This window comes from Magnolia sinica, chromosome 19 (genome assembly GCF_029962835.1).
Source record: "Magnolia sinica isolate HGM2019 chromosome 19, MsV1, whole genome shotgun sequence".
Classification (NCBI taxonomy): Eukaryota; Viridiplantae; Streptophyta; class Magnoliopsida; order Magnoliales; family Magnoliaceae; genus Magnolia; species Magnolia sinica.
In genome coordinates, this window is record NC_080591.1 from 45,687,849 (window position 1) to 45,832,027 (window position 144,179).

Below are 144,179 nucleotides of genomic sequence, written 5' to 3' on the forward strand. Positions count from 1 at the left end.
AAAGTGTCCTGCAGAAGCATATTCTAAAACTCTGGGTCATTCTGTGAAATTGCGCAAAGTGAAGTCTGTGTAAATTTAAGGCAATTTCTAGATTTTTCCACGTCAATGCGAAAGGAGGTGCTACAAAACTATAAATAGGAGTCCTTAGGACGTCCCTAGGCATCATCTGGGGTTTGTGGAGTGGAGCAAAAGCATGGAGAAGCCATTGCCAGGAGTTTTTCTCTCCTTTCCTTAGTTGTTTTCATATTTTTCTTAAGAGTTTTTAGTTCAAACATGTGTATGGTTAGCTAAACCTCTTAGATAGGGCTAAGAGGTAAAGCTTGTAACATGATTAGGATGTTTTCTTTGTTTTGATTCATGTTTTATTGAACTCTCTTGGATTCTAGTTTGATTATGGAGGAATATTTTTAGTTTTTAATGGTTTGTTGTGACAAATTACAATAGATCTGCGATAACTTGAGATATCTTCTTTTCTTAAATTGAGATTATGAAATTAGGAGATCCTATTATTCACCATCGTCCCTTAGGCAAGGTAGGATGATGGAATCCTTCCTAACCTTCACAATTCTCTGATGATTGGTTGTGTGATTGGTAGATCCTGTTGTTTACCTTGTCTCCTGAGCATGGTTAGGTGATGGAATCACTTCCAAATCATCACAACTCTCATCCATTGATGATTAGATCCATGAGAAATTCAGAGATTCGATAAATCTCTTCATCCTTGAATCAAGCAAGGTAGCATCCTTAGAACCTACAAGTGGATCCTTGGAAACCCTAGTTTCCCACCTTTGATTTTCTTAAGTTTTTCATTAAATCTCTCACAATTACTCTCAATCACTTCAGAATTAGTTTTACATCTTTTTCTAGTTCTACTTCTAGTTGCTTTCAGAATACTCATGAGAATAGTCCCTGTAGATTTGACCTCGGTCTTATCGAGATTATTACTATATCGCGACCCTACACTTGGGGTTGTGAACAGACTAATACTGGGCATGTCTTGGTGGGACCAAGCAAAAGCGTCAGCTACTCACAACCCCAAGTGTAAGGTCGCGATGTAGTAATAATCTTGGTAAGACCGAGGTCGAATCCACAAGGACTAATCTCGTGTGTATTCTAAAAGTATATTCTAAAAGTAACTTGAACTAGAACTAGAAGAAGATGAAAACCTAAATCTTGAATATTTGATAGAGTAATTTTGAATAAGGTAATTAAAACTAGTGAATTTAAAAGTAGTAACTAGGGTGCCAAGGATCCACTTGTAACAATTGGGAAGCTACCTTCCATGATTCAAGGACACATCTAGAATCAGAGTCCTATCCTATCCAATTGGTAAGAAGAGATTTGTCAGATCTCTAAACTTCTCATGAATCTAATCATCAATGGATGAGAGTTGTAAGGATTTGAAGTGATTCCATCACCTAACCATGCCCAGGAGACAAAGCAAACAACATGATTTACCAATCCCACATCCAATCAAAAGAGAATTGTGAAGGTTAGGAAGGATTCTATCATCCTACCATGCCCAAGGGACGATGGTGAACAACAGGACTTATTAATTTCACAATCTCAATTCAAGGAAAAGAAGATATTTCAAGCTATCGCAGATCCATTGTAATTTGTTACAACAAACCATTAAAAACTAAAAATATTCCTTTATAATCAAACTAGAATCCAAGAGAGTTCACAAAACATGAATCAAAATAAAGCAAACATCTCAATCACGCAACAAGCTTCACCTTTTAGCCCTACCTAAGAGGTTTAGCCAACCATAGACATGATTGAACTAAGAACTCTTAAACAAAACAAAAAGATCAACTTAGGAAGAAGATGAAGAAAAAATTATGGACGGTGGCTTCACCCTTTTGCTCCACTCCTTAAACCCTAGAAGATGCTTAGGAACATCCTAGGGACTCCTATTTATAGTCTTGCAACTCAAAGTTTCGCATCGAGTTGGAAAAATCTGGAAACGGCCTCAAGTTTTCACAATTTGTGCGTTGTCTACGTAACCTTAGACTAGTCGAGGACAGCCTTCGACTGGTCGAGGATGACCTAATTTTAGAGGATTTTATCGCTAGAGTTCAAGTCAAGGATTCTTCGACTAGTCGAGGGACGAGTCGAGGAAGGCAGATTTTTAGGGTCCCTTTTCTTCACTTCAAGTCTTCAATGATCTTGGTTCCTCACTTGATTTTCTTGGATCTTTGGCATGTGAATTCTTCATTCTTGGTCTCATAATATCCATCATTTGCTTTGGTGAGTCTTAAGCATTAAATCCATGCTTTTAGCATCCTTTTCAATCCAAGCTCTTAAATTTACCTTGCAACACAAACATGTTTAAAAATAGAACATTAAGCATTATCATGTTCATAAAACCAAGTAATAAATGGGGTCCAATATACAATATTTGACCCTCATTTTTCTCATTGCATCACAGGAGGTCCATGATCTCGTCTCGTAGATCTGGAGCCAGCGATTACCCGACCTGCACAATACGGGTTGGGTCAGAATTACTGAGGGGGAAGGATGCGAGGTTTTCCACTAGAGACCCTCTCTCGACTGATTCTTCCCGGGGATTGAGGGAAGTAATGGCCATCATTTAATGATGTGTTCTTAACACCGTGGAGTAGCATTGGTGAGCTTCCTGCTGATCTCCTTTGACCTATCTAACACCATACTTGGTTGGAAACTTCATTATGAGATGGTATATTAATACTACCACTCACATGCCATTGAGAGAAGGTTGTCCGAGGATAACGTTGTAGACAGAAGGACAGTCAACATGAGGAAGTCGATCATTGCCATTGTCTAATTTTATCCTTCTCTCATAGTGACTGGGAGCAGTATAGATCCCTCGGAGGTGACTCTATCCCATGTGAATCCGAGCAGAGGAGTTTTGACAGGTCGGAGTCGGGACCTTCTGACTCCCATTTATTGAAGGCATCGGTGAAGAGGATGTCGGCCGAGCTATCGGTGTTCACCAAAATTCGAAACACTTTGCAGTTGGCTATAGTCATGGCCACCACTAATGCATTGTCATGTGGGTGGTAGACACCTCGGGCGTCCTCCTCGATGAAGGTCAGTTCCCCGGAGATCATCTTTTGCTCTTTCAGAGGTCGGGATATGAGGTGGATCTGATGTTCCAAGCTGTTGTGGGTGATGCTCCGAGCATGAGCTTTACGTGCTCAGTTTGAGTCTTTGCCTCCCGCAGACTCACAAAAGATGGTGCGGATTTCCCCAGTAGCCTCATTGTTGTTGTCATTGTTAGGCTGCTCGTTATTCCAATTTGATCGTTCCTCCTTCATACTGACATACTCCCACAGATGTCCATTGTAGATGAGGGCTTCGATCTCTTCTTTAAGGTTTAAGTAGTCATTGGTGGAATGGACATGGTCGCGATGGAAGTGGCGATACTTTTATTTACCCCCCCTGTTGGGGTAGGTCTTCATCCAGTTCGGTAACTTGAGGAGTCACTTGTCCTGAACTTCCATGAGGACTTGCTCGAGCGTTGAGGGGAGTGTAAGAGCGGGATCTACTCTCTGGTCATCTGCTCGGATGTTGACCCCTGGTCGAATCATTGTCCCTTCTGTGCTTGTTCCTAGGAGCTGATGCTTACTCTTCCTTAGGTCATTTTTCCTTAGTTGAGCTTCCTCCATTCCTGGTGGCTTTTCACGAGCTGAAAAGCTCTCTAGCATTGGAGTACTTCTGAGCTCGGTTGAGGAGATCGGTCAACGTCATTGAAGGTTTCTTGCTAAGTGAGAAGAGGAATCTCCCATCCTTCAAACCGGCCATCATAGCAACTAGGGCAATCTGATCTGAATAGCCCTCTACTTGCATTGCTTCTAAATTGAAGTGTTTAATGTAGCCCTTCAACAGCTCGTTCTCCTTCTAAGTGATGGTGAGTAGGTGAGTTGTTGGCTTTAGCCTTTCTTTTCCTCTGACGAAGTTAGTAATGAAGGTCATGCTAAGTTGTGTGAATGAGCTGATGGAGTACAGTTTCAATTGTCGAAACCATTTCCGAGATGCTCCTAACAAAGTTAAGGAGAATGCTCGACACATCACAACGGTCGAGGCACCGTGAAGCTCCATCCACGCCTTGAAAGATTTTAGATGCTCAGTTGGATTGGTGGACCCAGAATAAGGAGTGATCTGTGTCATTCAGAATCCAGGCGGGAGCTAGGCTTGCATAATGTCGTCAGTGAACGGTGGATCAGTTTCCTCTAATATGGCTTCTATTGAGGTTGGAGCGTATGCATGATAAGCCTGCCATATGTCGCCGATCTGACCTTATAGTTCGTTGAGTTCGACCTCCCAGGGGTCCTCATTCTCGACCACTGTCTCGGGAGCAGTCATTGTTTCAGGAGCCTTACCACACCCCTTCTTCTCAAACTCATAACATAGGTTGGAGGTAGCCAGTGCGACAGTGCCCGAAGCATGGGAGGGCACATGTCTTAGTGCTTCACATACCTGTTTGCTTCTTCGGAAGCCGACGGGTGCTTAAGGTGGTGCTAATGTTTCAGTGGCTGCCCGAGCAACAACCTCCTCAACCTCCTGGTCAGGAGGAGAGTTTTATCGCTCTAGCATTCACCTTTATCTGATCGATGTTGCTAGTTAGGGCTTCAACTTGGTGCTCTAAAGAGACAAGCTAACCTCCCCAGTTCTGGGACCGCTGCACCAGGCCTGCAGGTGCAGAATCAGCCTGAGGTGGGGAAGATGAGTCCCGATGGTCTACAGATTGTTCTAGTAGAATAGGATTAGGCACAACAACAGTGGTCTAGGCTTTCTTTCTCCCCTTTGCCATCGTTGAATAATTGTAGGTGATGAGAATGACTTTCAATGTCGTTCCCATAGATGGTGTCAAACTATTGATACAGAAATTTGAACATCCTCCTTTGACCACTTGATCCTTACAAGAGAAGATAAAGATGGAGACCCTGGCTGCAGCGAGGGACCCTCCGACGCCAAAGTCAGATAGGAAAACTAGGTCTAGTAGAACGTAAGGTTTTAGGGTGTATTTTCTGCGCTGGGTGGTGTGTCTTTCACAATTAGATATGCTACTATTTATAGCTGAAAGGAGGTCATGGCTTAAAGGGTAATCTCCCTATTTAATAGGGGCATGTTGTAGAGGGAATCATATCCTGAGCATATCGAGAATATCTTCCAAGATCTTTGGTTGAGATCTCAGTAAAATGTGTGTTGTAGTCATCTCCCGAATCCTCGGCTGAGATCTCGGGTAGGTATCTTCGACAAGATCTAGACAATCAGAACAAGTAGAAACACATAGTAAGAGGCTGATGTGGAGAGTCTGAGGTGACTTACACAACCGTTCCAAAGGGTAGTTTGCTGACCTGGATTCTCTAGTAAGTCATGGCTGAGTTTTCCCTTGGTGTTAAGCAGATTGTCGACTTGCCAACCTGTCTTTGGGAGTTGTGTCCGAGCACTGAGACCTAGCTCCTTTCCTTAGTGGAATATATATGGAATTGAGGATGACCTTCCTCTTCATCTTACCACATGGGGGCAGGGTTTCCCTGAATGTAGCGGCTCAGACTCTTACTTCGTGCAGGGTCATCCCTTAAGGGCCCTCACTAAGAGACGTTCCGAGCAGCACTCGGAAATAAATGGGATCGTAGAAGGGTTCAACATATGACAAAACTGTAGATACTTCATCTTCTAACGGCCGAGCTTGAGTAAGTTGTTTCCCCAGCAGTGGATTACTGCTTTCTGGCCATTGAGGGGCTCCTTGGTCGTGACTGGCGCTGGCTTATCACACGATGAGTACAGAGGTCCGAATTGACCTCTCTTCCTTAGCCAGTCCATTTTTACCCATCACACCCTTTATTGGCCAACTCTCCACATTGTATGGTAAATCAATCCATATTCTATAGTCAATTGACCTATATTACCTGTAAATATTGTAAAGCCAAGGTTGATAATTCTTTAGTAGTGGTTATTATTAGTCAATCTAGTCAGGATATGGTTTATATAAACTGGAACTTGGTCTGCTACTTCCTAAACCAATTAAATAATTTGATTACGCTCCTAATATTATTATACAGCAAGTAGAGTTATTTCTGCACCAACTAATATTATTCTTCATTATAGGGTTGATTTCTAGGCAAGGCAAAGGTCCTCCCCCACAACCCCCAAGTATCCATTGATTATTGGCTTCAAGGATTAAGTTTTTATTCTCACATTTAAGACGCCTAAAATCCACCGGTGTTGGTGATTTTCATACATCCTGGACCAAAATACGTTTAGGACATCTTCAATTTATTAGCATCGGTAAATTTCACACACACTAGATTGGACCAAGGATGGGAATAGGTGGTGTATTTCACCATTATGGAGGCGTTTGTGGCCCTGGTTGAGCTAGTGGTACATGTACCAGATTCCCAACATAACTAGTATTAACCAGTTGTTGAGGTGCAACATGTGCCCTTTTAGCAAATAAAGACACCAACCAATTTATGCTTTCGGTATGACCAACCATCAACCTATTAAAAGGTTTCAGTATGAGCTTGCGAGTGTTCAACCTGAACTCGCAACAATTCTGCAATGTGTTAAATTCCCCTTTACACATCAAATATCTCGGCTAACATATTCTTAAGGTTCAACCCAGGATGTTGACGGTCCGTTTGAATTTAACGAAACAGGCATCAAACTAGTGGTTGATTTAGTTGTTGTATCGCCCCGAGTCTTTAGAACCTGAGTATATGACTCGTTCTCTAAAAACCTGAATGTTAACCTTTAAATATAGTCAAATTCAGGTATTTTTTTTTTCAAAGTTAGCAGTTTAGTGAAAGGTGGACAAATTAACATAAAGAAAAATTTGTAAATACATTCCAATTATCAGAGCGGCTGCCCATAATGACTTATAGAAACTAATGTCTCTGTATTAACAAATACAAGAATTACATAATTTACACATGAGGAATAATAAAATGCATATAAACTTGACCCGTAAGATCACGCCGCTTCTCTTGGCAGATACAACCATGCATCCCTGATAATTGTACCCTGCTCTATATTAATCTAGACATAAACGTCTTTTAAATCACCTGTATTTCCTGTACGGTTGAATATTTGATGAATGAGTGGCCAACTCAGTGTGAATTCCCCTCAAGATTACACACTGCCGCCTTAGCTAAGCATAGTTAAAAATAACAAGACATTCAAAACAATACATAAAGCAGTCTTATTTAAATATATGGATGCATGAATGCACATCGACCTGGGAATGCTCATCCAGTCAGACTTGGGCTCGTCACCCATGCATATGACTAGTCACCAGTGTAGCACATCACGTGCGTACAACACATATAGCATAATGACCAAGCCATCGTACATCATATACGAAGGTCGACAGTCGATGGTCTGAGAGCTAGCGAAACAATACACCATAAAACCTAAGGGCATGTGCTACAGCATCTAGAATTATCCACCCATCATCGCCAGTATGTTATGAATGCATGATTAGCCAAACCATTATTATTCCAATTACAACCAGTCAATTTAAGTAACTCAATAGTCACTACAGGGGGCTCGTCACCCAGCGTAGGCCGACATCTCGGGCATAGTGTCCTATGACCACCATCTCCGGCCCATGAGATTTTCCCATCTTATGATGTTTAATGGATGCCCGTCGACCAGTGGCCAATCAAATTCAATAAGTAAGAATTATCATCATATGGTTATATGTCATTGAAGCCATGCAGGGCAAACATCAAAACATGGGACATATATTAAATCACAACGGTAAAAGGATACTCGGAACATTAAATCGAGACGGTAATGGCGTCAGGAAAGGTTAAATCAAAGCAGTTAAAGAGGTCATTTTTAAGCCACCTAAGGCATATGACCTATGGATGGTAAATCTCGCATTAAAGTTCCATGTCCCATGTGACCTCTAAGTCGAGGGTCCATTTCTCACCACACTCTATCTTGTTACATCCTAAGTATGGGTTCACATACACAAGAGGGATCACCCGCTAGTAAGTGTAGTAAATAGAGATCCATAGCAACTCACAACAATCCATGAGAAAATATATAGTTATGGCATGCCAGACATAAGCTGATTTATAATAATCGCAATAAGTCATGATAAGAACAATCAATTGAAATTGAAATGAAAATCATTATGTAAGTAGTTATTGTATGAAATCATGGTTCACAACTGTCAACTATAATTCAAGTATAAGTCATGCCTTAAGAATTGATAAAAGATCGCATGCTATAAGATAACATATGTAATTCTAATCAAGACTATAACTTAAACTAATTTGGAAATGGAAAGCTTAAAGGGAAGAAATCATCACCTTGATCATGTAAACTAGTTGTGTATCCTGCTAGATGGCACGAATGCGGCCCGATAGAGTCAAATCTACTCGACAATATGTGACCACGACCCAAACAAAACATCCAGAAAATATTTAGTACTTAGCTATCTACGGTCAATATATTCAGCAAAAACTCATTGAGTCAACTCAGTAACAATTGGATGTAAATGAGTTTCGGTTTACCTCTATCTCGGTGACTTGAAATGAACTCACTTTGGGTTTACATCACCTAATAGCTACAAGGCTAGAGTAAGCCAACCCAGACTCAGCCCAACTCCATCGAGTTGACTCGGCGGTTGCAAAAACAACCCAAATCTCTCTTCTTCCTTTTCCTTCCTTCCTTCCTCTTACTTGCTCTCTCACTCTTTCTCCTCGCCTCACCTTCCTTGTTGGAAACGCAACTGGACCAGGCCCAACTTGACCCAATCAAACTCAGCTAGACTCGATTTCAACCGAGTCAACTCAGCAGCCACCAAAAACCCATACTCTCTTATTTTTCTTCTCTCTTCCTCTCCTTCTCTCATCTTCCTTACTCCATCTCTCTTTCTTGCTGGAACCCCAGCTGGACTGGACCTAACTCAACCCGAACTTGGCAGCCACAACCTGGAAGTGAGTTGACTCGACCCCCGACTCGCTCTCTCTCTCTCTCTCTTTCTTCCTTCTTTCCTACACACACACACACACTCTCTCTCTCTCTCTCTCTCTCTCTCTCTCTCCCTCTTTTCTACTCCTTTGCACCGACCAGTAAACCTGGACTAAGCCAGTGCCTGAGTCACACTAGACTCGACTGAGACGGGTTAGTGCAACTGCCACCAACTCAACTCTCTTTCTCTCCTCTATTTTCTTCTTCCTTACTATTTTCCACCTTCTCCCTTTTCTTTCTCTCTTCTCTCATCTTCCCTTCTCATTCTTCCTTCTCATTTGAAGGTTTAAGAGGGCCTAACTGTGGACAGAGGCCTGGTGCAACATCCCCCTACTCGTGTTCAAGCAGGAGTGCGGCACTACTCCTCTCTCGCGATTCCCTTCCTTTCTCCTGCTCTCCTTCTCTCCACTCTCCTTTTCTTTTCTCACTAGACAGGGGAGGAACCTCGATTCGAACCACAACTCGACTGAGCCTGCAACTTGGTGCGGCAGGGACAGCAGCGACGTCTCTCGCTCTCTTTCTATTTCTCGTTTTCTTTTTCTTTTCTTTTCCAAAAACCTGAGTGTTAACCTTTAAAGATAGTCAATTTCAGGTATTTTTTTTCTTTCAAAGTTAGTAGTTTAGCGAAAGATGGACAAATCAACATAAAGGAAAATTTGTAAATACATTCCAATTATCAGAGTGGCTACCCATAATAACTTATAGAAACTAATGTCTTTGTATTAACAAATACAAAAATTACATAATTTACACATGAAGGATAATAAAATGCATATAAACTTGACCAGCAAGATCATGCCGCTTCTCTTGGCAGATACAGTCATGCATCCCTGATAATTATACCTTGCTCTATATCAATTTGGACATAAATATCTTTTAAATCACCTCTATTTCCTGTACGGTTGAATATTCAATGAATGAGTGGCCAACTCAGTGTGAATTCCTCTCAAGATTACACACCGCCGCCTTAGCTAAGCATAGTTAAAAACAACAAGACATTTAAAACAATACATGATAGTCTTATTTAAATACATGGATGTGTGAATGCACATCGACCTGGGGATGCTCATCTAGTCGGACTTGGGCTCGTCACCCATGCATATGACTGGTCACCAGTGTAGCACATCACGTGCGTAAATCACGTACAACATAATGACCAAGCCGTTGTACATCACGTACGTAGGTTGATAGTCGATGGTCTTGGAGCTAGCGAAATGATACCCCACTAAACTTAAGAGCACGTGATACAGCATCCAGAATTAGCCACCTGTCGTTGCCAGTATGCTATGAATGCATGATTAGCCAAACCATTATTATTCCAATTACAACCAGTCAATTTAAGTAACTCAATGGTCACTATGGGGGGCTTGTCACCCAACTTAGGCCGACAGCTCGGGCATAGTGTCCCATGACCAACATCCCTAGCGCATGAGATTTCCCTATCTTAGGATGTTTAATGAATGCCCATCAACCAATGGCTAATCAAATTCAATAAGTAAGGATTACCATCGCATGGTTATAGGCCATCGAAGCCACGTAGGGTAAATATCAAAACATAAGACATGTTAAATCACAGCGATAAAAGGATACTCGGAACATTAAATCAAGACGGCAAAGGGGTCAAGCAAGGTTAAATCAGAGTGGTTAAAGGGGTCATTTTTAAGCCACTCAAGCCATATACTATGGATGATAAATCTCGTATTAAAGTTCCATGTCCCATGTAACCTCCAAGTAGAGGGTTCATTTCTTACCACACTCTATCTTGTTACATCCTAAGTATGGGTTCACATACACAAGAGGGATCACCCGCTAGTAAGTGTAGTGAATAGAGATCCATAGCGACTCACAACAATCCATGAGAAAATATATAGTTATGGCATGCCAGACATAAGTTTATTCATAATAATCGCAATAAGTCATGATAAGAACTATCAATTGAAATTGAAATGAAACCATTATGTAAGTAGTTATTGTATGAAATCATGGTTCACAACTATCAATTATAATTCAAGTATAAGTCAAGCCTTAAGAATTGATAAAAGATCGCATGCTATGAGATAACATCTATGATTTTAATAAAGATTATTACTTAAACTAATTTGGAAATGGAAAGCTTAAGGGGAAGAAATCATCACCTTGGTCGCGTAAACTAGTTGTGTGTCCTGCTAGATAGCACAAATGCGGCCCAATAGAGTCAAATCTACTCGACAATATGTGACCACGACCCAAACAAAACATCCAAAAAATAGTTAGTACTTGGCTCTCCATGGTCAATACATTTAGCAAAAACTCACTAAGTTAACTCAGTAACAAATGGATGTAAATGAGTTTCGGTTTACCTCTATCTCGATGACTTGAAATGAACTCACTTTGGGTTTACATCACCTAACAGCTACAAGGCTAGAGTAAGTCAACCCAAACTCAGCCCAACTCCACCGAGTTGACTCGGTAGTTGCAAGTACAACCCAAATCTCTCTTCTTCCTTTTCCGTCCTTCCTTTCTCTTTCTCTCTCTCTTACTCTCTCTCTCTCTCTCTCTTTCTGTTTCTCCTCACCTCACCTCACCTTCCTTGTTGGAAACCCAATTGGACCAGGCCCAACTTGACCCAGTCAGACTTAGCTAGACTCAGTTTCAACCGAGTTAATTCGGCCACCACCAAAAACCCAAAACTCTCTCTTATTTTTCTTCTCTCTTCATCTCCTTCTCTCATCTTCCTTACTCCATCTCTCTTTTTTGCTGGAACCCCAGCTGGACTGGACCTAACTCGACCCAAACTCGTCAGCCACAACCTGGCAGCGAGTTGACTCGACCCCCAACTCTCTCTCTCTCTCTCTCTCTCTCTCTCTCTCTCTCTCTCTCTCTTTACTCTATCTCTCTCTCTCTCCCTCTCTCCCTCTTTTCTACTCCTTTGCACCAACCAGCAAACCTAGACCGTGCCAGCGCCTGAGTCACGCTAGACTCGACTGAAACGGGTTGGTGTAACTGCCACCAACTCAACTCTCTTTCTCTCCTCTATTTTCTTCTTCCTTACTATTTTCTCCCATTCTCTTTTCTTTCTCTCTTCTCTCATCTTCCCTTCTCATTCTTCCTTCTCATTTAAAGGTTCAAGAGGGCCCAACCTCGGACAGAGGCCTGGTGCAACATCCCCCTACTCCTGTTTAAGCAGGAGTGCGACACTACTCCTCTCTCGCGAATCCCTTCCTTTCTCTTGCTCTCCTTCTCTCCACTCTCCTTTTCTTTTCTCTCTGGATAGGGGAGGAACCCCAATTCGAACCACAACTCGACTGAGCCGGCGACTTGGTGCGGCAGCGATAGCGGTAACGTCTCTCACTCTCTTTTGATTTCTCATTTTCTTTTGTTTTTTTTTTTTTTGGACAATGGCAGCCCTCAAAGGAAGTGGCCTTTTATAGCCTTCTCTCGGCCCTAAGATGGTTTGTAACTAATCCCTGGATTAGTTCTCTTGGTTAGTAGTTATTCAGTGCTAACTCAGAGAGTTTGTCGCCAAACTCTATTGGTTTTGGCCACCATCATTTGTATGGTTACATGGCATTAACGTGGGTGAGATCTTATGACTATGGGTCCTCAAATGAATGTCCCAGATCAGCAAATGGGGCCCATCCCACGCTGATGGGTTTCCTGCTTAAACGGAGAAGATGACTGCCCTGTCAATGGCAAGTCATCATCAGATGGCTGATCTGATGATCAACAATATGTGGACGGTGTGGATGAGTCCTGTGATCACTGTGAGACACTCTAGATGGATAGTTATCAACGTCTTCACTTAACAAACTCGGGTGCAACGTGCGACAGCGACAGTGGAAGAAAAACTCGAGTCGTGGCTGAGGAAGCCCTAAAAGGGAGGGCTGAGATTCTCTCAACCGAATGGCTAGGATCTCAGGAGCAGGTTTCATGCAGATTACCAGTGTGTAAAGGCAAGAAAAATGGAAATTTTTTATTTTCTGAAAAATGGTTGCACTCAGTTAGCTTGTGCCCGTGATTGTGCAGCTGCATGTGTGATTAATTGAATGTAACTTCGGAGGTTTGGACGAATTCAAAGCCTCCACCAGATAGACGGTTTGGATTTGACACTCATGGCCCATGATCAACGCAACAAACAGCATTTTTCAAATGATGTTATTGGCGGGAAGATAAAAGAAGAAATGAAGCTTTCTTCTTTGGGTCAAATACGTTTTATTGGGGTTCTCAGCTCATTGCATAGCAAGTGTGCACCAACTGTGCACACGCACCCCATTAAGTGAGGTCCATGGGGAAGATCTTGACAGATATGTGTTGTTCATCAAATTCTATGGGTCCCATTAGGACATCTGGCCAAGGATGAGGCAAATCCTTGGCTTAGGTGGGCCATACTCAATCAATTCGAGTTATTTTGTCGATTCAAGTTAATTCGACAGTCAGATTGACCCCGAATTTGATTATGAATGGTTCTTAGCCTAGTCTAGACGATCCTCAATGGCACTCCTATTAATCAGGTGATTTAAGTGTAGTAGTCAAGTGTTAGATCACTTGATATAATCGTAGATTAGATGGATGGTGGATCCCTCAATCCAGTGTCTGGTATTGATGATTTTAACTAATCTATTCCTTCCATATGTTTTATCAACTCTAATTGGGACCAACCGAAAGGATGAGGTAGATCCATGACCTAGGTGGGCCATCCTTTTTGTAATTTGAATCCTTATGCTAGATTATCATCGAACTGGTGGTCCAACCCTTTCCAAATCAATTATTAACAGTCCTAAGAGTCCTAGGGATTGTTTAACTGTAATCCATCAGTTGGATCTTACAAGTAAATGTTCTAACAGTGCAATCTGATGGCTGACTTTCCTTATGGAATTTTATAGACCTAATGATTAGTGGATCTATTGATTTGGGTCTCGAAGCTAGAGATCATCCTTCAAACGGTCAGATTTAAGCTTAATTATGTGCTTTAGGTGTGGTCTGATCGTTTGGTTGTTAAGAACATGTTGAACGGTTGATTTATTCTAGGATAGTTCATCGATGGTCCCGAAGTTCCTTAGATGAATCCAATAATAATTTTTTGATAATCAGGTCCATCAACATATGGTATGGAGTCTAAGCCCAATGATTGATCTTGAATCTTTAAGTTAATTTACAATTCTAACGGTTGGATCTTACGATCCAGTAACGCAAGTGTTTCAGACTCACTCCTCACCACTTCTAAGTGTCTTAAAGAATATATAAGTAGATATTTAACCACTGATCTTATGCCTAGAGAGATAGATGGCTCAATCTATGGATGCAAGTTAACCCTAATAGTTGAGTTTAGGTAAGAGTCTGTGAATGTTCACATAAATCGGGCTTGCGTTTATAGTAAATCAGATTCTCATGGTAACACTCGAGTACTGAAAAGTACGGGGTGTTACAGTTGCTCAGGCACTTGTTGAACTTACAACTTCTTGTGAGCAGGAGGCTTGTTGGCTACAACAATATTAGTAGCAGCTGTTGAAGTATTACAACCACCTCTTCAACATTAGTAGTGGCTGCACCGATAAGTATACTTGCGTGCCAATTTTGGTTTTTTTTTTCACGGTCAGTGCAGAATGAATATTGATGACAGTCAAGTAGTTTTTCAAGTCCCATCAGGCATATAAAAAATTTTGGCACTAACCAAAATTATTGCATAGCTGGTGCACAATGAATATTTATGGCAACCAAGTAGTTTGTAGTCCCACTGGGGTGTGCAAAAAATGTTGGCGCTTAGTTTATTTCCTGTCACATATAATGTGCACGGGTATGCTAGAATTGATAAAGCGGCTCAATCCACACCGATCAACTTTGACTCCAACGACCGAAATAAGTAAATACATCCAATATGAGTGTATATGACCAAATTCTGAGAAGATCGGTTGCTTACTCACCCACTTGCAGAATTTTATAGCGATCAGGCAATAATCGAAGGGTGGGGTTCTTCCTCCGAAGATGAGTTACTTTGTGCCTTATATAAGAAAGGACTTTTCAATATACTAGCGCAAATTAAACAAAAGGAAAAACTCACAATCGGTCATTAAGAGTGACTACGAGAAAGTGTCTCTTGAAAGAACTGCGTGATATTAGATAAAAGACAAATCCACTATATGAGTGTAGATTTGGATTACAACTAAAAAAGTATAATTAAGAATTACCGCTACTTGATTATCGCTATTACTAAGATAGGTTGAGATAAAGTAAATTGATAGATTTAGTTTGATTTAATTGATGTGAGATGATGTTGCTCTGTTGAATTCCCTTGTTATTTATAGAGTTCTGTTGTAGTTTATTCGTCTCAATCATTCTTCTATTACTACAATGGTTACAGTAGTTAAAAATCTTTTCTATAGATCTTTCTTTTTATTATGTTTTTTTCTTTTTTACCATTCCTCGATCACCTTTTGTATCTTGAGCTGCTCGACTGCATTTCTCTCTTCACTTATTAAACTTTTGAATAACTTGGCCGTATTACTTTATCGACCATCCAATAACGTCTAAAATTATTACTTCACCAACCATCTAATGATATGTAAAATTGAATTTATGTAAATTATGATTATGCATAAAGCACTCCAAGTTTTGGGGATATCTTTTTATCTTCTTATTTTCACGTCATGACACATGTAACACTATCATTGGCTTTTTCTAGAATGGCTAGAAATAGAAATAGAGTACAACACGTTGATCCAGATTGTTGATCGGCTCCAACGTTGATAGGTCCCAATCAGAAGAAGGCCACCTTATAAACAAGAGGCTGAGGAAATATATATACATCAAAGGATCGTTATCAAAGTTAAATATATAGGTCCTCTTTGAACTTCCTTTATGTTGTCACCTTAAAAATAAAATTAAAAAACCCTTTTGCGTAACCCTTCCATGTCAAGGTCTAGTAGATGAAAGTGTTGGGGGCCTTGCACAAAACCTTAGAATCTAGCCTCCCAGAACAAACCAGAATTATGGAATAATAATGCGATGAACAAAATCAAAATGTAAACCACACCACACCAAGGATTTTTACGTGAAAAACCCTCAAAGAGGTAAAAACCACGGGACCTCGTCCAGACCAACAATCCACTATAAAGCAGAATGTTACAATCGATCACAAGCACACACCGCTTGGATCAAACCTTCTTCACTCACGCAGGAGTGGATAAACAATAAGAGAAACAAAGAAGACGGGGAGATCTCACCTATTACGATGACGTGAAAGTGCTGAGATATGGTAGATCACCTCTACGAGCATAGCCTCTCTTCCACAAGCTTCCTCTCTCTCTTTCTCTCTCTCTCTCACCTTTTAGTAGCCCTAAGCCCTCTTAAAGTACCTTTAGAAAACCTTAGAAAACTGTGGAATACACCTCAATCCCGCATACACCCCTTTATATAAGAATATAAAGAGGAAGAATCCAAATAGGAAACAAAATCCGCAAAATCTGCGTTTCTACAATTGCATCTGCGAAACTCTTCGATGATATTGATGGTCTTTCAATGACAGCCTTCGATATCATCAACGGTCCTTCGATGATATCGAAATAGGACCAAAAACTGTCCAGCGACCAGGGGTGAAAAATCCAACAATTATCGATGTCATCGAAGGTCTCTCGATGACAACCTTCGATATCATCTAAAGTCCATCAATGATATCGACAGGACCAAAAAACTGTCCAGCAACCAGCGGTAAAAAATTCAACAATTATCGATGATATCGAAACTAGTTTGATTTCATCAAACCCAGCAATAAGGAGAAAATTCTCATCAAATCTTCCCCTTTTCGACTTAGGAGGAATCCAACTTCTTCAAGCCAGCCCGATTTCTACAAACCTCAAACTTGCCATTGAGTAAAGCCTTGGTCATCATGTCTGACCCATTATCGTCCATGTGGACCTTCTCAAGCTGTAACACCTTCTGTTCGAAAGTATCCCTGATCCAGTGATACCGAATCTTTATGTGCTTCGACTTAGAGTGCTGACTTGGATTCTTGCTCAAATGTATAGCACTTTGATTATCGCAATAGACCACGTGCTGCTCCCTGCTTCAGGCTAAGTTCCTATAGGAATCTCTTCATCCAAAGCATCTCTTTATATGCCTCTGTGACTGCAATGTACTCAGCTTCTGTCGCCGACAATGCTACGACCTTCTGTAGTTTGCTCTGCTAAGAAACTGCTCCCCCTGCAAACGTGAACATGAACCCCGATATAGACTTCCTGGAGTCTATGTCACCTGTCATATCTACATCTGTGTAGCCCTCTAACACAGGTTTTCCGTTACCATAGCATAGGCTCAACCTGGATGAGCCTCTTAATACCGTATTATCCATTTCACCGCTGCCCAATGATCTTTGCCAGGATTGGCAAGATACCGGTTGACAACACCAACCGCATATGCTATGTCTGGGTGTGTACACACCATAGCATACATCAAACTTCCTACTGCTGATGCGTAAGGTATCTTCTACATCTCTTCCACCTCTGCCTTCGTCTTGGGACACTGCCTATCGCTCAATCTGAAGTGACCATCCAGTAGAGTACTGACCGGCTTCGCTGCATTCATATAGAACTGCTCTAGGACTTTCTCAATATACTGCTCTTGTGACAGCCAAAGCTTCCTGCTGCTTTTGTCACGGGTTATCTCCATTCCTAGGATCTGTTTAGCTGGGCCCAAGTCTTTCATCGCAAACGACTTGCCCAACTCTTGTTTCAACCTGTCGATCTTCTTGATGTCTTTTCCTATGATGAGTGTTCACTCCCCAAGTATAAGGTTGTGATGTAGTAATAAACTCGGTAAGACCGAGGTCGAATCCACAGGGACTGATACCTATACGTTATCTGAAACCAAGTAGAACTAGAACTAGACTAAGATGTGTTCTAAACCAAATAGAGTTTAAGGAATAATTGTGGAATAATTATCTAAAACTTTAAGGAATTTAAAGGAAAGAAACTAGGGATTCAGAGGATCCACTTGTAGGGATCAGGGAGATCTTTTGCCTGCATCAAGAATCATGGAAATCAAACTGAACCTACTTGATCTAGTCTTCACAAGATGAAAGGTATATGAATTAGAATGGATTCCATCATCTAACCATGCCCAGGAGATAAAGCAAACAACAGGATTAAACTAATTACCAACCAATCAATAATGTATGAAGATTAGGAAGGGTATCGCCATCCGACCATGCCCATGAGACAATGGTGAACAACGGGGCTTCCTGACGTCATAAACATTAAAAGGGAAAAAGAAATATTCAAAACCATTGCAGACCCATTGTAATTTCAGTCACAACAGACCATTAAAGACTAAGAAAAATATTCCTTTAATAATCAACTAAAATCAACATCGATTCGATCTAAACAAAAGGCACAAGCAAAAAGGTCCCCTATCACGCCGCAAGCTTCACCTCTTAGCCCTAGCTAAGAGGTTCATAACATGAATGGGCTGGATCCGAAGATATGAATAGAATAGAAATCAAAATAGTATACAAATGAAAAAAACAAAAATTACTTTCCTAGCTCCCTGTCGAACATCCCACGTTAAAGCCTTCCAAAACGAGCCCTCATGTTGCCTCTCTCTCTCTATCTGACGTCCCCTATTCAAGCATACCCTCTTCTCCATGTTTGGAACTCTTTTTATAACTTTTGGAGTGGTGGAAATCGGATTTGGGAAGCTATCGCACGCGCAGCGAAAGCCTTTTCGCAGCCAAGTTCGGGGCTTCATAACTCTCGCGTTCCTTGCATTATTTCTGTAAAATCAGCGTCTCTTGGAAGTGTTTTGGCTGGCCTACACGATGGACGGTTCAGATCTGCCATATGATCAAAGATGGTGGGCCACAACTGCCTGGAAAATCCGATCTCGCGGACGTGCGTAGCCTTTCGCACGTCCGGCGCTGACGTGATCGGTGGGCCCCACAGAGGTATTTTCAGGAAAATCCACCCCGACCATTAGATTCAGGATGAAATTTCAGTCAAGAATGGGTGGTTTTGAACGTCCATTGACGCGGCCCAGAGAAGAAATCACCTCAAAAATCGTTTTGAACGTCGCAGGACCGCCTGTTTGTGGCCTCTTTAACGTAAATAATTTGATTTCCTCGGATCCCTGGTGTGTAATTCCATCGATCTTGGTCCCCTGGAGTCCGTCCCTTACCTTGGGTGTCATCAGAGCGTCAAATCCATGGTTTAAGCACCCTTTTTCAGTTCATGCTTGTAAATACACTCTGCATCACAAATACGATTAAATCAGGCTATTAAACGGTATCAATGATTGTAAATCCATGCAATAACTGGGTCTGATATGCAATATTTGACCCTCAACACAACCCCCAACCAGCATTTTGCTAGTCCCGAGCAAAATATGCGAAAAGTAAGTTGAGAATTACAGAACAATTTCTATAAACTCGAATGATTTTTGTAGAATAATCCAGATATGAGAATTCCCAGATTCAAGAATGTTGGATATTACTTTCTCCTAGACTCAAGCGCACGGTAAACTTTCTAATCAAGTTCAAAGTATTATTCCATTAATTAGAAAAAATTCTAATCATTGAGATCTATGAGCATACAGTATAATCTTAGCTTATCATCATTAAAATTCACTTCTCTATTTCAGGATATCACTGGTAACCAATAAAAATATTCATGATAACCCAAAACTTGCCTCACAGATCATCTTTGCATTCCTTCAGCTTTTGATTTTTCCATTAAAAGTGACACCAAGAAGGGGAATCAAATCCTCACCTACAGGGAGCAAACCTATGATGAAGACTGTACACCCAAAATTTTCACATATCATTTATAGGGAATTAAATCTACACTTATAGGGAGCAAACCTATGGTATAGACCATTCACCCAATCCTTTCAATTTCTCAGGTTGGTTCCTTTCAAGCTTAGTGAGTACCGAGTAAATCCTTCAATATCAAACTGAAACCTTAACGTGAAAGCGAGATGTGACATGTGAGATCATAACTCAATCAATGTTTACAACTTCTAATTTTGGATTAACAATTCAAACTTAACTATGAAATCCAACAGATACTGAATCCAAGCGTCTTAAATTACCAACATCACGTATCTTGAAATTTCAAGTGCCCTAGATGGCCATCAAAATCCCTTCGAATTCACAAGAAAGTCCAGAAAAATTAAAAAAATTTCACAATTTTTGCTCAAGACCAAGAAAATGCTGATTAGGAAACCTAATCTCCCACCCCCAACCTAAAATCTACATTGTCATCAATGTAAAAAAAAAATAAGCATGCAATGCACATGGGACAACAAAAATATAAGAGGAGTGATGGAAAGATAGTACCTGGATGGAGAATCAAGAGGCTTTCTCAAAAATATCAACGTAAAATCGGGTCAGCACAAGAGAGAAACCAACAGAAGTAAAATAAAAATAACAAAAATGAAATCCTACCTACACCACTTTCGCAGGTACTCTCGATTGCATTTAGCGTATGCAACAAGCCTTTAAACCCCTAGGTTGCCCCTAGTGGACGAGTTGTAGTCTCGTGAGGGTTTGCAGCAATGTTACCCACAAACATTGAACTAACTAACTAGGAAAATGAAACAGAAAGAAAAGCTGGGTTGGCTCCCAGGAGCGCGAAGTTCACCGTCTATCCTAAAACAACATAAAGGAAACTACCCTAGTCCTAAGAAAGCAAGGAAAAACTACTGAGTCAAGCCGCAAGGTTCCTCTTTCGGCCAATATCTTGATAAGTTTCTCAGTAAGTTTCTCAACAGGATCATCCAAAAGCCCTTTTTGCAATAAGCTTGGACGCCTTGGAGCATGACCTTCCAGAGAAACTTATGTACCTCATAAGAAATTTTCCGTTGAAGTGCTTGAGGTATCCATAGCATATACGATTCACCTGTGACAGAAGAAGTTTCATCGTTAGTATCCCATAGTGAATCAGAAACTACAAGTAGATAAAGTTTAGAAAACTTCGCAAGAAGTAATGTAGTCTCAACACATTTCGAAGTGTCAGTCTTCGGTTCAATTTTCAGTTCCTCCTCCCTTAATGGTAAACATTCAGGATCTGTGGAAGAAGGGGCTTCAGAGTAAGGGTTCGCTTGGTCCGTGACAACCACCGAGATAGTGTCATGCAAGGAGTCCACCTTTTCTTGTATCATGAGGTCGTTGGAATCCACAAGGTGTGCCAAGCATGAGTTTAAAGATGTGGGAAAGTCAGCTGGGAGTGACTCGTCTCCTACATCGAAATCTGTGATGATGAGCCCAAGGATTCCATCGTCTTTTGAAGTGGATGGACGCGTGCTCTCTTGCTCCAGCCCTACACAAACAGATAGAGGGTTAGTAGACGAAGTATTGATGTGCAGACTCTGTTGAAAAGAAACTGAATCATCAAAATCCAATAGTTCAGATGGTGGCCTTAACTGGGTGGTTTTAAATTCCAGAGTCGTATCGAGTGACTCGTCCATCTCCCGAATCATATCATCATGTAATTCAGGGGAGTGGTCCAAACATGTCTCACAAGAGATAGAAGGGTTGGTTGTAATGAGCTCATCCCCTTTTAAATCAGATATCTCAGGTGAGTGGAGTAGCTCATTATGACCGCTCCCTTCGTGTACTTCTTAATCATTGACCTAGACCAAACTTGAGATTAATTCCAGGGGAACTGGGGTTGCACATTCATGATCGTCATCCCAATACTCATCATATTCTAGTTCAGTGCAGTGCACATTTAGGATGAGATCACTTTTCTCGCATTCTATTCCCAGATTGGGTTGAGGTTCACATAAACCAACCTCTCCCTCATCATTGAAATCTAGTGTATCCTGTGAGTGAAGTATATCATCATCATTATATTCGAAAGACACCCATGTATCTCCACCATTCTTTTGAACAGTTATTGAGATCGACTCATCGGGGAATTGAACCGTATGCTCATTAATGGAATCCAACTCCTCATTCCAAATTTCAGAGTTCTTCAAAAGCGAGTGAGGATCATTTTCCTTGCATTGTATTTCTGGATTGGATTGTAGTTGGGATGAGCGAGCTTCCTCTATCCTATCGAGGCGTGAATTGAGTGCTTCCATTGCTTTTCTAATTTCAGCAAGACACTCCATGTTATGCTGAAATGAATTTTCTTGAATTATTTCTAGTTGGATCTCAAAGGTAGGGGATTCAAGAGAATAATCATTACAACATGTTGGTTCATCTTCTCAGTTTTGATGTTTCCACTGGTTATAGTCATACTGATCATACATGGGAGAATATGATGGTTGATAATAATCCTCATTCCTATAATTATGATCATATACGGACCTATTAACTGATGGAATATAACGTTCTAGTCGGTTCTCAATGTCGATTCTCGATGGAGAAAAATCTTTAGGTATACGTTGAATTCCAAAACCCTCAGGCATTCCCAATATCTCTTATCCATCTCGACATATGCACGTACCCACGCTTCCATGGTAGAACCCTAACTCTGAGTCTAATCCTAGAAAAAAGAAGAATCCTACAGCAATACATAAAGTAAGAGGAGAAGTTAGAAAGAAGGTACCAAATGAGAAGTTCCTATGTTAAGATCCTGTAAAAGAAAACAATAGAAAAGTTAGTTTCTAAAAAGGAGACCTAGAATTAGAAAGTTTCTAAAATAGAAAATCGAAGCCTAAAAATAAAATAAATGAAAGATGAGTTAGTTTCTAAAATTAGAAAGAATTTCTAAAAAGGGCAATAATTAACCTAGTTTCTAAAAACAAAAGATGAAAGTTTAAAAATAAACTAGTTCCTAAAAATAAAAAATACTAGAAAATAGAAAATTTTCAAAACTCAAATCCTAATTCTAAAAATAGAAAAGTACAGGAATTAGAAAGGGATTACCAGTTTAGAAGTTATTTCAGGATCCTACAAAACAGAAAACGATGTTTGTTTAAAAATAAAATAATAGTTTAAAAATAAAATAAAATAAAAACTTTTATCCTAAAGTTAGTAAAATCTTAATCTAACCTAATTCTAAAACTAATTAATCTCGGAAAAATGCAGCCGTAATCCCGACAACGGCGCCGAAAACTTGTTCACTCCCCAGTATAGGGTTGTGATGTAGTAATAAACTCGGTAAGGCCGAGGTCGAATCCACAGGGGATACCTGTACGTTATCCGAAACCAAGTAGAACTAGAACTAGACTAAGATGTGTTCTAAACCAAATAGAGTTTAAGGAATAATTGTGGAATAATTATCTAAAACTTTAAGGAATTTAAAGGAAAGAAACTAGGGATTCAGAGGATCCACTTGTAGGGATCAGGGAGATCTTTTGCCTGCATCAAGAATCATGGAAATCAAACTGAACCTACTTGATCTAGTCTTCACAAGATGAAAGGTATATGAATTAGAATGGATTCCATCATCTAACCATGCCCAGGAGATAAAGCAAACAACAGGATTAAACTAATTACCAACCAATCAATAATGTATGAAGATTAGGAAGGGTATCGCCATCCGACCATGCCCATGAGACAATGGTGAACAACAGGGCTTCCTGACGTCATAAACATTAAAAGGGGAAAAGAAATATTCAAAGCCATTGCAGACCCATTGTAATTTCAGTCACAACAGACCATTAAAGACTAAGAAAAATATTCCTTTAATAATCAACTAAAATCAACATCAGTTCAGTCTAAACAAAAGGCACAAGCAAAAAGGTCCCCTATCACGCTGCAAGCTTCACCTCTTAGCCCTAGCTAAGAGGTTCAGCCCAACATGAATGGGCTGGATCCAAAATAAATACAATAGAAAGAAAAGAATAGAAAAAAGAAAATAAAAAAAAATTACTTTCCTAGCTCCCTGTCGAACATCCCACGTTAAAGCCTTCCAAAACGAGCCCTCATGTTGCCTCTCTCTCTCTATCTGACGTCCCCTATTCAAGCATACCCTCTTCTCCACGTTTGGAACTCTTTTTATAACTTTTGGAGTGGTGGAAATCGGATTTGGGAAGCTATCGCACGCGCAGCGAAAGCCTTTTCGCAGCCAAGTTCGGGGCTTCATAACTCTCGCGTTCCTTGCATTATTTCTGTAAAATCAGCGTCTCTTGGAAGTGTTTTGGCTGGCCTACACGATGGACGAGCTTGAATCTGCCATATGATCAAAGATGGTGGGCCACAACTGCCTGGAAAATCCGATCTCGCGGACGTGCATAGCCTTTCGCACGTCCGGCGCTGACGTGATCGGTGGGCCCCACAGAGGTATTTTCAGGAAAATCCACCCCGACCATTAGATTCAGGACGAAATTTCAGTCAAGAATGGGTGGTTTTGAACGTCCATTGACGCGGCCCAGAGAAGAAATCACCTCAAAAATCGTTTTGAACGTCGCAGGACCGCCTGTTTGTGGCCTCTGTATCGCGCACATGTGCATGCATGGGTGTAAAATCTCAGCAAGGTTTTGTAGTAGTCGAGGCCCTCTACACGATGGACGGTTTGGATTTCCTACTGGGACAATGTGTGGGGCCCACTAGCGTCCGCAAAAACGGACACCGTCCGTCCGTCTCGCCACATGAAACGGCAGTTGCCGTATTTGAGAAGGAGACGCGGGTCAGCAGCGCTGACCCGCTTTACGTGGATTCGGTGCGGCTCGCGGCAGTTGTGTACCTTATGTACACGCTGTATATACGGGGCCCACTGTAATGTATATGAAAGATCTGATCCATCCATTTGTTTCCTCGTCTTATTTAAACCGCCGAAACCAAAGTTGAGACAGTTCCAGATATCAGGTGGGCCCAGAATCAACGGTTTATGGGCTGATCTGTCAGTTGGGGCACTTCTATAGTGATCCGAGGGCTGAAATTTGATATGTATGGTTAATTTATGGCCCTCAGGCCATGTATGAAGTTTTGATCCAATCAGATGGCGAGAACTATGTGATCTTGCATTTTTCACCAATTTTGGGCCTCTTTAACGTAAATAATTTGATTTCCTCGGATCCCTGGTGTGTAATTCCATCGATCTTGGTCCCCTGGAGTCCGTCCCTTACCTTGGGTGTCATCAGAGCGTCAAATCCATGGTTTAAGCACCCTTTTTCAGTTCATGCTTGTAAATACACTCTGCATCACAAATACGATTAAATCAGGCTATTAAACGGTATCAATGATTGTAAATCCATGCAATAACTGGGTCTGATATGCAATATTTGACCCTCAACACAAGCATATCATCAACGCATAATAGCAGAACTAAGAAATTACCATCTGAGAACTTGTGCTGAACATACAGTAGTCCGACTCCGTTCTGTCATACCCATGCTTCAACATAAACGAGTCAAACTTCTTGTACCATTGTCGTAGAGCTTGTTTCAGCCCATACAAGCTCTTCCTCAGCCTACACACCATATGCTCATTACCTTTGACTTCGAACCTCTTTGGTTGGTACATGTAGATCTCGTCTTCTAGGTCACCATGGAGAAAGATAGTTTTAACATCTAACTACTCTATCTCCAGATCCATGCTAGCTGCCAACCTAAGCAACACCCATATGGATGTCATCTTCACCACTGGTGAGAAATCTCCTCAAAGTCTATGCCTTTCCTCTGACCGAACCCTTTCACTACAAGTTTGGCCTTGAACCTCGTCTGTGAATTCTTCTGCTCAAACTTCTTTCTAAACACTCACTTGTTGCTTAAAGCTTTCTTGCCCTTAAGGAGTTTCACCATGTCATAGGTGTGGTTTTTATGCAAGGATTTCATCTCCTCTTACATAGCTTTCAACCACTCCCCCTTATGCTCGTCGGCTAAGGCCTCAGAATAGTCTTCTGGCTCTCCCCCATCAGTCAGCATAATGTACTCATGCGGCGAGTACCTCTTGGATGACTGTCTATCCCTAGATGACCTCCTCACCTGTGGCTCAACAGGTGGATCAAGTGGGGGCTGCTCCCCCGGTCCATCTTCTCTAGGAACTCCCTCGTCCTCTAGACCTTGTTGTACTCCCTCGTCATCAGGCACCACGGGAGGAATAACCAGATCCATGTCCTCCAGCTCACCTGAACTAGGTTGGTTCTTTTCTAGCTTACCAATGTCTTCGATACACTGATCTTTAAAGAATACCACATCTCTGCTCCTGACGAGCTTCTTCTCGGTCGGATCCCACAATCTGTAACTGAATTTTTCATTACCGTACCCCAAGAATACACATTGCCTAATCTTCATATCGAGCTTGGACTTCTCGTCCTTTGGTACATGAATGGATGCCCTGCATCCAAACACCCTAAGATGACTGTACGATGAATCCTGTCAAGTCCACACCTTCTCAGGTACTTCTCCATTCAATGGGGCTGATGGAGACCTGTTTATTAAATACACCGTCATGTGCATTGCTTCTCCCTAGAATGTCTTGGGCAACTCGCATGTGTAACATGCATTTGATTCTCTCTAGAATGGTGTGATTCATTCGCTCAGCCACACCATTATGCTGGGGGGTCTTGGGAACCGTTTGTTCATGCCGTATACTCAGGGACTTGCAGTATTCATGAAAGTCGCCAATATATTCACCACCATTGTTAATGCGGATGTACTTCAATGATCTACCTGTCTCTCTCTCGACCATCGCATGAAATAATTTAAACACACCAAAAATCTCATCCTTAGATTTCAAAGCATAAACTTAAACCCTCCTAGATGCATCATCTATAAAAATAACAAAATACAATGCCCCACCTAAGGTTTTTGTCCTCATAGGACCACAAACATCAGAATAAACCAAATCTAATGCATGCACTTTATTAACATGAGAAGTAGTTTTAACGAGTGAAACTCTATACTATTTCCCTGATAAATAATCAAGACAGGTTTTGAGAGGTGTACCTGTCACGTCTGGAAGGAGCCGCTTTCTCGCTAGTAGCTGAAGCCCTTTTTCACTCATGTGGCATAAACGCCTGTGCCACATGTCAATAGCTGAATCTTCCGCTGCATTCAAACCACCCTTGCACACACTGACACTTGCCTTGTAAAGGGTGCAACACTTCTTTCGTCTAGTTATGATCAACGAACCCTTGATGAGCTTCCAGCGCCCACCAACAAACTGACTTTTATAGCCATCATCATCCGACCTTCCCATCGACATCAAGATGAGGCGAAGGTCTAGGATATGCCTCATATCCCTGAGAACCAATGTGCAGCCCACATCGGTCTTCACATAAATATCATCGACTCCTACGATCTTCGATATGCCAGAGTTTTCTATCTTCACGGTCCCATAGTCACCTGACTTGTAGTTTTTGAAAAAGTCCCTACGTGGAGTCGCATGAAACGAGGCTCCCGAGTCTATCACCCAGTCGGCGTCTTGACTGTAGCCGTGAGACATATATCATGATCTGCTGAAAGAATAACTACAACGTCGCCATTTGAAGCGACCGCTTGAATTTGATTCATCTTCCTTCTCCTTATTTTTTCCTTTCTTACCGTTCTTCTTACCACGACATTCATGCTTGTAGTGGCCCTTCTTGCTACAATTCCAGCAATCAATATCTTTTCTGTTACTCCACTTGCCTCTTGATTTATCTCAGGCCTTCACGCCCTTCCGATTTTTTCCTCTCCTCCGTTCCTGTGTCAAAAGGACCTCTTGCTGAGTAGACCCTTGAGACTTCTTCTTTGTCTCCTCATTGAAAAGACAGTTAGTAACCTGTTCCATGTATATCTTTCTGTCTAGTATGAAGTTGCTTAGAGACACTACCAATGTTTCCCAACTGTCAGGCAATGAACTAAGCAATAACAAAGCCTGCAATTCATTATCTAGGACCATCTTCATAGCGGAGAGCTGGTTCACTATATTGTTGACCCCATTTATATGTTTGACCAGAGAACCACCATCCTTGAACTTGAGATTCACAAGTCGTCTTATCAGGAAGATTTTATTACCGGCTGTCTTCCTCTCATACAACCCTTCCAATCTTAGCCATAGGCTAACGGCTGAGGTTTTCGTAGACATGTGGTGGAATACGGATCGTCCAACCATTGTCTAATAAACCCCACCGCCTTTCGGTTCATCTTCTTCCAATCATCATCAGACATATCCTTGCATTTTGCTGATGTGCCTAAAATTAGAGAATATAAGTCATTGAAATAAAGCAAGTCCTCCATCTTAGCCTTCCATATGGTCCAGTTAGAACTATTGAGGCTGATCATCCTTAATGAGTCACCTTCCATAATTCAAAACTGATCATACCCGTTCAATAAGCTTATCTCTGATATCACTTTGTTGAGGGCCTTGCACAAAACCTTAGGATCTAGCTTCCCAAAACAAATCAGAATTATGGAATAATAATGCAATGAACTAAATCAAAACATAATCCATACCACACTAGGGATTTTTACGTGAAAAACCCTCAAAGAGGTAAAAACCACGGGACCTCGTCCAGATCAACAATCCACTATAAAGCAGAACGTTACAACTGATTACAAGCACACACCACTTGGATCAAACCTTCTTCACTTACGAAGAGTGGATAAACAATAAGAGAAACAAAGAAGACGGAGAGATCTCACTGATTACGAGGACGTGGAAGCGCTGAGATATGGTAGATCACTTCTACGAGTATAGCCTCCCTTCCACAAGCTTCCTCTCTCTCTTCCTCTCTCTCTCTCTCACCTTTTGATAGCCCCAAGCCCTCTTAGAGTACCTTTAGGAAACCCTAGAAAACCTTGGAATACACTCCAATCTCGCATACATCCCTTTATATAAGAATAGAAAGAGGTAGAATCTAAATAAGAAACAAAATCTACAAAATCTGGGTTTCCGCAATCGCATCTGCGGAGCTCTTCGATGATATCGACGATCTTTTGATGATAGCCTTCAATATCATCGATGGCCCTTCAATGATATCGAAACAGGACAAAAAATTGTCCAGCGACCAGGGGTGAAAAATCCAACAATTATCAACGTTATCGAAGGTCTCTCGATGACGGCCTTTGATATCATCTAAAGTCTATCAATGATATTGAAAGGACTAAAAAATTGTCTAGCGACTAGCGATAAAAAATCTAGCAATTATCGATGATATCGAAACTGATTTGGTTTCATCGAACCCAACAATGAGGAGAAAATCCCCATCAGAAAGGTCTAGCAGATGAAAGTTCCAGATCGCCGGATGCATGGAAGGAGAGGCCTCCGCAAGCAAATTGTACATTTATGGGGCTATGGACTGAAAAGGCATCGTGATCATGTATGGTACAGCGTGGACGGTTGTAATCAGAGTCATCGTCAATGCTTACCAGCGACATCACCCCAGAACACAAACATGAGAGACCTTCGTTCAACGAGGCGGACTCTATCCCATTGTCCAATGAACCCTTTTACCTTCATCTAGAGTCTTGCGTACAGTTGTTTGCCCGTTAAATGTATCTGGACCGTCCGTACAATGGGAACTTTTGTAGATGGCACCCAAGAGAAGAGTCAATCCAAAACAGCGTTCTTGAGTAAGCCTTTTTGTGGCGATCAAAACACGGCGGACATAAAGAACAGATCCAACTGTCTAGATTCAGAAGGAAAAGCTATATAAATTGTACGTCTTGGAATTTTCAATTAGTATGTTTTCTCATGAAGGCTATCTACGTTACTGTCAATCAACTGAATGGTCCAGATTAACCAACCGTACTTCCAAATCGACAGTAGAATAACGACGAACCAAGAACAATTCTCCACACAACGAACCCAGGAAGGTACTCAATTCCGACATGTAACCAGGAATAAAAACACAAACCAGACCAGCACTCTCGTAAGCGGATTGGCTGGTGTACCACACATCAGCTATAGAGCTGGTGTAGATACGTGTCCTGCGAAGACGAGCGCCGACGCTCCTCCAGCTCCGAGTTGTACCAACGGTTCAAAGGAGATCAAAGTTACATGGGACCCACAATGATGTATTTATTATATCCACACCGTTCATCAATTTTTTGAGATCATTTTAGAGCATTAGACAAAAAATGAATCATATCCAAAGCTCAAATGGATCACACCAAAAATAGCAGTGAAGATAATGATTTTCACTGTTAAGAAAATCCGTAAGGCCCACCATAGCGATTATTTTCCATCCAATCTGTTAATAAAGTCACAAATACATAGATGAAGGGGAAAAATAAATTTCATATTGATCCGAAACTTCTATAACCCCCAAAAGGTTTTCAATGGTAGAGGTTCAATCCCCCACTGCTTTTTGCAGTGTGGTCCACTTGATAGTTATATCTATCGTATTTTTCGTCTCAACCCTTAAGACGAGCTTGCCAAATGGATGGAAGGTTTGGATATAACAATCAGACCCACAGAACTTGCTGACGTCAATACAGCAGCTATATAGCTGGTGTGAGGTACACCAGCCAATCCGCTTCCCACTCTCTCTTTCATTTCTTCCCTGGACGCCAAAACACGCTTTCGATCCTTTCTCATGGAGGAGCCTCCTCCCGACTCAGTTCGTCGCGACTGAAAGTAATCCGTCCATCGCCATCGCCATCGCCATCGCCATCGCCATAGCTGCACCTCTTTCGACTCTGTAGACAAAAAAGAACAGAAGATTTATCTCTTCTTCGTCTTCTATACCAATTAATACTCAAGAGGGACGAACAAGGAGGGATGCGAATTTCTCGGCGGAGGATCTGGACCGTCGATCACGTATGTTTCGACGTCTCAGATTCTTCATCGGCCTGAATGCGAGGAGCGGATCCGCCAAGAGGCTGCTTCATGCGAGGACCCCACGGCGGTTACAACACCGGCAGGTGGAGCCGACAGCTACGATGTTGGAGACCGTACAAGAGATCGCAGTCTACATCCATCGGTTCCACAATCTCGATCTCTTCCAGCAAGGGTACGGATCATTCATTTTCCTCTGCGAAATGTTTCATTACTTTGATACTTTTAGGTCTCGTTTGGATGCACGAGTCAGATTCAATTGGGGGCAATCAATCGTGATGAAATTTTATTGGCTGTTTCCTAATATTCATAATAATTAAGTTGCGCTCATGCTGCACTGAAGTAGCCCTCATTTTCCAAATCGAAACCAATGTAATTGCAATTTCCAACAATTGGAATTTGCTGAATGTCCACTTTATTCACTAATAGTTGCAATTCAGTTTGGTGGTGTATTCAAACGTGCTCTTATGCTTCATAGCTGAAGTGACCATCTTAATTCACCATGATAATTGAGCCCTTCATTGTGATTCTATGGGTGCGTTTTAATGTCCAACTTGAAACGGGAGCAATTGCAGTTTGGGCGTAAGTCCTGGACTGGAGTGGGGTAGCGACATTTATAAAAAATAAATTACTTTACTGAATTTGTATTAACGTTCAACCTAATTGAGCATCCAAACATGGCCATAGATAGATTTGATGATGTATTTGTTTCTTCTCTGTTGAGATTACTTGTTTTTTCTATGTTTCATTAATTCTTTATGTTGCTAAATAAATACATTTTTGTTTTCCTTTTTTTTTTTTTTTTTCATGTTCTGTTTCAAAGATGGTACCAAATAAAAATCAGTATGCGATGGGAAGACAGTAGCAATGGCTTATCACATGGGACTCCTGCAAGAGTTGTTCAATACGAAGGTATGTTTTGCAATGATTTTCTCCGGCCATGCTTGTAGCTTACTAGCTCGTACTTGTATCCTTCTACCATTTAAAAGTGCATAGAGGTTTTTTTTTTTTTTTTCTAGAACTTTTGTGTCCCAAAATACCCTTGCAAACCATTGGATATCCCAAATTTATTTTCGTGAGGTTGCAGAAGTAGGTATTTTTGCCTTGACCAATTTACCATGATATCATAGTCATAGGTGTCACGACTCAAATTTCAGGTACTTGGCGTATACTTCGGACCTGAGATCCACGTCATGACTTGTACACTAAGTGTACTTAAAATTATTAGATATGCTTACACAAATTTGCCTAGGTAGTAGTACTACTATAGATCTAAGTTTCATTCATACTCAATCACATTTCATGAATAAGAAATCGATCATTAATTCCAATAATCAGTTATTAATATAGTTAAGGACATTTCCATTCGCGGTCTTATGCAATAAAATAAATCTTGTCTGACAGACTTGAAAGAAATAATTAATAATCCACAAAATAATAATAATTAAAATGATAATCATGACTGGTTCAGGGCGGCAACTTCTTCCTCTGTTAAGTAGGGCCATGTGTCCCTTAGGTCCTATTCTGGCTTGACCACGTACCCCTTATTCTTGAGCCACTGACTCATCCTCAATTACATCTGTACGATTTTACATTAATACATGGTAATCTGGCCAGGCCCAGTGAAAAGTCCTGACATCATTCTTCACATCAAATTGGAATAGAATAACAACAATCATACACAATATAAATTCAAAAAGAAAATGCAAATGTTTACATGAATGCATCAAGTGGGAATCCGTCCACTTGCTTAAGTTGGAAACCCGTCAACCCGCATCTGCCCCTTGGCAGGCTTCCACCATTTGGTAGGCATCCGCAAGGCTCGCATCTACTACATGAGTAGGCTTCCACTAATATAGTGGGTTTCTGGTAACGATTCTACCGGGTATACCATACAGGGAGGTTGTATAAGAATTCAATGTGTTGTGAATGCAAATGATGGATGCACAGGCATAATCATGTATTGTATAGATCATTCTGATTTTCGGATTTAAATCAACAGTCCCATACTATCTAGTAATATCAGTATATCAGTTAATTCATGTCTAATTACTAATTCAGCATATAGGTTGCATCAACACAGTAAATTAGATCATTGATTATACTAACACATTAATCAAACCATATCATTATTACTATATTAATACAGAAATCGCATATTCATCCAAATCAAGTAAGAGTACATGGCAATTACATCATGGTAAGTATACAACATATCAAACAATCCATCTATTTTACTTAATGGAGGGGAAACACATTGGGATCACTCATCTTGATGCGGTAGAGATGGTTCCGTAAACCAATGGTTTGGTTTAAATTAGAATTCCCTAAAATCACATAAATAAAAATTATTTTCTAATCTAACTAGTTCACATGGTGGGGCTTATCTTTGATCAATTTAAATCCATTTAAATAACAAGATATCTTATTTAAATGAATTCATAAATTAGGAATAATATCACAAAATTAAGGTGCTGTTAGAATTAGTCCCCTTGGAATTTTTGTAGATTTGGGCTGTTTTTAGTAACGGTCCTAGAAATTGCTCTTTTCTGAAAGTTTGGACGACATTTTGTAATATTCAGAAAATTTATGCCAGAACCTATCCAATTTTGCGAAAAATTCTATTTTAGTCCTGAAATTTTGAATTTTTACGTAGTTTGTGATAATTTATACAAAAATTTGGGAATTTATCTACTTTGATAATTTAAGGTTCAATTCCGCTGAGATTGACTGAAACGCAGGCCCATTTGATGACGAGCTGATGCACTCTCTTAATCACCCAGTCCACCTGATGAGAAGCATCTCGAAAACAGCGGCTATTTCTTTCTTCCTAGATGGCCCACCAGGCCGCCAAAAGGCCCATTCTCCAAACCAAAGATTTGATTTTGCTGAGGGGGACACCATGCCAGGCTAGAAGAACATTTGTGGATCTAGGGGAGGTCCAGGACACGGTAAAAGAGGATAGGATAGTGGACCAGACCTGCTGGAAGAAGGGACAGCAGATGAAGAGGTGATCCGTGGACTCTTCATTTGACATGCAGCAGATAGATATTTGTGAGAGTCATGCCTCTTTTCCGCAGATTATCAACTATTAGAACTTTCCTTTTGGCGACCAACCATCCAAAAACCACGATCTTGGGAGGGACCTTATACTTCCAAATTTTCGCTGTGGACACTTCCTCAGAAATTCCAGACTTCCTCTTGAAACAACGGTATAGAGATTTGACGGAGAATAGCCCCTTGCTGTCTAAGGTCCAGATGAGAGAGTCTTGCTGCTGAGGATTAGGATGACACGTATCAATCTGCTGAAGGAGGGCCACATACTTTGCAACTTCCCAATCGTACAAATTTCTTTTGCATGGTGGGAGCCAGACCACACCATTACCTTGAAGAGAGTAACAATCCGCCACAGTAGCGAGGGGATTAGGAGCCAGGCTAAAAATGGCAGGAAAAGCATCTTTAAGAGCCTGTGATCCCACCCAGATGTCCTCCCAAAACCGCACTCTGTCTCCTTTTCCTATAGAGAATCCTATATGTCTTGACACCTGAGACTGAGAGAGAAGCACACCACGCCAGATAACAGAAGTGTTATAGGAAGAAACCCTTTTAGTCCACCATCCTTCAGGAGAATGCCCGTACTTGCTTTTAATTAACCTGTTCCATAGAGCCCCATTATCGGATCCGAGTCTCCACCACCACTTACCAAGGAGAGCCTGATTCATGGCTTTGAGATCTCTTACACCTGCCCCTCCTGCTTGAAATTGTTGACAGACTTCTTACCAGCCTACCAGATGAAATTTCTTCCTGTCCTCACTTCCTTGCCATAGGAAATCGCATTTGAGCCTTTCGAGCGTAGAGATGATCTTCGCCTGACATTTAAATAGGGACATATAATATAGGGGAAGATTTGAAAGTGCTGCTTTGATCAAAGTGAGCTGCCCCCGTAAAGAAAGATACCTGCACTTCCACCTCGCAAGATACGATTCAAACCGGTCAATAACTTTGTCCCAAAGTGCCACAGGAGGCTTGCCAATACAGAGGGGAAGGCCGACGAAGAAAGTGGGGAGGGAGCCTGACGCACAGCTGAAGAAATCAACAAATTTTTTGGTGGACTAATCTTTCGGGGTGTAGGGCGCTGTGCTTACTGCGGGTTCCCTTTTTTTTTTTCTTGCTTTCTTGTCTATTTTTCCTTCTGGTTGTATCTGGGGGTTTTAGTTCGCTATCTCGGCGGACTGGTTCTTCCCCTCTTGGCTTCTTAATGAATTCTCGTTTTATTGCCTCTCAAAAAAAAGATAATTTAAGGTTCAAATCATCTTTAATGGATGGATCAAGGCCAAACATTAATCGGCACTTGATCAATTTCAAGGGACAACCAATGATTTTCTTGATCAAATCATCCATACATTAATTTATTACAATTTCTAATGATCACAGTGATTGGTTAATATTGCCCACTAGATGGTCAGATCGATCATCAAATCTGGATGTCATCATCATCTGATATTCAGATTTTAATAGTCGGTCCAAATCAAGTTAGATCTCAACCATCCAATGGTTCCACATAATAAATCAACATATGATTCATTATCTACCGTTTCTTGAGATTGATGCGGCCCATCCAATGGTCCGATCGGTTTGGAATATAGGATTTTAATTAATTTTATTCTTAAGAATATGATGAACGGTGATGATTTAATCATACGTTTCAGATTATGTCATATAATTCTGGGCCAAGTTATAGCTTGCTCAGAGAATTACTCTTCTGGTATTAATTCAATTTCCTTAAATTAAGGGAATAATCTTAGTAAATATATGATCGGTATGGTCTATTGAGGTGTCAACTGGGTTTGATTCTTAAAATTATTACATGATCGAGTCTTAGAAAACCCGTGAACTGTATAGATCATATCGATTGCTGTCCATCATGGAAAAATCCCACCTTTTGCACATCAGCCATAAAGCCATGTACATCAGTGTACCTTTCCACATGGATTAGTTAGACGTACACAATGGATGCTTGATTGATCAAATTCGTCCAATGTGTAGATCAATGCCGAATGAAACTACTACAGAAAGAAAACAAAGAAAAATCATTATACTAACCTGAATAGATGAATTCCAAAAACCTCTCCCACTTTCTCTCTCATTTTTTTTTTCTACAAATTTTTTTCTTTGGTTCTTTGAGTATTAGTAGGACTCTTGCTCTCACATGCTCCCTCTTTAAGAGAGATGGGTCGTTGAGAGACTACGAGATACGAGGGAGAGTTTGGATAATGAGAGATAAGATGAGATTGATGGATTTCTCTCTCACTCAAAATTCAAATTAAAAATTAAAATTTTTATTTTATTATTATTTTTTAAAATACGGGCATTACAATAGGGGTGGGCCTACAACTAGCCAAGCATCACGTCAGGGAGAATGTGCATCAGATCAATATCGTCCATCAGGTGCACTGCCTCATGTCCACCTTGGAAACCAAAAATTGGGTGGGTTCAAAACTCAAATAGCCCATTCTTTAGTTGTGTATAGGGCCCACCATGGTTTATATATGCCATCCAATCCATACATGTGACTCCTCTCCTAGATGAAGGTACTCTACAAAAAACCATGCTATTCTGAAACTCATGTCAACCACACATTGTGATGTTAGAGGTTTTAAGCAGATTTTTTACTATTTCCTATGGTGGCCACCTAAGTTTTGGACTAATGTGATGTTCGGGATCAAGGCCTAACATGAGGTGGCGCGCCTGATGGACAAGGTGGATCTCAGCCACATCAATGAATATTCATGACCCCCTATGACTATGCTTAGCCACACAAGTGTTTTTGTTGGTCAATAGGAAGTTTGCTAAGCACAATGTACACGGCAATTGATGTACACGCTCCCACATGTGATAATGTCGAACATGAGTGAGATCCTATCCGTATGTATAAAAGGTCCCACCATGTAAATCCCCTAGTCAAGAAAATAGGCTGTTCCTCTCATTGGGTAGACTACATTTTATTTAAAACCTGCCCAAAGATTTTCAACAATCTATTCCTCATATAAAATTTTGCCAATATTATAGCATGAAAAGCCTAAAATTTGTGCTGGAATGTCAATATAGTGGTTTCATCCTATGGATGGCTTTGATCTCACACTTATTTGCCACTTGACACATGTGGAGTGTAGATGGCAAGCCTCGTTCACGCATGTGGGCTACAAAATTAGAAAGAGAAAAACTTTGGTACTCTATAGAGTGTGATGGATGATATGCATGCATGTAGAAATTACTTAGAAATTGCATATGCGGCATACAGTTAATTCGAATTAAACTATCCACATTATCAATAACAGTTTAGATGTGTCATGAACTAAAATTATTATGGGATTATCTAACTGTCAGATTGGTGGACATTTATTGGACGGTGAAAAAAATAAAATCCAATGGTCTTATTTCAACAAACAAGTTCCATGAATAAAAGGCTAGGGTGTTGATCAACCAATCTGATTTTTGGACTGTAACTTGGCGACAATAGTTTCCACAATTCAGTTGGTTTAATTTGAGTAAATGCATGTGAGGTGTGCCATTTCTAAGCTCCTACGTATTAAATTTCATAGACAGCTAGAGTACTAAATAATAACTCCTTTGCTAGTAATAGGCCATTGCCTTCCTAAGGGTGGTTTCTCAACAAGTCCTTGTGGAAGGGTTAAGGATTTACTTGGTGTGAGATATCACATTGTTGGAGGAACCTTGATGCTGCTTCAACAAAAAATCATTGACAAGGCCAATGCATGGGTGAAGGATTTAGTTTACCGATCCCCCTGCATCCTACCAGCAGGAGTACGAGTGCTTTTAGATGCACTGATGAGGGCATCCGAGCACCTACACGAGTTTACTGAAGGAGGAGGAGAGCTGAGGCCCCAACCCCAGCTTCATTATGGTCGGATGATCATTACATGGGGTCTAGTGGACCCAATTCGAGTTCTTAGCCTCGTTAAAGACCGCACATGCATGTTTGAGCATCTTTGAAGACCCCACACTGGGAAGATGCATGTGGGCTGCTTATTTGGAGTTGATTGATACATCTTTGGACTATTGGGACATCACCTAGCTTGACCTAGACCACATACGGACATTACAAACGTTAGACCATGTAGTTGGATATCTTGGACACATCAGTTTGGTGATCCAAACCATTAGATATGTTTAGAGACTCGAGTTTAGGTGTACGGACACTCTAGTATGCACATTCGAGCCATGGACATGTTGGACCATATTCACCTAGGCTGTTAATCACGTGTGGACGTACCTGTTGCATGTTGGAGATCATTGTCGTGCCGTCTGGCACATTTTTATTTTTGCTTTATTTTCAATTCTATTTTAGGTTATTAGAGATTTATGTTTTGATCTTGACCGTTGATAGATTCGGATGGTTAGGATTAGTTTTAGACTAGGGGTTTGCTTAGGTTTTCTCATATATACTTGTTTGAGACTTGAGAATTATTGATGTCGAGTGAAATTTCTCTACATTGCTTCTTTTGAGAAAAAAAAAAAAAAAACTTCATGTGAATGGAATTTGGTATGAAGCCATTGGAGTGATTTCAAGTTATCTTTCTTATTCCTATTAAGGTTTTTCTTTCTTCTCTCTCAAGCCCTTCTTTCTTCCATTGAATATTTTCTCTTTTCTCAAAATCTAACTCTACCATCATCAACCCAACGCATCACTGACTAAACCAACATAGCCCCACCACACTGTCCGCATGATTGTACGGACGTGCCCGTACACTACACGGACCTGTCCGTATAGCCGAACGGTCTCCCCTCATTGATCATTTCTCTTCTTCTCTATTTTATAAAACCCTAACCCTAACCCTAGCCTTTTATAAAATCCTAAATTCCCAATTTCTTAATTTTCAAACCCAAACCCTAATCCATTCAAACCCTAGCATAGCGCAAGTGAATCCTCGAATCTATAACGAATCCTATGCTAGATGGAAGTTCTACCTTCCATTGTGCTATGTTTGATCAATAGACTTGAGGATCTATTTTGCGGGATTGTGATGCGGTCTTGAACTTGATCTTAATTGAATATTTGATTTATTTATTTTTTAAATTTTGGTAGATTTGCTTTATTTTATGTGTTGATTTACTTTGGTAATCCATTAATTAATTTATTTGTATAATCCTAGTTTAGGCCATTTGTCCTGCATCAAGTCTTGGTATGAGAGCCTAGGTTAGCATAGGGTTTAGTGAGTCCATTGCATTAGAGTCTAGAGTTTTCATGTTGTCGTGTTTAGAGTTAACAACTTTTTCCATCTTCATTACATTGCGTTTTGGGAATTTAGTTGTCAACCCTTTCCAATTAGCATGCCCAATTTATGCGCACCCATAGCAGTTGTGGTTTTGGTCTATGCCTCACAATGAATTTGGAACAGCCTGCCGAGACTATCAATACCATCAATAACCGTCTTGCAGCCATCGAGGCCCAAGGTAGAACCACCAGTAGCCAATTGGCAACCCTCCGGAATGTGACCAATACTCGCATGATTGAGTTGGAAACTTCCCTCCATGCAGGCCGTGAAAATTTGGAAGATGACCAATTCCAGGCGGGAGGTCAAGGTGGAGGACGTGAGAGGGCATGGCTGAGGTGTTGGTTGTGGTGGAGGGCGTACCCCACCGCCCCTTGGAGAGTACCAAACCCACCCTGATCCCAATGAGCGAGTGATGAAGAGCATAAAGATCGTGGCCCCGAGTTCTGACGGTCACTTGGACCCAAAGGCATTAATTGATTTGCTTGCAAACATGGATCATTATTTTGAGTGGTATGATATGTCTGATAGCAATTAGGAGAGGTTCGCTAAGATGAAGTTGGAAGGGCCAAGCCAAACTGTGTTGGACGAATGTTAAGCAGAAGATTGAGAGGTTTGGTGAAGATCCAACATCACAATGGACTGAGATGAAAGAGATCTGAAAGAAAAAGTATCTCCCCCTCTCTTACCACCAGAGGCTTGTGGATCAATGATAGTCCCTCCTTAGGGATTTATGCATGCGGTTGATTACATCTCAAAATTTGATGAGTATATGATGTGATGTAACATTAGAAAGGACTCGTTAGTGACCCTTTCTCGCTTTAGAATGGGCCTCCGACCCGAGCTTAAGCGTGAGCTCATTCCTCATGACGTCGGCACCTTAGAGCATACATATCAAGTGGTGTAAGAACTCGAGTGATATTTGAAACCGCAATTTGTGAGGCGATTCAACTCATGCGATTCCAATGTCAAGGCCACTCTCCAAGGAGCTAAGCCTAATTTTGGGAGTTATTCTAAAGCCTCAACTGGCACTTTGTGTAACAATTGAGATGTGAAAGGTAAAGGTTTAGGAAGTACTAACTCGAGGGGAGGTGAGCAAGCACAGTGTTACGACTGCCAAGGGTACAACCATTTCGTATACCCATTCTACGAAAGAGCGAAATAAGGCCCTCATGATTGGTGAGTTGGATGGGGATAATCAGGGCGATTATAAAGAAGTCTATGAGCCCGAAGTTGGTGCTAGTGATGAAGAAGTCGGGGTTGCGTTACTTACAATTGTTAGATGCACCCTGGCCCAGGCCAAAGAAAGTGATGATGGGGCGCAAGAATTCAATTTTCCATACTTACACAAGTGTGTTGACAAAAACTGTAAAGTAATAATTGATAGTGGTAGTTACACTAATGTGGTCTCTGCTAGTACTGTATCTCATTTGGGTTTTCATGGGGACATCATGAGCACGCCCCTCACCCTACGCACATATTCAAGGAGGAGGCGAGCCCCCACTTTCGATCTGGATTGATGACATCTTTGGAGGGCCTCATAGTTAGGGGCTGCATTATGGGGCTTTGGAGTGGACCCGATCATCACATAGATTCTACCATCGGATCTCATGATCGTGGCCCACTACTTTAGATGATCTAGGATTTTGAGTTTTGATTACTTTTGTTATTAGAAACTTCATGAACGGTTTTGATTACTTAGTATTTATTTGCTTTAAGTTTTAGTATTAGTGTGCGCACATGGCGCAATGGTAAAATTGTCTTTTGGGTTTTACGGTTTTCTTATAAATAAAGCAACCCCATATAGGTATTGGTATGAAGTTTATGAATAAAATTTCTGCCTTTTCTTCCTCTCTCTCTTTGGGTTGAAGAATCAAATTGGTTGCGAAACCCTCCCTTTCTCAAAGGGCTAACTATCGTGGTGTGAAGCCACACCCATCCCAAATCACCCCCACCTCTTTACACCCCACATCCATAATCTTCTACATCCTTTCCATCTTTAGATTCACCCTCTCTCGTACCCAAGTTCTCTTCTACAGTAGGGCATAAGCAGATTTCAGATTTTGGCCTATCTGAGGGGCTGAAACTTCGGCGGAGTACTACGCACAAACTGTGCATCGGATCGATATGAAATTTGACATGGAGGCAGTCCTACCTTGGTCGATTCTAGCCTAGAAGTCAGTTTCTGACTTTGTGGGCTCCACACACGTGCGGACGGTTGGACACGTACGTGTGCCCAAGGCCATCTGCTATCCAACGCATGTGATTCATCTCAAGTTCTGTTTTCCTCTATTTTCCTTCTCTTTAGACCTAAATCAAACACCTTAATTCAGATCCCTAACCCTAAGAGTCCCAAATCCTAATTATTCCCAATTTTTGAATCCTAGATTTTCCCCCAAATTGAAACTTGGTGAATCTCTTGAATTGGGGAACAATCCTTTGCAAGAATGGATGACTCTAACAATCCTTGCGGTTTGTTTGGTTTATAATTTTAATTTGATCCAGCCCTAAAATTATGTAGGCTTGGACTCCCGTAGATTCTCCCTTTTGAATATTTGATCGTATGTAGGATGTGGAATTTTGTGATTGTTTAAAATTGGTATAATCTAAAGCTTGAGCTCTTGCATGTCATATTTAATTTCATGTCCTGCATCAAATTTGGTATCAGAGAACAAGGTTTTCATTGGGGAATACAATGCATGATTTGGGGTTAGTTCATATATATATAATATATATATATATATATATATATATATATATATATATATATATATATATATATATATATATATATTTATATGCTCCACACCCATTTATTTAGGGCTGTTTAGAGGTCCATAATTCATGATATAGGCTGCTGAAATTTCTGTTATCAGAAAGTTAGCAATTCACATTGCTGAATATTCTGTTATCCATTTATTTTGATAGAGCTATATTGCTGGATTTTTATAGAGTTGCGTAATTTCGTTCATATAGCGTCCTATAAGTTCATTTAATGTCATTAGGGTGCATATAATGGAGTCTAGGTGCATATAGTTGTATCTTAGGACCCCTTGAGTTGTGTAGTGCATGCCCGCACGTACTGGACGCGGCTTTGGTCTGCACTCCATCATGAACACTGAGTAACTTACTGAGTCTCTTAGGAGAATAACCCAAAAGTTGGACGCCATGGATGCAAGCAACAAAGCATCTTCGCAACAGGTTAATAATCGTTTGGACCAATTAGATGCATGCGTCCATCAAGTTGAAACCTCCCCCCGAGCAAACACCACCATTGGTGAAGATACCCAATCTCAGGCAGGTGGTTAGGAGGATAGACAAAGGAATGAGAGTGGCCAAGGAAATGGTCGTGGGCGCACACCCGTGCACCCACCCCGTGAGGGGCATCGTGATCATTATGACCTAGATGCGCAACTCCTCAATGGAGTTAGGGTAGATGCCCCTACGTTTAATGGCCAATTGGATCCTAAGGCTTTTTTAGATTGCTTGGCGGATATGGACCACTACTTTGAGTGGTACGACATGTCAGATGCTCGTCGAGTCCGATTTACCAAGATGAAGCTTGTGGGCCAAGCAAAGAGGTTTTGGACTACTGTGGAACGAAAGAAAGAAAGGTTGAGGGAACCCCCAATAGTCCATTGGGAATAAATGAAAGAAATTCTAAAAAAGAAGTACCTCCCTTTCTCTTATCACTTTTGGTTGAAGATTGACAATCTCTTCGACAAGGTTCCATGAGTGTGACCGAGTAAATCGAGAAGTTCGAAGAGTACTTGACCCGGTGTGAGGTTGCGGAGGATCCTGTACTTACTCTTGCTCGATTTAAGACGGGCCTCCGTTCTGACATTAGGAGAGAGTTGCTTGCCAAAGACATGGATACTCTTGAACATATGTATCAAGTGGTGTTGGAGGTCGAGCAATACCTTAAGGCATTTATGGGAAGGCGGTTTGAGTCCCGTGATTCTGGCGCTAAGGCCAACCCTTCTGGGGCTAAGCCTAGCACTAGATATCAATACAAGCCTTCTAGTAGTTCTCAGACTAGGCCGAATGATGATAAGGATAAAGGAGTTGTTGGGTCTAGCTCGTGTAGAAGTGATGCGACTAGATGTTTTAGATGTTAGGGGTATGGTCATTTTGCTCACTAGTGTGACATGAAAGAGGGCACCAAGGTGTTCCTTATTGATGGACAAGTAGAAGTAGTGCCCCCAGAAAGTGATGGTGAAGATGAAGAATATGAGCCAGCAGAGATCCCTAGTGATGAGGAAGAGGGAGCGTAAGAGACTGCGACACTTGCAGTTGTTCGTTGTGCCTTTGCACAAGCAAAGAATACCGACGATTGGCGCCGCAACACGATCTTCTATACCTACGCAAAATGTGGTGATAAGAGTTGCAAGATGATCGTGGATAGTGGTAGTTTTGCCAATGTGGCGTCCACTGGCACTGTGAGCCATTTGGGCTTGAAGCTTGAAGCCCATTCCCAACCTTATAGAGTGTCTTGGGTTGATGATACTTCCATTCCAGTCTCGCATCGTTGTCTTGTTCCTATTCAGTTTGGATCATATAAAGACACTCTGGTGTGATGTTGTTCCCATGGATGTTGGCCATATCATTTTGGGTAGGCCCTGGCTCTATGACAGGGATTCACCATATTTGGTCGTTCGAATGTGTGTACATTCTAGTTTGAGGGTAAGAAAGTCCAGCTAAATCCACTTCCACCCAAGAACACGACTGGAAAGGAGTCTATCACAAAGAGTGGTGTGAGCGGCTCGAAGGAAATGAAGGAATCGAAGTCCAAGTCTAAGCCTCTCCATATTCTAAATGCCAAAGACTTTGAGCGAGAGACTGAGTTGGACTCGATAGTGTACGCCCTTGTGGCTAGGGAGAGTGCACCAAAGGCTAGTGTAGAGTTACCTACTAAGGCCATTCCGGTAGTGGATGAGTTTCGTTATGTCTTTCCTGATGATCTACCGGATGAGCTTCCCCTTATGAGAGATATACAACACGCCATTGATTTAGTCCCTAGGGCGACTCTACTAAACCTCCCTCATTACAGAATGAACCCAAAGGAGCATGCAAAGTTGAAGAGGCAGGTTGACGAGCTCCTAGAAAAGGGTTTCATTTGAGAGAGCATGAGCCCGTGTGCCATGCCCGCCCTTCTTACGCCCAAGAAGGATGACATATGAAGGATGTGTTGATAGTAGGGCCATCAACAAAATCACAATCAAGTATCGGTTTCCCATACTGCGTCTTGATGACATGTTGGACATGATGACCAATGCTACTATCTTCTGAAAAATTGACCTCAAAAGTGGTTATCACCAAATCCGTATATGCCCTGGTGACAAGTGGAAGACCTTTAAGACAAACGATAGGTTATACGAGTGGCTAGTTATGCCTTTTGGGCTGACTAATGCCCCGAGTACCTTCATGCGTGTGATGACCCAAGTGTTGAGGCCCTTCATGGGGAAGTTCCTGGTTGTCTACTTTGATGATATCTTGATTTATATCATGACCAAAGAACAACACCTCAACCATTTGAGGTAGGTTTGTGGTATCCTTAGAGCTGAAAAATTGCACGCCAACCTAAAGAAGCGTGTGTTTATGTCTAGTAGTGTTATCTTCTTAGGTTTTGTTGTGTCATCTGAGGGAGTATCGGTGGATCTTGAGAAGGTCAAGGCCATCATCAATTGCCCTGAACCACGCAGTATTCACGAGGTGCGCAACTTTCACGGCTTGGCCACCTTCTATAGATGGTTAATTTGAGGCTTCAGTTCCATTATGGCTCCCATCACGGATTGCATAAAAAAAGGAGAGTTTCAATGGATGAAGGCAGCCTCGAAGGCCTTCAAGGAGATAAAGGTCAAGATGACCGAAGCTCCAGTCACGCGACTTCTCAATTTTTTGAAAATTTTTAAAGTCGCATGCGACACGTCAGGAGTCGGCATAGGAGGAGTATTTAATCAGGAAGGGCACACTGTCACCTTTTTTAGTGAGAAACTGAATGAGGCGAAATAAAAATACTCCACCTATGACAAAGAATTCTATGCGGTAGTACAATCGCTGAGCCATTGGCGTCATTATCTATTGCTGCAAGAATTCGTCTTGTTCTCAGATCACGAGGCCTTGAGATATCTGAACTCTCAGAAAAAATTAAACCCTAGGCATGCCAAGTGGGTTCAGTTCCTTCAAGCGTAAACTTTTGTGCTTAAGCACAAGGCCGATGTAGAGAATAAGCCTGCCGACGTGTTGAGCTATCGAGTCGCGTTACTTAATTCCATGAGTGTCGAAGTCACGAGGCTCGAGCGTGTTAGATAGGATTATTCTGAGTGCCCCGATTTTGGAGTTGTGTACGCATCGTTGTTAGAGAGTCCGTCAGGAGCTAGCAATGAATATTTGATATTACACGGATATTTGTTTAGGAGTGACCATTTGTGTATAGCTCGCACCTCTCTTCGCGATTTTCTTGTCTGGGAGTTATATTCAGGAGGGGTCACAGGTCATTTTAGTTGAGACAAGACCATTGCCCTAGTGGGGGATAGATTCTATTGGCCAAGCCTCAAGCGAGACGTGGCAAAAATTATAAGGCAGTGTCGTACTTGTCAACTGGCAAAGTAGAAAAAAGCAGAATACGGGGCTATACACACCTTTGCTAGTTCCATTCTCCCCTTGGCAGGACATCAGTATGGACTTTGTGCTTGGGCTTCACAAGACCATTCGAAAACACGATTCCATATTTGTTGTCGTGGACCGTTTTTCTAAAATGACCCACTTCATCCCTTGTTCAAAGACTTCTAATGCATCCCATGTTGTCAAATTGTTCTTCAGTGAGGTTGTCAAACTTCATGGGTTACCCAAAACTATAGTGTCTGACCATGATGTGCGGTTCATAAGTTATTTTTGGAAGACACTGACATATGATGAGTATTGGGCTCCAATTTTCTTCTGCCTACCACCCTCAGACTGATGGTCAAACTGATGTGGTCAACAGGAGCCTAGGAAATTTACTGAGCACACCAGGACGTGGGACACTACACTATTTATCGCCGAGTTTGCATTTAATAGTTCTGTCAATAGATCCACATGTTTAAGTCCTTTTAAAGTCGTTACTGGTTATAAACCTAGGAAACCTATTGATCTTGTCCCAATGTCTCTGTCCCATAGGCCATCAGAGTCTGCAGAGTCCTTTGCACATCATATTTATTCATTGCATCAAGAAATCAGGCAAAAGATCAATACTAGTAATGAACAGTACAAATTTTCTGCAGACCAACATAAACGATTCAAGGAATTCAATCTAGGGGACTCTGTGATGGTTTGTATCAGGCCAGAGCGGTATCCTCAGGGAGCCGTTCAGAAATTACATGCGCATAGCGCTGGACCATTCAAAATTATAAAATGAAACAGTCCTAATGCGCATATGGTAGATCTTCCACCTTCCATAGAAATTAATGCTACATTCAATGTGGAGGATCTAGCTGCATTTCAGGGGACCACTGATACATTGTCCAGCCTTTCACCTAACCATTCTGATTCCCCAGACCTTTCTCTTAACACATGGCTCCTTTCCGACCCATCTTCTCAGCCTCTTACCTCCCATACTTTCCCTTCCCACACCCAGAGAGGAGATAGAGGATATTCTAGACCATCAGATAATATTGACATTGGACGGTGGCTTTCAAAAGTTCCTTGTCAAGTGGAAGTCACGTCCAGCTTCAGATAGTACGTGACTCACTGAGGAGCTTCAGAGACTTGATCTAGACATCTTAGAGCGGTTCGAGAGTTTTATTTCGCTGGTGGCGAAACCTTCACAGCCAGGGAGAGTTGATGGGGACATCATGCGCACGCCCCCACCCTACGCACATATTCAAGGAGGCGGGCCTCACTTTCGATCTGGATCGATGATGACATCTTTGGAGGGCCTCACAGTTAGGGGCTGCGTTATGGGGCTTTGGAGTGGACCCAATTATCACATAGATTCTACCATCGGATCTGATGATCGTGGCCCACTACTTTAGATGAAATAGAATTTTGAGTTTTGATTACTTTTGTTATTAGAAACTTCATGAACGGTTTTGATTGCTTGGTATTTATTTGCTTTAAGTTTTGGTATTAGTGTGCGCACATGGCGCAAGGGTAAAATTGTCTTTTGGGGTTTAGGTTTTCTTATAAATAAAGCAACCCCATGTAGGTATTGATATGAAGTTTATGAATAAAATTCCTGCGTTTTCTTCCTCTTTTATCTCTTTGGGTTGAAGAATCAAATTGGGTGCGAAGCCCTCCCTTCCTTGAAGGGCTAACTACCGTGGTGTGAAGCCACACTTGTTCCAAATCACCCCCACCTCTTTACACCCCACATCCATCATCTTCTACATCCTTTCATCTCCAAATTCACCCTCTCTCATACCCCAAGTTCTCTTCTACAGCAGGGCACAAGCATATTTCAGATTCTGGGCCATCTGAGGGGCTGAAACTTCGGCGGAGTACTACGCATAAACCGTGCATCGGATCGACACGAAATTTGGCATGGAGGCAGTCCTACCCTAGCCGATCCTAGCCTAGAAATCAGTTTCTGACTTTGTGGACCCCACACACGTGCGGACGGTTGGACACACGTGCTCCCAGGGCCATCTGCTGTCCAGCGCATGTGATTCATCTCAGGTTTTGTTTTCCTCTATTTTCTTTCTCTTTAGACTTGAATCAAACCCCTTAATCCGATCCCTAACCCTAAGAGTCTCAAATCCTATTTATTCCCAATTTTCGAACCCTAGATTTTCCCCAAAATTGAAACTTGGTGAATCTCTTGAATTAGGGAATAATCCTTTGCAAGAATGGATGACTTTAACAATCCTTTGGGTTTGTTACGTTTATAATTTTAATTTGATCTAGCCTTAAAATTGTGTAGGCTTGGACCCCCATAGATTCCCCTTTTTGAATATTTGATCGTATATAGGATGTGAAGTTCTGTGATTGTTTAAAATTGGTATAATCTAAAGCTTGAGCTCTTGTATGTCATATGTAATTTCATGTCCTGCATCAGGTTTGAAGCCCATCCCTCAGTTTTATGGGCTGATGCGTCCTCGATGCTTGTTTCTTAGCGGTGTCTTGTTCCCATTCAATTTTCTTTCTACAAAGACACGTTGTGGTGTGATGTTTCGCCTATGCATGTAGGTCCCATCATTTTGGGCCATGTTTCTGAATGTCGGTTTCGGTCGGCATATCGGTCTGGCAGAAAAATAATATGATACGGTGTCGAGTATCGGTATTGGGGCCGTATTGGTCAATTTTTTTAAAGCAAAAGAAAAAAAGAAGAAGGAGAAGAAGAAGAAAAATTATTAGAAAAATAGGAAAAATTGAGACATCCAAGAATCTATCATTTTTGTTGTTGTTGTGTTTAAACCATGTATTTGATGGTGTATTGGGCCATTCTTAGATGAAAATGTTGTCTGTCGATTTGAGTTGTTGAAGGTCAACTAAATGGGCCTTAATTGAACACAAATCAAATATGATTTGGTGAACAATGGCCCATTACATTGGAAATACAACAAAAGGAAGATGAAAATATCAAAAAGAAAGTGAAGGTTTACAATTCTTTCCGATTTTTCCCATAATGGTTCACTTTGCTTTGATTTGTCGCATCTCATTCAAATCATTTGTTTTGACCCCAAAATAGTCTAGATATAGCCTAAAATGAGTTTTTAAGATTTTTCCATGGTTTAAGTGAAAAGAAGAAGAGACATGAGTAAATTTTTGAAAAAAATATATTCAAAATTGGAGTTTTATGTGCGTATCAGCTTGTATCGGCCTTATTGGCCTTGTATTGGTGCTGATACGGGCCGATATGGACTGATACAGGTTAGTTTTCTCATAGTAGGCCGATACGACCTCGTATCACATATCTGCTTGCACCGATATGGATACGATACAAGTGTATCAGGTTCATATACATATTTTGTGCAGACCTTGGTTGTATGATCGTGATGTGACACTATTTGATCGTTCGAATACGTGTTCTTTTATTTACGAAGGTAAGAGGATCAGGTTAAATCCTCCTCAGCTCAAAAGTGCCCCGAACAAGGAGGACGTAAAGAAGGGTGACTTGAAAGATGTGAAAAAGCCTAAACCTAAGTCTCTCCACATAATAAACGCCTAAGAGTATGAAAGAGAGTCTAGAGCTTATTCGATGGTGTATGCCCTCATGGTGAGAGAGGTTATCTCCGAGGTTAGCATAAAGTTGGAGATCACGTGTGGACGTAATGGGCACCACTGTCACCTTTATGATACGGGTTGTAACGGCTGTTACGGCCCCTGTAACGGCCGTTACGGTCTCTTTTTTTATTGAAGAAAAAACCTGAACAACCTGTATCTGCCTCATAATGTTGAAAAAAAAGAAGTCTAAAAAACTTGTATCTGCTCCGTAACAGATTATTACGGGGTTGTTATGGCCTTTATAGGGGGACATAATAGGCCGTTAACGGCGGTTACAGGTTCCATAATGGGTGTTACGGCCGTTACGACCCCGTAACATGTAACGGTTGCCACCGTAACCTCTATGTAACGGCCTTTATGGCCCCATAACGGCCTTTACAACATACCATGATAATGACATCTTAGTGGGATGATGCAGCTCCAGATTTAGGATCTGATGATATCATGGGGGTTTGGAGGATCGATGATGTGGACCACAGTTTCTCTACGCAGCCTTTCAGGATCAAATATGCAAGGCAGGATGTTCTTCTGTCTGTGATGATCTCATTTAATCTTGCTTTACAACAGCATGAGGTAGATAATCTCTCTCTCTCTCTCTCTCTCTCTCTCTCTCTCATCTGCAACATATTTAGCAGTTTTATAATGTGACCTGCTATGGGAATTTTTAGTAGTTAGTGTTAACACAAGTCCAGCATCCATGATTTTTTCAAATACCTGAAATTTTACTATTTGCCTCTGATGATTCTATATTATTGTAGCTTGTCTATTGAGCATTGACATATACTTACATTTCCAGGGCCCATCAACATCTGCAGTGATATTGAAATTTGAGCTTTTGTATGCTCCAATTTTAGAGAATGGGTATGTGTGAAAGTTTCATTCTTTTTCTTTCATTATTATGCTTTGTATATAGGATGATTCAAAAAATGCAAACTTAAATGATCACTTGAACTCATTTCTGAAGCTTAAGTGGTGAATTTACTGCTCTTTCCACAGGTCTGAACTGCAGGAATCTCTTGATGCATTTCCTGCTTCAGTCCATGAATTCCGGGTTCCTCCTAAAGCTCTTTTGGGTCTGCATTCATACTGCCCTGTCTATTTTGATACTTTCCATGCCGTGCTTGTGGATCTTAGCGTACACATTGTCCTTCTGAAAGCTGGTACTTACACGCCTTCACAGAAGGTATTCAGGTTTGTGATCCTTCCAGTTTCCAAGATGGATACGATGTCCCAAGCACAGTCTATAACTTGGGAATGTTTTGTTGTTGATGTCCGCTTGTTCCCATGCATCAATATATTCTCACTTGGAAAATTGGATTATTTCAGTGATTCTTGCACAGAAGAAGATGTTTCTAGTGAGAATTATGAAGCGAGCGATCATGTAGGTCTACTTATCCTTTGAGAAGTTTCTTCATTGCAACCTTAATCTGGCTATCACAGCCAAAACCTCATCTTTAGTCTTATATTTACACATGTTTTATGTATTAATATTTAGATGTTTGCTTCATATGACATGAATAGCATTAGAGTATCTGGTTCTAGTTTCATGCTCGAACTAATATTTGCCAATGCATAGGACTTATGAAAGTCGCCTTTTTTCATAGTTGGCTTATAACTCAATTTTGACTTCACCAATCTTTATATATTTGCTGCCACTGCCAGCCTGCCACTTCTCAATTTCAGAAAAAACGGAAGGGCAGGTAATTTAGCTTGCTTTCCCCCATGTTCTGGTTCCAGGTGTGAGTTTTAACTTCTGTTTGACTGATTGAAAAGGCATAGAACTTGTGATGCAGAGTGGAGTGGAAATCAATCGCAGTTCAAAAATTATTTGAATCTGACATTTGCATAATATTTTTTGAGCTGAAAACTCCTCCCCTTGCTATCTCAACTTACCATCATTTGAAGACTTTCTAGAATCTATCTAATGAGGACAACTTAGCACCATACCAGAGGAGGGCTGAGCCAGTTTCCTTATGGTTAGACGGCCATTACATGGGTGCCACTTGGCCCAATTCACATTCCTAGATACGTTGAAGACCCCACGTGCATGTTCATGTATCTTTGAAGACCCTACACTGGGAAGATGCACGTGGGCTGCATATAGGAGCTTGATAGACACATCGGACCGTTAGATTGGGTGGACACCATGATCGGACCGTTGGATCATCATCATCGGACATCTTGATCGTGTACCCCGATGGGCCACGAAATATTTTAGTTGTTTAGATTGTTAACATGCTTCGTTATTTTTGGTATACTTTATATTTGTGTTGAGATTAGGGAGTTAGGAACAACTTTTAATTTATTAAACGTCTTTATGTTGAGAATCTTATTTGAGAGCGTCTTTTTGTAAAAGGTCTTTTCTGAGACTATAAAAGAGAAAGATGGGAGTGTGAAGCCCTAATGCCATTATTTTGACAAAAAAAGCTGTGTTTCCTTTTCTTCATGTGATTTGAAGAATACTCCATGTGATTTGGAGCTTGGGTGTGGTGTGATTCCATTCCCCAACGAAGGTGCGAGGTCTCCATCTATCATCTTCATTCACTCTTCCTTTTTATCCAAAAGAGGTATTTTTCCAAAAGCTTCATCTCTTTTCTTCCCTTCCTATCCAAGACCATCCAAATCATATTTTTCTTCATTTTCTCATCATCTAACTTCAACCCCAACCGAAATCAACCATTGAGGACCCAAAAAGCCTAACCAATGACCCACACGTATGAGCTCCTAGGCTAACCGTATGGACAACCGCTTAATCCTTTGATTTTTCCTTGCTTGCCCCATAAAAACCCCTTGATTTCCCATCCATAACCCCACCTTAAACCCTAAATCCCTAATTTCTAAAAACCCTAATTCTAAATTTTCCAATTCCCATGAATCTTAATTTTTCAAATTTCAGATTTTTCCCTTCCTAACCCTAATCATAAAACCTACAAATCTGTCCATTGAGTGTGGAATGTGCCTATGCTAAATTGGAAGTTCTATCCTTCCATCGGGCATAGTTTTAATTGATTTATGTGATTCCTTAGCAAGCGGGTATGTAATTTAGGTTAAATAAAATTTTATTGCCTATTGTGTACTCTTAATTACTCGGTAGATTAATATCTTTCGTTAATTGAATTACTTTATGGACTCTTTCTTAATCTCCACATTGCATGCTAGCATTAAATCACGTGTCTTACATCATGATCACACTAAAAAAAATAGAGTTAGATTGGTGTAAAACCTGCAAACAACCAGTGTTCGAAATGTTGATACTATTGGCCGATATTATTGGTATCGCAGTCCAACGATACGAAATCCTTCGAAAGAGACCAAAAAGCAAAAAAAAATTACACCAAATATCGTTCGGGATAGCGTCATTATCCGAAAAAATCGGAAAAAAAGGGTGGATTTCGGTACCTGTAGAAGAATCTCCATGATCGGAAGCTTTCATTTAGTGGGTCATTCAAATCGAAGCGTCATTTGTAGGTTACTGCAAATAAAATCTCTGATTTTGGAGAGAAATCCGTCGAAATATGGAGGAATCCTTGTCGATACGTGAGATTTGGGAGAAATTTTAGGGTTCCGGCCTTCCGGAATCCTCTCGGCTTAAAAAAAGGGCGGTTATGCCCTTTTTTTTTTTAATGGAAATCGAGTACTGCGCACCACCGAGTTGACTGGTGTGTTGATGTCATCAAGTTCTGTGGGTCCCATCATGAGGTATGTGTTATATCCAGACCATTCATCCAGTTGGCGAGCTCTTCATAAGGCTTGAGCTGGAAAATAAGACGGATCCAAAGATCAAGTGGACTACACTGCAAACAACGGTGGGAGATTGAACGTCTACCATTGAAACCCTTTTGGGGGTCACAGAAGTTTTGGATCAATATGATTTTTATTTTTCCTCTTCATCTAGGTCTGTGTGACCTAATGAACAGACTGGATGGAAAATAAACGTTATGGTGGGCTCTACGAATGTTTTAACAGTGAGAATAAGTCCCCACTGCTATTCGTGGTGTGGTCCACTTGAGCTTTGGATATGACTCATTTTTGGGTTCATGATCTAAAATGATCTCTCCAAATGCATGAATGGTGTAGATATAATAAATACATTATTGTGGGGCCATGTAACTTTGAAACGTTCGTGCAACTCGAGCTCGAGGAGCATCAACGTAGGATGTGGATTTCCTGTGAAAGCCTTTTACAGGAAGTTCCTGCACTCGAAACCTTAGGTGGGCCCTACTATGATGTTTGTGAGGAATCCACTCCGTCCATCCGTTTTGTGAGATCATTTTACGACATGGAGTAAAAAAGAGTAGAATCTAATACTCAAGTGCGCCGAAAACGTGAGTATTGAACGTCCACACTTGAAATATTTGTGGGGCCACAAAAGTTTTGAATCAGACTAATATTTGTATTTTCAATTCATCCCAGTAGGAATGACGATATGGATGGCATGTAAACATCACTATCGACCTTAGGGAGGTTTCAATGGTATGAATTTCCCTACCCACCTTTTCCTTTAGTGCGGCCCCCTTTAGTCTCGGATCTTGCTCACTTTTGCTCTCAAGTTGTAAAATGAGCTCAAAAAATGGATGGACGCGGTGGATTTCTTACAAACATCACAGTGGGCCCTACCTAGGCTTCAAGCATAGGAACTTGGCAGGAAATCCGTTTCCGTCAGCGCCTGTATTCCTAGTGTGATGGGAAGCGGATTGCGTAGTGAGTAGTGTACTTTGTAAATTTTGTGAGGCCTACTATAATTTATATATTTTATCCACTCCGTCCATCCATTTTACCAGATAATTTTATGGTTTTAGCCTAAAAATTGAAGCATATCCAAAGCTCAAGTGGACCACACCATAGAAAACAATGCAAATTGAACGTCTACCGTTAACAAATCCTTGGGGGCCAAAGAAGATTTGGATCAAGCTGATATTTGTTCTTTTCCTTCATCCATGTCTTTGTGATCTTATGAACGGGTTAGATGAAAAATAAACATCATTGTAGGCCCTAGGAAGGTTTCAATGTTGGAAATCATTATTCCTACTATTTCGTGTGGTCCATTTGAGCTTTAGATATGTTTCAAATTTGTGCTCAACCCCTAAAATGAGCTGGAAAAACTGATGGATGACGTGATGAACCATGTACATTCACAGTGGGCCCAACAGAGTTTATTCAGTACTATAAAAGCGTATTTAAGTGCGGTGCAGGGAGCGGATTAGGTGAGACCCCGACCTCACCTAAGACCGTATAACCCCTACCATGGGACCCAACTTGACATGTGTATTCTGTATCAACTCTGTCCATCCATTTTTTCAGATCATTTTACAGTATGATCCCAATCAATGTTTTAAATACTGGTAGCGTGATGCGTAGCGCTCAGCCCTTTATAGTGTGTAGCGTAAATACGTAGCATGTAGCGTAAGCTACACGATACTTCTATTTTTTAATTTAAAAATAGGACAAATATAATAAATAGTTAAAAAAAGGAAAAAAATATAAAAATGCCTAAAAGATGATTCATTTTATCAATTATAAGCATGTTCAAAAAAGTTATTAGTTATTATTTATCAAAAGGCAATCCAGATATATAAGCTAAATCAAATAATTATCACATCAGCAACTTTCTAAGCAAACCACTTTAATTAATGATGTCTAATTAAAACCACAAGTCACAATTATGAGAAGAAATAAAAATCCTATAGGTTAAAAGTATCAAGTACAATACAAGTGTCACATTCCTCAACATTAGAAACAAAGAAAACGTGAAAAAAATAAAATAGTAAAAAAATACATTGTAGCTTACGTTACGAACGCTGCATGCTACGACCCCTGTAGCATATGTTATAGGGGATTTAGGCTATTTGGGACGCTACGTAGCGCTACGGCCACACTACGCTACATAGCATACGCTACCGCTACGCTACGGGTGCTATTTGAAACACTGATCCCAATAATTAAGAAGATCTAATTATCAAGTGGACTATACTCAAGGAAACAGTGGTAGTTGAATAGGGTAACATTAAAAACTTTTTAGGGTACACATTAATTTTCCCTATATTTTATTAGGCATCCAATCTGCTGATAACTTCACATAAGTTTGAATGAAGAGAAAAAACTATTATCAGCTTGATCCAAAACTTTTGTGGCCCACTAATGGTCAATCACCATTGTTTCCTATGGTATGGTCTACCTAATTATTGGATTTGCTTTATTTTTTGGATAATGTCCTGAAATGATATGGAAAAACGGATGGACGGGGTGGATACTAAATATAGTTGTCTTAGTTCAATTGGACAACGCATAGCTTAGGACCATATACAAAAGAAACCTATTATGTGCACTTCTTTTTTGAGACTTTATGATTTAAAAGTGTGTATTAAGGTCTTTTTTAATAATCCCTGAAGTTTCATTGAAAAATTCAACCATTTTCCCAATGTTTCCCCATGTTTCCCAAAAAGTGAGATAAATTACGCGATACAAACGATATATCCCGTGTGATAATCGATACGTATCTGCATCCCAAGGGTGCGATACATTACGTAATACCGATATTTCGAACATTGCATACAACTAAAACATTTTTAGAGCCAACTAAATCCAAATTGTAAATAAATTGATATAATCTTTGTCCAATAAAACTAACTAATTAAGGACTCTTTAAATTTGGCAACTACTAACCAAGCTAATTTAGAAACTTTGGACGGACCGTCAACTAGTCCAACCATGGTTTGTTTGTAACCCTAGGGTCTAGAGACCTTTTTCAAATCATGGACTAGCCAAATCGACTCTTGGTGGACTCCTCATGATGGCACCATTAGCAACCCCAATTTTCATCATTATCCCTACCCTATTGGTGTCTTTTTTTTTTGGGTGTTTTTTTTGTCAAAACTTCTAAATTATTTCAATCACGTAATCTTGGACTTGTTGGAAAGGTAATTTGATAGGTCATCTAATGATCCTTGTTTTGTTCCATTCAAAAGTCTTATAGTCCTCGGAAAGCGGCCTGCAACATAAGTGACAAAAATGCCCCTGCATCAAGTTGACAAAGTAGTTTCTTTTTAGTTGTTCTCCTCCAACGATTTTGACTCTAGCCTATGATAACCAAATACTTACATATGCAACATATAGTGTCGGACATGATATGGCTAGTGTTCACTGTATCGTTATCAATGCATGTATTACACCACCATTGGAATATGGAAACATATTGTTATCGCAAGGAAAATATCTTATATATCGAGGAATGTATCAATGTCTGAGTGAAGCGTCGGGAAAATGATGGAAATTTTCAATGAAGCTTCAAGAGATGTTAAATGAGACATTCTTGGACACTTTAAACCCCAAACATTACAGAAAATACACATGCATAAGGAGTTTCCTTTGTATAGGGTCCTAAACTATGTGCACTCGGACATAAGTGATGCAAGTATATCAAAATGAGTTTGTACCATTCATAAATATGCATGCATAAGAAGTTTCCTTTGTATGGGGTCCTAAACTATGTGTTGTCGGACATAAGTGAATCAAGTATATCAAAATGAGTTCGTACCATTCATAAATTTTTTTAAAGGATAAAGACCATTCATAAATCATACAATACAAGTATCAAAGTATAATCGATACATCCAAAGTGGAAAAAGAAGTAAAAATACATTTGTGCCTGAGGCAAAGTCGTCATCTTCATCTCCATGAGGGTGGTCATAGTATTGCTACTCCATGAATTGACAATACTGTGATCATGTCATGAGACAATGGTACTAACTCAAGCATAGATACGAATATCAGTATCATAGCGGCTGATATGGCTGTATTGTATCCATATCGGCATGAGACGATATGTGATACGAGGCCGTATCGCCCGGATACGAAAAAACTGACTTGTGTCGACCCGTATCGGTCAACATGGAGCGTATCAAGGCCAATATGGCCGGTATGCCCATAAAAGCTCAGTTATGAATTTTTTTTTCCTTCAAATTTTCATTCGTGTCTCTCTCTCTCTCTCTCTCTCTCTCTCTCTCTTTTCATTTAAACCATGGAAGAAGCTTAATAACTCATTTTAGGCTAGATCTAAACCTATTTTGGAATCAAAACAAATGATTTGAATGAGATTTGACAAATTGAAGCGAAGTGGACCATTATGGGAAAAATCGGAAAGAAGGTTACACCTTCACTTTCTTTTTTATATATTCATCTTCTTTTTGTTGTATTTCAATTTAATGGGCCCTAGTTCAGCAAATCATGCTTGATTTGTATTCAATTAGGGCCCATTTAGTTGACCTTCAACAAGTCAAACTGACAAACACCATTCTCATCAAAGAATGGTCTGATATACCATCATATGCTTGTCTAAAATACATTTTTTTTTTTTAATATTGATTCTTGAATATCCTATTATTCTATTTTTTTCTTGATATTTTCCTTAAATCTTTGTCTTAAAAGTTTTTTTGACCAATACGGGCCGATATTGTTTGATGCGGACTGATATCGATATGCGACGCCTGTATCTAATTGTTTTTTGGCTGGGCCAATATGCCTCCCGATATCGATATTCAGAACCATGAACTCAAGTTCTCTTTCAAGTACTATCGGTACTCATTCTCAATGTTTTCCGTATCGTTATTGACAGATGTACTGCACCCTTGGAAAACGAAAACATATCAGTTATCGCATGGTAAATATTGGATGTATCGTTTAACATATCACTGTTTATGGGAAATATTGGGAAAATGGTTGAATTTTTCAATGAAACTTCATGGATTGTTAAAAAAGACGTCAATACACTTAGAAATCAAAAGATCACAAAAAACAAGTCCACATAATAGGTTTCCTTTGTATTGGGTCCTAATCTGTGTGTCGTCTGATTGAAGTGATTCAAGTATACTTAAAGTCAATTCCTATTATTTATAAATGTAAGAAGACATGCATGGAAACACAAGCAATACATTCAAAAATAAAAGTAGAAAACTAGAAATATATTTGTGAATGATGTGTGTGGCTATGGTTAAGACCTACATTGAGTTGTGTTGTGACTCAAAATCATCATCTCCATCTCAATGGGGCTGGGCATAATTATGCTCTTCCATAAATCGACAATACTGTGCCAGGTCATAGTAGAATGATATCAATGAAGGTACTCTTTGACATAAGGTTGTTACTTGTTCTCTCCTAACTGAACATATATGAAGCTCCTAAATGGGCACACTCTTGCCCCTAGCCATACCGTGGATATCCTTGCCTGTATGCGGAAGTTTACGCCTACTTGTAGTCGAAAAATTGTAAGCCATAACTATCGGAGACGCTCGCCACATATCCACTAGGTCCATAATCGCCAGATGATCCATATTTGTACCGTGTCTATGGCACAAAAGTAGAGCTACCTTGATCATCACCAACACTTACGAACCTAATGCTTCGTGCTAAGAGATCCTCCTCAAAATCAATCAATTGCTAGGTATGCTTCTTCTTCCCAAGTCTGCGACGAGTGTATGCCTTATTAATGATAACATGGGGCTATGGTTCCTGTGGACGAGAACCATGGTCTTCGTCCTGGGTGCTATGTGATCATAATCCCTCTCCCTAGTGAACGGGCTAAAGACGCCTCTGAGTCTGACTTCCAGCCTGGGTGACACTCTGACTTGGAGGCTAAGTCTCACTCTCAATGCCACTATCCCCATTGTCACCGCCACCATCGTCATCATTACCAGACCTATGACCTCCATCTCTCTTAGTATTGGATAGGGTGTGGTCACCACGTCCTACGCGACAATGGCTGCTGCGGGCTACCTTTTGGACTTTTCATCAATGGGTCGAGAGCTTGGGTAGGAGATCTAGCCTCCTTTACATGAGCATCAACATTGATGCCATGTGCGGCTGCCTCCTTTACATGTGGCTTTGGTTCCCATTTGCTGTATCTAGGTCATCTGACGTAATCCATTCGTAGGTTGAGTCCTCTCTATGATCGTTAACATATGCATAACGATTGATCATCATCAAGTCCAATGGGTCCTGCTCTTTTCTTCTTCCTTCTGCATGTAGCAGCGCCTCTCGCAACAAATGTTGTTGAATTGCATATGTGATCATGTGCGATTGCATATGCCTATGTGCATATGCGATTGCATTTTTTTTTTTTAATATTAAAAAATCAAAAAATAAGAAAAAATTTAAAAATATATAAGAAATTAATGGAAACTTTCCTAAGTTATGGATAACTAATTTTACTTATTTAAAATATATTTGAGAGAAATAAAATCAATTAAATAATGAAAAGAGAGAGAGAGAGAGAGAGAGAGAGAGAGAGAGCACTTGGAAGTAGGAAATGTAAGAGAGAGATTAAGACCGCTTGAAATTAAGAAATTTAAGAGAAGAAGAGAGTAAGAGAGTTTTGGAGTGAGAATATTGCAAATGATGGAAGTTTGGAAGCCTTTTTATAGGCAAAAAGTTGCTTTTTTTTTTTTTTACAAAAAAAATAAAAATAATCTACCAACTGTTGGCCAATATGTGATTGCATACATTGCATATGCGATCACATATTTTCGTATATGCCACATATGCGATCTCATATATGCCAGATCACATATGCCATCTGCATATGAATATGTGCATATACGATCACATATGCGCATATGCAGTCACACATGACAACAATTGATGCAAGACACGCGATTTAATGCTAGCATACAATGTGGAGATTATGAAAGAGTCCATAAAGTAATTCAATTAACAAAAGATGCTAACCTACCAATTAATTAAGAGTAAACAATAGGAAATAAAATCTGATTTAACCTAAATCACATGCCCGCATACTAAGAAATCACATAAATCATATAAAAGTAGGACCGATGGAAGGATATAACTTCCAATTTAGTATAGGCACGTTCCACACTCAATGGACAGATTTGTAGGTCTTATGATTAGGGTTCAAAAAGGGAAAAATTTGAAATTAGGAAAATTAGGGTTCATGGGAATTGGGGATTTTGGAATTAAGGTTTTTAGAAATTGAGGAAATTAAGAAATTGAAGATCTGGGGTTTAGAAGGTTGTAATGGAAGGAAAAAGAGGAAGACAAGAGAAGAAAAGAATACCTTTTGAAGAGGAGAGAGGAAGGATGTAAGATGGAGAATACCTTTTGAAGAAGAGGAAGAGGAATGATGTACCTTGGAATCTACCACCAAACAAGCTTCTACCCTTTCACGATTTAATTGGAAGGAAGGATTTTTTTTTAAAAAATTATATTTATAATAAAAAAACCCTAGAAAATAAGGAGGAAAATTCCTTTACGCAAGAGAGCTTCTCTTTTCTTTTTTTTTCTTCTCAAATCTCCACTAGGGTTGGAACTCTACCCCGCGCTTTTATAATAAAAAATTTGGAATTAAAATCTAGCATAATTACAACTATGCCACTCAAGTAAAGTCTCCCATCATCCAAAATAAGAAAACTAAAATATATATTATCAATTTCAACCATCAAATAATTCCTAAAAATACCAAAAACCATAAATAAAGCAAGATCAGAGTCCAAGGGGCCCAGATCTAAATATCTGTTGGCCCGATGGCCTAATCGACAAGATCCAACGGTCGGATCGACATGAAATAGAAATCTTATGACTAAAATGATCTCCTAAGCAACCCACATGCATCATCCCAAGGTGAGGTCTTCCTGATGCACGTCCAATGCATGTGGGGTCTTCAAAATGGCTTGGCGGGCCCCATCTGGAACTCGTCACCCATCCACAAAGAAAGCTGCGCTAATGCAAGTGGTCGTCTCCGTCTCCGGTACATCTGGGTAGGTCCTCTAATGTCTCCATCAACAATGCTCACAACTTCATGTTGTAATGACACTAGACTAGCTTCTGAAGAATAGCATAACCCAATCTGTTCCACTTGTTGGTGTGAATGAGGGAGAAGGTGCTCCAATTTCTTTCACAAGGTGAGGAGGACACCGCATGTGCGAGCACACGGATAGCGACTCACCGTATTGTCTCGTAGTCACTCCCATACATGGTCCACCATTTGCGTATGAAATTGATCATTTTTTGAGTTCCACATGTAGTATTAAAATATGAAAACTAACTTTTAGTTTGAATGTTTAACTAATGCAACAACTCACATGGCATCATCTTTGTATTCGACGATTGCGTGGCATCACACGCAAACATACCTCGTGCGTCACGGAAGACAATAATCTGTTGATGGCATTTAACATTAACTATGAGTATAAAGCTTTTGAGGATCTTAGAGAAGAGCTAAGTGTGGAACATGTTTACCTCATTGCCAAAGTTGCCTTTCCCTAGACATTTGGGAATAACTTCTTATATACCTCGTGCACCACCCTCTTCATGCTATTGTCATTGACGAGTCAATGTTTGTAGTGGTAGTTAGGATCCAGGAAGTATGTTAAAACTCAACACAATGCACATATTCACATATTTGTACAAGAACCATACATCCTATGCAAATAACTAGTAAAGTATTGAAGCATATGAAAATTTAAATATAACTCATGTAATTTACCTACCAACTTGATGAAGTGGGTGCCTAAGAGTCCTTTCCCAATAGTCATTAATTATTGCATGCACCCATGTATATGCATTGGGGGCTTTCAGCCTCGATGGCTTCTTTCAGTAACCTTGTGGACTCGTACAAGGAACCCATCAACAGCTGTCTCATTATCCATTGTCCTTAGCACCGTGTATATGGGCTTCAGAATGCCTACCATACTGCACACGTGGTCCTAGAAGGAGATGCTCAAAACAAGCTCCTTGATCCTCTAACCTACTCTGTTGCCACTCTATTCCAGTCGGAATACTCCTTAAAGCTGATGAGCTCACTAAACCCCTACATGTATTTTAGGAGGCTATCTAAGGAGATGGATTTTGTGGCGAATCATGTCGCCCCATGCCGCACTATATCTCCATGAATGCCTACCACATTGCGCATATGGTCCTAGCAGGAAATGCTCAAAACAAGCTCTTGATCCTCTAAGCTACTTTGTTGCCACTTTGTTCCAGTTGGAATACTCCCTAAAGCTGACAAGCTCACTCAGCCCCTGCATGTATTTTAGGAGGCTATCTAAGGAGATGGATTTTACGGCGAATCGTGTCGCTCCATGCCACACCATATCTCCACCCCACCTCCTGCGCATCTTAGATAATAGTCGGGTGTGGTCGTAAATGAAATTTGTAATTAATCTGGCATTAGTAATTACAACCTTCATTGAAGGCATATACCTTATCGCCTCTAGCACCATAAAATAGGCTATGCACGGGGTCCAGTACAAGTATCACTTCTTCATTAACTCTTTCCCACCTTTACAAATGTGTACACTATTCTTCCTCCCAATGTCTTTCATGACATCTTGCACCAACCCAATTGATGTAATTTGAGTTTGTAATATGATTACTGGTATCTATGGACTTTAAGAATATTGTTCGTCACCTACATTTGACCATGAAATTTATGACTGACATCCTCGTTGGTCCTTTCCATTACTCACGCATCAAAGTGACACTATGTCTCCCACGATGGCCTCAACTCATTGACATAACGTAGGATGTCAGCGACTTCATAATCAAAATATTTTCCCATCATCTCACTTGGCAAGGGTGACACCATACTCTTACTCCCACGTTGCACTTCAACGATCATATTCTTGAAGCGCGGCTCACCACTACATTCGCTGGGATGTGGTTATAATAAAAAATTTAGCAATGAATTTTCTCACCCTCTTTGTCACATCCCCTCCACTAAACATTTCCTTTCAACCTCTTTTGCTTTCCCCATCCTCTTTATATATCACCGGATCTGAAGGTACATCTGGCACTTGTATGCTACTATTGCGGCCCAACCCCCATAACCCTTTCCTCCTACCCACCGCTTCACTCCCTTGACTACTACCCCCGCTCCACCCCTTGACTACTACCCCTCTCTCCACTTTCCCCACTAGCCTCCTTGTATACCCCTCAAAAGTGGACCTACTCGCCTCCTACCGCCTCTCTTGATTCCTATCCCGTTAATCCCGTAAGGACTCCTTAACAAATAGTCTATAATTAGGATCTTCCTCATCATCCACCTCCACTACATCCTTGAGGCCCTGCCCCGACCGCCCTAACTCCTCCCTAATCTCTTTCTCACGCGCAGTATGATTATCTCTAATCTTCACATCTTTTCTCAACACTTCCTTCATATGCGCTCTCACATCCTTCAAAACTTTTCGACAATCGACAACATTTTGATGCCCTTCCGCGGGTCACCCCTCCACTCTTCCATATGTGGCCTCGAGAATTTGCATCGAAATCTAAATCAGTTATTGGGAAGAGGGGTCCTATACTGCCATCTGATATCAAGCCATCTCCCTTTTCCTCCTGACATTTTCTACCTGCAAAATAACATTAAGCAAATCGCAGTGTTAGCATGTTCCATATGGTACATCCATTAATATAAAGGGAAAAATACTGCTAATCAAAATGGAATTTCTAAAAGAAAATATTTTTTAATATTTTTAATTAAAAAATTAAAAAATTTCCAAACTGGCAATAATATGTAGATTAAGGGACCAACATGTTTGATTTCATGTTTGGATACTTAAATTGCAACCGATTTGGAAAATTTTCGAAAATTTCCCCAAATTGGCTCACCTTACCCCAAATTCCAAATTAGAGTATATTTGATGATGTTTTCATCAAATACTCCTAAACACCCTCAAATGGGGCCAAATTCATTGATGATTGTAGTGAAATTTGTGAAAAAAAAAAACTATTTTTTAATATTTTTTAATTAAAAAAAATCATTTTTTCCAAAAGAAATCTCCAAACCACCCATAATCTATATAACAAGTTACAAATGTGTTTGTTTCATATGTGGACACTAAAATTGCAACCGGTTTGGGAAAATATGGGAAAATTTGATTTTCCTCCAATTTCCCCCAAATCAGCCCACCTTTTCCCAAACCCCAAATTCGAGTGTACTTGACAATGTTTTCATCAAACACTCCTAAATACCTAGATGGGGGCCAATTGTCCATTGACTGAAGTAGAATTTAAAAAAAATATATTTTTTAATTTTTTTATTAAAAATTTATTATTTTTTTTTCCCCAAAAAATCCCCAAACCAACAATATTTTGTACTTCAAGTTACAAACATGTTTGATTCCATGTTTGGATACTTAGATTGCAATTGATTTAGAAAAAATAGGGAAATTTTGATTTTTCTCCAAATTGGCCCACCTTCCACCAAACCCCAAATCAAAGCTTCAAATCAATGATTTTGCAAGAATTATGGATTTCTAAACTTATTTCCACTGGTTAAACAAGATTTACATGGAAAAAATGGATAAAAAATGAAAAAAACAAAAAAACTCGATAGTTCGAAAACAGCGCCAAATGAGCTTCGATCTTGATTGTGGCTCCAAAATTGTCTTTTTTCTTCTAAGGGATTAGAAAGGATTGGTGGTAATCCACACAGGAAGGATTTTGAAATGGAGAGGAATAAAAAAAGGAATTTTTCCCCGATTTTATTGAACTTGGCTGATGGTTTCCCATAGTTTCGTATGATATCGATCGATATTGTTGATACAAACTATTTTATATAAAGGATGGGGTGTGATATATTGCAATTTATCATGATATTGCCTATATCATGTGATATCTTATGGTATTTTAGCCGACACCAAAACTTTCTGATACTACATAGCAATATCATTATTGCCAACATGTCATATTGATAATAGCCAATATTATCGATATAGCAATCATTGATTGTGATCATGGATCTAGATGGTCACCTATGTTGGTATATACCATGAATGTCATAATGTGTGAGAAACTTTAACTATTAATGATAGGGAAGGTTACATAGACGGATTTCTCTTATTGTCCTATGGTATCATGAATTGGAAATAAAGGCCATTGGACAAGGTGGTTGTTCTTGGATCTCAATACCCTAAATGCTCATGACCACTTTAGTGATCATGTTTTGTGTCGTCTTGTGTGTTCGGAACCGGTGACAAGTTGGAATGGACACTCTCCATCATCGAGCTACCAGTGTGTTCCCTTACCCCACATGGTAGTGTATGTGTTCATCATGTTTTGCAGGTTCTTGGTTCTAGACCTGGCTAGACACTTGCATTGGAGGGTTGCATCAAGTATCTGATCTGAGAGACCTATCATGTCTGGATTTGATTGGCTTGATCATGTTCTAGCTTTGGCTAATTCTTAAGATCTGAGGACATATGACTTGATCATGTACTAGCTTTGGCTAATCCTTAAGACCTGAGGACGTATGGAGATTTCAAAGTCCCAGTGTTTTGTGCTTTGGCGCACTCGACGAGGCTACATTAGTGGTTGGCATATAGGTTTGGTTGGAAGCATGCATTTGGATGCAATTTTAGTTCACTTGGGAACACTTTAGTGGGATAGATCTTGGTGATTGGACTATGCATCAAGTGGTTTTTAGTTGGTCCTGATGCTCAAAAGGTTTTAGATATTTTCTCAAAGTGTTTCAATCGATATCTTTTGTTTCACCATTAAAAATTTGTTTTATCAGACTTGATGGATGTCAAATGATTAAGATTTTAAGGTTCCATCTCTTAGGCCTGCATGGGATTTATGGCCAAGGGTGGATGCCATTGGTAGTGGAGGGATTTTAGTCAATTTAGGTGCATGATAGACATGATTATGAACTTTTGATAATTTAGGGCATTACTAAATTGTAGGGGTGATGAGCACTATAACAATTGCATCCTTCTGAAACCTGACTCCTTATAAATAGATCCCATCTGAGAGAGTAAATGAGAGAGCTTTGGATCCCTAGATAGCTCTCAAGTGCCGTGTCCCTAGTCCTATAGAAGGGCGTGAGTTAGCTCTCTACTCTCCACCTCTTTGTTGGGATAGATAAGGGAGAGATGAGAGCAGTCTTTTAAATATCGACGATATTTCCCGATATATCCCACGATATATCTTGTATCCCACCCGTGCGATACGAAACTCGCAAGTAGTGCGATATATCTCACATGTTCGATCCGGTGAGCATATTCGATTTTCAATCCTTTTTTTTTTTTTCCTTCTGTAAATCAGTGTCAAATTGTTATAAATCCAAGGTTTTTCATGAAAAAAAAACATAGATTGGGAGCTTCAATTTCAAGATTTGGAGGAGATGAGCCGAGTTGCGGAAAATTGAAAAAAAAAAATCAAAATTTCCCACTTCCTAGCAAATTGGTTGCAATCCTTGTGTCCAAACACAAAATCAAACATGTATGTAACCTAATCTAGTGATTCTTCTTTTGCTTTTGAATGTATTGCTTGTGTTTCACACATCTTCTTACATTTATATATGTATAGACTTTGAATATACTTGCGTTAATTCAATTAGACAACGCATAGATTAGGACCCCATACAAAGAAAACCTATTATATGCACTTTTTTTTTTATTTTTTTGTAATGTTTTGATTTATAAGTGTATGTTGATGTCTTTTTTAACAATCACTGAAGTTTCATTGAAAAAATCGACCAATTTCCCCATGTTTCCAACAACAGCGATACATTATGCGATACAACTGATATATCCCATGCTATAACCGATATGTATCTGTATTCCAAAGCTGCGATAAGTAACACGATACTGATATTTCGAACACTGGATGAGAGATCTCCTAAGTTGGAGAATTGGCATCAGCATTTATTACACGATTTTTGAGACAAATTCAAGGTAAGATCTCCACCTGTGATTTGTGTAATTTTATGAATATGATTATATGTAGATGTGGATTCTTGAAAAAAGTTAAAGATTAGGTTTTTTCTAAAAGTTGAAGCTTGTGTCTTTCATAAATCGCTAACAGTTTTTTAGGTTATTTTCTATTTATATGGGTTAACTTGGCACAAGAGATTAATAAAAAAATCCTATAGGCCAAGCACTCGGGTCCATGAGATTTTTAGGAAGAGAGGTTTTGATGCAGGACCGATGCATGAACTAAGTGACATGTGAGATCAAATAATCTAATTAAGATATTTAACAAAAAACACAAACGTTGCTATATTCATCACATCTATCATGAAAATCAAAAGAAAATCATGCATAATCCTAGCCATAGCTACCAACATTGTAACTCAAGATCATTAAATAAAAATAAACTAGGATCTAATGGATGTAGAGATATCCAATTAGTATAAGATATAGTCTATTTCAAAATAGGAAACCTAATACAACCTATGGTGAAAATTAGGGTTTGGGTAATTTGGGAAAGTGGGAAAATTGAGAATTTTAGATTTAGGGTAATTTTAGATTAAGTAGGGTTTTGATTGTGGATGGGTATGGGAAAGTTGGGTTTGGGAGAAGACGAAGATTTGGGATGGGAGTGTTTCGACAAGAAACAAATGCATTTAGTTTGGAGGATTATCCTACTTAATCATAACAGAGAAATTAGAAAGAGAAATTCATCATGTTTATTCATTTTGAGTTCATTTACATCCTTTGATTTCCCTTGATTCTAAGATAGACTATCCAAAATACAAGTATTGAAAGAGTTTGAATATCAAATCTGGATATCAAATCCGGCGGCTTTTCGGCATGTAATTTGTTCATCCCATTGAGAGGAATATTGTGCGGATATGATCATCTTATATCTCTTTCTTGAGCTCGTATTCATGTATGGAAGAAAGATCTAATTTCATCCGATCATTTCGGCAGCATTCTGGCCTCCTTGTATTCATTGTCGCATGCACAACACCATGTTATTACGGGGTCCGACACAAAGCCTTCCTCTTCCTCTTTCTTCCTTCTCTTCTTGATACCTTCGAAGTCTTCTTCTCTGGAGCTCGGACCTTCTTCGTAATCTTCGTTGTGTCTAAATGAGAGGGGGAGTGGGGTATTTATAGGCCTTTACACGTGCGAACCCTTGATCGTTGTGCCATGGGGCTCACCTTTTATCAAATCTCAATCATCCAACTTGGTCCGTCCAAATTGATGTTGTGCAGGTGCGCGCAAACGACATTAATGTCGTTTGCGCGGACCCGCGTAATCAATCTGCTTTGCGCGGGTTCGCGTAACAACATTAGTCATCTCTTCCTTCTATATTTTCTTCACCTTTTGTTCTCTGTTCTTCCTCTTGATCTTTTCTTGAATTTCTTTAATTCTTTTCACCACTTTTTGTACCTCAACAGGGAGAATTAAGAATCTGAAGAAAATACCTGGATGGGGAAGAATAGAGAAGGCGGTGTAGGGATAGATGGAGACCTCGCATCTCCGTTGATGAAGATTAGCCTCGCACCATCTTCCTTCCAAATCACATGGAAGTATCTTCAAATCGCATGAAGATGGGAGAAGAAAGCAAGGGCTTTTTATATTTTAAATCACAAAATTTAATGAGGGAGAGGTCACATGCCCTCCTCTTTTATAGATCCAAGAAGTTTCAAAAATTACAAAAATCACCGTCTTGTGAACTTTAACGAAAATAGCCCCAGTCTAAATAAAATCAACCAAAACACTCATAATGTGTCCAAATGTAAAATAATCAAAAACGGAATCCTAAAATATGATAAAGTCTAAAACTGATATGGACGATCAACGATCATTGGCCCAATCATGTGATCCATGCGATCCAATGGTTTGATCGTCGCATCCCTTCGATCTAATGGTCTGGATCACTCCATAAAGCAGCCCATGTGCATACTCCCAGTGTGGGGTCTTCTAAATGCTCGCACATACATATTAGGTATTCTACACGATCATGGGTATTCGCCTAGCCATAGGGAAATCGGCACGGCCGCCTCCTCCTCTGATACATACGTAAGGGTGTACGTGACGTAATGTCCTCATTAGGTTTTATATGGGATCATATTGCAGGCTTGCACTAGGGGTTGACATTGAGCCCGTACCTTTTTTGCATTGGTTATGGATGAGTTAACGAGGCATTTGAAGGAAGAGTTCCAAGGTGTATGATGTTTGCAAGTGGCATAGTTATGATTGATAGGATGAGGGAGAGCGTAAACACAAAGCTAGATTTATGGAGGATGGTTTAGAATATAAAGGATTTAAAATTAGTCAGAATAAAAGAAAGTATATGGAGTGTAATTTCAGTAACAACAGGAGTGTAAACAAGGAATTACTTAAGCTTGTTGACAAAAAGTATAAAAAAATGACCACTTTTCAATATATTGGGTCGTTAATTCATAAGAGTGGAGAGATTGAGAAGGATACTGCCCATAGAATTCAAGCTGGGGGAATGGAGATTTGCCTCTGGTGTTTTATGTGATCTTTATGTGTCAATCAAACTTATAGCGATAAGACTAGCCATGCTTTATTGGATAGAATGTTGGGCACTTAAGGAACAATATGTTCATTGGATGAGTGTAATTGAAATGAGGATGTTGAGATTGATGAGTAGCAAGACAAAAAATGATAGAATTAGAAATGAATGCATTTGAGGGAACTTTGGAGTAGCACCAATAGGTAAGAAGATGAGGGGAAGTAGACTTAGATGGTTTGGTCATGTGCAATGCAGACCAAGAACTGCGTTGGTTCAAAGGAAGGGGTTGGTGCAAGTTGAAGGCTCTAAAAGGGCAAGGGAAAAGCCAAAAAGGGCATCAGTGGAGATAGTAAGGAAAGACTTGATGACCGATGGTATGACTAAAATTATGGCCCTTGATAGAGTGGAATGGCAGAACAGGATTCCCGTAGCTGACCCCAATTAGTTGGGATAGAGCTTAGATGATGATGATGATGAAGTTCTATATGAGATCATGCATGGATCTTTGGGGATATTTTTGGAGTTTATTTCATGAAGCTTTAATGACTACCATTGAGGTCTTTCCAAAAAAAAAGGGTGCACTCATTGTGCAGGGGTTGCTGTGGCTATGTTAAAGGCTTCTAAAGAAGCCTATTGGAGGGATATGTGGGCCACATGCATGGGTTTCATGTGATTAATTTTGAGAGGTATATGTGGAGCACATGTGTGAAGTATTTTGGTAGGGTCAGATTTGATAGTGTTCATTCCGTATTGAAAGTTTTGTTTACTTTGAGAGCGAAGTGTTTAGAAGTTCGAGTGTCCTTGAGCTATTGTTTGTTGTGTTTTAATTTAGGAAATAGCATTTAATTTGGGAAACTTGGGGGCATTTGTTTGATATTATAGGCCTTTTTTCAGAAGATTGGGGAAATATACAAACCCCTTTGTAGATGCCATATTCTGTCCAGATTGTTAAAAAAAACTAAGTTTTATTTGATTTTTATTTTATTTTTTTAATTTTTTTTTAATTATTTATTTTTGTTTTTGTTTCTACCTGCAACTGGAAAAATTAGAAGAGAGATTTTTCTACGTGTAATGAGCTTGAGGCAATGCACCAGCCAGTAGACAGACCAGGTAATGGAGGATTGCTGTCCGGTAGGCAGCTGGTTATTGAAATTCTTCGAAGGCAATGATGAGAATTCTGGTTTTGAATTGGTTGGTGAAACAATATTTGTGAAGCTCATCCCAACTAGCTGGGACAAGGCAACACTGCTTCTGATGATGATGATTCTTTTGACACGTGGTGCAGTTCTACACAAACTATGATTGGAGATGGTTTTGGTGAGGCTCCTTAGCAGTTACTGAATTTCAGACCGCGACAGTCTGTTCTGTTACTTGCTTGTTCTGAGCTTTTCTGGTAATCTAAACTGTTTTCTGGATGCTTCTGTCATGTCATGAATATATCATTCATGTATTGCATCAAGTGGCAGATTTCTGGGAATCCAGATCTTTCTTGCATCGGTTATTTTTCTCCCGTTCAAGTTTGAATGAATTGGTTATTTCTAGACCGCTAAAAGAATATGGACATTTAAAATCTAGTAAGAGAAAATGTTGAAAATCTGTTAAATACATTCAATTGTTCCTGCTTCCTGATAAATGTAACTTGTGGGAATATGACGTCAGTGCACTTCACATTGTTCCCACTATTCTTTCTTGGCTGTTTCTTTCCCTTGTCTATCTTGCATAACCCGTCAGTCTTGACTTTGGATTGCTCAGATATTTGGTCAGGGGTCTTACAGGGGTTCAAAAGCAATGACACTGATTAAAGCATTGTCAACTGCCCGAGACATACTTCTTGAAGAACTGCAAAAGCTTAGCAAAGCCATTGATCAAACAATAGATGATTTGACTGATGTCAAATCTACATTTGGGGGTGATAAATTGATTGATTCTTATTTGCGGTCTGATATGGGTAATACGGATGATGAAGGTTCAGAAACAAGAATAGGAGGCCGACAGTTGACAAGCGAGTCACAAAGTGGCTTGGAGGAGGTAATATTCTATTTGTGACTTTTAGATGTTGTAGTTTGTACTTAATCTCATTATTTCTTCTGTCCTGTAGGAGAAATTAAACAGAATGGTTGATTTTGGAAGTGATGGTATCCTCCAGGTTCTATCTAAGGAAGCTCTGTTGGATGCGTTCCATTCATTGGGCAACCAACTTTTATTTATCTGGAATGCATTCTTGAAGTTCCACAGGTTGGCTTTATTCTGTATCAATTCCCTACTCTTCAATTTCTATCCTTCTCTCCGGCAGAAAAGGTTCACTTTATTATGATTGTGCGATCAAGGAGATTTTGATTTTGCACTATACATGCTAAAATAATCTTAATTACCATTGTTTTGCATATGGAAATCCATATTGTATTCATTAAAAGATAAGGTCTATGTACTCGTACTATTTAGAATTTTTGCTGGATGGTCTGAAGCCCCTTTGCTTCGGTCATGCCCCAGGTTTGAGAGCTTGGAATCAGACTTAGGTGTTCCGATTGAGAATTGGATTCAATCATGACTAAAACTCAAACACAATTTTAAACTGAAATGAAGAAGAAAAATGCTTTCGTGCAGCTTACGTGATAAAAGTTCTATTCAGCTCGGATGGCATATAGGCCAAAATTGAGTGATTGGACAACCATGGCCATCCAGTTATTGTGAGTATTGCGGGTTGAATGTGGAGCATCGTCTGTCATTAGCTAATGTTCCTTTTTTGCTGGGGAAGGGGTTGGAAGGCTGCCACAGTCCAAGTCCCTTGCTTTTGGTATATGGAATATGACAGATCAACAGTCCTGATCACCACACATGTTTTCCATTCATACCATGATGCGAGCTGCATAGTGGCATTTGTCCAAGAAAAAAATTGCTGAAGTTCTAGGAGATCTTGAAGCTGTTGTAAGTTGTAACTTTGTTCAAGATTTTGCAATTTAGTTTGACCATGATGCATTAATATTATCTAGGCCTGCCGATGTGTTGGAAAACTGTCTAACAGGTTTTTGGATGCTGTTGTTGAGAGAGTGTAACAAAAAGCTGTCAGCTTGGACAAGTAGATACTTATTTTTTGGTGGGCCTCATACTTTAATTAATGCTCTGCTATTGAACATACTCGTATGTTACATTTCCCTTTTCAAATACCTGGCCACTATCATTCATTGCCTTGAAATACTATAAAGAGATTTTCTTTGGATATATAGAAAAGAGAGGAAGAAGTTTCACCCTTAGTTTCATGTTCCTTCTAACTGGGTGTTGCTCCCGCTTCAAATCATGCTTCAGACTAGCAATACTGGTATTGCTTCCCACTTGTTACTTTTGAAACAAATGATTCATCGCTGCCACACCGGCACTTTTCGTAACTTGAGTATACTACTTGTTTCCTAAAAACTCGAGCGTTAACATTTAAAATTCAAGTCTAAATTTAAGTAATCTTGTCATCAATCAGAGTTAGCAACAATTACTAGTGGAGTAAACCATGCATTGAGTGAAAGTTGTCCATTCATAACAAAAATCTATCAATCAGAGTTAGCAGCAATTATATGTAGTGCTCATATAGGACTCATACAACCCAAATACCAAAAGTACATTGATCTGAAATAGAATTCTTTCAACTAATGACGACGCTCAATATACTCCACTGTGACCTCGTCTAGCTCCCCGATTACCTGATCCTTTCCAGCAACTAGGTGAACAACGTCGGCTCGCTCTACACCTGCATCAACTGATATGTTTCGATAGCATCAATGGCTATCACAGTGATGAATACCCTCCAAGATTACACACCCAATATTTATAATCAAGTATAGTTCGCAAGACATAAAAAGAGAAATATTCAACAATGAAATTCTAACTCATGATCATATACATAGAGAATATAGTCAACCAATAAAATTCCACCATAAATAAAATGGGATAGAAATTGCAATGCGACTAAACTTATCAAAATAATCAGATAATCAACATGTGAACTTCTACTTCACTCGGAAATCACATTGTACGTGAATTCCGCAAGATGACTAGAAAATCAACAAGTGAACTTCAGCTTCACTCGAAAATCATATGGAACTCCGCAAGGTGACTAGAAAATCAATAAATGAACTTTAACTTCACTTGAAAATCATATGGAACTCTGTAAGGTGGCTAGAAAAATCAATAAGTGAACTTCAGCTTCACCCAAAAATCAGAATACAAGTGAACTCCACAAGATAAATAGAAAATCAACACGTGAACTCCAATGTCATTCAGAAATCATATCGAACTCTGCAAGGTGACTAGAAAATCAACAAGTGAACTTCAACTTCACCCAGAAATCATATAGAACTCCGCATAATGACCCAGAAATTAGCAAGTTTATACAAATTAAACCATCAAAGCCACAAAAGGGCAAATATCCCATCAAAGCTGCAAAAGGGCAATTATTCCATCAAAGCCACATGAGGCAAATAGTCCATTAAAGGACGCGATAAAAATGGGTTATCCCTAAAAGCCACAGGCACAAATGATCCTTATGATGGTAATTCCACAACAAATTCCATTTAATCCATTAAACAAAAATGTCCACTAGTTCAAGGACCTCCAAAAATATCATTAGGTAATCACAAGTGGCAAACATCTAATTGATTAATCAATTTTCAACTTGAGATAACATGTAGCAATCAAATCATTCATACTTACTAGAATTAAAACGGCATGTTAATCATTCAATTCAAGAGTCAATTGCACAATAAATTAGTATATTCGTATAGTGAGATAAGTAGATTAATCAAGTAACTCGAGATTCTAAAGATAAGAAATTAAAACATCATCTATATCAACATTAACGAATTTAAGTGGGAAGCTTAAAAGGGGAATCCTCACCTCGATAAAACGACTTAGATGTGTGACCTGCTAGATAACACGTGACTGCAACTCGATAGAGTCAAATTTGATTGATACACATGCATCCACGACCAGATCAAAACACTAAGGAAAACTACTAACAATTAGCTTTCTATAAATAATACTCAATACAGAACTCCCTAAGTCAACTCACCAGAAATGATCGATCCCATTTGACAGGACTTAGCAACTTGATGCGATGATAAACCAAGTATTGCCCGGATTTGACCGGGTGCAATCAAGTCTATTAAGCTTGAGAGAAGAACAACTCACTAACAATTTGGCTTTTTGTTAATTTAGACCCAATCTTGAAACACACATCCACAACTGAGTCAATAACTCAATGACTCGATTATACAAGGGCTAGAACCCAGTGTCCCACCCTAGTCACTGAGTTGCTGGATTGACTCACACTCACACTAGGTCTAATTAGACCTTGTCTATGTGCAAACTACTGAGTCAGCAACTCAGTAATTTGGTGGAACAATTTGATTGAACTCGGTCACTATGCAAACTACCGAGTCCCAAAAACACTAGTCATGCAAGTCTATTAAACTTAAATAGGGAGTTGGAATGGCTGTGAGATACATGGGCGAATCACAGCGGCCAGACAAAGTTCAGATCTCCAAACCACCCTTGAACTCAGTAGAAAGCAGCTAAGTCAACTCAGCGATAACTCGAACACAGCAGCCTTGCCCTCTCTCTCTCTCTCTCTCTCTCTCTCTCACCTCTTCTACTTCTTCCTTCTTTCTTTGTTGAAATGCACAGACCGGATCTGGACTCAACTAGACTTTCAAATTGCAACTAGGCCAGACTCAGACGGTGACTCGATAGCTCAACGGCTCTCTTTCTTGACTCTCCTTCTTCGTTGCTTCTCCTTTCTACCTTCTTCTTCCTTCTTCCTTCTTTTCTTTCTATCTCCTTTCTCTTCTTCTTCTTCTCTTCTCAAACAGACAACCCACAACTCGACTCGAACTCAAAGTGCGGCACTCACGAGTTCTTGAACTCCCTCTCTTCCTCTAATTTTCTTTCTTCTTTATTTTCTTCCTACTCTCTCTCTCTCTCTCTCTCTCTCTCTCTCTCTCTCTCTCTCGGTCTCCTCACCGAGTTTGGACTCTGTCCAGATACCCAGGCCCATGCACTTGACTCAGTGAGTCAACCTGTGTGGCACGACTCGATTCACTCCCTCTCTCGTCTCTCTCTCTCTCTCTCTCTCTCTCTCTCTCTCTCTCTCTCCTCTCTTCTGTCTTCTCTTCTCTAGACCATACTTTGAGCGTCCACATGCTGAAGGCAGGTTAAACTCGCCCAGCAACTCGGACGAGTCAGAATGGTGTGGCGTTGCCCAGCTAACTCACTCTCTCTCTCCTTTACTTTCTATTTTGGGAATGTGTTGTCCTAAAAATATAGCCTATTATAGGGTAACCTACCTCTAGATGCTTCTAATTGTTGGATTAGTTACGAGCTAACAGCTCTTAATCGAGCGAGTTTGAAATGGTAACTAGGGTTTCTGATTCCATGGCTATCAGACATTGGGGATGAATTTCTGGGACCCTAACCCACCTAACGGATAGCTTAAATCAACAAAATGAGCCCCTTAACTAGTGATGGGTTTCTCGAACGAACGGAGAAGATGACCTCCTTGATAATGGCAGATTCTCTATGGGTGGCTGATCTAATGATCTGATGCTTATGGACGGTGTGGATATGGCTAGTGAACATTGTGGGACCCATCGTTTGGACAGACATCAACGACATCTTAAAGATGCATGAGATGTGTGGTTGCAAACAATATCTTTTGAACTCGTGAGATCTCATGAGAGATCTCCTAATTTGATGCAGAGGGCATCTAGATGCCCTAGATCCGACTTCTTGGAGGCGCTGAGAAGGTTTCAAGAAGCAAATTGATGGTTGGGATCATGCCAACAATGAAACAACAAAGATTATTTTTGCCCTCCCTCGCTGAGCTGGAAACCCTTGAACAGAGGGTGGAGATGTGTTGTATCCAACGGTTGGAAGAGTAGGAGAATGCTCTCCTAGATTATCAACCTGTCACAGCCCAAAACGGAATTTTCGTTCCTCAAAAAATGGTCGCACGCACAACTAATCATGCCAAGGATCGTGCGTGCGCACGTGTGCCAATGTGTGGAAGAACTTGGGGTTTGTTCAAATTTGTCTCGTTTATAAGATGGATGGTTCAGATCATTCTGATGTGTGTTGGAGGTGGGCCACAATCAGAGACAGTGGATGGTTGTTCGTTTAAATCGGCTTGGGTGGGAAAATAGAAGAAAGAGGGAAATCCTCTCTTTTATGGGCAAGCTTGGGTCAAACGCGGTTTGACTGGGTCTTGGCGTTCGGTGCACGCACACTTTGTGCACACACTAATGTGGGGTCCACCGTGATGTATTTGACAAATCCACTCCGTTCATTCGTTTCATCAGCTCAAATTAGTACCCCAAGCCAAAAGGATGAGGCAAATCCATGGCCTAGGTGGGCCATAATGTAGTTTGAATTCTATTGTTGATTATTGTCAATGTGATGATCAGACTACTTCTAAATCGATTATCAACGGTTTTAAAAGTTGTTTAAAGTTTCTCTGTGAAATCTAATAATTAGTTTGGATGATTAAACCCCTGAGCGGGTGGATTCAGGTTGAGGTGAACAATTCAATAAGCTAGGTATTCATGGTAACACCAGAGTACTGAAAAGTACGGGTTATTACACCTATTGACAGAAAAGTCCCTTCTAAATAGAAAACACCAATAATAATATTTTTCCAACACTCCCCCTCAAGTTGGTGTATGAATATTTGTCATACCCAACTTGCCAGAGATCTCTTGCAACATGGGAGAGCTAAGCGCCTTTGTAAATATATCAGCTAATGGTTCTGTTGATTTAACAAATGGAGTAGCCAACAATTTAGAATATACCTTTTCTCAAATGAAATGTATGTCAACCTCGATCAAGGTATTCTGTATCGGTAATGGTGGCCATAGTGGTCACCACCATTACCGATACGAGTATCGGCCATAACGGCCGATACGGGGGTGTAACGACCGTTACTACTCCTGTAACAGTTGAAAATTTTCTTTTGCCTGAAAAATTCTAAAAAATTATCTAGAAAATCAAGAATAATGTAAATAATTCAAATATATATTCATTTTTTTGTTTTGAACATGTTTATGGTAGTGTAATAGTCCACTCTTGTGTGAGAGTGTTGTATCGGGTTGTCTAATGAATTGTTTAATATGATTATGTCTCTAATGTTTACACTTCACAATCAAGTATTAGAACTAGAAATCATAAAAAACATAAATACTACTTTTTCAATTTTTTGAAAAAAGGCCCTCGGAGATTCTATTCGCTCAAATCACTTCAATCTATAATTTTAATCTCAACATCTATAGTAAGAGTGGTCGAAATCTATTGTAAAATGATATAAGAGAGTTTTTGGAATGAGAAAAGCGAAAAAGAGGAGAATTGAATTCAAATTAAAAAATAATAATAAGTGATCGTTTTTCAACCGTTATGAGAGTAACGGTCTTATGCCTTGTAACGGCCTTTACGGCCACCATAACAGCTGATACGGTCTCAAAAAAACTAACTACCCCTTTTCACCCCCGTATTGCATAACGGTCATGGCCGTTACCTATACGTATCGACCTTTACGGGTGTATCATAACGGATATGGAATACCTTGACTTTGATATGTTTGGTCCTCTTATGGAAAACTGAATCGGATGCAATGTAGATAGCTGCTTGGTTGTCATTGTTTCGATAAGAAACAAATGTATTGTGATTGGGATATCTTATTCAACAATAACAAAGGAAAGAATGAAAGAACAATCAACATCAAGTATTTTATTAATTCTGAAGTTTGTTTACATCCTCATATTATCCCAATCGCGATACATTCGTTTCTTGTCGAAATAGTCATAATAGAGAGGAATAGCTGAAGTGATAGAGAAACCAAGCTCCACCATAATGGACCTCAGCCACAGAAGTTCACACGCCCCATGGGCCATAGCTCGATACTCTGCTTTTGCACTGGATCGAGATACTACGGACTGTTTTTTACTTCTCCATGTCACCAGGTTGCCTCCAACAAAGGTGCAATAGCCATGCCCAATCAGCATTAGAATATCCAACAATATTAACATTTCCATGATTTGTATAAAGGATACCACGTCCTAAGCATGACTTCAGATATCTCAGTATATGATACACAACATCTAGCTGGGATGATCTTGGCGAATGCATAAACCGGCTTACAATGCTAATAGCTTAAGTAATATCTGGTCTTGTAATCATCAAGTAGATTAGCTTTCCAACCAATCTCTGGTACATACTTGGGTTTGTTAGACAATCACCTTTAGACACATGTAATGAGTGCTTCTGATCCATAGGAGATTGTTGGAGCATAAAAAAATTAAAGAGAAGGAAGAAAATTGAAAAGAAGAGAGAATTGATCGATGTTGGTTGCGTGGTGCGCAATTGAAGAATGGATGAAGATCCATTGTGTGGCGTGCAACGGTAATGACCGCGCAATGGGGCCTACCTCGCGCAATGAAGTTGTATTGCGCGGGTAATGGGGTTCACACTTGCGAGAGGCTATAAATACCCCTCTGCCCACTTCATTTGGAGATCATTCGAAATTTTCAAGAGCAAAGAAGAAGACTTTAGAGACTTTAGAGATACCTAGGTACTGAGTGTACCTGTTGCGTGACGCGCAACCAGTGGGTATTGTTCATCAATTGACCGCGCAACACCTTTGTTGTGTGGACAATCACCTTTGGTAGTGTTGCGCGGACAATCACCCTTTGGTAATGAATTTCAGTCATTAGACATCTTGAAAGACTTAGTTCGCACAAACGAAGCGAGATTCTTCAAAAGTTGACAGGATCAGTCAAGATCAGTCAGGAAAATATCATTTCCGCACAACGGATCCTTCAATCGGACAATTATATCATAATCTGGAATGTTGCCGAAATCGATATTTGAACTTACTCGATTCTTGTATTCTTAGTTGTATTTACTTTATTTTGGAATCAAGGGAGTTGTGTGGATGTAAATGAACTCAGAATGAATAAAATATTTTGTGTTGATTGTTCTCTTATTCTTTCTTTGTTATTATTGAATAAGATAATCCCCCAAATCCAATACAGTCGTTTCTTGTCGAAACAGAGATGAAGCAGGACGAGCACCAAGTTTACCAGTTTCATTGAGTAGGTCAAAGGTATATTTTCTCTAGGATATGAAGATGCCTTTAAATGAACAAGCAACTTCAATCCCCAAGAAGTATCGCAGAGGGCCAAGATCTTTAATCTCAAACTCCTGGCTCAACATGTGTTTGCCATGGTCAACAAACTCCAAATCATCCCCTATCATAACAATATCATCCACATAAATGAGTATAATGGTTTGGCATTCCTGCCTAGTATGGATGAAGACTATGATCTGCTTGACGCTGCCTGAAACCTAAGGAAAGAATAGCGGCACTAAACCTAGCAAACCAAGCTCTCGAAGATTGTTTAAGGCCATAAAGAGCCCATTTTAGCTTAAAAACTTTCCCAATCTCCCCCTTAAGCTGAAATCTAGGAGGAAGATCCATATAAACCTCTTCTGCCAAATCCTCGTGAAGAAACACATTCTTAACATCCAATTGAAACATAGGCCAGTCAAGATTGGTTGCTAAACAGACATAGTTTAATTTCGCCACAGGAGAGAACGTTTCATTATAATCAACCCATAATATTGTGTGTAGCCTTTAGCCACCAGACGGGCTTTGTATCGTTCTATGGAACCATCAACCCTATATTTAATAGAGAACACCCATTTGCACCCAACAGTACTCTTACCAGTAGGCAAGGAAAGAAGGTCCCACGTGCCATTTTTACCAAGGGTTTCCATTTCTACCTCCATTGCTTCCATTTAGGAATTGCAAGGGTCTCAAGAACTAATCTAGGAATAGATGAAGGGGAAATTACAGCCAAGAATCCACGATATGAAGGTGAGACAGACTCATAAGAAAGAAAATTAGAAATAGGATGTGAGGTTGGATGATGACTATGAGTGCAAGAAGCAACAAGTGAAGATGGACTAGCAATGGAAGTAGGGTGAGAAGATGTACTTGATACATGAAGAAGAGCCATGGATGTGGAAGCCACTGGAGGCCCTGGTGGTCTCGTTCGTCTGTGAACGCAAGTGATGAACTGCTTGGGTAATGAAGAGGAAGAGGTGGAGAGAGGATCAACAGTCGGCATGGGCAAAGAGTGATGCATATCAACATTGTCCGATGGATCAGAAAAAGAGGAGAAAAATGGCCAGTCTTCAAAGAAAGGCACATTCATGGATACCAAATTTATTTTTTTTCGTAGATGCGTCATAACACTTATAACCCTTGTACTGAAGAGAATATCCAATGAATATACACTTAACCGACCGATGATCAAGTTTGTCCCTTAAGGGACTTAGTGAGTGAACAAAAGTGCAACCGAACACCTTAGGGGGAACCACAAAGAAGGGACAGTCAGGTTTAAAGGTATGAATCAGAATTTTGCCATTTAGAACGCGTGTAGGCATGTGGTTAATTAAGTAACAAGACGTCGGGTGTCAATAGAGCTGTAGATCAATATGATTTAGAAACCTTCATTCCAATCAAGAGTGAGCGAGCAACTTCTTGGAGATGGCGATTCTTCCGTTTTGCCACTCCATTTTGTTGTGGAGTGTAGGCACAAGAAAGTTAGTGATGGATGCCATTCTACTAGAGATAAGATTTAAAGATTTTGGAGATATACTCACCACCATTATAAGAACGAATGGTCTGAATGTTACATTCATACTGAGTCTAGATCATTTGATGGAATGATTGCAACAAGTGAAATAATTCAGCACGCCTTTTCATCAAATACACCCAAGTAACACGAGAAAAATCATAATTGGAAGTGACAAAGTAATAAAATCCATCAAGAGACTTAATAGGACTAGGACCCCAAACATCAGAATGTGTTAAAGCAAATCTTTTAGTAGCACGATGGTCAACAATAGGAAATGAGGATCTAACATGCTTACTAAACTAACACATTTCACATTTGAAAGACACATCTTCCAACTTATTAAAATGTAGAACAAACAAGTGTAAAGTTTTAGCAGACACACGTCCCGGTCTTGCATGCCAAAGGGGAAATGGGTGAGAGAACTCGTAGAAAGAAGTTTGAGAGAGAGGAAAAAAAACATTACCCTCTCCTTGTTCTTATTATTATTATTATTATTATTTTTTTATATATGTAGGGTTTTTACAACTACTTACCCCATAACAAGCTATAAATGATATATTTAGAAATAGGACCCTCTTTGCAAAAAGGTCTCTTCTAAACATAAAATGCCAATAATAACAATGTTCCAACGTGTACAAGGTCATAAACTATGCTGCCTAATAGAAGTGACAAAATTATATCCAAAATTAGTTCATATCATTTATAAATCATAGAAGACATGTATAACAACACAACCAATACATTCATAAGCCAAAAAAGAAGTAAAAATATACATGTGCCCTCGTTAAATCTGTGCAGTTGTGCCTAAGACCCACATATAGTTATGCGGCAGCTCAAAGTCATCATCTTCATCTCTACGGGGGTGGTCATAGTATGGCTTCATGAATCGGCAATGTTGTGTCTAGGTCATAGTAGAATGGTACCAATTAAGATACTCTCAGGAATTGCTAATGCTCATCATCTCCAAATTGGATCAACATGCCCATCTAAGGGTGTTGCGTAATTGTTATTGTCTGTAGCTGATGGGGATTTGGAGCGCTAGATACTAGCTATGAGTATATATTCAATTCCTGGATGCATCTACTCATAGTTGTACCTTAGATATCTTCGCTCGTACACATACGCATACTCATGCCCTATATCTATAGGTGAATATTGCATTTGTGTAACGTAACCGCTAGAGTTGCATATGCATGAGGTCCATAACCATATAATCCATATCCATACTGTGGTGCAAAACTAGAGCTTCCCTACCCACCACTAACATCCATGGACCCCATTTCTGTGATAAATACTCGGCACCACTGAGCTGTTTCTTATTACGATGATCACACTTATTTTTAATTGAGAAGCTTGTATTGGGACAAGATGAGAACCATGGTCTTCGTCCTGGGTGGCACACTCAATTTATCTCCCCATTGAACATGCTAAGAGGCCTCCGAATTTGACTCTTGCTACGGACATCATCGTTGTGATCACCCTATTGCCATTGCCATCATAACCATCACCCCCATTGTAGCCACCTCTGTCGCTCTTGTGTTGCTACTGCTGTTGAAGAGAGTGTGCCACTTTGTATCCCATGAGATCCTCATGCTTGTTTGCCTTCGAAACCCCTTGGCAATGGGTTAAAAGCTTCAAGGGCAGATTTTATCTCATCTACAACCGAATCAACGCCAATGCCCTATGATGTTGCCTCCTCTTCTATCCTCAAATCCGATTTGTCATCTACTTGATCCAGATCTAACTTAACCCACTCATAACGCACGTCATTTGTATCCCTTCATAAAATGTGTTATGACTGATCATCATGAGATCTAGCAGGTCCTCTTTAGCTCTTCTTGCACCTTTTGCTTGTTGCAGCCTCTTGAAGCTTGGTGATAGAATGTTAGCTTCTAGAGCCTCTCGTAACCCAGCTTGTTCCACTTGTTTGTATGAATGTTACTCGTAGAGTGATAATGACATTGTTCGTACGAGTATGCGGATAGCTAATCACTATAAGGTCTTGCATTCACTCCCACACATGGCTCACTATTCTTTTGCAAATTGATCATCCATCTATTAGTTCATATGTAATTTAAAATATGAAAGCTAATTTTTAACTAGAATCTTGCATGCAACAACTCACATGGCATCATCCTCTTCTTCAACTCTCTCGCAGCTTCACACCCAAACATATCCTTCGCATCTTGAAAAACGATAGTTTGTTGATGGCATGTGTGACAAGAACTTTGAAAAGAATTAAATGCAATAATTTACCTCGCTACTAAAATGAACTTTCTACGGAGAATTGGTTAAGTTGTCTTTGCTGACTCTATGACTATATATATATAGGTGTTATGGATGTAAGGAAGTCCCATCTTAGATGGGAGGAGGTGTGCGAGCCTATTGAGTTGAGTGGTGGTGATCTTAAAAGTTTGTGTGTTACAAATCTAGCTTTGCTTGGAAAATGGATTTGGAGATTTGGATCCGAGGTGGGGAGGCTTCGGAGGGAACTTATTATTGCAAGCATGGTGTGCATACCGGTAAGTGGTTTGTTAGAAGTTCTCTTCTCTATAGAGCTTTTAGTATTTGGAAAGCGATTATGGCAACTGAACATCTGGTGTGAAGGTAAATTGCTTTTTCTGGTGATGGTCATCGTATTTGGTTTTGGGTGGATACTAGTGTGGTGATAAGGCATTTTAAGATCTTTTTCCTAGAGTGACTCACCTAGCTCTTGATCGCTTCATTTCTATTGTTGGTTGTTTCTTGTATTGCGACGACTCTATTGTTCCGACTCCTTGTCAGAGGAATATGATGGATGAGGAAATTGGTGAGTTTGTTAGGTTACATCAAGCCCTCTTTAAGATTCAGATTTGATGGTTTAGATTGTGAATTGCTCGAGGAAGGTTCTCTATGTGTTCGCTTTTTAGTTTGCTCAGCAAATCCCTTCACTCTCATGGTCCTCATCATCCCCACTATCGATAACCTGATGCAGGACATGAAAATTTAAATATGATATGCGAGATTCCAGGCTTTAGATCATACCAGTTCAGAAACAACCACACAAAATTCCTAATGGGGACATCACGCGCACTCACGCCGCCCCCCCTACGCACGTACGCCAGGAGTTCCCCATCGTCGATCTGGATCGATGATGACGTCCAGGGAGGGCCTCCTACATAGAAGACGAAGTTTTGATTCAAAAGAGTGAGCCCGTTAGTCAAGAAAAGCCCATCATGGGATCTCATGATCATGGCCCACTAGTCAGATTGATTTCATATTTTAGGTTTTGCTTATTAATGTTATTTAGAATATCATGGACGCTTTAGATTTTTTTGATTAGTTTTTATTTTGGTTTACTTCATCGCCAAGTAATAGGTTGCGCACATGGCGCGAGTTTTGGGATATAAGGTTTTCCTATAAATAGGCACCCCTTGTAGTTCTTTTGATTCATTTAAGATTAATAAAAATTTTGCGTTTTCTTACTCTCTAAATTGTGAAGCCTAATTGGATGCGAAGCCCTCCATCGAAGGGTTAACTACCGTGGTGTGAAGCTACATCTATCCCGATTCGCCCCCATCCATCACCATCTCTACTGCCCATCTTCTACCATCCCTTCTTTTCATCTCACCCCATAATCTACACTTCGAATCAATCATCTATTGCAACAATTCTCCTCTCCACATCAGAATTTCAGAATCTGGCCTTACAGGAGGACTGAAACTTTGGCGGAGCACCACGCACAAACCGTATATCGGATCGAGCTGAGATTTGGGAGTTTTGGAGTCCATCCCTGGCCGACCAGGGTCAAGGTGGCCTTTTTCTGAATAGTGGGCCCCACACGTGCGGCCGAAATCACACGCATGTGCGTCTAGGCCATTGTTGTTGTCCATGCGTGCGGTACTTCTGTCGTTCGTCTCTCTCCTCTCTTTCACTCTGCTTTCACCCAAAATCCCTAAACCTAACCCTAAATTACTCGAATCTCCAATTTTATGCCCCTTTTCTTACCCTAGGGTTCCTTGATTTGAAATTGGTGAATCCCTTGGATTAGGGACTGATTATTATGCATGTGTGGATGATTATTTCTTATCTTTGAGTATCGTTTGGTTCATAATTTTTATTGATCCAGCCCTATCATGTGTAGGCCTGGACCTGCATAGATTCCCCTTAATTGAATGTTTGGACTTTCATGTGAGATATGAAATTTGTGTAATCGTTTCTGAACTAACATGATCTTAAGCCTGAAATCTCGCATATCATACTTAATTTTCATGCCCTGCATCAAATTTGGTATCAGAGCTTAGGGTTCTTATAGGGGAATACATTACATGTTTAGGGTTAGTTTGTTTGAGTCCATCATGCATTCAGTTCATCATATGTAACTTTTAGGAGTCCATCGTCCCTAATATTAGTTGTTGAAATTTCTGTTAGCAGGAAGTTAGCAATTTACATTGCTGAAACTTTCTGTTATTCCTTTATTTTGACAACTATATTGCTGGATTTTAGTAGCACTACGTAGTTTCCCTCATATAGAGTCTCATAGGATCATTTAGTCCCATATAGTCGTTGTAGATAGTTCTTAGGTGGAGTTGCAAGTTGAACGCCCACACGTACGAGTCATGGTTTTGGCTAGCACCCTACACTAAACATGGAGCAACTGTTAGAGTCACTAAACAAGCTGTCCCAGCAGATCGAGTCTTGGGGTAAGCGCTTGGAACAAGACATAGATCAACGCCTTGACCAAATAGAGGCCTCCTTCAGGACAAACTCCACCATTAGGGAAGATGGCCAATCTCAGGTAGGTGGCCAGGAGGATAGACTAATGAATGGAGGTGGCCAAGGAATTAGTCATGGGCGTGCACCCGTACCCCCACCCCATGAGGGATATCAAGACCATTATTTTGAGGGGTACAACGTGTGCGGCCTCGTGGCTAGAGAGAGTGCACCAGAGGCTAGTGTAGAGTTACCTACTAAGGCCATTCCAGTAGTAGATGAGTTTCATGATGTCTTTTCTGAAGATCTACCGGATGACTCTCCCCCTAGGAGGGATATAGAGCACACCAGAACATGGGACACCGTTATACCTACATCCGAGTTTGCATTTAATAGTTCTGTCGATAGGTCCACAGGTCTTAGTCCGTATGAAGTCGTTACTGGTTATAAACCTGAAAAACCTATTGATTTTGTCCCTATGTCACTGTCCCATAGGCCGTTAGAACCTGCAGAGTCTTTTGCAATCACATTCATTCATGGCATCAAAAAATTAGGCAGAAGATCACTACTAGTATTGAACATTACAAATTTTCTACAGACCAGCATGAACGTTTCAAAGAATTCAATATTGGGGACTCTGTGATGGTTCGCATCAGGTCCGAGCGGTATCCTCCGGAGGCCGTTCGTAAGTTACACGCGCATAGCGCTGGACCCGTCAAAATTATAAAACGAAACGGTCTCAATGCGTATGTGGAAAACCTTCCACTCTCCATGGGAATTAGTTCCACATTCAATGTGGAAGATCTAGTTGCATTTCAAGGGGCCATTTATACATTGTCCAGCCTTTCGCCTAACCATCCTGATTCATCAAACCTTTCCATTGATCCATGGCCCCCTCCCGACCCATTTTTCCAACCTCTACCTCCCATACCTACCTGTCCAAACTCATTTTTCCAGCCTCTACCTCCCATATCTAGCTGTCCTGACCTATCTTCCCAGCTACTACGTCCCATGCCTACCCTTCCCGACCCATTTTCTCAGCCTCTACCTCACATACCTACCTTTCCCACACCTAGAGAGGAAATAGAGGATATTCTGGACCATTGGATAGTTTCAACGTTGGACGGCGGGTTTCAGAAGTACCTGGTTAAATGGAAGTCATGCCCAGCTTCAGACAGCACGTGGCTCACTAAGGAGGAGCTTCAGAGACTTGATCCTGACATCCTGGAGTGGTTCAGGAGTTTTATTTCGCAAGTGGCGAAATCTTTACAGCCGGGGAGAATTGATGGGGACATCACGTGCACACGCGCACTCACTTTGCCCCCCTACGCATGTACGCCAGGAGGGCCCCACCGTTGATATGGATCGATGACGAAGTCCAGGGAGGGCCTCCTACCTAGAAAATGAAGTTTTGATTTAAAAGAGTGGGCCCATTAGTCAAGAAAAGCCAATCATGAAATCTCATGATCGTGGCCCACTAATCAGATTGATTTCATATTTTAGGTTTTGCTTACTAATGTTATTTAGAACATCATGGACGCTTTAGATTTCTTTGATTAGTTTTTATTTTGGTTTACTTCATCGCCAAGTAATAGGTTGTGCACATGGCGCGAGTTTTGGGGTATAAGGTTTTCCTATAAATAAGCACCCCTTGTAGTTCTTTTGATTCATTAAAGATTAATAAAAATTTTGCGTTTTCCTACTATCTGAGTTGTGAAGCCTAATTGGGTGCGAAGCCCTCCCTTCATCGAAGGGTTAACTACTGTGGTGTGAAGCAACATCTATCCCGATTCGCCCCCATCCATCACCATCTCTACTACCCATCTTCTACCATCCCTTCTTCTCATCTCACCCCATCATCTATACTTCGAATCAATCATCTATTGCAGCAATTCTCCTCCCCACATCAGAATTTCAGAATCTGGCCCTGCAGGAGGGCTGAAACTTCGGCGGAGCACCACGCACAAACCGTATATTGGATTGAGCTGAGATTTGGGAGTTTTGAAGTCCATCCCTGGCCGATTAGGGTCAAGGTGGCCTTTTTCTGAATAGTGAGCCCCACACACATGCAGCCGAAATCACACGCTTGTGCGTCTGGGCCATTGTTGTTGTCCACGCGTGCAGTACTTCTCTGGTTCATCTCTCTCCTCTCTTTCACTTTGCCTTCATCCAAAATCCCTAAACCTAACCCTAAATTACTCAAATCTCCAATTTTATGCCCCTTTTCTTACCCAATGGTTCCTCGATTTGAAATTGGTGAATCCCTTGGATTAGGGATTGATTATTATGCATGTGTGGATGATTATTTCTTATCTTTGAGTATCGTTTGGTTCTTAATTTTTATTGATCCAACCCTATCATGTGTAGGCCTGGACCCGCATAGATTCCCCTTAATTAAATGTTTGGACTTTCATGTGGGATATGGAATTTGTGTAATTGTTTCTGAACTAACGTGATCTTAAGCCTAAAATCTCGCATATCATATTTAATTTTCATGTCCTGCATCAATTCCACATCCCATATAACATCAAGCACTCAACAAGGGGAATCTATGCGGATCCAGGCCTACACATGCTGGGGCTAGATCAATTAGAATTATAGACCAGACAATGCTCAAAGGAGAGTAAATTCATCCACACATGCACAGAAATATTTCTCTAATCCAAGGGATTCACAGGTTCAATTTGGGAAAACTTAGGGTTTCAAAAGTGGAATAGAACTTGGGGATTTGAGATGATCTAGGGTTAGGGTTATGGAAACAAGGCGATAGAGAAGTGAAATAGAGACGAGAGAGAACCTGTGATCAGCCCGCACGTGTGGATAGCAAACCAACCTGACGCACTTGCGTGGATGGCGGCCCACACGTGTGTGCGGCCCACGAATCTAGAATCAGCCAGCTAGGGCCTGGTCGGCCAGGGATGGGCCACCTTCCCTCCAAATTTCAGGCCAAACGGATGATCGATTTGAACACGGTGCTTCGTCGAAGTTTTAGCCCTCCTACAGGGCTAGATTCTGGAAATCTGCTGTAGGGGAAAGATTATCTGCAAACGTGGGTGGATTTGATGAGGGGATGAGTATAGGAGATGAGGAATATGGAGGGTAGGAGATGGCGGCGATTTGGGATGGGTGTGGCTTCGCATTACGGTAGTTAGCCTTTCGAAGAAGGGAGGGTTTCTCACCCAATTAGGTTTCCACAACTCAGAGAATTAGAGAAGCAGGAAAACACAGAATTTTATTAATCATCTTCAATTAAAAAAAACCCTACAAGGGGTTGCCTATTTATAAGAAAAACCTATACCCCAAAAGTCGCGCCATGTGCACATACTATTACTTAAAAACAAAGTAATAAAAAATAACAATTATTCAATGCAATTTAAACCATTCATGATGTTCCTATTGACATAATAAACAAAACTCAAAGTCCTAGGTCACCTAGGGTAGTGGGTCATGATCATGAGATCCAATGATAGGATCCACACGATGATCGAGTCCACCCCAAGGAACCAAAACACAGTCCTCTAACTAGGAGGCCTTCCATGGATGTCGTCATCGATTCAGATCGAAGGTGGGGTCCTCCTTGCATAAGTGCGTAAGGGGGGCGTGCGTGTGCGCTAGATGTCCCCATTAACTCTCTCCGGCTACAAAGATTTCGCCACTGGTGAAACAAAACTCCTGAACCACTCCAAGATGTCAGGATCAAGTCTCTGAACCTCCTCCTCAGTGAGTCACATATTGTCTGAAGGTGGGTGTGATTTCCACTTGACCAGGAACTTTAGAAATCCGCCGTTTGACGTTGATATTATTTGATGGTCTAGAATATCCTCTATCTCCTCTCTGGGTGTGCAGGGTAGTTATTGGAGGTAGAGGTTTGGTAGATGGGTCGGGAGGGGGCCATAGATCAAGGAAAAGGTCTGGGGAATCAGGATGGTTAGGTGACAGGCTGAACAATGTATCAATGGTCCCTTGAAATGCAACTAGAGCCTCCACATTGAATGTGGAACTAAGTCGCATGGAAGGTGGAAGATTTACCACATACGCATTGAGACCGTTTCGTTTTATAAATTTGAATGGTCTAGCGCTACGCGTGTATAATTTACGAACAGCTCTTTGAGGGTACCGCTCTGGCCTGATGCGGACCATCACAGTCCCCTACATTGAATTCCTTGAATCGTTTATGTTGGTCAGCAGAAATTTTGTAATGTTCATTACTATTAATCTTTCGCCTGATTTCTTGATGTAATGAATGTGATGTGCAAAGGACTTTGCAGACTCTGATGGCCTAGGTGACAGGGACATAGGGACAAGATCAATAGGCTTCCTATGTTTATAACCAGTAATGACTTCAAAAGGACTTAAACCTATGGATCTATTAACAGAAATATTAAATGCAAAATCGGTGATAGGTAGTGCAGTGTCCCACGTCCTGGTGTGCTCCCCTACTAAATGCCCGAGCAAATTTCTCAGACTCCTATTAACCACCTCAAACAGGTTTGGTAGAGTCACCTCAGGGACTAAATCAATGGCATACTGTATATCCCTCATAGGTGGAAGCTCATCTGGTAGATCATCGAGAAAAACATTATGAAACTCATCCACTACCGGAATGACCTCATTGGGTAACTCGGTACTAGCCTCTGGTGCACTGTCCCTAACCACAAGGGCGTATACTATCGAGTCCGACTTAGTCTTTCGCTCAAAGTCTTTGGTATTTATAATATGGAGAGGCTTAGACTTGGACTTCGATTCCTCAACCAACCTCAAGTGATAAGAGAAAGGGAGGTATTTTTCCTTAAGTGTTTCTTTCATTTCTCCCCATTGAACTATTGGGGGTTCTCTCAACCTCTCTTTCTTTTGCTCCACAGTAGCCCAAAACCTCTTTGCTTGGCCCACAAGCTTCATCTTGTCAAATCGGACTCGACGAGCATCCGACATGTCGTACCACTCAAAATAGTGGTTCATATTCGCCAACTAATCTAGAAAAGCTTTTGGGCCCAAGTGACCATTAAACGTAGGAGCCTCTACTCTAACTCCCTTGGGGAGTTAGGCATCTGGGTCATAATGATCACAATGCCCCTCGCGGGGTGGGTGCACGGGTGCACGCCCATGTCTGTTTCTTTGGCCACCCCCATTCTCTTGTCTATCCTCCTGACCACTTGCCTGAGATTGAACGTCTTCTCCAACGGTAGAGTTTGCCCAGGCGGAAGTCTCTAGTTGGGTAACGCTCACATTAAGCTGATCCCAGCATTGGTCAATACGTTGTCCCAGGCGCCTACCCAAAGACTCAAACTGTCGGGTTATGTTATCTATTGACTCTTGTAATTGCTCCATGTTTAGTGCATGGTGCAAACTAAAACCGCGACTAATACGTGTGGGCATACAATTACTCCCCAACTCAAAGACCCTCTAACACAACTATATGCGTCGAAATGAGACTAAATGATCCTACGAGACTTTATGATGAGAGTTAATGCAAATTACACGTGAATAGACCAAACCCTAAACATGCAATGTATTCCCCTATGAGAACCCTAAGCTCTAATACCAAATTTGATGCAGGACATGAAAATTTAAATACGATATGCGAGATTCGAGGCTTTAGATCATACTAGTTCAGAAACAATCACACAAAATTCCACATCCCACATAACATCAAGTACTCAACAAGGGGAATCTATGCGGGTCTAGGCCTACACATGCTAGGGCTAGATCAATTAGAATTATAGACCAAACAATGCTCAAAGGAGAGTAAATTCATCCACACATGCACAAAAATATTTCCCCAATCCAAGGGATTCACAGGTTCAATTCGGGAAAACCCAGGGTTTCAAAAGTGGAATAGAACTTGGGGATTTGAGATGATCTAGGGTTAGGGTTATGGAAATAAGGCGAAAGAGGAGTGAAATAGAGACGAGAGGGAACTTCTGATCAGCCCGCACGTGTGGACAACAAACCGACCTGACGCACGTGCGTGGATGGCGGCCCGCACCTGTGTGGGGCCCACGAATCTAGAATCGGCTAGCTAGGGCCTGGTCAGCCAGGGATGGGTCACCTTCCCTCCAAATTTCAAGCCAAACGGATGATCGGTTTGAACACGGTGCTCCGCCAAAGTTTTAGCCCTCCTGCAAGGCTAGATTCTGGAAATTTGTTGTAGGGGAAAAATTAGCTGCAAACGTGGGTGGATTTGATGAGGAGATGACTGTAGGAGATGAGGAATATTGAGGATAGGAGCTGGGGGCGATTTGGGATGGGTGTGGCTTCGCACCACGGTAGTTAGCCCTTCGAATAAGGGAGGGTTTCACACCCAATTAGGTTTCCACAACTCAGAGAATTAGAGAAGCAGGAAAACGTAGAATTTTATTAATCATCTTTAATCAAAAAAACCTACAAGGGGTTGCCTATTTATAAGAAAAACCTATACTCCAAAAGATACGCCATGTGCACATACTATTACTTAAAGACGAAGTAATCAAAAATAACAATTAATCAATGCAATCTAAACCGTCCATGATGTTCCTAATAACGTAATAAGCAAAACTCAAAAGTCCTAGGTCACCTAGGGTAGTGGGCCACAATCATGAGATCCAATGATGGGATCCACATGATGATCAGGTCCACCGTAAGGAACCAAAACACAGTCCTCTAACTAGGAGGCCTTCAATGGATGTCGTTGTCGATCCAGATCAAAGGTAGGGCCCTCCTTGCGTACGTGCGTAAGGGGGGCGTGCGTGTGCGTGAGATGTCCCCCATTACAACCTCTAAAGAAGATCATGGATATGAATATCAGTATCGTATTAGCTGATATGGCCGTATCGGCACAAGACTATGCGGTGTGGGGTCGTATCGGCCCGATATGAAAAAACTAACCCGTATCGTCTGATATAGGCTAATACGCTCATAAAAGCCCAATGTTGATTTTTTTTTTTTTCAAAATTTCACTTTTCTCATCTTTTGTTTTTCATTTAAACCATGGAAGAAGCTTAAAAACTCATTTTAGGCTAGTTCTAGACCTATTTTCGGATTAAAACAAATGATTTGAATGGGATTCGACAAATCGAAGTGAAGTGGACCATTGTGGGAAAAAAAATGGAAAGAAGATAAACCCTCACTTTCATTTTTATATTTTCATCTTCTTTTTGTTGTATTTCAATGTAATGGGCCCTAGTTCACCAAATCATGCTTGATTTGTGTTCAATTAGGACCCATTTAGTTGACAACTCAAATCAGCTGATAATATTCTCATCAAATAATGGTCTGATACATAACATTGAATACATGGGCAAAAAAAAATAAAAAATAAAAAAATAAAAATAAATAAAAAGAAAAGAAAAAAAGAAGAAGAAGAAGAAGAAGAAGAAGATAGATTCTAGGATACATCTCTCTTTTTTTTTCTTCTCTAATATTTTCCATATTTTTTTGCTTTAAAATTTTTTTGACCGATACGGCCCTGATACTGATACGCGACGCCATATCGTATCATTTTTTTTTGCTAGGTGGATAGCCGACCGATACCAAAATTCAAAACCATGAAGAAGATACTTAATCCTAGCGAATATTTGCCTTGTATGTATGAAAAGTGCAGAGATGGTCAATTATCCGTTTATCCATTGCCCTTTTTGTTAGAAAAGGTTTGGGAGTATTTTTCGAGTCTCCTTCATACTCATTGGGTAATGCCAAAGACAGTGGAGGACCTTCTTTGTGTGTGGCATGGGGGAGGAGTAGGAAAATCTAGGAAAGCTAGGTGGAGGTTGATTATCATGGCCATTTTTTGGGTCATTTGGGGAGCTCAGAATGCTCGTTGTTTTCAAAATAAGAGTGCATCTGTGGAGGTCACTGTTAGAATCAAATGCCTCGTTTTAAGTTGGGCAATCTATTAAAAGCAGCCTCGACTAATAATTTTTTTGGGTCTTGTTGATGTGCATCGGGTTTTATTTTTTCTCTCGCCTTTATGCACGCTTCATTATAAATTTGTTATTATCTCTAAAAAAAGAAAAAAAATTAAATCATTGCTCTATGTAGGGTGTAGTCTACGTTACATTGCATTACTCAGCCTTCATGTTAAATAAGACATGAAGAATCATAAGTTGTATAGAGCGTACGTGACACTCTACACGCTATATAACCTATATTATTTATTTATTGCTATGTTTATATTCAATTACTAATTTCTCATGATTTAATTTAAAATCTAGAAGTAGCATCTACATGCCACGTAGCTTACACCTCATGCTTTAGAGGGGAGAATGTTACATTACACACTATTTTCTATTTAAACATTGGGCTGCAAGATGATGCCTCACTACACTTTCTGTAGTTTCTTCCATGCTTGTATGATTTTTGTTTAGTTTTAATAAAGTTTCATTACTGTTAACTAAATGTTGCATTGGATACTATTTTGGGTTTGCAATGGAGTCAAAAAAAGTTTTATATTTGAAGCAAGGTATTAAATAATGGTAATGGTGCCCATAATGGGCATTGCCATTAACTTTACGGGTGAAAACCCATATATATATATATATATATATATATATATAGCCAAATGCTCAGTTGCGCACTAGTTCGCACGGAACTTGTGCGAACTTGTTGAGAACTCATCATACGTGATCTAAGTCCAAAATCTGAACAGTCATGTGATGCAGCACCCCATGAAACCCCCAGGGCCCAACTTTTACTTTTATCCAAAACTTTTATGGGCCATGGAAAAAGAAAACAGTTTCCTCCCTTGATTTGCATCTCTCTTTGCTATGGCCAACCAGAATTTTATAGATCAGGGTGAAAATTGGTCCCCTAGGGTTTCATGGGATACCGCATCACATGGACCATTCGGATTAGATGCCCTTGACACATGTGCAAAGGTGCGCAGGTGAGCATCTCTCTCTCTCTCTCTCTCTCTCTCTCTCTCTCTCTCTCTCTATATATATATATATATATATATATATATAGTGAAAAAATTTTGAAAAAAAAATGAGGAAAATTCCATTTAAGTAGAGGATTGCAAATATATATTCTTTTCTTATTTTTAACATGTTTATGATGGCGTAACGGTTCACTCTTTGGTAAGAATGTTGTCTCGACCTCTCGGGCCTAACAGTCTTCAATTGGTTGTAAAATTCATGTATTTGATTTTCTAAATATATTTATCAATGATTCTATATAGATAAGATAATATTAGTATTAATTAGACAATTGATGGATCATATTCATGGATGTAAATAGAAAAAATAAGAAATATTATTATCATAATGTGATTTGATAGTTTACAGTACACCATTTGTGTGAATCACACAGCCACATACATACCACCAACAATACTCTAATCACCAAAAAAAAAAAAAAACACCTTGCTCCCTGTGGTTGAACGACCTTTGTGTCGTTGTCGTCGTCATCATCCTGATGTCGCTATGGCTGTGGAGGAGCTGCATATCCATAGTAACCACCAGATGGTCCAGATCTTGTGGGGAAGACGAAATCAAGGAATCCCGAGGATGACTAACCACGATCCTCATTACCACTAGGCATTTGCTGTGTATAATCTGGGTAAGAATAAATTCTAGATGACTACCCATATTCACCATAGCCGTACCCCTGCCCTTGGCCTTGGTACTGCTTGTACTAAGAGTGTGAGTGAGACTGGGATGATGTAGAGCTTAGAATTAAATTTTTACTGTCGCTGCTGCTTATCTTCTCTTGAAGAGGTGGAGACCTCTTTGGATCCAAGATAGATGCACAACTCTATTGCTGTGCTACCCATATTTCTAGATCATTGATCTCGATTTCTTCATCGTCTTCTTCTACCTGTTTCTCTCTTACCTCTTAACCAAAGTAGTAGTGGGTCATCCTCAGCGTAAATGTGGTCCAAATTTATTGGACAGAAGTCGCCCTCATCCATTAAATTCGCCAGACACCTTGAATTTTGCAGTCACAGCTTCATGTTGTAATGCATATAAACAAGCTGATCCAACATCCTAGTCTGAATTCTATTTCTATTCTTTGCATGAATGAGCGCAAAAGAACTCCAGTTCCTCTCACAGCTAGAGAAATTTATTTGGCTCAGAACTTTAATTGCAATTAACCTGAGAGTTGGTGCACTCTCCCCACAATGCATCCACCAATCAGTTGTATGGGGAAAAATATCAGGCTCTAATCTTAGATTGTACAATTTGTAAAATAATGCCAATATTAGTAATAGCTATGTCTACCACTATTAACTAATAAAAATATAAAATGTCAGTTTATTACCTGGAGTATTTTGAGAGATTGTCTTTTGTGCAATGGCGTTGGAGAAACTACCCTGGCGTAGTGTATATATTTCCAATTGTTGACGATACATAATACATGACACAGTTAAATACTTTTTACTTTAAAGCATGCAGATAATAAAATTAAAGACTATTACGTAAAAGACTAAAAACTTTCACAGTCACAAGTGTACTTTATTTAACGCCCTTATGTACCTAAGTTGGGCTCTAATGTTTTTATCACATTCTTAAGCCCGATACAAACCTCCTCATCCTTTGTGTATGATTGAGCATATCTATATATCCATTAACTTATTTAATGGGTCAAAGACGAGAAGAATAAGTGCATAACAAAGAGTTTACCTGCTGCATGAAGATGATGATGAAGTTGCTTTGTCCAACACTTGTTGATCATCTTCCGGTAATTCATATTGTGTTTAGAATCCTGCTTGATAGCAAGCTTCGCCTTATCCATGACGTTGTAGAGGAAGCCCATGGTAGGTACTTCGTTCAATTTGACACGACGAAAGACTCTCATCATTGATTCCATCACTTTTAGGATGTTTGCAACTTTTTTCCAGTATCGTTATCTCTTATAATTGCCACAACATTAACCGGTGTCCTCAATGTCTTTTTCCCGTATTTTGTATTGAGCCAATCTCGTAAAGCAAACATCTTGGACAACTCTCCCCAATGCTCATATAAACTTTCATGGGCTATAACGTTTGTCGCAAATCTTGTTGGCGCAGGCCTAAGAATCTCTCTCCCTTTTGTGCACTTCCTCATTATGGCGACAACTAGGTTGTGGTTGTAGATGAATGTCGTTACTTCCCCCTTCCCCTTTCAACCAATGTTATGACATTTGCCCTCTTTCCAACTAGTATGAGGTCGATGCAATGCATGGCACAGGATGACCAAAACAAATTTGGTCTCCTTTCCATCAACTTTCTTCCCGCTGCCTTGTATGTTGCTTCATTGTTTGTCACAATTTGCACTACATTTGCCTCTCCAATCTCATCCATCATCTTATCCATAAGGCTGCATATATAATCTGCATTCTTGATTTTATTTGATGCATCAATCGATTTATTGAATATCGTACCCAAGTGGCAATACACAATGAAATTGACCATGCTATGTCTAGTCGGGCCAGTCCAACCATTGCACATAATAGTGCATCATCTTATTTGCCATATGTGTTTAAAGGAGGTGACATATGCTTTCACATCTTCATATTCTGCATCCGTCCACTTCCTCCTAATTTCATGAGCTGTGGGAGCCTTCACTCTTCGCCTGCCTCCGCCGTGCATCAATCATCACTTGCCAGTATGGGGAGTTGGCAACATTTGGAGGTATGTTGCCATGTATAAATAGCTTGGCTGCTGCCCTCCCAAGCTTTTCAACTGCAATTCTCGTCCACATTTGTTTTATTTTTTTCTGTTTTGTCGTTCCCTTCCTAAAGAGAATTAGATCACATGACAGCCTCCCGGTCTCTACAACATCATCATCCACATCTCCCATAGGAACATGTTGTGATTCCCTTCGACTAAATGCACACCATAAACCACTAAACATATCCCCCACTTCCACCACCCCTCACACTCACACTCCCACTTCCATTGCCTCCCCTTAAATCACATACAGACCCCTTATCACCAAACATGCGTCAACACTCATCTTCACGAACGGAGCGTATACTCTCTCTTTTCTAATGTGACCTCCTGATTAGAATCATCACTGGACTCAACAATATCCTCTTGGACCAACACCCATGTAGTCAGGTCTAGGTCTGAACACCTCTTATCGGGCCACATCAAGCGCATCCTGTCTTCTCTTTTGCACCACACATTTTTTTTTTAAAAAAATGTTTCACCTCTTGCAAATTCTATTGTATCAATAACATTATTTATTTTGGCATGCTAGGGCATCCCACAACTTGTCCTTCTTGATGTGCCAAATGTTGCTTCACTCGTGTGATTCCTCTAGTTATTAATTGGCCATAGTAGTTGCACTTCATGGCATGCCTACCCCCACTTACTCTCTCACAATACTACCATCCAATATCATCACTTTCGCATTGGCCAACTCCTCCTTGCATCTTCTAGAAAATTACAAATTACAAGACTTAAACAAACGCTCAGCTCACAACTACGAGTTACCTTACACACACAGCCAAAATCTACTATACTTCCTCAAAGGCTATATGGTCCTTTTCATGAGTGTTCCCTTCTACTCGAGGAACAACATGTTTTCTGTGCAAACGGACAACAAAACACACTCCCCTTACGGTCCGATCCGCCCCCTATGTGTTGCAAGGTCGTAAAAAAGAATAAAAAATAAAAAATCCAACAATTTGGGTTAGATCGGAAGGAATTATAGAGTCCAAACCATTTCTAAGACATCTTTGATACCATGTAAGTTGGTATAGAAAAGAGAAAAGTAGAAGAAAAGAAGAAAAGAAAAGAAAAGGAGAGAAGAAACTTGAGAAATGGGAAGAAAGCGCTAGGGCTCATGTTCCACTCCTCTTTTATATTATTTTATAAATAGATGAAATTACAAAAGTGCCCTCAAGTAAACAAAAGAAAAAATACCAAAAATACCCCTTATACAAAAAACGATATTCCCAACACATCCCAAGAATAAATAAGTGGGCCATAGGCCACTACCATTAACAATGGTGACGGCGACAATGACATTAACAATGAGGATGATGTTGGCGGATGATCTATCCATTGTGGGTCCTATTAGATCTACATTTTGCTTCACCCACCCATGGGCACAACTCATACCAGCTCGACTCAGGATACCATGCATATCCTCAGGCTGGGGATTGCATAATTCATTTACTAAATGATACACAAAACTTATTTTTCTAACCATATAACTGCAATCCGAATTGCAATTGTGCATGGTTGGGTATCCAAATTGAACTAAAATGGATGCTGATAAAAGATGGTGTCTATGTTTTAAGCTAGATTTGGCTCTTTGATGTTTTAGCTGCTTGAGAGTGTCATGCTATCATTTGCAATTTGGCAATTAGTCGATAGTTTGTTGTGGCAATATCCGCATTTATTGATCCAGTTGGTGGCAATTTTGAAGTTAAAGATTTGTTTTAAGATCAATGCTTCCTTAGAGTTGATTCTGAGATCTTACTTTGGGGAATATTGTGTTACATTCTCTATGCTTATTTGCAGGCATGCAATATTCAAGAACTAATACATTGTTCTCTCCAGGACTAACAGAGCCAGGATTCTAGAATTTCTTCGTGATGTATGGGCCAATGATCGCAAGGCCGAGTGGTCAATATGGATGGTGCACTCTAGGATTGAGGTTCCACACCGCTATCTGAGAAGCGCAGTTGATGAGGCTTCTCACCATAGTGTCCTTGGAAGAGTCTCGCTTCCAAGGAAGTCCAGTGATGATGTAATGTTTTATGTATGCTCCCAAAAATTCATTATGTGTTTCATAAATATTGTTGTAAGAATTTCCCAGATTTTTGTAGAGCATATCTGAAGAATTTTGTTAATGTCAATAAGCATTATCATCAATGACACTATTATAAACATGGCCTGTAAATTTCTTTCATATTCTTTCGTGCAGCCAACACAAACTGCTGTCACACGCGCTGAGCTTCATCGACGTAGTATTGGACAGATGAAGGTTAAAACATATGCTAAGTGATTATTAATCGTTACATCTTTTTTTGTTAAGGCCCAGTGGGGGAAATCTGACAAAATGTATTTAATGCAGATTAACAATCGATCAATTCAAGACATGCAAATTTTTGCGGATCCTTCTCGTATTCCAGTTATTCTTGTAGAACAACATGTCATGAATGCTCCACTGCGTACTACTAGCCACAATTCATCCATAGGTCCTTTGGATCAGAAAGATATGTCAACTACACCTACTGGACCTGAGGGGAAGGTCGTACCTAAGCTCTTGGGTGCTGGCCCACAAAAAAGTGGTCGTGTCTTGAGAGCTGTTATCTTTGTGCATGGATTTCAGGCACGTTCCTTTACCATGGATTCTAGAAATGTTTACATATGCATTTCCTTATCTTTCATCCTAGCAACAACTTGCTTCTGTATAGTTACCATATCTATAGAAAGAACATGCAAATTTTTGCGGATCCTTCTCGTATTCCAGTTATTCTTGTAGCACAACATGTCATGAATGCTCCACTGCGTACTACTAGCTACAATTCATCCCTAGGTCCTTTGGATCAGAAAGATATGTCAACTACACCTACTGGACCTGAGGGGAAGGTCATACCTAAGCTCTTGGGTGCTGGCCCACAAAAAAGTGGTCGTGTCTTGAGAGCTGTTATCTTCGTGCATGGATTTCAGGCACGTTCCTTTACCATGGATTCAAGAAATGTTTACATATGCATTTCCTTATCTTTCATCCTAGCAACAACTTGCTTCTGTATAGTTACCATATCTATAGAAAGAACATGCAAATTTTTGCGGATCCTTCTCGTATTCCAGTTGTTCTTGTAGAACAACATGTCATGAATGCTCCACTGCGTACTACTAGCTACAATTCATCCCTAGGTCCTTTGGATCAGAAAGATATGTCAACTACACCTACTGGACCTGAGGGCAAGGTCGTACCTAAGCTCTTGGGTGCTGGCCCACAAAAAAGTGGTCGTGTCTTGAGAGTTGTTATCTTCGTGCATGGATTTCAGGCACGTTCCTTTACCATGGATTCAAGAAGTGTTTACATATGCATTTCCTTATCTTTCATCCTAGCAACAACTTGCTTCTGTATAGTTACCATATCTATAGAAAGAAACTTTACTCAACACCACCAACCAAATATCTCATTTTTGAAAGGAAATATTGTCTCTCAATTTTATGTGTTGGCACCTTCATTCCTACATTGACAAACACAACTGAAAATTGATGTCCAATTGATCATTAGATGTGTGGCCTATATTTTAGTTTGGTTCAAACATCCTTACTTTATCTTCTAACTTAATCATCTGAAAGGAGCTGTTTCTATTGAAGTTATAGTTCAAACAACAAATAGTATGCATATGCCCATTTAAAAATATTCGGTGCTGCATCATTGTCCAAAGCATGATTCAGTTGACTCTTTCCTTTCTTAACGCGACTTACACGCAAATAGGGACATCATCTGGATTTACGGCTTGTTCGGAATCAATGGCTTTTGATAGATCCTGGAGCAGAATGTCTCATGTCTGAGGCAAATGAAGACAAGACATCTGGAGACTTCCGAGAAATGGGTGGAAGGTTGGCCGAAGAGGTGACTTCTTTCCTTAAAAAGAAAATGGACAAAGCCTCAAGATCTGGAGGCTATAGAAACATCAAGCTTAGCTTTGTCGGGCATTCCATAGGAAATGTCATCATAAGAAGTGCCTTAACGGGTATTTATACATTACTAGAGTTCTTTTTCCCCATGGTGATTTATTTCATTATATCCACTAGTCATCTTGTGTTTACTTGTGCTTATCATCTCAGAGAGCGTGATGGTGCCTTATGTAAAATACCTTTATACCTACATGTCCGTATCTGGGCCACATTTGGGGTACCTGTACAGCTCCAACTCTTTGTTCAACTCTGGGTTGTGGCTTCTGAAGAAGCTTAAGGGAACCCAGTGCATTCACCAACTCACTTTCACCGATGATCCAGATCTCCAGAACACGTTCTTTTACAAGCTTTGCAAGGTATTAAATACTAATTATATGCTAAAATAATGCTCTTCTTTAATAGATCTTCCGAATCAGGATGATTAGCTTGTAATCTGCACAACCTTCATATATATAGACGCGCATGCGCGCGCGCGCACACACACACACAGAGGGAGGGAATTTGGGTTAGCCATTCCCATGAGAGTGTACAACATGCATGCCCTAATGTTTATTTCTTCATCTTCAAGGTTTAAATTCCTAATATTATTTCCTTAACTTTTCCAGCAGAAGACACTAGAGTACTTCAACAACATCATCTTGATTTCCTCACCACAGGTACTCTTATCTGTCGTAGTAGGGCCTAATTAGCAATAACATCTGTTTCTTTGTTTTTTTCTTGAATTTTTACAGCGCTTATCTTCCAAAGTTGAGTGCATTACTCGCAAATTTCCTAATGGCTGTGAAGCCCTCTTTTTTTGTGGTGCTAGCTTGCACATGAAAACAAAATTTTGTTGTTTTCATGTTCAAGGCTTCTTTCTTGATTGTAGGGCCATCTTTGTCTTAGTTCCTCTTCTCCATTACCCTGTTGTTACTATGTGACGAACTGCTACCGTCATGCACATTGATTGCATCATGGAGTTCCATGATTCCATGAACATCTCTATTGTGCATCTGGCTCAAATAAGGTGATTTTGATTGTTGATTCGATGGGGGTCATCACATGGATGACAATATCCCAATAGTCGGATTGTTTGCGGCCTCAAGGACTTCTCACTCAAAAAAGTCAAAACAGAGCAACGGTCTCCGCTCTACATTCAATAGGCAGACTTGTAACAACCCGATGTTCAGGGTTTTCCAATTGCTGTTAGTTTTTGTGTATAGCCAATTCATGTGGTGGCCCGCCGGATGAAAATTCCAGATCACATACTTGTTTGCCACTTATGCAGCGAGGAAGAAACTGCTTGGAGTTTTATAAAAATGAGGCATGATATCTTCTTCATACTACATGAAAGGGAAACTACATCCACCCATTTTGTTGTCTTTTTAACTTCCATCCATTCTAACCTCTTCCCCTTGACACTTTTCAGGATGGCTATGTGCCATACCATTCAGCCAGAATTGAGTTGTGCCCAGCAGCAGCCCTTGACTACTCAAAGAAGGGACAGCTATTCATGGAAATGCTAAACAACTGCCTGGACCAGATCCGTGCCTTGTCATCAGAGAAACGCACATTCATGCGCTGCGATGTCAACTTTGATACTTCCTCTCAGGGCAGGAGCTTGAACACAATCATTGGCCGGGCCGCACATATCGAGTTCCTAGAAGCAGACATATTCGCAAAGTTCATAATGTGGTCTTTTACAGAATTCTTCTGTTGACTCGCTGTCAAGACCTTAACCCCTGTACTTTATTTAAACTGTTAATCCTGCCTTGCTTTGACCTCCTCTCTCCTCTCTACTCATCACCATACCAAGTGTAAGTGAGCGACTCGTGGTAACATCATCTGATGCATGGTTCTACTTCGAGTTTGAAGCTGACTTTCCTTAGAGTTTGTTGCTTGTGGTAGGAGAGGCATTGTAAAATATAGGAACAATTAGCTAGTTTTATTACCACAAGAAATTTTTTTTTTTTTTTTTTTTTTTCTCCTGTTTTGTTGTGGGTTTTGTTAGAAATGTAATTTTAAGCCTGTGTAGGTAGTCAGACTTCACTTAGTGTGATTCAGCCATTGTTATGTTTATTAGGTTTGTGTTGGTGGCACATTCAAATGGGTGAGGTGACCCGTCAAAGAGCTTGATTGGAACTCTAGGGAGGGGAAGCCATGTATTTGTTAGGCTTCTATAGCATCTTAGAACAACGAAGCTCTTAACTCATTTTCTGGAATAAAATTGGCGTCTCTTTTTCCATTACCCTCTCTATGCAATGCTTACTAGGACCAACTTCACAAGATGCTTTTATTTGCGTTTGTCCAGTCACTTGAAACCTACCATTGCTGAAAGTTCTCCATAAAGCTCTTTTAAGGGCCACTTTGGATCCTTTTAGAAGTTTTCATGGAAATTTGAAGCTTTTGGGACATACAAGTGAAATGAAATATAATTGGAAAGAGATGTTTGAGAATATTTTCATTTTCATTAGAAATTTATCATGGAGAAGCTAAATGAAAATGCATTTTAATCATTTCTTTTCAAAATGGCTAGACTTGCTTCACTAGAACACAATGGCAGGTAAAGGCTCGTGATGGAATTTATTGAGACATGAAACCAATGAAATAACAAATAAAATTCATTTAGGTGGAAATGGAACATCTTTTGTGTTGGTATTGTTTGCCCTCAAAATCCAACTTGATTTTATTGTTGATTGGAACTTGATTAAGGGTGACTGTTTATGATGAATGGAACTTTGTCATTAGTGGCATTTATGCTTGTATTCTTCTTTTGTACGATGATACAAACATGGATAATTTTATTTTATTTTAATGACTTATAGGTGATTGTTATAGGTTAACTCTTAGTTGGCTCAATTATTATCCTCATCATCAAACAACTGCCAACAAGGAAGATCTCTGATGACCACCTGCATTGCGACCCATCCATGGTATATGCTTCTTTCGTGCTAGGGGCATACCAAATCTCTAAACAGAGTGAGATGCTGTCTAGACAGTCTGTCCAAGATGCCCGAATCCTCCCTTGAATCAATATGTTTGGTGCCCGACTCCTGAATATGCAAACAGAATCACACCCTGGAGATACACTAACGTAAAAACCAGATTGGGCCAGATCGGGTAGTACGAAATGTACTCCTGGATGCCAACTATCAAAAGCCAGAAGCGATCGGCTGCACAGATAATGGGTACCCATTGCAACCGAGGGGCCTCCCAACAGACATCACGGTGTTGGAGCTCCTGGAACAGGCGGCAGTAGAGGGAAGAAAGCAGGATCAGCAAGACACCTTCCCAATGAATGTATGGGCAATGAAGGGATGAGGTGATACCAAGATGCTCCACAGCCAGTGGACTTGGAGGGACTCGGAAGACGACGACAGGAATCGGATTCTTGCATCTTGGTACTGATAGAGTCCGTTCCTAACGGCGGCAGCAGCAGCATCGAAGGTCACGTCGCAAACACAGCAAATGACTGGTGGGAATCTGATTCCATACAACAGAATCTCAATCTCCTAGACAACATCACAATCAACAACCAGAAGTGTAACATAGTTTACCATGAGGCAAAGTTGACCAAATGACAAGACTATCGAGCATGCAATATTGCTACGTGGACAGAAAATACAAGTCCGCATGGTTTTTTCCAAAAAAAAAAAAAAAAAAACCATTTGAGGGTCATCCTCAGTGTTGTATAAACGAAAAGACCAGCCCCTTCTCGCTGATGTGATATGCCGGGTCAGTCGCCTCCTCCCGCATCTGTGAAGCCCACAGGCTCAACAAACCAAATGGAGAATGTGCCTCTACCCTTGCTCCTGGTCCCACATCATCAACTCCTGAGCATCGTGCCTTGCAACCCCAGCCGTGAACTCTGGCGTTATGATTTTCCAGCGGATGGGCCCTAGAGGAGGTGCACCTGGTACCCAAGGAACGCCTATAAGCTACAAGAAGAGGCGCTCCCCGTAGGCCATTTCATTGCCTTCTGGTCCACCATGGTCAGAAATCCTAAGGAGATCTCCAAAGCTGCCAAAGTCTCTGCCTGGTGGAAGACTGAGGATGAATGGTGAGGGAAATGCGGCGAATGGTGGCGGAAGTTGTCAGGACAGAGAGATCAAGAACACCCTGAAAGATTTCGGTTTAGAACACCATACCCTCGAGAAGTCGAGGACAAACCGTTCCCTGCAAACTTTAAATATCCGGACTTCCATAAATTCAATGGAAATGGATCCTCAGAAGAACATCCCATGCACTTCATGTCACGCCCCGAACTCGGACCGGGCTCACAAAATTCTCGATCGCCGAATCCCGCGCCAACAGCCTCCATAGTACCCCATTCTCGGCTCCCAGCACCCATATGCCAGGTTCCGATCCTGGGATCCTACAAGGAGGATTTTCACTGTATTTTTAGTTTTATTTATTTATTTATTTATTTATTTTTGTAATGAAGCATAACCATAAGCACAACTAAGTCACAACAAAATAATATCACCACATATCCACTATATCAAAGCGTTTAAGTATAATGCGGAAAAGGAAATACAAGTATGGATCAGGTCTCCAAAAGCTCAACTGCAAGCTACTACCTTAGTGCTGCTGCGTCCACGCAACGGTCGTGCATAAGCTTATAGAAAGCTTAGAGGGTGGTGTACGTGTATACGCAATATATGTGCCAAGTATGCAACATCAGAGTAATACGGAAATACTGGCAAGTCCATGAATGCTATGCAGAAATGCTGGCAAGTCCATGAATGCTATCAGCCATACCGAGGCTATGCGATGCAAGGCCTACGTAGCCAAATGTCATATGTAAGATGCAATGCAAGCATACCAGTCCTCAGCTAGATCCACATATCAGTACAGTTCCTCTTTAGACAATTACCAGGGTCTAGTACACTCTGCGCCAGCTTGCCGTCCCATCTAAGCGCGCAACTGGGCAATTGGAAGAAACCTCACTATCCACCTACCGATATCGGCCCGGCTCGTCGATAGCAAATTCATTCCTCAAGCTAGTCAAACTCAGCCTAACATTGCCCTCTCCCCTCGGGTGGGTAAGGCCACATCCCTTTCCAACCAACTACGACACAGTGAGAGACGTGACCTTCTGGTATTCGGCACTCCAGCGCTCATGTATCCACTCGGTCTCGACGTTGGAGCAACCTCTGCTACTATAAGGGTTTAAAAACTTTCACCCACGAACATGCATGGCGCCCATATGCTAGAACCAAACATTTTCGGTATCCAATCCTGCCATTCATGATATGCCTGTGGAGGCCATAGTGTTCACAACCCCAAATGTAGGGTCGCGATGTAGTAATAATCTCGATAAGACCGAGGTCGAATCTACGAGGACTGAACCTTGTACGTATTCTGAAAGTAACTAGAACTAGAACTAGAAGAAGATGTAATCTAAATTAGGAGAATTTAAGAGGATAATTGTAAATTATTTAATTAAAACTTGCAAAATTCAAAGGTAGGAAACTAGGGTTTTCAAGGATCCACTTATAAAGATCAGGGAGATCTATGCTTGATTCATGAACACAACTGGAATCAGAGTCCCATCTTCATCCAATTAAAAGATATTTAATTAAAAATCAAATCTGAACTTCCTTTGATCTAGTTCTCAATGACTGATAGGTATGAGAACTAGAAGTGATTCCATCATAAAATCGTGCCCATGAGACAACGTAAAACAACAGAATTTACCAATCCACAGCCAATCTGAGAGAATTGTGAATGTTAGGAAGGATTCCATTATCCAACCATGCCCATGGGATGATGGTGAACAACAGGGTTCCTAATTTCACAATCACAATAATGAAAAAGAACATACTCGAAGCTATCACAGATCCATTGTAATTTAATCACTACAAACCATTAAAAACTACGAGTATTCCTTATAATTAAACTAGAATCAAAGTCAATTCAACTTAAACATGAATCAAAGCCATAAAAAAGATCCCATCACGCTACAAGCTTCACCTCTTAGCCCTAGCTAAGAGGTTTAGCCAATCATAGACATGATTAACTAAAAAAATATCAAAGGAAGAAAACTAAAAAAGGAGGAGAAAAACTCTTTGAAGCCGGCCGTCCACTCTCTCTCTCCTTCTCTTGCTCACGTCCACTTTCCATGTCTGATGCCCCCCTCTCTCCATGCTCTCTCCTTTTATAGTCGTGGTGTAGGTCAGTCTGCTGGAGAGAATTGTACGCAGCAAGAGGCAGTGGAGGTTGCGTGCTCTTCTCCTTTCGCAGCTAAACTGCGAGACTAGTTGCGTTTAAAATGAGTTTGGGGAGAAAAATCGTCCCGTTTGCCCAAATTGACCGTGTAGGAAGGGCCGTGACCCCCTTCCCCATCTTTTGGACATCTGGATCATCGATCCGACCATAATCAAGGTCACACAATGGCCCACAGTGGGCCGGGCAGCGTCTGCACGTACATGTTGCGAATTTTGGAGTCGGTGGCGTCAGTAGGCCCCATGATCAGCATCATCTGGAAAATTCACTTTGCCCATTGGATTCACCTCATAATTTCGATCGGGAATGGACGTTTTTGCTCGGGTTTGGTGCGACCCAAGGAATTAAATCGGTTGCAACTGCTTTGAATGTTGCAGGACAATCTTCTTGTGATCACTGTGGCTGGCACGTGCGCGTGCATGGTTGTAAATGGTCAACATGGGTTTGATCGGTTCGACTCCCTCTGCAAGATGGACAATTTGGATCGTCCATGTGGGCCATGATGATGGCCCACAACCGTTCGCAAGCGGATGTCGTCCGTCCAGTTTCCAAATTCGGGTGGGATTATGTGGGTCAGTAGACACTAACCATTCTTGCTGGCACAGTACGCAACAAGTGCACTCCTGCTGAGTACACTAGCCACGTGATGTAACGCTATGAAAATCGGGGGTCGAGCATAAGCTCAACTCCCGAGTTCCAACACATCACTTATGCAACATAGATAATGATGATTACATGTTGTCCGTATTAGTGCATTAAACATGAGTGAGATTATACTAAAACAACATGTCATACTCCAGAGACAGTTAATTTACGCAAGTGGAAGACTGTGATAAGTATATAAAACATATAAGTGATTGTAAGTCTCCTGAGTATGATTCATGTTACCAGGTCAATTGATTACATGTAAAGTTCCAAAATATACAAAATGTGAAAGGTCATCTAGTCAGCATCCCTATAATTCCCCGTCGATCAGGGCTTGGCCTACATAGACCCGTCTGATAACTGTATGTATGAGAACTCCTCCTCGTCATCATAATAATCAGGCTCCGCCTTGCGAGCATCGCCATCATCTGCAACTAAACCAGAGTCTGGTTGGTGTTTTAAAACACCATCCCAGAGTGGGAGTGAGTGATGAACTCAGTGGAGCTATAAGGCAAAGGTTAACATGTTATCAATTCAGTCAAGTAGTAATGATAAAGCAATACAGCATGCATCCCTAAGTACTCTGATTAATGCAAGGATGGTATGTATTAATGATGTATGCCCTCGCTTGCATTCCCTCTTGCGACAACATCTTACGATCGCGGCATGCACCCCTTCCTCTGTGCTCAATACTAACGCCAAAGGCACATACCAATGCGGTGCATGTATGTGATTAGCCAAGTTCTTAATTAGACTTATTCATACAACAAGTTCGGGAAGTTAAGGTACCTCCCTTTATGTCATTTACCCAAACGATGATCCATTTAGGGTCGTCAAGCCTAGCTTATCACATACGATAGGTAAGTTATAGGGCAACGTCACCCCTGATTTTAAAGAGTAGTGGATAGGCAAGTTCAGGTCGCTATGAAGAGGCTCGTCACCATCAACATAGGCCTTAGTTTATACTTGAGGTCACTACAGGAAAGGCTCGTCATCTTAGTGTAGGCCGACAGCTCGAATATAGTGTCCTATACCACCGTATCCGGCTCACGAGTTAGTTCACTCACTGGACACTACGGGGAGGCTCGTCGCCCTAGTGTAGGCCAACAGCTCGACCACGGTGTCCCATACTACTATGCCTGACTCATGAGTCTTAGCAGATCGAGGTACTAACGTTAAATGAGCTTTTCACTGGTAAGTTTGGTACCTTAGATTCAAACAGCAGCATCCATACATGGTGAACATACATCGAGCCAATCGGGTTACTTGACAAGCTCGACTAGTACGAGCATACGTTGAATCAGTTGACATGGAGCGCATACGCACTCCTTGTGGCCTAACTGCTGTCGAAAATCACCGTACGACTCGGATTCATCGGGCGTATCCGTCGTGGCTAAACAGTTCAGCCACCGATCATAAACCATTACCGATTGCCTGGACTACATCATAGCCCCAATCACACTCCAAACAAATAGCATTCACATCTAGTAGCCAAGACAACATGTGACAACCAAATCTAAACACAAATCTTAGTTGAGCATTTCAACAAACACATGCTACACATGAAACCAAACATAAGCATTTCATCCATATATCGCATAGTAGTAAGATAGGTTACATGAAGGAAACTGTAACCATAGATAAGGGAATTGAGAATCCCATCTCAATACCCTCATTACACACATCTAGACAAGCATTTGTCTCATTCAGGCAATTTATCAAACACTTAGACTACACATATCACATACATGTAATAAATTGGTTAAAACACATATTATAGCAAATCCTTCTACATACGAGTTGCTACACGTACAACAATCATGTATTCCTATATAACAATCATGGCAAGCACAAGTCATAATTCCGTATTCATTCAGACATTTCAGCAAACACATAGAATGCATTAAAATCAACATAATTTACATATAGGTGTAATATACAGAAAACATTGTATCTAAGCACATGTGATAGCAATCAAGTCAGTCATAAATCATTAACTGACATTGAAAGCCTTAAAAACCATAACCTAAATGTTTATAGTCCGCACCTTACTTCGGTAGACTCGTAACGAACTCAGTTTATACACTAAGTCTTCGTATACGGCACAACGGCAACCTGTAGTATGAAATAAGTTAGCTATTTCACCATTTACGCTATTTGGATACCTAAAACATATTAGGGTTAGGATTTCTTACCCAAGTACGGAGTCATAATTGCCGGAATAGCGATACGGTAACGGTGGTTACGCACGTGGAGTGGCAAGGAAGAATCCCAGGAACAATCTCCCACTCTCTATCTCTCTTTCTCTCTCTTTCCTTCGCTTTCTTCTCTCTTCTCTCTCTAGGGTTTGCAAATTCGTACGTGAAGGGAGAGAGAGGGTTTAAGGCCCTTGTATAGGCCCCAAAACTAAACTCAATGGCCCCAAGGCCATGCATACTTAGGTTATAGCCAGAAGTTAGCTGTTTCGGGCCAACGGAGCATATCTGGAGGCCCCTTTTCTACATACAGTCAGGAATAAGTTCCCTGACATGGGATCTAGGTCAAGTTAAGTTTTCGGTCCGATCGGATTTATAGATCGACCGTGGAGGACCAGTTTCAGTTCATCAGTCACCGGTACTCGATCAAGGCCACAGGTACACTGACATGTGTTGGAAATTTTTCCTGATCCGAGGGTGTAGGTGGGTCAGAATCTGACGGTCTGAAACCTTAGATTTTTCCTGCAAGTAAACAACTCAATTCAATTTAGTTTCGGTTCATTTTCTAAAGATATTCGCGTTTCTCACACACTTCGCTCCGGGCTCAAGTTGTGCGTTTCTGGATATTATTAGGACTTGATTTTTGAGGTGGTTGTCAAGCCCAACAAAGCGGTCATAGTTGTACAGTTTCACGGAAATCAGACTTTTGACGCGCAGTCCAGGTCCAATACGGAGTTTCGCGATGCTCCCAAGAGCAACTGGGTTTTGAGGTTGATCCTATGTTTTCAGATAGTATAACGCTAGCGATTTTGCTAGTTTTGGGTCATGCAGTTCGTATTTAAAGTGGTTCAAACTAATTTCACAGCTAATCTAGTTTAGCACTTAGTAAATTTTTGTCTAATTTTCTAAAGGATTTGGTCCTTAGAAATTTTTGCCTGAGGTAATACTCGGGTCTTTGTACAGATTTTTTCGAGACGTTACAATTTATCCCCCTTAACGAAAAATTTTATCCTTAAATTAGTACCTTTTCGTACTCCTTGAGAATTTGAGGATAGTTCTTGCGAACCTCGGCTTTTGTTTCCCAAGTAGCCTCTTCCTCAGTGTGGTGTGTCCATAGAACCTTCACGAGTGGGATAACTTTACTGCGCATCACCTGCTCCTTCTTATCTAGATACACATCGGTCGTAGTACATAAGTAGCATCTTCACTCAACTGTACCTACTCCATCTGATAATATGGGAAGGGTCAGGAATGTATTTCTTCAACATCGACACATGAAATACGTTGTGCACGCCTACGAGTGGTGTGGGCAAAGCAAGGCGGTATGCTACCACACCCACTTGGTCAACTATCTGGAATGGGCCAATGAATCATAGCATGAGCTTCCCCTTCTTTCCAAACCGAAGGACTCCCTTCACGGGGAAAACCTTCAGGAACACATGGTCCCCAACCTCAAACTCTAGCGGACGCCGCCTCGTATCGGCGTAGCTCTTCTGTCTGCTCTACGCTGTCAGAAGTCGACGCCTGATAATGTTAATCGTCTCTGAGGTCACTTGTACTAACTCTTGGCTAATTAAACTCTTCTCGCTAACCTCTGCCCAGCAATGCGGTGCCCGACAGGGGTGCCCATACAGTGTCTCATAGTGAGCCATGCCAATACTCGCCTGAAAACTATTGTTATAAGCGAACTCTGCATAAGGAAGACAATTGTCCCAACTGTCCTTGAAATTTAGCACACAAGCAAGCAGCATATCTTCCAACACTTGATTTACCCATTCCGTCTGTCCGTCAGTCTGTGGGTGAAACATGGTATTGAACTTTAGTTTCACACCCATTGCTTCGTGGATACGAGTCCAGAAGATAGATGTGAATCTCGTGTCTCGGTCCGACACGATCTCCATAGGAACTCCATGAAGACGCACAATCTCCTTGATGTACAACCTGGCTAAATCGTCTACTGAGTTCAAAACTCCGATAGGGAGAAAATGAGCCAATTTCGTCAACCGGTCCATAATCACCCAAATGGAGTCATGCCCTTCCTCATCTTCGGTAGCCCTGATATGAAATCCATAGAGATGAAATCCCATTTCCATTCAGCTATGGGCATGGGCTGAAGTAAACCAAGAGGTCGGTGATGCTCTACCTTAACCTGCTGGCATGTGAGACAACAGGACACATATTCTGCTATATAGGCCTTCATGTTACCCCATCAGTACGAGCGCTTCATGTCTCGGTACATCTTCGTACTGCCAGGATGAAGTGCCATCTTCAAATTGTAAGCAGCTTCGAGAACTTCCTTCCTCAAGTCATGAAGATTTGGGACGCATAGGTGGCCATGATAATGTAAACCCCCATCCGTACCAACTCTCCATTCCGAGTCTTCATCGCCACGTACCTGCTCTCTCATCTTCGCCAATAGCTCATCGTCTCCTTGAGCTGCAATAATCTTGTTATCAATGAGTGGCAGAACCTGAATATGTGCGATGCTCTTGAACGGCTCCTCAACCGTAAGTTTCTGCTCAAAGTCCCGTACAAACTCTACCATATCCCACTCTGTTATCATTAGTGGAGGTGCAAATGCTATCGTCTTCTTGCGGCTCAACGCGTCTACCACAAGGTTGGCCTTGCCAGGATAGTAGGAGACCTTAAACTTGAAGTCCTTTAAGGTCTCCATCCATCGTCGCTGCCTCATATTTAGGTCCCTCTCCGTGAATATGTATTTGAGGCTCATGTGGTCGCAAAAGAGCTCGAACTCCTCTCCATAGAGGTAATGTCTCCAGAGCTTCAATGCAAAGATGATTGCTGCTAACTTCAGGTCGTGCGTAGGGTAGTTTTCCTCCTGTTTCCTCAACTGTCGCGATGTAAACCCGGTCCTTACTGCATCAGAACACAACCCAAACCAACACGAGATGCGTCAGTGTATATCGTATACTTGACCCCTTGCTCTGGCAACACTAGCACAAGGGCGGACGTCATCTTGTCCTTTAGCTCCTGAAAAGCTGCTTCTGCCTTCTCATCCCAGGTGAACTTGAGATCTTTTCGAGTCGGCTGAGATAAGGCCTGGCTATCTTGGAGAAGTCTCGAATGAATCGCCGATAGTAACCCGCCAAGCTAAGAAAACTCCTCACTTCAGTAACCGAACCGGGCTGCTCCCAGTCTTGAACTGCAACTACCTTAGCAAGGTCCACAGATATCCCTTCCTTAGACACTACATGTCTCAGGAACTTGACTTCTTCCTTCCAGAAGTCACACTTCATGACTGTGCAAACAACTGGTTCTTCCTGAGAGTATCAAAGACTACTCGCAGGTGCACCTCGTGATCTTCCTGACTCTTGGAGTATATCAGGATGTCATTTATAAACACGATGACGAATCGGAATAGATACGGCCGAAACACCCGGTTCATCAAGTCCACGAACACGGTCGGTGCATTTGTGAGTCCAAACGACATCACAAGGAACTCGTAGTGCCCGAAACTGGTTCTGAAAGCTGTCTTCTGCACGTCCTCATCCCTAACGCGTAACTGGTGATACCCTGACTGTAAATCAACCTTCGTGAAATATTGCGCCCCCTTCAACTGATCAAACAGATCATCTATCCTGGGCAAAGGGTACTTGTTCTTCACCGTGACTTGGTTCAATCTGTGGTAATTAATACACAACCGCAGTGATCCATCTTTCTTCTTTATAAACAACATAGGTGCTCCCCATGGAGACACACTAGGTTGTATGAAGCCTGCATCAACAAATCATCGATCTGTTTCCTCAACTCCTCCATTTCACATGGAAGCATGCGATACGTGGGTAATGAAATGGGCGTCGCACCAGGCACAAGGTCGATAGTAAAATCGATCTCGCACCGGGGGGAGGTAATCTAGGTATCTTACTTAATACGTCCTTAAAATCCCGAACTACTGGCGTGGTCCCAAGTGTTGGACCATCGTCCTTCTTCAGTAAGGAAGCGTAGCAAAGAACTCAAAAGGGGCAACTGACCTGCACGGGAAAAGTAAAAGTGGTGCCGTCAGGCCCGTGAGCTGTCACTAGTCGGGTCTCGCAGTCGATCTCGCCCCTCATTTCAGTAAGTCAATCCATACCAAGGATGACATCGAAATGGTATATCATGGTGACGATCAGGTCAATGCATATCGTCCTGCTCCCTAGATCTACCAAGCAACCCTCACACATCTTAGTGGCATCTGTAAAAGTTCCTAGTGCTGCAATAACTCTCACCCCAACTATCGGGGTCATATTTAGCCCTAAGCGCTTGACTACAGAACATGATATCACCGAAATAGTGGACCTGGTGTCCACCAGCAGAAATACGGGGGTACCTTGGATGTGGGCAGTGACCTCGAAAGCTAAAGGCACCGAAGCTGCTGAATCAGACGCTTCAGCTGTAAGTGCATATACTCGTGCCTGTTGGGAATGGTTGGGCTGCGGTACCACGGGTCATTGAGGTGGCCTAAAACGAGGTGCATGCGACTGAAAAGATGGATGTGCTGGTCCTGACCGTAGAGGTGGGGCTGCAATAGCTTGAGGAAGCTGGCGATTGATCCTCTAAGGCGGCAAGAAGCCGTTGTCCCTCATCCTGGTGAAACAATACGTGTCTGAATGGCCCGCCCTCTTGCAGTATGTGCACCACAAGTCCGATCGCCTCGTCGGGGCTGGTGGGGCTGTAAATCTGGGAGGTGAGTCTGCACGGGGCCTCTTGCCAAGGAACGACCTGCTTGAAAAATCTGGTCACGGCCTGGGAACCATAGGCACGCCTGTGCGGGATAGCCTATCCCCATCCTGCTCCGCTCATAGAGACATGCTCACTAGCTCAGTATAGTGAGGTATGCTGCGCAACACATCTTTGAGCGTATCTCGGGTCGCAAACCCTCAGAGATTCATCTCATCTTCATTGACTCATCAACCAATATCAACGGAGCGTACCTAGCCAACTCCATGAATCTGTTCTCATACTCAGCAACTGTCATCCCTCCCTGTCGGAGGTAAAGGAACTCTCCCTCCTTCTCATGGCGGTATGTGAGGGGAAAATACTTCTCATGGAAGCGGGTCTCGAAGGCCTCCCACGTCCATACGTAATCCACAACAATGGTCCGAAGGACGCTATCCCACCATAACTGGCTTCCTTCTCGAACATAAAGGTAACCAACTCAACCTGCTCTACCTCAGTGCAGTGCAGCGGCTTCAGCATCTTAAAGATGCGGTCAAGCCAATACTCGCCTCCTTGGGTCTGTGAGTACCCGTGAAAGTAGGAGGTCATAAGTGCTGGAATTGCTCAAATAAGCCGCTAGCACCCACGTTTCCAGCAGGGTGTATGAATGGTGCAGGTAGAACCACACCCATGCCCTGGGCAAAGGCCCCTGTAATGGTGGCCAGGAACTGCTGTTACTACTGTTAGTGCTGCAGTTGTTGCTGTTGTATCAATAACATCATCTGCTCTAACCTATCAAGAGGAGGAGCCGTCTGAGGCATGTGCGGCGTCGAGGTAGACGTGCGGTTTTGCTCAGGAACTAGTGGTGCAACAGGTGTCGGCCCATTAGTGGGGCCTGCGGCTGGCTGAGAACTCGACATAGTGTCGTGAGTCGGGCCCAAACTGGGGTCCATCTGGATATCGCTTAGGGGAGGAGCCCCATTAATCGAGTTGCCAAGTGTGAGACATGTCGTACTTCGTGTGGCCTTAGGTGGCATTCCCTATATATAATATAGGGTGCAACCCAAGTCAGATTCAACATATTCACAAACTCAGCTACATAGCATTTACATTACAGCTTAAAGAAACTTCATGCACTTCATATAACAAAATTGTCACAATACATGAGATGTAGCATTACATGGATCATGACTGAAGATGCATGTGAGCTAATCTAAGTAAAGCCTTAAATACGAACACACCATCAACCTCCTCTACTACTAAGCCCATCAAGGCTAAAACATAGAAACCAGGGAACAAGTAACAAAGCAAACTAAAAGACGACTATATGTGTGACTAGTCGTCCGAATCTGGCGATGGTAGAGGTGCACCCTTATCCTATAGATGACATGGGATAGCCCTCAGGGTGCGAGATACTTTACTGAATTTTCGCTTCATGAAGGCTTTGTTCTCGTCAAGCTTGGCTTGGGTCGCTATGATCCCCTGACGTAGGGCAGCTTGGCCCTCCTCAAGTTGAGCTAAACGGGCTTCTATAACAGCCCGATCACTATCATGCCCTTGTGTAGCAGGAGGAGAGCCCTCTTCGGTGTCTTGGGCCTCCTCTTCCTCTTCTTGCCCTCCTTCCTCTATCTCATTTTCTTCTTCTGTCTTTGTAAGTGTTATGGTCTCATGCTCCTTTGATTGTCAAATTTTTGTTGTGCCAAAACTTCTATCTATGTCTTGTGTTTGTATGTTGATATATATATATATATATACACATATGATCAAGACACTGCATTACAATGGTTCAAGACATGTACGGTGCTCTACTTCAAGAAATGTAAAGTCATGTACTTTAAGCATCAATGTTCAGAGCCACACTGATAAGAAGAGTACATTTCAAGACTTAAGTACATTTCAAGACTCAAGTACATTTCAAGACTCAAGTACAACTCAAGATGAAGTTTAAGTTCAAGCTTTCGAAGATCTCAAGATCAAGCTACATCAAGATAGAGATCTCACGCTTCATAAGGTTCAAAGGTCAACCTACATCTGAAAGGATGAAGTTCAATGTTCATACTTCATGTCCCAGGTATGATAGACCTTAGATTGACCTTAGGGTAGGTCATTTTGTATACATAATTCAAAATGAATCTATTTATATGAATTGGTCTGTTCTAAGACTAGTCCTGGACCTTGTTCGACTAGTCCTGGCACTGGTTTGACCAGTCTAAGAAATTCCACGATCGGTCTTAAGTTGTTGAAGATTTTTGAAAATTTTTGGTTACTCTACAATCAGTCCTGGAGACTGTTCAACTGGTCATAGGGAAGTCACGACTCGACCTTCGACCAGTCCTAGAACTATGACTCAAACTCTAGCAACCAAACCTGGTTGTCTACGACCAGTCCTGGTCAGCTACGACCGTTCGTAGGTGGTCCACGACCAGTCGTAGACTCCCTAAGACCAGTTGTAGAACGGTTTTTAAGATCGCGCTCAAAAATTTCAAAATGCCGTTGGTTCTACGACCAGTCGAAGGGTTCCTAAGACCAGTCGTAGACGTGATCTTTTCATCTATAAATTGAACATGAATTTCAGAGTTTTTCATCGATTAATTTCAAGAAAATTCAAGCCTCCACTCTGAGATAAGTTTGTTCATTTTAAGCTACGCTATGAATATTTAATATTCTTTTTGTTAGCTTTTCTTATTTGATTTTGTTCCTATATTCCAATCTTATTTGAAAAGAGGAATTGCTGTATTCGTTCTTCTTGGAATCAAAATCAAATAGAGCTATGAGCTATGCCCATTTGATTTAATTTAAAATCAATTACAACTTAGAACCATTGTAAAGTGAGTATTGGACATTGAACGTTGATTCGAACATCTACTCCGATTGGTTCTACCAGGCTACTACAAAAAGGAGAAATCCAGGTATTTTACTTTTATGTAATTTACATTCTTTTGGTTTCTTTTGAGATTAAGCCAGAAAAATCTCATTGTGTTGGTTATCTGAGGAGAGCCAGAAAACTCAGAAAGTGTGGGTTTTTGGATTGTGTAAGCCCAAGTTAAAAAGACACAATTGTGAAGGTTTCAGGTGAACATGTGAAACCTATTTTGATAGTGAATGCTAATATCCCCTGTGTGAGGATATTAGGAGTGGAGTAGCTGTGTGGCTGTTGTTTAATAGTTGGTGAACACACAGGCGAACCACTATAATTCTTTGTCTTGTGGTTTGAATGCTTGCTTAAATTCCTATCTTTTGTCATTCAAGTTTGTGGAATGTATGTGTGGATGTGAATGTTGTAATAATTTAGATTTAAATTCTTACAATTTATCTCAATTCCTTGCTATTTATTTTTTCCTTTTCGGTTTGAGTATTTGATTCAAAGAACGTTCTAGAAATAAGGTTGACCTGCCATAAACCCTTGGTTTTTATGGTGTAAGGTTGTCCTTAGAATTGCATTTGTTTCAATCTCTCAATACTTGATTATTGAGGCTACTTTCCATTTAAGCATTGTGAATTGATTTCTTTTATTTGGCTATCACATTATTTAATTCCGCTGTCATTATTTTAAATTTGGTATAGTCCTATTCACCCCCCCTCTAGGACATATAGCTGGGCCTTTTCAAGTGGTATCAAAGCCTAATAGCTCATTTTTAAATTCTTTATTTTTGGATTCATTTCCTGAGCTAACGATTTAAGCTATATTTAAGATGTCAAATTTTGATAGCCTTTCAGTCACTAGGCCTCCACCATTTGAAGGCTCCAACTATGCCTATTGGAAAGCCAGAATGAGGATTTTCCTTAAATCAATGGATGAGAGCGTGTGGCAAGCTACAGTGACTGAATGGACCCCTCCTACCATGGAAGTAATTGGTGTCGATGGTTCAAAATCAATAAAAATTTTACCTTATTTCTCTTGGACCACACTTCAGAAAAGTGAGAGTAGTGCTAATGCAAAAGTACTAAACGCAATCACTTGCACAATATCACCGGATGAATTCAAAAGAATTATATCCTGCTATACTGCAAAGCAAGCTTATGATATATTAGAAATGACACACGAGGGTACATCAATTGTAAAAAAATCTAAAGTCCAACTCCTCACAACCAAATTTGAAGAAATTCATATGGAGGAAAATGAAATGTTTATGGACTTTTATATAAGATTAAATGACATTGTAAACTCTATATGAGGTCTTGGCGACAAAATCCCAAAAAGTAAAGTATGTGCAAAGATACTACGCTCACTTCCTGAACGGTTCAACTCTAAGGTAACTGCGATTCAGGAACTTCATGATACGGATAATATGAGGGTAGAAGAACTAGTTGGTTCTTTACAAACCTATGAGTTAAACTTTAAAGCTCCTAAAGGTAAATCTATCGCTCTTAAATCTTCTAAATGTATTTCTCAAGAAAACTCTGATTTAGAAAATTCTGAAGATGATATGGCTCTTTTAGCAAAAAAGTTTTACAAGATTTTCAAAAGTAAAAAAGAGTGTAGACTTTCAAAAATCAAATGATAAGAGAAGATCTAAATCTAAAACTAAAACTTGAAAATCTTTGAAAGATAGTCAATGTTACAACTGCCAAGAATATGGGCATTTAGCAAACAAATGTCCTAAAAAGGACAAATCTAAAAAGAAAGGAATGTTGACTACCTAGGATGAATCTTCTGGCACTGAAGCCTCTTCTGAATCAGAAGATTCTGAAATTGAGTTGGGCAATGAAGTTAAAGCCCTTATGACTCTAGCCAAGTTCACTTTTTCAGATCATGATGATTCAACTAGTGAGGAAAATCTGAACAGTGAATGTGAAAATGAAGAAGATCTTCAAGATGCTTATAATGCCCTATACAAGGAAAGTTGTAAAATTATTGTCAAACTTAAACTTCAAAAAGAAAAGTTTTTTAAACTCAAAGAATGTTTTGAATCACTTGTTTTAGAAAAATCCCAAATATCAAATTGTTTTGAAAAGACAAAAAGTGATTTAGAATTCAAAACCTCCCAGATTGAAAATCTTAAATCTGAAAATGAGAAACTTAAGCTTGAAAACTCTTCACTTTTGAGTTTAAAGGATACATGGAGGTATGCCCAAGGAGATCCAAAGTTTGAAAAACTTTTATCCAGATGTAGAAAATGCAGCGATAGATCCGGGTTGGGCTGTGATAAGAATAGACATTCTAAACAAAAGAATACACCTCCTAAGTTTGTAAGAGGAGAAACCTCAAACTCAAAAGGGAAAAGTATTAATCAAAGTTTTTCTAAAAATGTTAAATCTTTTCAAAAACCTAAAAGCAACTATGTCAACTATAAAAATCAGAACCAAAACCCTTTAGCGGAAAAAAATAGTTGATTTGCTTAGGGAGCTCTTAAAATCTAACTCAGTGGGTCATTCTTACAATTACAAAAACAAAAAGACCAACTATACTCCTAAACCCAAAACAGTTATGAAATGGGTTCTTAAGGTTACCTGCTTGGTTGCCCACACCGCTTTCAAAGCAACAAGTCATTCGAAGTGGTACCTTGATAGCAGGTGCTCCAGGCATATAACAGGCGATAAGGCTTTATTCACCGACCATAAAGATATGACTGATGGATCAGTCACATTTGGTGATGGTAGCAATTACAAAATTATTGGCTAAGGTACGGTTCAACTCTATAACCTCCCCTTATTTAAGAATGTTTTATACGTTGAGGGACTAAAACACAACCTGTTAAGCATATCTCAAATATGCGATAACAATCATAGTGTGAAATTTTCTAATCAAGGTTGTGAAATCATAAACAAAAAGGGTTCTGTAATATTAACTGGTCGCAGAACTTCTGAAAACTGCTACATTGTATGCGATGACAGCTCATCTAATCAATCGTGCTACATAGTTGTAACGCCCTGAAATTCAGGGGTCGAGCATAACTCAGCTCCCGAGTTCCAAAACATCACTTATGCAATATATTGAATGATGGATGTATGTTGTCTGTAAGAGTGCATAAAACATGGAATAGATTAAGCTAAACTGCAAACATAATTCAGGGATAAGTGATAGACGCAAGTGGAAGACTTAAAGAAATATATGTGTACACGTGTAGATCCCTGAAATACATATACATACCAGGTCATACTTATAAGTGTTACTATCAAAATTACAAGTATCAAATTACATCATCTATACCCAAAAGAAATCCCAGAATCCCATGCATCAGAACAAGGCTGACTAGAACCCGCCTGAAAATTGCATGAAAGAAAATGTACTCTCATCATCATCGAACTCCGGCTCTGCCTCAGGGGCCGCATCAATATCTACTTCTAAGACAGAGTTTGGTGGGTGTTTAACACCGCCCCAGAACGTGGGAGTGAGTGATTAACTCAGTGGAACAATAAAGAAAAGGTTAACATGTTATCAATTCAATTAAGCAGTAATGATAAAGCAGAACAATCAAACATGTCCTAAATACTCTTGTTAATGCAAGGATGTATGTAGAATGATGCGTGCCCTCATGCGTACACCCTCAGCGTCTTCATCTTACGTTACGCATGACATCGCCTCAAAGTGCGCCACCTTTTTCAGGCACATGCAAATGCGGTGCATGAACATGATTACCAAGTTGTTATTAGACCTTTTCATACAGCAGGATTGAGAAGCTAAGGTACCTTCCTCATATCAATTTCCAAATAGTGATCCATTCTAGGGTTGTCAGTCCTAGATAATCTCATACGATCATATGGTTTTAGGTCATTGCAAAGGGCTCGTCACTAATCAATGCACGCCTATCATACATTCATTACTACAATAAGGCTCGTCACCTCAATGCGGTATCCATGTATGCTCGAGGTCACTACAAAGGGCTTGTCACCAATCAATGTAGGCCGATAGCACGAATATAGTGTCTCATACCACCATAATCGGCTCACGAATTTGGTTGCTCACTGGTCACTACGGGGAGGCTCGTCACCTCAACGTAGGCCAACAGCTCGACTACGGTGTCCCATACCACCATGTCCGGCTCATGAGTCTTAGCGGATCAAGGTACAATGGTTAACAGGATTTGCAATGGTAAGTTTGGTACCTTAGATTCAAGCAATAACGTCCATACATGGTGAACATACATCGGACAATTGGGTTACTTGACGAACTCGACTAGCATGAGCGCACGTTGGGTTGAACGACATAGAGTGCGCAAACACTCCACGTGGCCAAACCACTGCCGACAACTCTAATACGACTCGGGTTCGTCAAAACATGTCCTACATGGCGAAAGCAATCTCAGCCACGAACTCAAGGCCGACTACCGATTTCCTGGACTATTCATAGTCCCAAACACATTCCACTACAACAGATATTCATATCAACAATCTAGAATAGTAATGGAACAACGACTTAAATCATGTAGTATGTAAGCACTTGCAAAACTAACAACTTAACACGGATTTGAACATAAGTAATACTTGAAATTAAACAACAAGGAATTTGACTTGCATATAGGAAATCATACACCACAATAAGAGAGTTGAGAATCGCTTCTCAACACCCGCAAATAGTATAATTTATTGTATTTTAAGTCATTCAGACATTTCTACAAACACTTAGAATACATAGTGCAACATACATGACGTATGTTGAAATACATGCATTTGGACAATTCCTTTTGCCAAGGAGTTGTCACACATACATCTAGCACAAATACACGACAGATAATCATGGCAATCACATGTTCATATTTAATACGTATACGGTATTTTATACATATACATAGAATACACAATTCTCAATATAACACATGCATATCAGAAACATAATAAACATAGCATTTGGCATGTGAAATTTCATCCATAACAAGAATAAACCATTAGCTGGCATTGAAAGCCTTGAAAACCATAACCTATACAATTAAAGTCCGCACCTTAAACCAGAAATAGAGTACCGAACTGATTCAGACATTATGTCTTCGTCAACGGCGACAGAATAACCTAAGGCAAGAATAAAAATGAGCTACAACAACACATAGACTCTTCTAAGCTCTAAAACAGGTTAGGGTTAGGTTAACTTACCCAAGGATGAACTTAGAATCGCCGGAATAATGATTCAAAAGTGATGGTTTAAGGATGTAGAGCAACAGGAAAGAATCTAAGATGATTCACCAACTTCTCTCTCACTTTCTCTCTCTTTTCCTCTCTCTTTCTTAGCTAGGGTAGGAAATTCGTATGGAAAAGAGAGCTAGGGTTTTAAGGTCTATTTATAGGCCTAACATTGATGAAAATAGCCCCAGGGCCAAGGTATACTTAGGTTATAACCAAAATCGGCTTCTCTCGATCCAACGGAACACTTCTGGTGGGCCTTTTTCCACGAAAGGTCGGACTTAAGCTCATTGACCATGGATCTAGGTCAGGCCGAGTTTTCGTACCGATCGGATCTTCAGATCAGACGTGGCGGACCACACTCAATTCAACGGTCGCCGAAACTCGATCAGGTCCACAAGCACCATGACATGCCTGGGCCATCTTCCTTGATCAGAGGGTGAAATTGGGTCAGAATCCAACGGTAAGATTGCTTAAAATCATTGCGCAAGTGACGCGACTTAGATTTCATAAAATCACATTAATTTCTCACCGTTCTCACTCTCTTCACTCCGGACTCAATCAAATCGACCCAGAGCATCATCTGGACTTGATTTTCAAGGTGATGGCCAAGTCCAACATGGTGACCAAAATAGCCTAAGATCATCGCTATCGGACTTTCGACGCGCGGTCTAGGTTCGATCCAGAACTTCCAAAAATTTCCAAGAGCAACTGGACTTAACGATGAATCCCAGATTTCAGAGTAACATAGCGCTAATGATTCTACAAGTTTTGAGTCATGCAGATCAAATTTAAAGTGATTGATGCGAATTTCACAAGCAATCGAGTTTAACGCTGATTAACTCACAAATAAGCTTATAAGGAAAATAGAGGTAGTACTCGGGTCTTGGCACGAAATTTTCCGGGTCATTACAATAGTCCATACCGATGAGACAGAATTATGGCATAAATGCCTTGGACATGTACACTACCATAATTTATACAGATTGAGCAAATGAGAACTAATAAGAGGTCTACCTAAATTACAAAAAGTAGACAAAATATGTGGTGAATGCCAGTATGGCAAGCAAACAAGGAGCTCTCACAAAAAGGTGAACTCCAATACCACATTAAGACCACTCGAGCTACTCCACATGGATCTTATAGGACCTATAAGGACGGAGAGTCGAGGTGGCAAAAAATACATCCTGGTAATTGTGGATGATTTTACCAGATTCACTTGGGTAGGTTTCTTAAGAGATAAATCAGAAACCCTTGATGAAGTGAAAAGGATTATCAAACGGATCCAGACTTAAAAAAGTTCTCAAGTTTGTAAGATCCGTAGTGATCATGGATCTGAGTTCGAGAATAGCAGTTTTGAGAAATTCTGTAGCGATCAGGGAATATCGCATGAATTCTTTGTGCCCAAAACACCATAAAAAAATGGAATTGTGGAAATGAAAAATAGAGTGCTTTAAGAAATGGGAAACGCAATGTTGAATAGTATGAAGCTCCCTAGAAATCTTTGGGATGAAGCAGTGAATGCCGCCTGCTATATTATTAACCGGGTTTATACATGTAAATCTAATGTAAAATGGCTTATGAACTTTGGTTTGATAAGAAGCCTACTGTCAAATACTTTCAAGTTTTTGGTAGCAAGTGCTATATTTTGCGTGACCATGAAAATCTGGGAAAGTTTGACACTAAAAGTGATGAAGGGATCTTTTTAGGATACTCTTTAAACAGTCAGGCATCTCGTGTACTGAACAACAGGACTAGTGTGATTCAAGAGTCCATTAATGTGGTCATTGATGATCACTTGAATACACCTGCCCTAAGTTTAGATAATGATGAAGTTCTTTTAATTGACAAACCAGAAACTTCATCAAATCAAGAAGACTCTGAACTGAGGACTGTCAAAGATCATCCAACCACTCAAATTCTTGGAAACCCTCTCACTGGTGTGCGCACTCGTAGACAATTAGAAGACATGTAATTACGTGTGCTTTACTTCTCAGATAGAACCGGTGAACGTAAAAGAAGCGCTTTTTGACGAAAATTGGATAGTAGCTATGCAAGAAGAATTTAATTAATTTGTTTAAAATGATGTCTGGTATCTTGTTCCTAGGCCTAAAGATAAAACATATTATCAGAACAAAATGGATTTTCAAAAATAAGTCTGATGAACTTGGTAACATTATTCGAAACAAGGCAAGACTGGTTGTACAAGGGTACACTCAAATAGAAGGCATTGATTACGATGAAACTTTTGCCCCAGTTGCTCGCCTTGAATCAATCAGAATTTTTATATCCATTGCATGCTTTAGAAAGTTTAAAATTTATCAAATGGATGTAAAGAGTGCTTTTTTGAATGATGATTTACATGAAGAAGTATATGTTGAACAACCTACAGGGTTTGAAGACCTTAAGTTTACTGATCATGTATACCGTCTTAAACAAGCTCTACATGGTTTAAAACAAGCTCCTAGAGCATGGTATGAAAAATTGACTAAGTCATAATTTTCAAATGGGTAGTGTCGATAAGACGCTCTTTGTTAAGAAACATAACGAGGATATCTTATTGGTTCAGATCTATGTGGATGATATTATTTATGGATTAACATATACTAACATAACTGTTGAGTTTGCAGAGTTAATAAAATCTAAGTTCGAAATGAGCATTGTTGGGGAGTTAAACTATTTCCTAGGGTTGCAAGTAAAACAACAACCTGATGAAATTTTTATTTCTCAAACTAAGTATGCCTTGAACTTGATTAAAAGATTCAGATTTGAGAATGGTAAGAGTTTTGAGATTCCTATGGGTACGAATCTAAGACTCTCAAAGGACTCTACAGGTAAAGATGTGAATCCTAAATTGTATCGTAGTATGATTGGTAATTTGCTTTATTTAACTGCCAGTAGACTTGATATTGCTTTCAGTGTTGATATTTGCGCTAGATATCAGGCTAATCCTAACGAATCACATCTAACTGCTGTTAAGCGGATTATTCGATATGTCACAAGTTCTACTAATTTAGGTCTTTGGTATCCATATGATACTAGTGTTCAGTTGGTTGGGTACACTGATGCTGATTGGGCTGAAAATATCGATGATAGAAAATCAACCAGTGGTGGTTGTTTTTATATTAGAAATTGTTTAGTTTCTTGGTTTAGCAAGAAGCAAAGTTCTGTATCACTCTTTACTGCTGAGGCTGAATACATTGCGGCTGAAAATGCATGTATTCAGCTTGTTTGGATGAAACGTATGTTAAGTGATTATGGAATAGCACAAGATTCTATGGTCTTATGTTGTGATAATTCCAGTACTATAAACATTTCTAAAAATTCAATCGAGCATTCACGTACCAAGCACATTGACATTATGTATCATTACATTCGTGAATTAGTGGAAGAAAAGATAATATCTTTGGAATATATACCGACCGAGACTCAACTTGCTGACATTTTCACTAAACCGCTTGACAAAAACAGGTTTAGTAAATTGAAATTTGATCTTGGTATGTGCAATTTAAATTGAATATTCTTGCATACTTGTATCATAGTGTATTTATATTTGATAATTTATGTGTTTAAATTTCAAATTTTTATAAAAATTGAATATTTTAGTCAGTACACGACCAGTCGAGGATGTACTCGACCAGTCGTGGTATGACCGGTCGAGGACATCTCAAGACCGGTCGTGGAGTGTGTTGGGTCTTTTAAAATTTGAAGAAAATCTCATCTTCCTCATTTTCTTTTTCCTCTCCAACGAGCCGAGGCCCGACCAGTAGAACCTACCTTCATTGTTCTTCGAGGTTAGTGGTTCTTTTGCATTTTTCTTGTAGATTCTTGTTAATAGTACTCTATTTTCACTCTTGGAGTAATCTATTTGATCTTTCATTACAATTTTGGAGTTTCCTTTTAAAAAATCTGATCTATCAAAACTCCATTTCAAATCTATTGAATCTTCTTGTTTCCGTGTGTTTATTCTTGGAAATGGATGCTAGAGGAAAAAAGAAAACTTCTCGTCGTCCATCATCCTCTAGATCAACTCCAATCACTCGGCGCCATCTTCGGTCTCCGAAGATGATCCCTCTGATGTGCGGGATTTGCGTATACGTAGTGTCATTGTTGAGGGACCAGTATCCATTGAACACACTGCTACTTTTGGTATCTTGCCACTCCTCCAAGTTGTAGGATGGGATAACATTTTACATTGGGGTGGGCCTGCATACCAATCTATTGCATAGGCCATGTTTGCATGTATCTCAGAATTCTCTTTTGAGAATTTAACTTTTAAAATTGATACTAGAGAAGGTTCATTTGAGGTTGATCGTCATCTGATTGCAGGGTAAATGGATATGCCTGTTAATGAGGAGGGTATTCCTATTCATACTTTAGCTAAAAAACCCTCAGAATCTGAAAAACGTATGCTAACCAGAGATTTATGTAACATGAATGTGCAATGGACTCATAAAGGGAATGCGCTCCCCTCAAGGTACTTGTTACCCAAATACAGGGTACTTCACAGGATTTTTATTTCTAATCTGTATCCTCGTTCTGGTAATAAGACAGAATTAACTGCCTTTATGGTCCGTGTTTTGTACTCTGTCACTTCTGGTACTAAAATTTGCCTTCCTTCATTGATATGTCATTTCATTATTCAGTCTTGTCTCCATCCAGGTCATAGTGATATTCTTTTTGCCTATCTCATGACTATTTTAGCTAATCACATGCTAGTTGCTATGCCTGTTGGAGAGGCTCCCATCTATCATCTTATTTTTAACAATTCGAATATTAACAAGATGAAATTGGAATTGGCTCGTGGCCAAGTAGATGTTAGTGGTGGAGGAGCTGAAGCTGGGAATGAAGAAGCTGGTGATCTTCCTTCTGATGATGTGAATATGGATGTTATTTTCGATGAACTTGATTTAGATTTTAGAAATGATCCTGACTATGAGCCATCTGAGTTTGATGCTCGTCTTCGTGCTCTAGAGGAGAAGGTAGAGAATATAAATGTTGGAGAGGCTCCCATCTATCATCTTATTTTTAACAATTCGAATATTAACAAGATGAAATTAGAATTGGCTTGTGGCCAAGTGGATGTTAGTGGAGGAGCTGAAGCTGGGAATGAAGAAGCTGGTGATCTTCCTTCTGATGATGTGAATATGGATGTTATTTTCGATGAACTTGATTCAGATTCTGGAAATGATCCTGACTATGAGCCATCTGAGTTTGATGCTCGTCTTCGTGCTCTAGAGGAGAAGGTAGAGAATATGAATGTTGCCCATGATCTTCAGTTTAAATATGTGCGCAAGTATCTTAGGCGCTTGAACAACGGGATGCATAAACTTGATCCTACCATTCCTGCTCCATCTTCAGGATCTGATTGAGTGATTTTAATTCTTGGTGTGTATTAACTTTCATACTTATGTTGGATTGTGCACTTTGGTTGGTTTGCTAACTTTTTAGTTAAACTGGTAAATGGATTGTGAACTTTTACTTCCTTATATATTGTCGATTAAATCCATCTATTACTCCATCTTTTAATCCTTTACATTGTTTCTTCCTTTGTCATTTTGTGACAAAAAGGGGGAGAAGGCTTTTGGAAGCTTTTGGTTTGATTGCTTATGGATATGAGTAGTACTGTAATATGTGTTGCAATCATTATATTTTTCATATGTGTGCTGCTACTCAGGGGGAGTAAGTATAGATGAATGTTGTGTGATTGCTAGTTTATGACAATTGGTGCATGATTCTTTATTATGCATGAGGTGATTCTCTTATTTTTATATGAGTGTGTTTTGTTACAAATTTGACAAAGGGGGAGATTGTAAGTACTATGGTCTCATGCTCCTTTGATTGTCAAATTTTGTTGTGCCAAAACCTCTATCTGTGTCTTGTGTTTGTATGTTGATATATATATGATCAAGACACTGCATTACAATGGTTCAAGACATGGACAGTGCTCTGCTTCAAGAAATGTAAAGTCATGTACTTTAAGCATCAATGTTCAGAGCTACATCGATAGGAAGAGTACATTTCAAGACTTAAGTACATTTCAAGACTCAAGTACATTTCAAGACTCAAGTACAACTCAAGATGAAGTTTAAGTTCAAGCTTTTGAAGATCTCAAGATCAAGCTACATCAAGATAGAGATCTCAAGCTTCATAAGGTTCAAAGGTTAACCTACATCTGAAAGGATGAAGTTCAATGTTCATACTTCATGTCCCAGGTATGATAGACCTTAGATTGAACTTAGGGTAGGTCATTTTGTATACATAATTCAAAATGAACCTATTTATATGAATTGGTCTGTTCTAAGACTAGTCTTGGACCTTGTTTGACTAGTCCTAGCACTGGTTCGACCAGTCCAAGAAATTTCATGACCAGTCCTAAGTTGTTGAAGATTTTCAGAATTTTTTATTTGCTCTACGACCAGTCCTGGAGATTGTTCGACCAGTTGTAGGGAGGTCACGACTCGACCTTCGACCAGTCCTAGAACTACGACTCAAACTCTAGCAACCAAACCTGGTTGTCTACGACCAGTCCTGGGTCAGCTATGACTGGTCGTAGGTGGTCCACGACCAGTCGTAGACTCCCTAAGACTAGTTGTAGAATGGTTTTTAAGATCGCGCTCCAAAATTTTAAAATGCCGTTGGTTCTATGACCAGTCGAAGGATTCCTAAGACCAGTCGTAGACGTGATCTTTTCATCTATAAATTGAACATGAATTTCAGAGTTTTTCATCGATTAATTTCAAGAAAATTCAAGCCTCCACTCTGAGATAAGTTTGTTCATTTTAAGCTACGCTGTGAATATTTAATATTCTTTTTGTTAGCTTTTCTTATTTGATTTTATTCATATATTCTAATCTTATTTGTAAAGAGGAATTACTTTATTCCTTCTTCTTGGAATCAAAATCAAATAGAGCTACACCCATTTGATTTAATTTAAAATCAATTAGAACTTAGAACCATTGTAAAGTGAGTATTGGACATTGAACGTTGATTCGAACATCTACTCCGATTGGTTCTACTGGGCTACTACAAAAAGGAGAAATCCAGGTATTTTACTTTTATGTAATTTACATTCTTTTGGTTTCTTTTGAGATTGAGCCAGAAAAATCTCATTGTGTTGGTTATCTGAGGAGAGCCAGAAAACTCAGAAAGTGTGGGTTTTTAGATTGTGTAAGCCTAAGTTAAAAAGACACAATTGTGAAGGTGTTAGGTGAACCTGTGAAACCTATTTTGATAGTGAATGCTAATATCCCCTGTGTGAGGATATTAGGAGTGGAGTAGCTGTGTGGCTGTTGTTTAACAATTGGTGAACACACAGGTGAACCACTATAATTCTTTATCTTGTGGTTTGAATGCTTGCTTAAATTCCTATCTTTTATCATTCAAGTTTATGGAATGTATGTGTGGATGTGAATGTTGTAATATTTGCATTTCAAGCAAAGTGAGGAATATTGTATAATTTTGATTTAAATTCTTGCAATTTATTTCAATTCCTTACTATTTATTTATTCCTTTTCGGTTTGAGTTTTTTCTTCAAAGAACATTCTAGGAATAAGGTTGACCTGCTATAAACCCTTGGTTTTTATGGTGTAAGGTTGTCCTTAGAACTGCATTTGTTTCAATCTCTCAATACTTGATTATTGAGGCTGCTTTCCATTTAAGCATTGTGACTTGATTTCTTTTATTTGGCTATCACATTATTTAATTCCACTGTCATTATTTTAAATTTGGCATAGTTCTATTCACCCCCCCTCTAGGACATATAGCTTGGCCTTTTCAGTCTCTTCCTCTTCACTCTTCTCATATGCATCGCTGTTTTCCTTGTCCTCGGACCCAACACGTCGTTGTAGCGGCCCAATTCTCATGTTAGCGAGTGTGGTGTCGTTTATTAAGTGAATTGGCACCACTAAATCAGGGCAAAGTCTGTAGCCGAACTCATGAGCAAGCTTGCATATGAGTCGACCAAATGGAAGTGTAGTAGCCGTCCCAGTAAAATGGGGCGCCATGACTATCTCACGTAGGACGAAGGTAGGCAAGCACAATTTATCTCCCTGCTCGATACGGTACAAGAAGTCTACCATCAAGCGCGTGCACTCAGTGCGGTTGCTCCACCTGGGATACAAATTGTATGTGAATATATGGTGGAGTAGGCGGAAATCAGGAGTCATCTTGATCATTGGGAGGCAAGTGCCTCGGATGGTCAGTGGACCAAGCGGCTACAAAGGTATCGCGTGCGGCCATCCCTTTCACACGCACTCTTGAAATACTTCTCATCAGCATGCACCTCACCACGCTGTATCCCCATGACCCGAGCTATCAAACCGACATCGACAATCGCATCTCGCCTTGTGACGGGAATTTTGAACTATAAAGGCTCCAGCGATGGGTCCCATATATGGGCGTAGAAGGCCCGGACAGTGTCCACAGTCGCACATGACTTGCCTTCGAATACAGGTCCCCATCCTACGTCCGACAGGCGGTCCATCAGCAGATAAAGCCCAAACAACTTCTTGTCCACATGCACTTTGAAGAGAACCTTATGGCCCTAAAATCTACTTTGTGCAATGCCATGCTGCAGAGCTCTCTCAATGGGAACCTGGGGATCGAGCTCCCGCTTCATCCTCAGCTCATGGGCGGCGCTCGAACTTGGCTCTACGCCCGATCTCTTCTTTGGATGGGTTGGGCAGCTAGGCCTGACTTCATCCGTAGGAGCCCTCTTCTTTCCCATGAGGGGAAGAAATGTGGAGAGAGAGAAAATGGCAGCCACAAGCTCAAAAAGATTCATAGAAACCAAAGAGCCTTATAATGAAGGTGGATTTGAAGGGTTCTTGAAAGATGAGACACAAAGCTATGAACTTCATGCCTAAATGTGTAGGGAATAGGGAAAAACGGAGTTGTAAATGATAAGGTTTTGTTTTCCTTTGAAGAGGATGATGGAAAGAGAGTAGGTGGTGAAGGAAATGTAGAAGATGGTGGAATGGAGGGGGATTTGAGGGAGAAAGACAAGGTTTTGAGGGATTTAAAGAGCTTGGAGTGGTGTGAGGGAGGAAAATGAAGCATAAAGGGGAAATAGAAGAGGTCCCACATGATTTCGTGGGCCCCACAGCCACCCACACACGTCGGCCTGCCCGGCCCGGCAGGCCCACTGGCCAAAATTGGGGATGCATCCCCAATCACTAGATAGTTGGGGGATGCCTCCCCAATTCGGCGATGCCATCCCCCCCGGGGACACCGGATGTGCGCGGGACCCACCTTGGATCCCTCCGATTTGCATCGTTTGGGCCCCCGAGTCCGTTTGAAGCATTTTTGGGTCCCACCACGCGTATATTCACACCTTTCATGTTCTTTAAGTGTAAAATGCACCAAATCCTTGTCTAAACTTGTTGGTTAATGATCTAAGAAAGGATTTGAGGCATCTCACATGATCACCGAGGCCTACCGGCCCGGTTTCAATGGTCAATTTTGGTCACTTTCTTCGATTGGCGAAACTGGGCATCCTATGACTGTTTCTATATTTCATCGCACCCTCCTAAGTCAAAATACGTTAGTGTGCATCGTGTTACCATAACCCAGGTCTAGTTTAATCCAAATCATGATCTGATACCAACTTGTAATGCCCTGAAAATCGGGGGTTGAGCATAAGCTCAACTCCTGAGTTCCAACACATCACTTATGCAACATAGATAATGATGATTAAATGTTATCCGTATTAGTGCATTAAACATGAGTGGGATTATACCAAAATAGCATATCATACTCCAGAGACGGTTAATTTACGCAAGCGGAAGACTGTGATAAGTATATAAAACATATAAGTGATTATAAGTCTCTTGAGTATGATTCATGTTTCCAGGTCAATTGATTACATGTAAAGTTCCAAAATATACAAAATGTGAAAGGTCATCTAGTCAGCATCCCGATAATTCCCCGTCGATCAGGGCTTGGCCTACATAGACCCGCCTAATAATTGTATGTAGGAGAACTCCTCCTTGTCATCATAATAATCAGGCTCCGCCTCGTGAGCATTGCCATCATCTGTAATTAAACTAGAGTCTGGTTGGTGTTTTAAAACACCGTCCCAGAGTGGGAGTGAGTGATCAACTCAGTGGAGCTATAAGGTAAAGGTTAACATGTTATCAATTCAGTCAAGTAGTAATGATAAAGTAATACAGCAAGCATCCCTAAGTACTCTGATTAATGTAAGGATGGTATGTATTAATGATGCATGCCCTCGCCTACACTCCCTCTTGCGACAACATCTTACGATTATGGCATGCACCCCTTCCTCTGTGCTCAACACCAACGCCAAAGGCACATGCAAATGTAGTGCATGTACATGCTTAGCCAAGTTCTTAATTAGACTTATTCATACAGCAGGTTCGGGAAGATAAAGTACCTCCCTTTATGTCATTTACCTAAACGATGATCCATTTAGGGTCGTCAAGCTTAGCTTATCACATACAATAGGCAAGTTATAGGGCAACATCACCCCTAATTTTAAAGAGCAGTGGACAGGCAAGTTTAGGTTTCTATGAAGAGGCTCGTCACCATCAACATAAGCCTTAGTTTATACTCGAGGTCACTACAGAAAAGGCTCGTCACCTTAGTGTAGGCCGACAGCTCGAATATAGTGTCTCATACCACTGTATCTGGTTCATGAGTTGGTTCGCTCATTGGACACTACGGGGAGGCTCATCGCCCCAGTGTAGGCTGACAGCTCAACCACGGTGTCCCATACCTCCATGCCCGGCTCATGAGTCTTAGCGGATCGAGGTACCAAGTTTAAACGGGCTTTTCACTGGTAAGTTTGGTACCTTAGATTCAAACAGTAGCATCCATATATGGTGAACATACATCGGGCCAATCGGGTTACTTGACAACCTCGACTAGTACGAGCGTACATTGAATTAGTTGACATGGAGCGCATACGCATTCCTTGTGGCCTAACCGCTGTCGATAATCACCGTACGACTCAGATTCCTTAGGCGTATCCGTCTTGACTAAACAGTTCAGCCACCGATCGTAAACCATTACCGATTGCCTGGACTACATCGTAGCCCCAATCACACTCCAAACAAATAGCATTCACATCTAGTTGCCAAGACAGCATGTGACAACCAAATTAAACACAAATCTTATTTGAGCATTTCAACAAACACATGTTACACATGAAACTAAACATAAGCATTTCATCCATATATCGCATACTAGTAAGATAGGTTACATGAAGGAAAATGTAACCATAGATAAGGGGATTGAGAATCCCATATCAACACCCTCATTACACACATCTAAACAAGCATTTGTCTCATTCAGGCATTTTATCAAACACTTAGACTACACATGTCACATACATGTAATAAATTGGTTAAAACACATATTATAGCAAATCCTTCTACATAGGAGTTGCCACACGTACAACAATCATGTATTCCTATACAAAAATCATGGCAAGCACAAGTCATAATTCCATATTCATTCAGACATTTCAACAAATACATAGAATGCATTAAAATCAACATAATTTACATATAGGTGTAATATATGAAAAACATCATATCTAAGCACATATGATAGCAATCAAGTCAGTCATAAATCATTAACTGACATTAAAAGCCTTGAAAACCATAACTTAAATGTTTATAGTCCACACCTTACGCCGGTAGACTCGTAACGAACTCAGTTTATACACTAAGTCTTCGTTTACGGCACAACGGCAACCTATAACATAAAATAGGTTAGCTATTTCACCATTTATGTTATTTGGATACCTAAAACAGATTAGGGTTAGGATTTCTTACCCAAGTATGGAGTCAGAATCGCCGGAATAGCGATACGGTAATGGTGGTTACTCACGTGGAGTGGCAGGGAAGAATCCCAGGAACAATCTCCCTCTCTCTCTCTCTCACTTTCTCTCTCTTTCCTTCGCTTTCTTCTCTCTTCTCTCTCTAGGGTTTGCAATTTCGCATATGAAGGGAGAGAGAGGGTTTAAGGCCCTTATATAGGCCTAAAAACTAAACTCAATGGCCCTAGGGCCATGGTATACTTAGGTTATAGCCAAAAGTTGGCTGTTTCGGTCTAACGGAGCACATCTGGAGGCCTCTTTTCTATATACAGTCAGGAATAAGTTCCCTGACATGGGATCCAGGTCAATTTAAGTTTTCGATCCGATCAGATTTACAAATCGACCGCGGAGGACCAGTTTCAGTTCAACGGTCACCGGTACTCGATCAGGGCCACAAGTACACTGACATGTGTTAGAAATTTTCCCTGATCCGAGGGTGTAGTTAGGTCAGAATCTGACGGTCTGAAACCTTATATTTTACCTGCAAGTGAATGACTCAATTCACTTAAGTTTCGGTTCATTTTCTAAAGATATTCACGTTTCTCACACACTTTGCTCCGGGCTCAAGTTGTGCGTTTCTAGATACTATTAGGACTTAATTTTCGAGGTGATTGTCAAGCCCAGTAAAGCGATTATATTTGTACAGTTTCATAGAAATCAGACTTTCGACACACAGTCCAGGTCTGATACGGAGTTTGGCGATGCTTCCAAGAGCAACTGGGTTTTGAGGTTGATCCTATGTTTTCAGATAGTATAACACTAGCAATTCTGCTAGTTTTGGGTCTTGCAGTTCATATTTAAAGTGGTTCAAACTAATTTCACAGCTAATCTAGTTTAACACTTAGTAAATTCTTGTCTAATTTTCTAAAGGATTTAGTCCTTAGTAATTTCTGCTTGAGGTGCTACTTGGGTCTTTGTACGGATTTTTCCGAAACGTGACACGTGAAGTGGGGTCCACCTTAATGGGTAGAGCTAATCTACTTCATCCATTCAGTTTTCCATCTAATTTAAGGGGTGGACCTCAAATTTGAGGCATATCCAGAGATCAGGTGGGCCCCAAATTAGTGATTTATGGCTGATCTTTCCGTTGGGCCACTTCAACAAAGATCTAAGAGCTAAAATTTTATGTGTAAGGTTACTTTCTGATCCTTAGGTCGGATATAAAGTTTCATGCCAAATGGATGGTGGGAACCCTGTTATCTTGCATTCAAGACGATTTTCAGGCTTCCTTATCTTCAATCACTTGGTTTCCTCCGATCTTTGGCGTGTAAATTCTTCAATCTCGGTCTCCTAAGTCAGTCCCTTGCCTTGGTGGTTCTTGAGCATTAAATCCATGCCTTTAGTACCCTTTTCAATCCAAACTCTTAAATTCACCTTGCAACACAAACATGATTAAAATAGAACGTTAAGCATTATCATGTTCATAAAACCAAGTAATAATTGGGGTCTAATATGCAATATTCGACCCTTAACACAATCCCCAACTAGCATTTTGCTATTCCCAAGCAAAGTATGCGAAAAATATTTTACGAATTACAGGACAATTTTTATTTTTTATTTTTTTATAAACTTAAGTGGTTTTTTGAAAAACAATCCAGATAATAGAATTCTAAGATGCATCAATGTTGAGTCATATTTTCTCTTAAACTCGAGCACTCGGTAAACTTCATGGTCAAGTTCAAAGTATTAATCCATCAATTAGAACAATTTTAAATATTGAGTTTTGTTGGTGTATAGTGCAATCTCGACTTATTACAACGAAAGGTCCAATCGTTAATTTTCATGATAACATTGATAACTAAAAAGAGCATTCCGGATAACCCAACCTTAACCGAAACTTGCTTTACAGTTCAGCCTTTTTACTCTTCCAGCTTTTGATTTTTCTATCGATGGCTTCACGCTATGTCAACCTTTTTAAAGATCATTAATAGGTTGCCGTTTTCAATGACAACTATTTTTTTTTTTAACTGGGTATTCTCCTTTTGTTTTTGTTTTTTTTTTTTAACATGATGGACAAATTCCCGAGGCTGGTTCCTTCCATGCTTAATGATCACCAAGTTAACATTTCAATATCGAACTGAAACTTTAATGTGTAAGCTAGATGTGATATATGAAAGCATGACTCAATCAAAAGCTTCTAATCATGGATTAATAATTCGACTTAACTGTGAAATCTAACAAGTGACTGAAGCCAAGAGTCATATATCACCAACATTAAGTATCTTATACTTCTAAATCAAGAATGGCCTTCAAAATCACTCTAAGTCACAAAATTTTTCAGAAAAATTTAAAAAAATTTCACAATTTTTGCTCAAGATTGAGAAAACACTAATTAGGTAACCTAATCTCCCATCCCCAACCTAAAATCTACATTGTCCTCAATGTAAAAGATATGAGCATGCAATGCACATGAGACAATGAAAGTAAAGGAGAAGTGATGGAAAAGTAGTACCTGATAGAGGAATTTTTGAAGCTTTTTTCAAAGAATCTTAGTGTAAAGGTGGGTCAGCATAAGAGTTAACCCAACAAAAAGCAAACTATCCTAAAACAAATGGAAAGCAACCTATCCTAACAATATAAAGTGGACTATCCTAAAATGGCATAAAGCAAACTATTCTTGAACAGAAAATAAAAACCTAATTACACCTCCGTCAGACTAAGAGGTCAATCCTGATAAATAGGATCAGTCAAAGGTATGGACATGTCCTCTGAATCAAATTTCTCCACAAATGGCTTTAATCGATGTCCATTTACTTTAAACTCATTGCCATTGGTTGGATTTTGAATCTCGAGAGCCCCATGAGGATAAACATTGATAACAATGAAAGGGCTGGTCCAATGAGATCGGAGTTTGCCTGGAAAGAGATGTAATCGAGAATTATACAAAAGGACCTTCTGACCTGGTGTGAATGATTTTTGAAGAATGTGTTGGTCGTGAAATGCCTTTATCCTATCCTTGTAAGTTCTCGAGTTCTCGTACACATCGTTCCGGATTTCTTTGAGTTCATTCAACTGAAGTTTCCGTAGCGAGCTAGCATTATCCAAATTGTAATTCATATTTTTGATCGTCTAGTAGGCTCTATGTTCTAACTCCACAGGAAAGTGGCAAGCCTTCCCATAGACAAGTCTAAAGGGAGACATTCCAATAGGGGTTTTAAATGCAGTACGGTAAGCCCATAAGGCATCGGTCAATCGGATTGACCAATCCTTACGGTCAAGGTTAACCATCTTTTTCAAAATGTGTTTAATTTTCCTATTGGAAATCTCAGCTTGCCCACTTGTTTGTGGGTGGTATGGAGTGCTCACTTTGTGAGAGATGCCATATTTCTTCATTAAATTCGTGAATAGCCTATTACAAAAGCCTCCATCACTAATGATGGCTCGAGCCATTCCGAACCGGGAAAGGATGTTTTCTTTTAAGAATTTAATGACCATTTAATGGTCATTGTTCCAGCATGGAATCACTTTGACCCATTTAGTGACATAGTCTATTGCTAGCAAAATGTATGGATTTCCAAAGGATTGGGGAAATGGTCTCATGAAATCGATGTCTCAGCAATCAAATGCTTCTATAATAAGAATGGGGTTCAAGGGCATCATATTTCGACGGGACAATGCTCCCAATTTCTGACAATGCTCACAAGCTTTGTAAAACTCATGAGTGTCCCTGAACATAGTGGGCCAGTAAAAGCCACACTACAGAATCTTGGACGTGGTCTTTTTAGTAGAAAAGTGACCACCATAGGCCTGAGAGTGACAGAAGGATATGACACTTTGGTGTTAATTGTCTGGCACACATCTCCTTAAGATTTGGTCTAGGCAATATTTAAACAAATATGGATCATCCCAGAAAAACTTACGAACTTGGTGAAGAATTTTTTCTTATCTTGCGCAGTCTAATGTGTCGGCATGAAACCTATACCAAGATAATTAGCAATATCAACCTACCAAGGTAAAATGGGTAACTTTGAACAATTGTTCGTCAGGGAACATGTCATTAATATATGTCGTGTCAAGGAAATTAGGGAGATCAAGGCGGGAAAGATGGTCAGCCACTACGTTCTCTACTCCTTTTTATCTTTTATTTTTAAATCAAATTCTTGGAGTAGGAGGATCCATCTAATCAGGTGGGGCTTAGCATCATTCTTAGAAAGAAGATACTTGAGCGCTGCATGATCCGTGTAAACAATGATCTTGAATCTGATCAAGTAGGACCTAAATTTATCCAAAGTGAATATTACGGCTAAGAGTTCCTTTTCCATAATAAAGTAGTTCACTTGGGCAGGATTTAGAATTCTACTTGCGTAATGAATAACATAGGGCTTCTTATCTTTTCTCTGGCCTAACACCACCCCAAGAGCATAGTCAGACACTTTCACATAAGTTCAAAAGGAAGGCTCCAATCGGATGGCTGCATGATAGGTGTAATGGTTAACATGCCCTTAAGCTTAGTGAAAGCTTCCTGGCATTGCTCAGTCCACTTGAATGGTGCATCCTTTTGAAATAGATTACATAAAGGACGAGAGAGATGACTAAAGTCCTTTATAAATCTCCTGTAAAATTCGACGTGTCCTAAGAAGGATCACACGTCTCGTATGTTCTTAGGTGGAGGTAGGTTAGAGATAAGATCAATTTTAACTTTATCTACCTCAATTCCCTTGGACGAGATGATATGTCCAAGGATAATTCCCTTACGAACCATGAAATGACACTTCTCCCAATTGAGTACCAAATTCTTTTCCACACATCGCTTCAGCACATTTTTAAGATTCTCTAAGTAATCGCTGAAAGATGGACCAAACACAGAAAAGTCATCCATGAAGACCTCTAGATATTGCCCCACCATGTCAGAAAAATACTCATCATGCATATTTAAAAAGTGGCAGGGGCATTACATAGTCTGAATGACATCCTTCAGTAAACAAATGTGCCAAAAGGACATATGAATGTGGTCTTTTCCTGATCTTCAGGGGCTATCTCTATCTGGTTATAGCCTGAATACACGTCAAGGAAACAGTAATATGAATGACTAGCTAGCCTTTCCAAAATTTGATCAATGAAGGATAAAGGAAAGTGATCCTTCCTTGTGATGGTATTCAACTTTCTATAGTCAATGCACATTCTCCAACCAGTAGTAACTCTAGTTGGCATGAGTTCATTATTAACATTGGTTCCAATGGTGATTCCAGACTTATTGGGAACCACCTGAGTTGGACTCACCCATTGACTATTGGATATAGGGTATATGATACCCACATCCAATAGTTTAAGAACCTCAGCCATAACCACTTCTTTCATGTTTGGATTTAGTATACATTGTGATTGCCGAGAGGTCTTCGCATTATTCTCGAGATAAATGCGGTGAGTACAAACTGAAGGGTCAATTCTCTTGAGGTCTGCAATCATCCATCCAATGGCTCCCTTATGCTCAATGAGAGTAGATATGAGCATACTCTCCTGTTCTAGCTCAAGGTGGGAAGAAATCACTACCGGGTATGTCTCATCTTGACATAAATAGACGTATTTCAAATCTAAGGGCAACGGTTTTAGGTCAAGCTTTGGCGCCTTGAGGCCAGACGGTAGAGGCACTACTTCAGTTTGGGCCAATTCTTCAAATTGTGGCCTTCACCGGTTAACTTCAAGTACCGGTACGGTATCAAGGATGACACCTGTCTCCCTAATTGTATCATCATCTAAATCATGGGAGTGGGCCAAGCACGTCTTTAGAGGGTCAGAGGAATAGGTTAAAAGTGTTCTATTTTCCATGAAAGAGTCAATCATGTTAATGTCGTGAAAATCGTCATCATCCTCTAACCGTTTGCCTGTGTTGAAAAATATATTCAACTTCAACGTTATATTCCCGAAAGACATACTCATGACTCCATTCTTACAATTAATGATTGCGTTTGAAGTGGCAAGGAATGGATGACCAAGAATGATGGGAATTTGAGTGCTCATGTTACTGATGGTTCCGTATCCAGGACGATAAAATCTACCGGTAGTAGAATTTGTCAACCTGGACCAACACATCCTCAATTATCCCTCTCGGTATACGAACTGAGCAATCAACAAGTTGTAATGTGGTTAAGGTGGGTTTCAATTCACCCAAACCTAACTGTTTGTAGACCGAGTAGGGAATCAGATTTACGCTTGCTCCTAAGTCAAGAAGTGCGTACTTAATTCAGTAGTTCCCATTTACACAAGGTATGGTTGGGCTACCGGGATCCTTGAATTTCTGTGGCACATCTTGTTTCAAGATGACACTCACTTTCTTAGTTAAGAAGATTTTCTTTTGAATATTTTATCATCTTTTAGTCGTACACAAATCTTTTAGAAATTTGGCATATGAAGGTATTTGTTTAACCACATCTAGTAGAGGAATATATACCTTCACTTGTTTCAACACCTCTAAAATGTCTTGAGAGTTAGAGAGAGGTTTTGGTGCAACCAACCGTTAGGGGAATGGAGTAATCGGCTTGCCCCCAAGTTCCAGTTCTAATTCTTGTGGAGCAATGCTAAGTCTATCATTGTTGTCCTCTTTTGGGTCCTTAGGCTTTTCAGCCCTAACCGGAATGGTTTTGTCAATGGTCTTACCACTCTTAAGAGTGGTAGTACATTTAGCTTGCTCCATTTGGTTTGAAGAGATCGGGTCACTAACTTCATATGGTGGTTTTGGATTGGGAAAAGGTTAAGCTGGAAGGCTCCCCTTATTCCCAATCTTATTCCTTGTGTCAAGCCCTTGTATGGCTTTTGTAAGGTCTTGAAAGGCTTGTAGCATCCCTTGATTGAAAAGCTCTTACTTTTGAAGATGTTTTAGAACCGGATCCTCTTGAGGTTTCTCTTGATTTGGAAATTGGTTGAAGAAACCTTGAGGGGTAGCGATTTGTCCATTCCTCCAACTAAAATTTGGATGATTTCTCCAACTAGGATTGTATGTATTGGAAGTAGGTCCATTGAAAGGTCTTTAATAATTGTTTACAACATTAGATTGCTCATTCAACACCACTTGAAAGGCAGGTATTGTCGGACAATTTTCAGTTGTGTGAATGTTACAAGCACAAATACCACAAATAGTTTCATTAACCTTATCCTTCTTTAATTCCATGGTCTCGACTTTTCTCATGAGATTATACAATTTAGCATTAATATTATCTTCCTCTTTCAGAAGGTATAATCCGCCCCTTTCCTTAAATTGAGTGGGCTTAGAAGTGGTGCTTGATTTTGGGTAAGTGTCCCATGATTGTGCGTTTTCAGCAAGTCTGTCCAAATAATCTCACACATCATCGATGTTTTTATTCATGAATTCCCTATTGCATATTGTCTCGACCAATTGGTGCATGCAAGATGTCGGTCCATCATAGAAAAAGTGTGTAATGTGTCACATTTCAAAACCATTTTGTAGGCATGAACTAAAAAGATCCTTAAACCTTTCCCAACATTGGAAGAATGTTTCATCATCCTTTTGGGTGAAGTTCATGATTGACTTTCTAAGGGTGTTTGTCTTATGATGTGGAAAAAAATTTCTTTATAAACTCCCTTATCATATCATTCCATGTGCCAATAGATCGGGGACGTAGTGAATGCAACCACGTCTTAGCTTTCTCTTTTAAAGAAAAGGGAAAGGGTTTCAATCTGACTGTATCCTCAGACACGTTAGGAAAATATAATGTGGCTATAATCTCATCAAAGTCTTTCAAGTGCAGATATGGACTTTCATATTCAAGTCCATGAAATTTTGGAAGGAGTTGGATCACCCCTGGCTTAATATCATATTTTTTGGAAAAATCATGCATGAGGGTGTGCTCACCCCGCTGGTTGTAAATAATCTCACAAAATGCGAGGCGGGGGTGCTTGATGTACCTCATTCTCATCCTTGACTTCCTTAGCCCTAGGTTGAAGTTGTTGATTTACCGGTTGATTTACAGCCATCACTTCTATTAACTTTGAGGATCTCGAGTGGTGTCGAATCATGTAATGGATAGATAACCTCTCAACCAATCCTCCTTCACCTAAAAGATGTTGAGTGTTATCACGGACCCACTTGTGCATGAAGCACTCTCAGCCCTCAATTCAGATTCTAACCTAAACCTAAAAGAGAAAAATGAAATAGAAATCTTAGAAATAGAAAGAGAGAGAATTAGAAAGAAGTTACTAAATTAGAAGTTTCTATGTTAGGATCCTGCAAAAGAAAAAGGAAAGTGAATTAGTTTCTAAAAAAAAAACAACCTAGTTTATAAAAACGAAAAAGGAAAGTTTTTAAAAACAAATTAGGAAAGTTTCTAAATCTAAAAATAGAAAGAAAAGTTAGTTTTTAAAAACAAATTAGAAATAACCCTAATCTTATCTTATCTAATCTTATCTTATCCTATCCTATCTAATCTTATCTTATCTTATCTTGTCTTATCTTATCTTATCCTATCTTATCCTATCATATCCTATCCTATCTTATCTTATCTTATCCTATCTTATCTTATATCATCTTATCTTATCTTATCCTATCTTATCTTAAAATTAAAAAATAAATTAGTTTTTTAAAAACGAAAAAGGAAAGTTTCTAAAAAAACTAATTAGGAAAGTTCTAAACCTATAATTAGAAAGTTTATAAAAATAGAAAACAAACCCTAAAAATAGAAAATGGAAAAACCCTAATCTTAACCTAATTTTAAAACTAGTTAATCTCAGAAAAACGTAACCGTTAATCCTCGGCAATAGTGCCAAAAACTTGTTCACAACCCCAAATGTAGGGTCACGATGTAGTAATAATCTTGGTAAGACCGATGTCGAATCCACAGGGAATGAACCTTGTATGTATTCTAAAAGTAACTAGAACTAGAACTAGAAGAAGATGTAATATAAATCAAGAGAATTTAAGAGGATAATTGTAAATTATGTAACTAAAACTTGTAAAATTCAAAGGTGGGAAACTGGGGTTTCCAATGATCCACTTGTAGAGATCAGGGAGATCTATGCTTGATTCACGAACACAACTGGAATCAGAGTCCCATCTTCATCCAATTGGAAGATATTTCATTAAAAATTAAATCTGAACTTCCTTTGATCCAGTTCTCAATGACTAATAGGTATGAGAACTAGAAGTGATTCTATCATAAAACCGTGCCCATGAGACAAAGCAAATAACAGAATTTACCAATCCGCAACCAATCTGAGAGAATTGTGAATGTTAGGAAGGATTCCATTATCCAACCATGCCCATAGGACGATGGTGAACAACAGGGTTCCTAATTTTACAATCACAATAATGAAAAGAACATACTTAAAGTTATCGCAGATCCATTGTAATTTAAGTCACAACAAACTATTAA

The 144,179-nt window shown here is 40.3% G+C and overlaps 1 protein-coding gene across 1 annotated transcript; it reads left to right on the forward strand.

Moving 5' to 3' along the window:
• Window positions 1-30,283: 30,283 nt before the first annotated feature.
• On the forward strand, window positions 30,284-103,477 carry LOC131235214 (uncharacterized). Its single transcript, XM_058232359.1, has 15 exons — window positions 30,284-30,770; window positions 31,419-31,507; window positions 49,511-49,665; window positions 49,889-49,953; window positions 50,089-50,283; window positions 50,419-50,473; window positions 71,065-71,340; window positions 71,411-71,610; window positions 99,148-99,337; window positions 99,515-99,574; window positions 99,665-99,922; window positions 101,048-101,306; window positions 101,401-101,606; window positions 101,856-101,906; window positions 102,659-103,477. Exons 1-15 carry the CDS (start codon window positions 30,580-30,582, stop codon window positions 102,947-102,949), a joined length of 2,541 nt encoding a protein of 846 aa, XP_058088342.1. The 5' UTR covers window positions 30,284-30,579; the 3' UTR covers window positions 102,950-103,477.
• Window positions 103,478-144,179: the final 40,702 nt, after the last annotated feature.

Bases quoted from the DNA above. Each gene is read 5' to 3' on its own strand.
- LOC131235214 (XM_058232359.1), top strand. From the start codon at position 30,580: ATGTTTCGACGTCTCAGATTCTTCATCGGCCTGAATGCGAGGAGCGGA. The intron at 71,341-71,410 runs GTAATATTCTAT...TCTGTCCTGTAG, and splicing joins CACAAAGTGGCTTGGAGGAG to GAGAAATTAAACAGAATGGT. The intron at 71,611-99,147 runs GTTCACTTTATT...TGTTCTCTCCAG, and splicing joins CCTTCTCTCCGGCAGAAAAG to GACTAACAGAGCCAGGATTC.